The sequence below is a fragment of the Eurosta solidaginis genome, chromosome 5, assembly GCF_040869045.1.
Source record: "Eurosta solidaginis isolate ZX-2024a chromosome 5, ASM4086904v1, whole genome shotgun sequence".
NCBI classification, from domain to species: Eukaryota; Metazoa; Arthropoda; class Insecta; order Diptera; family Tephritidae; genus Eurosta; species Eurosta solidaginis.
The window spans coordinates 149,364,494-149,486,389 of NC_090323.1; the positions used below are offsets into that span (position 1 = coordinate 149,364,494).

The 121,896-nt window shown below is 35.8% G+C and overlaps 2 protein-coding genes across 5 annotated transcripts; both read left to right on the forward strand.

Annotated features, from left to right (window-relative positions):
• Positions 1–53,457: 53,457 nt before the first annotated feature.
• LOC137253845 (arginine kinase 1) lies at positions 53,458–99,231 on the forward strand. 2 transcript variants are annotated; one of them, XM_067791388.1, is made up of 2 exons: positions 53,458–53,607; positions 97,657–99,231. In XM_067791388.1, the coding sequence occupies exon 2, from the start codon at positions 97,670–97,672 to the stop codon at positions 98,738–98,740; it is 1,071 nt and encodes a 356-aa protein (XP_067647489.1). In that variant the 5' UTR covers positions 53,458–53,607; positions 97,657–97,669; the 3' UTR covers positions 98,741–99,231. The 2 variants fall into 2 exon arrangements, with proteins under 2 accessions (XP_067647489.1, XP_067647490.1); XM_067791389.1 differs by lacking the exon at positions 53,458–53,607 and adding an exon at positions 53,647–53,670.
• Positions 99,232–112,887: 13,656 nt separating this feature from the next.
• On the forward strand, positions 112,888–117,473 carry Nopp140 (nucleolar and coiled-body phosphoprotein 1). 3 transcript variants are annotated; one of them, XM_067791391.1, is made up of 5 exons: positions 112,888–113,099; positions 113,160–113,648; positions 113,715–114,872; positions 115,797–115,961; positions 116,902–117,473. In XM_067791391.1, the coding sequence occupies exons 1-5, from the start codon at positions 113,001–113,003 to the stop codon at positions 117,052–117,054; spliced, it is 2,064 nt and encodes a 687-aa protein (XP_067647492.1). In that variant the 5' UTR covers positions 112,888–113,000; the 3' UTR covers positions 117,055–117,473. The 3 variants fall into 3 exon arrangements, with proteins under 3 accessions (XP_067647492.1, XP_067647493.1, XP_067647491.1); XM_067791392.1 differs by having other exon boundaries at positions 115,800–115,961; XM_067791390.1 differs by lacking the exons at positions 115,797–115,961; positions 116,902–117,473 and adding an exon at positions 116,253–116,779.
• Positions 117,474–121,896: the final 4,423 nt, after the last annotated feature.

The window sequence follows — 121,896 nt, forward strand, 5'->3', positions numbered from 1 at the left end:
AATCCACTTGGGAATTGAAATATCATTAATATAAAGCTCTTTTTTGCAAAGATATAGCTTATTTTATTCGTCCACGACCCTTTTAAAAATCTTTTATATAAAAGTTGGCGTGGTCGGAAATGTGGAGACATTTTTTTTAAACGGGCGGTGCCACGTGATATGTAGAAAAGTAATTTATCTGAAATGAAATGTACAATTGAAGCTCACGCTGAGTATAAAACGTTCGGTTACACCCGAACTTAGACACCTTTACTTGTTTAACTTAAATGAGGTACGTTTGCAAATATTAGCATCGAGCAAAAGGCATTTTACGCAATATTTCATTAAAAATGTTTTTATGTAGGGTTGCCATCTAATCTTATTATTATTTACATCCCTTACCTAGATAGGTATCTAAAACTGCATAGATGATGCATTCAATTATCCTACACAGCGGCCCACAGAATATGATAGGGTCGCTTAAAACCTTAAATAGTTTCCTAATATTTTGCAAGGTTTCAGAACATACCTGTTACCGGCGTCTAAGGTCTAGTTAAGGGGGCAGTACTTTACTTATTTCATTTAACTATTAACGCTATACACATTAATTTAACTAATATACATACACATGAACATACGTATTAAGTCTTCATCCTATTTTCTCATTTCACGTTATTCTTTATCCATATGTATATACATAAAGTTAATAGCTGTTAATAGGAAAACTAAAACGGCAGTAGTCATTTTGTCGTCAGCGGTTTGATACAAATTATTCTTTAAAGTTCACTCCTTTCGCTTTCATACATATTAAATGCATACATATTAAATTGTGTAATTGAATTGATACTTGAAATTAAAAGCACAGTGTTCTATTAAAAATTTGACTTTTATTTATCCGCTTGGCTACGTGCATAACTGCAACGACGGTAACAATACCTAACACATTTATAACTACAATGGAAAATAATTCGTTTTCCTTTTATTTTAGGTGGCCTTAGTGAGTAAAAATGTTTGCCGAATTGGCAATATTTCAAATTTTTTGGGGAAATATTGGAAGAAAATAAACAAATAAAATTTTTATTCAAGTTCAAGATTTCAGACACAAGTTGAAAGTAAAATTTATATTATATGCTTGAGTATATACATAGTATAAATTTATAAATTTTTATACTCAGTTGAGCAGAGCTCACAGAGTATATTAAGTTTGATTGGATAACGGTTGGTTGTACATATATAAAGGAATCGAGATAGATATAGACTTCCATATATCAAAATAATCAGGATCGAAAAAAAATTTGATTGAGCCATGTCCGTCCGTCCGTCCGTCCGTCCGTCCGTCCGTCCGTCCGTCCGTCCGTTAACACGATAACTTGAGTAAATTTTGAGGTATCTTGATGAAATTTGGTATGTAGGTTCCTGAGCGCTCATCTCAGATCGCTATTTAAAATGAACGATATCGGACTATAACCACGCCCACTTTTTCGATATCGAAAATTTCGAAAAACCGAAAAAGTGCGATAATTCATTACAAAAGACAGATAAAGCGACGAAACTTGGTAGATGGGTTGAGGTTATGACGCAGAATAGAAAATTAGTAAGATTTTGGACAATGGGCGTGGCACCGCCCACTTTAACAAGAAGGTAATTTAAAAGTTTTGCAAGCTGTAATTTGGCAGTCGTTGAAGATATCATAATGAAATTTGGCAGAAACGTTACTACTATTACTATATATGTGCTAAATAAAAATTAGCAAAATTGGATGAAGAACACGCCCACTTTTTAAAAAAACATTTTTTAAAATTCAAATTTTAACAAAAAATTTAATATCTTTACTGTATATAAGTAAATTAAGTAAAAATTCAACTCCAGTAATGATATGATGCAACAAAACACAAAAATAAAAGAAAATTTCAAAATGGGCGTGGCTCCGCCCATTTTAATTTAGTTTGTCTAAAATACTTTTATTGCCATAAGTCGAACAAAAATTTACCAATCCTTCTCAAATTTGGTAGGAGCATAGATTCTATGACGGTAACTGTTCTCTGTGAAAATGGGCGAAATCGGTGGAAGCCACGCCCAGTTTTTATACACAGTCCACCGTCTGTCCTTCCGCTCGACCGTTAACACAATAACTTGAGCAAAATCTGATATATCTTTACTAAACTTAGCCCACGTACTTACCTAAACTCACTTTATCTTGGTATAAAAAATGGCCGAAATCCGACCATAACCACGCCCACTTTATCGATATCGAAAATTACGAAAAATGAAAAAAATGCCATAATTCTATACCAAATACGAAAAAAGGGATGAAACATGGTAACTGGATTTGTTTATTGACGCAAAATATAACTTTGGAAAAAACTTTGTAAAATGGGTGTGACACCTACCATATTAAGTAGAAGAAAATGAAAAAGTTCTACAAGGCGAAATCAACAGCCCTTGGACTCTTGGCAGGAATACTGTTAGTGGTATTGCATATATAAATAAATTAACAGTACCCGACAGATGTATTTCTGGATCACCTGGTCAAAATTTGGTCGATATCGCGAGAACGCCTTCACATATACATCTAAGGGCCACTCGCTTTTAAAACCCTCATTAATACCTTTAATTTGATATCCATATCGTACAAACACATACTAGAGTCACCCCTGTCCCACCCTAATGGCGATATCTCGAAAAGGCGTCCACCTATAGACCTAATGCCCACTCCCTCTTAAAATGCTCAGTAACACCTTTCGTTTGATACCCATATCGTACAAACATTCTAGAGTCACCCCTGGCCCACCCTAATGGCGATATCTCGAAAAGGCGTCCACCTATAGACCTTATATCCACTCCCTCTTAAAATGCTCAGTAACACCTTTCGTTTGATACCCATATCGTACAAACATTCTAGAGTCACCCCTGGCCCACCCTAATGGCGATATCTCGAAAAGGCGTCCACCTATAGACCTAATGCCCACTCCCTCTTAAAATGCTCAGTAACACCTTTCGTTTGATACCCATATCGTACAAACATTCTAGAGTCACACCTGGCCCACCCTAATGGCGATATCTCGAAAAGGCGTCCACCTATAGACCTAATTCCGACTCCCTCTTAAAATGCTCAGTAATACCTTTCGTTTGATACCCATATCGTACAAACATTCTAGAGTCACCCTTGGTCCACCTTTATGGCGATATCTCGAAAAGGCGTCCACCTATAGAACTAAGGATTACTCCCTTTTAAAATACTCATTACCACCTTTCATTTGATACCCATATCGTACAAACACATTCTAGAGTCACCCTGGCCCACCCTAATGGCGATATCTCGAAAAGGCGTCCACCTATGCACCTAATGCCCACTCCCTCTTAAAATGCTCAGTAACACCTTTCGTTTGATACCCATATCGTACAAACATTCTAGAGTCACCCTTGGTCCACCTTTATGGCGATATCTCGAAAAGGCGTCCACCTATAGAACTAAGGATTACTCCCTTTTAAAATACTCCTTACCACCTTTCATTTGATACCCATATCGTACAAACACATTCTAGAGTCACCCCTGGCCCACCCTAATGGCGATATCTCGAAAAGGCGTCCACCTATTGACCTAATGCCCACTCCCTCTTAAAATGCTCAGTAACACTTTTCGTTTGATACCCATATCGTACAAACACATGGGTATCAACCATATCGTACAAACATTCTAGAGTAACACCTGGCCCACCCTAATGGCGATATCTCGAAAAGGCGTCCACCTATAGACCTAATTCCGACTCCCTCTTAAAATGCTCAGTAATACCTTTCGTTTGATACCCATATCGTACAAACATTCTAGAGTCACCCCTGGCCCACCCTAATGGCGATATCTCGAAAGGGCGTCCACCTGTAGACCTAATGCCCACTCCCTCTTAAAATGCTCAGTAACACCTTTCGTTTGATGCCCATATCGTACAAACACATTCTAGAGTCACCCCTGGCCCACCCTAATGACGATATCTCGAAAAGGCGTCCACCTATAGACCTCATGCCCACTCCCTCTTAAAATGCTCAGTAACACCCTTCGTTTGATACCCATATCGTACAAACATTCTAGAGTGTCCCTTGGCCCACCTTTATGGCGATATCTCGAAAAGCGTCCACCTATAGAACTAAGGATTACTCCCTTTTAAAATACTCATTACCATCTTTCGTTTGATACCCATATCATACAAACACATTCTAGAGTCACCCCTGGCCCACCCTAATGGCGACATTTCGAAAAGCCGTCCCCCTATAGACCTAATGCCCACTCCCTCTTAAAATGCTCAGTAACACTTTTCGTTTGATACCCATATCGTACAAACATTCTAGAGTCACCCCTGGCCCACCCTAATGGCGATATCTCGAAAAGGCGTCCACCTATAGACCTCATGCCCACTCTAAAATGCTCAGCAACACCTTTCATTTGATTCCCATATCGTACAAACACATTCTAGAGACACCCCTGGTCCACCTTTATGGCGATATCTCGAAACGGCGTCCACCTATGGAACTAAGGATCACTCCTTTTCAAAATACTCATTAACAGCTTTCATTTGATACCCATATCTTACAAACATATTCTAGAGTCACCCCTGGTCCACCTTTATGGCGATTTCTCGAAAAGGCGTTCACCTATAGAACTAAAGCCCATTCCCTTTTAAAATACTCATTACCACCTTTCATTTGATACCCATATCGTACAAACACATTCTAGAGTCACCCCTGGCCCACCCTAATGGCGATATCTCGAAAAGGCGTCCACCTATTGACCTAATGCCCACTCCCTCTTAAAATGCTCAGTAACACTTTTCGTTTGATACCCATATCGTACAAACACATGGGTATCAACCATATCGTACAAACATTCTAGAGTAACACCTGGCCCACCCTAATGGCGATATCTCGAAAAGGCGTCCACCTATAGACCTAATTCCGACTCCCTCTTAAAATGCTCAGTAATACCTTTCGTTTGATACCCATATCGTACAAACATTCTAGAGTCACCCCTGGCCCACCCTAATGGCGATATCTCGAAAGGGCGTCCACCTGTAGACCTAATGCCCACTCCCTCTTAAAATGCTCAGTAACACCTTTCGTTTGATGCCCATATCGTACAAACACATTCTAGAGTCACCCCTGGCCCACCCTAATGACGATATCTCGAAAAGGCGTCCACCTATAGACCTCATGCCCACTCCCTCTTAAAATGCTCAGTAACACCCTTCGTTTGATACCCATATCGTACAAACATTCTAGAGTGTCCCTTGGCCCACCTTTATGGCGATATCTCGAAAAGCGTCCACCTATAGAACTAAGGATTACTCCCTTTTAAAATACTCATTACCATCTTTCGTTTGATACCCATATCATACAAACACATTCTAGAGTCACCCCTGGCCCACCCTAATGGCGACATTTCGAAAAGCCGTCCCCCTATAGACCTAATGCCCACTCCCTCTTAAAATGCTCAGTAACACTTTTCGTTTGATACCCATATCGTACAAACATTCTAGAGTCACCCCTGGCCCACCCTAATGGCGATATCTCGAAAAGGCGTCCACCTATAGACCTCATGCCCACTCTAAAATGCTCAGCAACACCTTTCATTTGATTCCCATATCGTACAAACACATTCTAGAGACACCCCTGGTCCACCTTTATGGCGATATCTCGAAACGGCGTCCACCTATGGAACTAAGGATCACTCCTTTTCAAAATACTCATTAACAGCTTTCATTTGATACCCATATCTTACAAACATATTCTAGAGTCACCCCTGGTCCACCTTTATGGCGATTTCTCGAAAAGGCGTTCACCTATAGAACTAAAGCCCATTCCCTTTTAAAATACTCATTACCACCTTTCATTTGATACCCATATCGTACAAACACATTCTAGAGTCACCCCTGGTCCACCTTAATGGGGACATTTCGAAAAGGCGTCCACCGATAGACCTAAGGCCCACTCCCTCTTAAAATGCTCAGTAGCACCTTTCATTTGATACCCATATCGTACAAACAAATTCCAGAGTCAGCCCTGGTCCACCTTTATGACGATATCCCTAAATGGCGTCCATACATAGAACTATGGCCTACTCTCTCTTAAAATACTCTTTAATACCTTTCATTTGATACACATGTCATACAACCACATTCCAGGGTTACCCCAGGTTCATTTTCCTTATTTTGTCTCCATAGCTCTCAACTGAGTATGTAATGTTCGGTTACACCCGAACTTAGCCTTCCTTACTTGTTACTTTTAGGAATATCGACGTGTGAATGTATGTATGTATGTACATATGATAGAGCGTTTCACAAAGACATCGTTTAGGATGCGGATTGACGTCCGCAGCAGTTTTATCCGTTTCATAACGAATTACGCCAGCTATCCCTGTTTCGCTGTAACTGACGCCAATTGAGAGCACCAAAGGAGGCCGAGTCTCCCGCCACCTTCCTCTACCAAATCGGCGGAGGTTTCTCTTTCCTCTGCCTGCAAACTTTTTTAGCCGGAGCGCCATTCGCATTACATGACTTTGCCAGCGAAGCGTATAACCCATACAGCTATTTATTATACCCCCTAATCGCCAAAAAACTCCCGGAGAACTTTGCCCTCAAAACGTTCCAAGAGTGATCCCATATTCCCTCGGCACCGTTCATGATTCCGAGTCACACATCAGATAGGTATGATAAGCGACTTGTAGAGCGTTATTTTTGTTCGTCGAGACAGGACTTTAATTTTCAATTGCCAACTCATTCCAAAGTATTACTCCGTTTGATTTCTAAGCTGACATTGTTTTTGCAATTAATGCTGGTTAACAGATAGCAACAGATAGCCCCACTTTTTCGCCTCTTTAGCTAATCCAGAGAAGGAAGAACTCACGACGCGTTGGCAAATGATATCGTCAGCATAAGCTTTACGGTCTTACAATAGAGTGTGCCATCAGCGCTAAGTTCTGCTGCTAGAATTATTTTTATCAGCGTTAGGTTAAAGAAATTAGACGAAATGGAGTCGCCTTAGGTGAAGGCTTGTGCGGCTTCGAATGGTTCAGAGAAGTCCTTTTCAATCCTTAAGAAGCTTTTAGTGTTGCTGAACCTTATTTGGCAGAGCCTTATTAACTTAAGTTCAGACATAGCGCATACAAACAACTTCTTTTCGAGCTTTCCCTGTCCCACTGCATCTATAAATAAAGTGAATGGACTTAATTAAAGAGTTTTGAAATTAAAAATTCTTTTTAAATAATCCGAATATGAACTTTTGAATATCAGATTAGTGCTAGTTTTCTCACAATCCAGACTTAAGACTGTCGAATCACTGGGGGCGGAAGAATAGGTCCTGACAGACTAGGCAGTATAACTCTTATCATATACTAATGGGAAAATACGGAAGTTGAAACATCCCGCACTTAAAATGAAATTGTTACAACAGCCATTGTGAATGACGCTCTTATAATTATGCCAAGGGGTATAACTAGGGATAGATCAATACGAGTACTGAGCGAGTAGTATTGATACCTTTCCAAAAAATTCTCGCGCATTTTGTACTCGATTCTTTTTACCAAGTACTGATTAAAGTAACGAGACTTTACATCCTAAGCTAATATAAACGTACTGCGGCAGCTTTCCGAAATTGCACTTCCATTTTTTGTTCTCTGTGATATTATGATTTGACGTGTGCACACATCTTTTACATTGTCGCAACAGGTGTAGAAAACGACGTTGGTTTTCGTGTGTTTTTATTGCGTTGAACTGGCACTCTACCCCAATACTTTACCAAGTGCCGATGGTCTCCAGGTTTAAGTTCAACAAAGCACAGTCAATTAATACTGTAACGAATTTAGTGAAACTCCGCTTATTTTACACCTTCTATTAACGTTCGTATCGCTACGTTGTTGAATAAATAACTCCAATATTCAATGATGCAAAATGGTCTTTATTAGACTACTTTAATAGTACTTCACAATAACACTTATACTTCGCAACCAATAGCGTACTTAAATCAAACTGCATGCTGACTACTCCGCTTGTGCTGCTTTTATACTCTCTGCCCAAATGTCTAGACGTTTCCTCTTCTAGAATCCTCTACCTGGTTACCAGCTATACGCGCGTATATTTGTAGTGTGTAACCATATGCGTGTGTATATGTGAGTACTACTTCTGCTGATGATGACATGCGTTTGTGAGTATCTCTCTGCTGCTTGTATGTATGTGTGTACATGATGATTAATGTGTTTATGTAGCTTGCTTTAAGGCTTTTGTTGTTGTGCATTTATTTAGTGATGTGAATATTCGTCACACTGCCCTCCACCTAAGTCTGATCGTCCCGATCAGACAAATCGTTCGATCTAACCGCTGCTAGCCTCTCCAAGTGAACCACCCTTCTATTTCGTGGTTTCCCAACGGTTGGTATGCGTTAGATGGTATCACTGATCCTCTTCACAACTTTGTACGGGCCTTCCCAACTGTACCAAAATTTGGATGCTCTTGCTTATCTCATCCAGCTTTGCGTTTACGACCACCTATGCTGTTGGAAACACTAGGGTCAAGACCGCAATGACGTGCAATGTAATCTGGCTTCCCGGATTTGAAGTATTTGATTACTCTATCACTCCGCTTTTGCAATCCTGTCAGCGCTATTAGGCTCACCCAGTCTGGCCTACTCACTTGGATCAAGTATATCCGATACCTTTTACTGAGTATGACTACTAGCATCGATGATTTTATCGGAGAATTTTAAATTAGTACCGGTATAAACTTTTTGTAAGAGTTGTATCACTTTGAGTCCATTTGTACCCTCAAACGAAACGTTTCAGCATTTTGGGAACAAAAAAGTTCTGCATCGGTTTAACAAAAGACATACATACATACAAATATATGTATGTAGATTATGTACAACCTGCATAATGTTTTTATAGTATGTACTAAATATCTACTTAAAGAGGTATGTATAAGTATGTATGTATGTACATATGTGGCATTTCTTTTAAATAATGCAATTAAGGTCAAGAATGTTTGGCTTTACGAAACATTGTATCTACATACATATGTATGTATATGTATAAGAATTCAAAATTTTCTGAGTTATACCTACATATATAGGTTATAACTAACCATACACGAATAAATACGAAATCTACAATTTCCTAGGCATATTCAATTGCAATGAAAGAATTGATAGCGTCCTATTTATAAGGCCACCACTTTGATGCTTGAGTTCGATTTCGTGCTGGCTTTTTCTGCTTTTTTATACTCAGCTGAGCAGAGCTAACAAATTATATTAATTTTGTTCGAATAACGGTACCCCGTAAAAGCATAAACTAATCGAGATAGAAATAGACTTCTATATATCAAAATGATCTGGGCGAAAAAAGAAATTCATTTAGCCATGTCCGTCCGTCCGTAACCACGATAACTTGAGTAAATTTTGAAGTATCTTAATGAAATTTGGTATGTAAGCTCCTGGGCACTCATCTCAGATCGCTATTTAAAATGAACCAAATCGGACTATAACCACGCCCACTTTTTGTAAGTAGAAGAAAGAGAGTTGGGAGAGACAGTTGGAGGAAGATTTGACCTCACTTGGTGCTCCCAATTCGCGACTGTTATCGCAAAACAGTGTTGGCTGACCTCACTGACTCAACGTACTTCATTTTTATATAAAACTTCAACAAGTGCTGTAGTTGAATTTTTGGCAGGATTTACAGATCGCGTCCGGACACATTTTTTGCTTACATTTTACTACTTCTATTCTCATTCGAAAAAAATTACAAAAACTGTAAGTAAAATGTGAACAAACATGCCTTAAGACACGAGCAATGAATTCACGTCATTTCATCCAATCGTCACTTGTAAACAATCAGCTTTTAATATGTATGCAATGAAAACTTTAACCAAAAGGTATTATGTAGTAATACTATTTACTTTTTAACTCGACACAATAAACCTTTGAGATAAAAAATGTAGTAGGAGGTACATAAGAGCGGAGCAAAGTACTCCGGTTGGAATAAAGTCTGAACACACTCGTCAGCAATGAAACATGTTGTCAAAAGCGTGACGTCACGCGAGAAAAATTTATTTCACAGCTAACTATGGTTTCTTTGCTATCTCAGTTTTTAATGCGGGATCTGTTTATTGGTTCATGGTTTGTATGTAAAAAATGTAGAAGTTGCCATGGCGGAACCATACACGGTGACAGCATGGTGACGTACCTACAAACATTAATGAAAGTTCCATGTACTCTGTTTTTGTAAATTCGATGGACTTAATGTCAAAATCGTACTGCGCCGGAAGTTGATGTATCAAATCAAATAAAAAAGTACAAATCAGCTTCCCGTGCTGCCACCTTGTATAGTTCCGCCATGGAAGTTGCCAAATAGTGATGGCCGATACAGCGATTTTGAAGTATCAGTGAAACTAGTGATGGATATTTTTGAATCGCGACAATTTTTTATAGCTAAAGCGATTTTTTATAGATATAGCGATCGCTTCAATTTATTTTTAATAAATTACATGCTGTTTTTAGAGTGTACGTGAACTAAGTTTAGTAAAGATATGTAGATTTTTGATCAAGTTATCGTGTTAACGCCCGAGCGGAAGGACAGGCGGTCGACTGTATATAAAAACTGGACGTGGGTTCAACCGATTTCGCCCATTTTCACAGAAAACAGTTACCGTCATAGAAGCTACGCATTTACCAAATTTCACAAGGATTGGTAAATTTTGTCTCCACCTACCAAGTTTCATCGCTCTAACCGTCTTTGGTAATGAATTATTGCACTTTTTCGGTTTTTCGAAATTTTCGATATCGAAAAAGTGGGCGTGGTTATAGTCCGATTTCGTTCATTTTAAATAGCGATCCGAGATGAATGCCCAGGAACTTACATACCAAATTCATTAAGATACCTCAAAATTTACCCAAGTTATCGTGTTTACGGACGGACGGACGGACTTTCTTTTGAATTTCTTTTTTGGTCCAGATCATTTTGATATATAGAAGTCTATATCTATCTCGATTTGTTTATGCCGTTACGGGGTACCGTTATGCGAACAAAATAAATATACTCTGTGAGCTCTGCTCAGCTGAGTATAAAAAATAAATGTAAGGTGCGATAACCTCCGAAGAGATTTTAGGCCGATCTTATCTTCCATTTTGCGTCGTGCTCCTTTGAGTTTTTCCAACAAATTGGCGGAACGGGACCTACTTGTTTTATGTCGACTCCGAACGGCATCTGCAAGGCAGATGAGTTTTCACTGAGAGCTTTAATGGCAGAAATACACTCGGAGTGCTTGTCAAACACTGCCGAGGGGCGACCCCGCTTAGAAACATTGAAAAACCTTGTTTCTAAAATTTGTATGTTGCTTTGCCCGGGGCGTGAACCCAGGATATTCGGTGTGGTAGGCGGAGCACGCTACCATCACACCACGGCGGCCGCTTCTTTAAAGTTGCTATGGAATTCCTCAACAATGAAGTCAGTCCTAACTGTGACATGTACGCAGAAACAGTTATTGGAAGTGAGTAGACATTGCCAATACGCCTTATCCTAATAGAGATATCAACTAATTTTGTTGTGCAGAAATCAACTTTAGAAACAGCCCAGCAGGGAAAATGGGCGCAATTCGCGCAAAGCGACAGTTTCGCATTACAGATTTAATGACTTCTAGAGAACTGGTGCTAATCGGATGCAAAGCGGGACAGTTGGCTTTAAATCTGAGTCAAAAACTTAGATATTAAAAATTTTTAGAATTTTCCGTAGCTCACAGTTGCACATGAACCAGTTCCATCACACAGGAACCATATTTTGAACCTTTGGAACACTTTAATTACTTTAAACAAGTTCATTAAATGCTCTTAATTTAAACATGTCCCACCTGTGACATATGCTGTTCCACCTGTGACACTTTTATATAGTTTAGATTATAGATATACAATTATTTAAGAAAAATTTATTATTTTTACGATATTTGATTTCCCAAATGTTTTATATGGAGTAAAAAGCCTGAAGAGAAGCTCGGCCTGGATCTCATCGGAGGTGAATTGCGCCAAATATTGTTTTTAACATGCGAAACTTTTGAGCAGTTTGAAGGGAAAAATTCAAAAATATCTGAAACATATACATTCGATGTTTTACATTTAAACTGATTTATAATGCTGTGTAGTACAAATATACACATAGTATGTATGTATTATGCTATTGAAATAACATTCTACATACTTTGGGGGGCACACAGTGACAACAACAAAACGAACTGTTTATTATCATATGAAACCGAAAGCCCGACATGACAATAAAAATAGCACATCACCGTTTCTTTTAGATGAAAATGAAATGAAAATATTTTGTATAATGTTTAATGATACGAACTCCTAGGCATACGTATATGTATGTTTATGGATGTGTTTTGTACCCACCCATCTTAACATACACGCACATTTGTATATTCTTACGTACGCTGGATCCAAATATAGAAATTGAGGGGGCGAAGGGCGATCATGTGACTTGACTCCGGTCTGGCTGGCTTTTTAGTGCGAAGTGATTTTGAGAAACTGTTTGAAGATAAAAATTCGGCTAAAAATTTTGTTAGTTGATCTTACCTATTTGGAAGTATTTTTTACAGACCTGTGGTGGAATTCTGTAACTTTTTTGATGGAATTCGTCATTGCTATGTAAGGAATCGATAAATATAACGATTTCGATTTTCAATAACACTATCGATATTCGTTAATTTATGGTCAGCTAATGTAGCTTACGTTAAAAGAATGTATGTATCTATTTAGTTAACGGATTAAGCTGTGAAGCCACTTTACTTCCATTTAAACTCAATGAAATTGTCACTACGTTAGCGGTATGGAACCTGCGTTAGGGCTGATTAAAAGTAAGGTCGTATTTCCACAGGAATTGCATATGGAAATATTGCCTTTTACTTAATCGCTCCTCATTTGCTACCGCAAGTGAAAAATTTTTAGTTTAAATGTCCACAAGTCGCATCGTTAAAAGTTGTGAACTCGCCTACTGACTCTGAACTAACATAACCGGGTTACTTTATAGCGCGAAACTAAGGTAAAACAAGTAAAGGTGTCTAAGTTCGGGTGTAACCGAACATTATATACTCAGCGTGAGCTTCAATTGTATATTATATTTCAGATAAATTACTTTTCTACATAATACGTGACACCGCCCGTTCCAAAAAAATGCTCTCCCCATTTCCTCTTACAATAAAACTTGATAAGTGAAATATCATTGATTCAAAACTATCTTTTGCTAAGTTATAGCTTATTATTTTCGTCTACGACCATTTTAAAAATCTTTTATATAAAAGTGGGCGTGGTCTTTAACCTATCTCGTCCATTTTTTCTACAAACTTTTCTTGCTATAGGGGAAATTTGTGTACCCAATTTTATTACGATCCGTTAATTTTTCTTCGAGTAATGGCTCCCGAAACATATTGTTATAAATCCACTTGGGAATTGAAATATTATTAATATAAAGCTCTTTTTTGCAAAGATATAGCTTATTTTATTCGTCCACGACCCTTTTAAAAATCTTTTATATAAAAGTGGGCGTGGTCTTTAACCTATCTCGTCCATTTTTTCTACAAACTTTTCTTGCTATAGGGGAAATTTGTGTACCCAATTTTATTACGATCCGTTAATTTTTCTTCGAGTAATGGCTCCCGAAACATATTGTTATAAATCCACTTGGGAATTGAAATATTATTAATATAAAGCTCTTTTTTGCAAAGATATAGCTTATTTTATTCGTCCACGACCCTTTTAAAAATCTTTTATATAAAAGTGGGCGTGGTCGGAAATGTGGAGACATTTTTTTTAAACGGGCGGTGCCACGTGATATGTAGAAAAGTAATTTATCTGAAATGAAATGTACAATTGAAGCTCACGCTGAGTATAAAACGTTCGGTTACACCCGAACTTAGACACCTTTACTTGTTTAACTTAAATGAGGTAGGTTTGCAAATATTAGCATCGAGCAAAAGGCATTTTACGCAATATTTCATTAAAAATGTTTTTATGTAGGGTTGCCATCTAATCTTATTATTATTTACATCCCTTTATATATCCTTACCTAGATAGGTATCTAAAACTGCATAGATGATGCATTCAATTATCCTACACAGCGGCCCACAGAATATGATAGGGTCGCTTAAAACCTTAAATAGTTTCCTAATATTTTGCAAGGTTTCAGAACATACCTGTTACCGGCGTCTAAGGTCTAGTTAAGGGGGCAGTACTTTACTTATTTCATTTAACTATTAACGCTATACACATTAATTTAACTAATATACATGCACATGAACATACGTATTAAGTCTTCATCCTATTTTCTCATTTCACGTTATTCTTTATCCATATGTATATACATAAAGTTAATAGCTGTTAATAGGAAAACTAAAACGGCAGTAGTCATTTTGTCGTCAGCGGTTTGATACAAATTATTCTTTAAAGTTCACTCCTTTCGCTTTCATACATATTAAATACATACATATTAAATTGTGTAATTGAATTGATACTTGAAATTAAAAGCACAGTGTTCTATTAAAAATTTGACTTTTATTTATCCGCTTGGCTACGTGCATAACTGCAACGACGGTAACAATACCTAACACATTTATAACTACAATGGAAAATAATTCGTTTTCCTTTTATTTTAGGTGGCTTTAGTGAGTAAAAATGTTTGCCGAATTGGCAATATTTCAAATTTTTTGGGGAAATATTGGAAGAAAATAAACAAATAAAATTTTTATTCAAGTTCAAGATTTCAGACACAAGTTGAAAGTAAAATTTATATTATATGCTTGAGTACCTACATAAGTATAAATTTATAAATTTTTACTTTTAGTAATATCGACGTGTGAATGTATGTATGTATGTACATATGATAGAGCGTTTCACAAAGACATCGTTTAGGATGCGGATTGACGTCCGCAGCAGTTTTATCCGTTTCATAACGAATTACGCCAGCTATCCCTGTTTCGCTGTAACTGACGCCAATTGAGAGCACCAAAGGAGGCCGAGTCTCCCGCCACCTTCCTCTACCAAATCAGCGGAGGTTTCTCTTTCCTCTGCCTGCAAACTTTTTTAGCCGGAGCGCCATTCGCATTACATGACTTTGCCAGCGAAGCGTATAACCCATACAGCTATTTATTATACCCCCTAATCGCCAAAAAACTCCCGGAGAACTTTGCCCTCAAAACGTTCCAAGAGTGTCCCATATTCCCTCGGCACCGTTCATGATTCCGAGTCACACATCAGATAGGTATGATAAGCGACTTGTAGAGCGTTATTTTTGTTCGTCGAGACAGGACTTTAATTTTCAATTGCCAACTCATTCCAAAGTATTACTCCGTTTGATTTCTAAGCTGACATTGTTTTTGCAATTAATGCTGGTTAACAGATAGCAACAGATAGCCCCACTTTTTCGCCTCTTTAGCTAATCCAGAGAAGGAAGAACTCACGACGCGTTGGCAAATGATATCGTCAGCATAAGCTATACGGTCTTACAATAGATTGTGCCATCAGCGCTAAGTTCTGCTGATAGAATTATTTTTATCAGCATTAGGTTAGACGAAATGGAGTCGCCTTAGCTGAAGGCTTGTGCGGCTTCGAATGGCTCAGAGAAGTTCTTTTCAATCCTTAAGAAGCTTTTAGTGTTGCTGAACCTTATTTGGCAGAGCCTTATTAACTTAAGTTCAGACATAGCGCATACAAACAACTTATTTTCGAGCTTTCCCTGTCCCACTGCATCTATAAATAAAGTGAATGGACTTAATTAAAGAGTTTTGAAATTAAAAATTCTTTTTAAATAATCCGAATATGAACTTTTGAATATCAGATTAATGCTAGTTTTCTCACAATCCAGACTTAAGACTGTCGAATCACTGGGGGCGGAAGAATAGGTCCTGACAGACTAGGCAGTATAACTCTTATAATATACTAATGGGAAAATACGGAAGTTGAAACATCCCGCATTTAAAATGAAATTGTTACAACAGCCATTGTGAATGACGCTCTTATAATTATGCCAAGGGGTATAACTAGGGATAGATCAATACGAGTACTGAGCGAGTAGTATTGATACCTTTCCAAAAAATTCTCGCGCATTTTGTACTCGATTCTTTTTACCAAGTACTGATTAAAGTAACGAGACTTTACATCCTAAGCTAATATAAACGTACTGCGGCAGCTTTCCGAAATTGCACTTCCATTTTTTGTTCTCTGTGATATTATGATTTGACGTGTGCACACATCTTTTACATTGTCGCAACAGGTGTAGAAAACGACGTTGGTTTTCGTGTGTTTTTATTGCGTTGAACTGGCACTCTACCCCAATACTTTACCAAGTGCCGATGGTCTCCAGGTTTAAGTTCAACAAAGCACAGTCAATTAATACTGTAACGAATTTAGTGAAACTCCGCTTATTTTACACCTTCTATTAACGTTCGTATCGCTACGTTTTTTCAATAAATAACTCCAATATTCAATGATGCAAAATGGTCTTTATTAGACTACTTTAATAGTACTTCACAATAACACTTATACTTCGCAACCAATAGCGTACTTAAATCAAACTGCATGCTGACTACTCCGCTTGTGCTGCTTTTATACTCTCTGCACAAATGTCTAGACGTTTCCTCTTCTAGAATCCTCTACCTGGTTACCAGCCATACGCGCGTATATTTGTAGTGTGTAACCATATGCGTGTGTATATGTGAGTACTACTTCTGCTGATGATGACATGCGTTTGTGAGTATCTCTCTGCTGCTTGTATGTATGTGTGTACATGATGATTAATGTGTTTATGTAGCTTGCTTTAAGGCTTTTGTTGTTGTGCATTTATTTAGTGATGTGAATATTCGTCACACTGCCCTCCACCTAAGTCTGATCGTCCCGATCAGACAAATCGTTCCATCTAACCGCTGCTAGCCTCTCCAAGTGAACCACCCTTCTATTTCGTGGTTTCCCAACGGTTGGTATGCGTTAGATGGTATCACTGATCCTCTTCACAACTTTGTACGGGCCTTCCCAACTGTACCAAAATTTGGATGCTCTTGCTTATCTCATTCAGCTTTGCGTTTACGACCACCTATGCTGTTGGAAACACTAGGGTCAAGACCGCAATGACGTGCAATGTAATCTGGCTTCCCGCATTTGAAGCATTTGATTACTCTATCACTCCGCTTTTGCAATCCTGTCAACGCTATTAGGCTCACCCAGTCTGGCCTACTCACTTGAATCAAGTATATCCGATACCTTTTACTGAGTATGACTACTAGCATCGATGATTTTATCGGAGAATTTTAAATTAGTACCGGTATAAACTTTTTGTAAGAGTTGTATCACTTTGAGTCCATTTGTACCCTCAAACGAAACGTTTCAGCATTTTGGGAACAAACAAGTTCTGCATCGGTTTAACAAAAGGCATACATACATACAAATATATGTATGTAGATTATGTACAACCTGCATAATGTTTTTATAGTATGTACTAAATATCTACTTAAAGAGGTATGTATAAGTATGTATGTATGTACATATGTGGCATTTCTTTTAAATAATGCAATTAAGGTCAAGAGTGTTTGGCTTTACGAAACATTGTATCTACATATGTATGTATATGTATAGGTAGGTAGGTTGAACTGGCCGGTCCATGAGGACCTCACATAGACTGATTGAGTCCGTAGTGTTACCAGAAGTTTGTTTTAACGACCAAACTGAAAAACCCTATCAAAAACCAGGACCTAGGTTATAAAATAACTCCGTCCTCTTAGCAAATACTATAAGCTTCCTAGGACTTAAGCCACTTGCTGCTTCTAGATCTGACAGCTGTATCACTCCTAATAGCTGGAGTCTTAGCCTGGCAAATGCAGGGCACGAGCACAGAACGTGCTCGATCGTGTCCTCCTCCAACCCGCACTTCCTACATCTGCTATCACTGACCAAGCCTAGTTTAAAGGCATGTGACGCCAGAAGGCAGTGTCCAGTCAGAATACCCGTCATGAGTCTACAGTCCTCTCTTTTTAATGATAGGAGCAACTGTGTTAGTCTAAGGTTGTAAGACGTACACATAATCTTCGACACTTTACAGCCCCGCGCTTGAACCCACGCCTTTCCCGCTTGGTCGATCATGTGCACCTCTCGCCTTCGCTTAATCTCGCCCAATCTAATTGGGACATCTACGGAGCAAGCTTCAAGGGATGCGCCCTTTTTAGCTAGTTCATCCGCTTTTTCATTCCCATCTATTCCCATATGCCCTGGGACCCAATATAGATGTATGCTTCTCCCTGTCCCGATTCTCTCCAGAGACTGCTTACACTCTAACACGCATTTAGATGCTGTGCTATGCGAGATTATTGCCTTAATTGCTGCTTGACTGTCAATATAAAAGTTAACACGGTTGCAGCTTAAGCTATTCTCTTCCAGGGTTTCTACTGCTTTGGTTACGGCTAATATTTCCGCTTGGAAAACGCTACAGTAATCCGGCAGCCTGTAGGATCTACTTATTTCCGGATCAGCGCAGTATACCGCAGACCCTACTCCTTCCACTACTTTGGAACCATCGGTGTACACATGTATCGCCTTGTCCGCCATTTGCGCACCCTTGCGCCAACCGTCCACCTCTATTGTGGCCTTAAGATCTCCCTCGAAGCGCAGATAGGGAATCATGTAGTCTGTTCGTCTTGTATAAGAATTGAAAATTTTCTGAATTGTACCTACATATATAGGCTATAACTAACCATACACGAATAAATACGAAATCTACAATTTCCTAGGCATATTCAATTGCAATGAAAGAATTGATAGCGTCCTATTTATAAGGCCACCACTTTGATGCTTGAGTTCGATTTCGTGCTGGCTTTTTCTGCTTTTTTATACTCAGCTGAGCAGAGCTAACAAATTATATTAATTTTGTTCGAATAACGGTACCCCGTAAAAGCATAAACTGATCGAGATAGAAATAGACTTCTATATATCAAAATGATCTGGGCGAAAAAAGAAATTCATTTAGCCATGTCCGTCCGTCCGTAACCACGATAACTTGAGTAAATTTTGAAGTATCTTAATGAAATTTGGTATGTAAGCTCCTGGGCACTCATCTCAGATCGCTATTTAAAATGAACCAAATCGGACTATAACCACGCCCACTTTTTGTAAGTAGAGGAAAGAGAGTTGGGAGAGACAGTTGGAGGAAGATTTGACCTCACTTGGTGCTCCCAATTCGCGACAGTTATCGCAAAACAGTGTTGGCTGACCTCACTGACTCAACGTACTTCATTTTTATATAAAACTTCAACAAGTGCTGTCGTTGAATTTTTGGCAGGGTTTACAGATCGCGTCCGGACACATTTTTTGCTTACATTTTACTACTCCTATTCTCATTTGAAAAAAATTACAAAAACTGTAAGTAAAATGTGAACAAACATGCCTTAAGACGCGAGCAATGAATTCACGTCATTTCATCCAATCGTCACTTGTAAACAATCAGCTTTTAATATGTATGCAATGAAAACTTTAACCAAAAGGTATTATGTAGTAATACTATTTACTTTTTAACTCGACACAATAAACCTTTGAGATAAAAAATGTAGTAGGAGGTACATAAGAGCGGAGCAAAGTACTCCGGTTGGAATAAAGTCTGAACACACTCGTCAGCAATGAAACATGTTGTCAAAAGCGTGACGTCACGCGAGAAAAATTTATTTCACAGCTAACTATGGTTTCTTTGCTATCTCAGTTTTTAATGCGGGATCTGTTTATTGGTTCATGGTTTGTATGTAAAAAATGTAGAAGTTGCCATGGCGGAACCATACACGGTGGCAGCATGGTGACATACCTATAAACATTAATGAAAGTTCCATGTACTCTGTTTTTGTAAATTCGATGGACTTAATGTCAAAATCGTACTGCGCCGGAAGTTGATGTATCAAATCAAATAAAAAAAGTACAAATCAGCTGTCCCGTGCTGCCACCTTGTATAGTTCCGCCATGGAAGTTGCCAAATAGTGATGGCCGATACAGCGATTTTGAAGTATCAGTGAAACTAGTGATGGATATTTTTGAATCGCGACAATTTTTTATAGCTAAAGCGATTTTTTATAGCTATATCGATCGCTTCAATTTATTTTTAATAAGCGATTGTGCAATTTGTATACTTGGATATAAAAAAGGAATGTTTAAGTTTGTTTACCGGAGTAGATTGAATATTATACATTAATTTAGTTTAGCATACAGAACATATGAACCAAAATTGGAATAAAAAGAAAAGAATATGTACCTTTCATTGTAAACTGATGTCATGGGAAATTCTAATTTTCTGAGATATTATGATATATATTATTAACTGGCTGACGACATTATGTCCAGTCTCGTATTACACTCAATGAGATGAAACTAGCGGAAATAAATGTCTATGCATCTTGTTTTATAAATTTTGCTAATTGAAAATGCGTTGATTTTTAAATGTAAGATGGATCAACCCGAAATAAATCTGTATATGTAACACCATAAAACCATGATTTATTACTATTATTTTATACTACACCAATGTATTCAGAAATACTCCGTGTGAATTTTTTCTGAAATTTGTATTTGGCTGCATAATGTTTTTATAGTAAAGTGAATTCATTTTTAATGAAAAATGCAGAGTATAAATATAGCAAATTCTTCCAACTATTATAAAAATATTTTTAACAGAAAATTAGCCACCCACTTCAGTAATATGACAAAACTTGAATTGCATTCTCCCAAAAAATTTAAATTTTGAGTTACATCTGTTTACAATAAGACGAGTGATATATATTTCTATAATTCTTTTATTTTTCCATCAAAACACACAAATTGTATAAAACTGCTAACGGCTACTGCCTAGAAGTATTAACTTAGGAATTACACAGGCAACCAATCTTAGACCAAGTCTAAAGACCCAGGTCTATTTGGCGTCATTTGTAATTAAAAACAAAAAAATACAGTCAAATACTTTTATACACTTCATGAAATATTTATATGAACGGGGAATTTTACAATTATCACCGAGCTTTGCATGCGTTTCATTTATGGGCTCATAAAATTGCCACATTTCACTTCTTTTTATACTCAGTTGAGCAGAGCTCACAGAGTATATTAAGTTTGATTGGATAACGGTTGGTTGTACATATATAAAGGAATCGAGATAGATATAGACTTCCATATATCAAAATAATCAGGATCGAAAAAAAATTTGATTGAGCCATGTCCGTCCGTCCGTCCGTCCGTCCGTCCGTCCGTCCGTTAACACGATAACTTGAGTAAATTTTGAGGTATCTTGATGAAATTTGGCATGTAGGTTCCTGAGCACTCATCTCAGATCGCTATTTAAAATGAACGATATCGGACTATAACCACGCCCACTTTTTCGATATCGAAAATTTCGAAAAACCGAAAAAGTGCGATAATTCATTACAAAAGACCGATAAAGCGACGAAACTTGGTAGATGAGTTGAACTTATGACGCAAAATAGAAAATTAGTAAAATTTTGGACAATGGGCGTGGCACCGCCCACTTTTAAAAGAAGGTAATTTAAAATTTGTGCAAGCTGTAATTTGGCAGTCGTTGAAGATATCATGATGAAATTTGGCAGGAACGTTACTCTTATTACTATATGTACGCTTAATAAAAATTAGCAAAATCGGAGAAGGATCACGCCCACTTTTAAAAAAAATTTTTTTTAAAAGTAAAATTTTAACAAAAAATTTAATATCTTTACAGTATATAAGTATATTATGTCAAGATTCAACTCCAGTAATGATATGGTGCAACAAAATACAAAAATAAAAGAAAATTTAAAAATGGGCGTGGCTCCGCCCTTTTTCATATAATTTGTCTAGGATACTTTTAACGCCATAAGTCGAACAAAAATTAACCAATCCTTTTGAAATTTGGTAGGGGCATAGATTTTATGGCGTTAACTGTTTTCTGTGAAAATGGGCGAAATCGGTTGATGCCACGCCCAGTTTTTATACACAGTCGTCCGTCTGTCCTTCCGCATGGCCGTTAACACGATAACTTGAGCAAAAATCGATATATCTTTACTAAACTCAGTTCACGTACTTATCTGAACTCACTTTATCTTGGTATGAAAAATGAACGAAATCCGACTATGACCACGCCCACTTTTTCCATATCGAAAATTACGAAAAATGAAAAAAATGCCATAATTCTATACCAAATACGAAAAAAGGGATGAAATATGGTAAGGTAATTGGATTGTTTTATTGACGCGAAATATAACTTTAGAAAAAACTTTATAAAATGATTGTGACACCTACCATATTAAGTAGAAGAAAATGAAAAGTTCTGCAGGGCGAAATAAAAAACCCTTAAAATCTTGGCAGGTATTACATATATAAATAAATTAGCGGTATCCAACAGATGATGTTCTGGGTCACCCTGGTCCACACTTTGGTCGATATCTGGAAAACGCCTTCACATATACAACTACCACCACTCCCTTTTAAAACTCTCATTAATACCTTTAATTTGATACCCATATCGTACAAACTCATTCTAGAGTCACCCCTGGTCCACCTTTATGGCGATATTTCGAAAAGGCGAACACCTATAGAACGAACGCCCTCTCCCTTTTAAAAATACTCATTAACAGCTTTCATTTGATACCCATATCGTACAAACGCATTCTAGAGTCACACCTGGTCCATCTTTATGGCGATATCTCGAAAAGGCGTCCACCTATAGAACTAAGGCCCACTCCCTCTTAAAATACTCATTAACTCCTTTCGTTTGATACCTATATTGCACAAACGAATTCTAGAGTCACCCCTGGTCCACCTTTATGGCGATATCTCGAAAAGGGGTCCACCTATAGAACTAAGCCCCACGCCCTTTTAAAATAATCATTAACACCTTTCATTTGGTACCCATATCATACAAACAAATTCTAAAGTCACCCCTGGTCCACCTTTATGGCGATATCTCGAAAAGGCGAACACCTATAAAACGAAGGCCCACTTCCTTTTAAAAATACTCATTAACACCTTTCATTTTATACCCATATCGTACAAACAAAGTCTAGAGTCACCCCTGGTCCACCTTTATTGCGATACCTCGAAAATGCGTCCACCTATAGAACTAAGGCCCACTCCCTCTTAAAACACTCATTAACTCCTTTCGTTTGATACCCATATTGCACAAACGAATTCTAGAGTCACCCCTGGCCCACCTTTATGGCGATATCTCGAAACGGCGTCCACCTATAGAACTAAGGCCCACTCCCTTTTAAAATACTCATTAACACCTTTCGTTTGATGCCCATATTGTGCAAACAAATTCTAGGGTCACCCCTGGTCCACCTTTATGGCGATATCTCGAAACGGCGTCCACCTATGGAACTAAGGATTACTCCCTTTTAAAATGCTCATTAACACCTTTCATTTGATACCCATATCGTACAAACGCATTCTAGAGTCACCCCTGGTCCATCTTTACGGCGATATCTCGAAAAGGCGTCCATCTATAGTACTTAGGTCCACGCCCTTTTAAAATACTCATTAATACCTTTCATTTGATACCCATATCGTACAAACGCATTCTAGAGTCAACCCTGATCCACCTTTATGGCTATATCCCTAAATGGCGTCCACCTATAGAACTATGGCCCACTCCCTCATAAAATATTCTTTAATGCCTTTCATTTGATACACATGTCATACAAACACATTCCAGGGTTTCCCTCGGTTCATTTTCCTACATGGTTATTTTCCCTTATGTTGTCACCATAGCTCTCAACTGAGTATGTAATGTTCGGTTACACCCGAACTTAACCTTCCTTACTTGTTTTACTATAATTTGCTCTCATCTTTCACTTGATATTAAAACGGATTTTTAATAAATTAATACAATAAAATTTTCGCAGCCAACCAGGTCAAAACGTCGTTTATAAAAATATCAATTCAAAATAACGTCGCCTGAAAGAGCAAACTAGCTAAAAGTAAACACAACCGAGTGAAGAAATATCGCTTCATGAAGAAATAGCGCTATTGGCGAAATACTGCCAGAGATATTTCACTATCGGTGATTGCATCGCCGCTATCAGTATTAATAATAGAATTTTATGGTGAAGGAAAATCGCCAATCACTGATATATTTGGATAGCAATAGCTATCACTATAGATATTTTTCATTCGCGGCGATGCAATCACCGATAGTGAAATATGGTTTCATCACTATTGTCAATTAAGAAACGGCATATGCATGTAGTAAGAATGTATAAGATTATTTCTTCGATTATAAATTCGATTGAGCCATGTCCGTCCGTCCGTCTGTCCGTTAACACGATAACTTGAGTAAATTTTGAGGTATCTTGATGAAATTTGGTACGTAGGTTCCTGGGCACTCATCTCAGATCGCTATTTAAAATGAACGAAATCGGACAATAACCACGCCCACTTTTTCGATATCGAAAATTTCGAAAAATTGAAAAAGTGCGATAATTCATTACCAAATACGCATTAAGCGATGAAACTTGGTAGGTGAGCTGAGCTTATGACGCAGAAGAGAAAACTAGTAAAATTTTGGACAATGGGCGTGGCACCGCCCACTTTTAAATGAAGGTAATTTTGAAGTTTTGCAAGCTGTAATTTGGCAGTCGTTGAAGATATCATGATGAAATTTGGCAGGAACGTTACTCTTATTACTTTATTTCGGCTAAATAAAAATTAGCAAAATCGAAGAACGACCACGCCCACTTTTTAAAAAAAATTTTTTTTTTAATTCAAATTTTAAAAGAAAAGTTAATATCTTTACAGCATATAAGTAAATTATGCCAACATTCAACTCCAGTAATGATATGGTGCAACAAAATACAAAAATAAAAGAAAATTTCAAAATGGGCGTGGCTCCGCCCTTTTTCATTTAATTTGTCTAGGATGCTTTTAATGCCATAAGTCGAACAAAAATTAACCAATCCTTGTGAAATTTGGTAGAGGCTTAGCTCCTAGGACGATAACTGTTTTCTGTGAAAAAGGGCGAAATCGGTTGAGCCACGCCCAGTTTTTATACACAGTCGATCGTCTGTCCTTCCGCTCGGCCGTTAACACGATAACTTGAGCAAAAATCGATATATCTTTACTAAACTCAGTTCACGTACTTACCTTAACTCACTTTGTATTGGTGTAAAACATGGCCGAAATCCGACTATGACCACGCTCACTTTTTCGATATCGAAAATTACGAAAAATGAAAAAAATGCCATAATTATATACCAAATACAAAAAAAGGAATAAAACATGGTAATTTTATTGGTCTATTGACGCAAAATATAACTTTAGAAAAAAACTTGGTAAAATGGGTGTGACACCTACCATATTAAGTAGAAGAAAATGAAAAAGTTTTTCAGGCCGAAATCAAAAGCCCTTGGAATCTTGGAAGGAATACTGTACATATATAAATAAATTAGCGGTACCCGACAGATGATGTTCTGGATCACCCTGGTCCACATTTTGGTAGATATCTCGAAAACGCCTTCACATATACAACTAAGGGCCACTCCCTTTTAAAACCCTCATTAATACCTTTAATATGATACCCATATCGTACAAACACATTCTAGAGTCACCCCTGGCCCACCTTTATGGCGATATCTCGAAAAGGCATCCACCTATAGAACTAAGGCCCAAACCCTTTTAAAATACTCATTAACACCTTTCATTTGATACCCATATCGTATAAACAAATTCTAGAGTCACCCCTGGTCTACCTTTATGTCGATATCTCGAAAAGGCGTCCACCTATAGAACTAAGATCCACGCCCTTTTAAAATACTCATTAACACCTTTCATTTGATACCCATATCGTAGAAACAAATTCTAGAGTCACCCCTGGTCCAGCTTTATGGCGATATCTCGAAAAGGCGTCCACCTATAGAACTAAGGCCCACACCCTTTTAAAATACTCATTAACACGTTTCATTTGATACCCATATCATACACAAAAATTCTAGAGTCACCCCTGGCCCACCTTTATGGCGATATCTCGAAAGGGCATCCACCTATAGATCTAAGGTCCACTCCCTTTTAAAATACTCATTAACACCTTTCATTTGATACCCATATCGTACAAACAAATTCTAGAGTCACCCTGGTCTACCTTTATGGAGATATCTCGAAAAGGCGTCCACCTATAGAACTAAGACCCACGCCCTTTTAAAATACTTATTAACACCTTTCATTTGATACCCATATCGTACAAACAAATTCTAGAGTAACCCCTAGATACCCATATAGTACAAACAAATTCTTTAGTCACCCCTGGTCCACGTTTATGGCGATATCTCGAAAAGGCGTCCACATATAGAACTTAGGCCCACGCTCTTTTAAAATACTCATTAATACCTTTTATTTGATACCCATATCGTACAAAATAAATTCTAGAGTCACCCCTGGTCCACCTTTATGGCGATATCTCGAAAAGACGTCCACCTATAGAACTTAGGCCCACTCCCTTTTAAAATTATCATTAACACATTTCCTTTGATACCCATATCGTACAAACAAATTCTCGAGCCAGGCCTGGTCCACCTTTATGGCGATATCCCTAAATGGCGTCCATCTATAGATCTATGGCGCACTTCCTCTTAAAATACTCTTTAATACCTTCCATTTGATACACATGTCATACAAATACATTCCAGGATTACCCTAGGTTCCTTTTACAACATGGTGATTTCCCTTACTTTGTCTCCACAGCTATCAACTGAGTATGTAATGTTCGGTTACACCCGAACTTAGCCTTCCTTACTTGTTTTTATACTCAGTTGAGCAGAGCTCACAGAGTATATTAACTTTGATTGCATAACGGTTGGTTGTACAGGTATAAAGGAATCGGGATAGATATAGACTTCCATATATCAAAATCATCAGTATCGAAAAAAAATTCGATTGAGCCATGTCCGTCCGTCTGTCCGTTAACACGATAACTTGAGTAAATTTTGAGGTATCTTAATGAAATTTGGTATGTAGGTTCCTGGGCACTCATCTCAGATCGCTATTTAAAATGAACGATATCGGACAATAACCACGCCCACTTTTTCGATATCGAAAATTTCGAAAAATCGAAAAAGTGCGATAATTCATTACCAAATACGCATTAAGCGATGAAACTTGGTAGGTGAGTTGAGCTTATGACGCAGAATAGAAAACTAGTAAAATTTTGGACAATGGGCGTGGCACCGCCCACTTTTAAATGAAGGTAATTTAGAAGTTTTGCAAGCTGTAATTTGGCAGTCGTTGAAGATATCATGATGAAATTTGGCAGGAACGTTACTCTTATTACTTTATGTCTGCTTAATAAAAATTAGCAAAATCGAAGAACGACCAAATTTTAAAAGAAAAGTTATGCCAACATTCAACTCCAGTAATGATATGGTGCAACAATATACAAAAATAAAATAAAATTTCAAAATGGGCGTGGCTCCGCCCTTTTTCATTTAATTTGTCTAGGATGCTTTTAAGGCCATAAGTCGAACAAAAATTAACCAATCCTTGTGAAATTTGGTAGAGGCTTAGCTCCGAGGACGATAACTGTTTTCTGTGAAAAAGGGCGAAATCGGTTGAAGCCACGCCCAGTTTTTATACACAGTCGATCGTCTGTCCTTCCGCTCGGCAGTTAACACGATAACTTGAGCAAAAATCGATATATCCTTACTAAACTCAGTTCACGTACTTATCTCAACTCACTTTATATTGGTGTAAAAATGGCCGAAATCCGACTATGACCACGCCCACTTTTTCGATATCGAAAATTACGAAAAATGAAAAAAATGCTATAATTATATACCAAATGCAAAAAAAGGAATGAAACATGGTAATTTTATTGGTCTATTGACGCAAAATATAACTTAAAAAAAAAACTTGGTAAAATGGGTGTGACACCTACCATATTAAGTAGAAGAAAATGAAAAAGTTTTGCAGGGCGAAATCAAAAGCCCTTGGAATCTTGGAAGGAATACTGTACGTGGTATTACATATAAAAATAAATTAGCGGTACCCGACAGATGATGTTCTGTATCACCCTGGTCACATTTTGGTAGATATCTCGAAAACGCCTTCTCATATACAACTAAGGGCCACCCCCTTTTAAAACCCTCATTAATACCTTTAATTTGATACCCATATCGTACAAACACATTCTACAGTCACCCCTGGTCCACGTTTATGGCGATATCTTGAAAAGGCATCCACATATAGAACTAAGGCCCACTCCTTTTTAAAATACTCATTAACACCTTTCATTTGATATCCATATCGTACAAACAAATTCTAGAGTCACCCCTGGTCCACCTTCATGTCGATATCTCGAAAAGGCGTCCACCTATAGAACTAAGGCCCACGCCTTTTTAAAATACTCATTAACACCTTTCATTTGATACCCATATCGTACAAAAACATTCTAGAGTCACCCCTGGCCCACCTTTATGGCGATATCTCGAAAAGGCATCCACCTATAGAACTAAGGCCCACTCCCTTTTAAAATACTCATTAACACCTTTCATTTGATACCCATATCGTATAAACAAATTCTAGAGTCACCCCTGGTCCACCTTTATGTCGATATCTCGAAAAGGCGTCCACCTATAGAACTAAGGCCCACGCCCTTTTAAAATACTCTTTAACACCTTTCATTTGATACCCATATCGTACAAACAAATTCTAGAGTCACCCCTGGTTCACCTTTATGGCGATATCTCGAAAAGGCGTCCACCTATAGAACTAAGGCCCACACCCTTTTAAAATACTCATTAACACCTTTCATTTGATACCCATATCGTACACAAAAATTCTAGAGTCACCCCTGGCCCACCTTTATGGCGATATCTCGAAAGGGCATCCACCTATAGATCTAAGGCCCACTCCCTTTTAAAATACTCATTAACACCTTTCATTTGATACCCATATCGTACAAACAAATTCTAAAGTCACCCTGGTCTACCTTTATGGAGATATCTCGAAAAGGCGTCCACCTATAGAACTAAGACCCACGCCCTTTTAAAATACTCATTAACACCTTTCATTTGATACCCATATCGTACAAACAAATTCTAGAGTAACCCCTGGCCCACCTTTATGGCGATATCTCGAAAATACGTCAACCTATAGAACTAAGGCCCACACCCTTTTAAAATACTCATTAGCACCTTTCATTTGATACCCATATTGTACAAACGCATTCTAGAGTCACCCCTGGTCCACGTTTATGGCGATATCCCAAAAAGGCGTCCACCCATAGAACAAAGGCCCACTCCCTTTTAAAACACTTATTACACTTTTCGTTTGACATCCATATTGTACAAACGCATTCTAGAGTCAACCCAGGTCCACTTTTATAACGATATTCCGAAATGCGTCCACCTATAGAACTTAGGCCCACTCCCTTTTAAAATACTCATTAACACCTTTCATTTGATACCCATATAGTACAAACAAATTCTATAGTCACCCCTGTTCCACGTTTATGGCGATATCTCGAAAAGGCATCCACATATAGAACGAAGGCCCACGCCCTCTTAAAATACTCATTAACACCTTTCATTTGATACTCATATCGTACAAACAAATTCTAGAGTCACCCCTGGTCCATCTTTATGGCGATATCTCGAAAAGGCGTACATCCATAGAACTTAGGCCCACGCTATTTTAAAATACTCATTAATACCTTTTATTTGATACCCATATCGTACAAAATAAATTCTAGAGTCACCCCTGGTCCACCTTTATGGCGATATCTCGAAAAGACGTCCACCTATAGAACTTAGGCCCACTCCCTTTTAAAATTATCATTAACACATTTCATTTGATACCCATATCGTACAAACAAATTCTCGAGTCAGGCCTGGTCCACCTTTATGGCGATATCCCTAAATGGCGTCCATCTATAGATCTATAGCCCACTTCCTCTTAAAATACTCTTTAATACCTTCCATTTGATACACATGTCATACAAACTCATTCCAGGGTTACCCTAGGTTCCTTTTACAACATGGTGATTTCCCTTACTTTGTCTCCACAGCTCTCAACTGAGTATGTAATGTTCGGTTACACCCGAACTTAGCCTTCCTTACTTGTTTTTTTTTTTTTTTTTTTGTTTTAGGAATTGAATCTTTCAATTCCAAAAGATGGCAAGAGGACCCTTAATTTGCCTCTTAAATCGCCAGGTTAACAAATGTATAAGGGTAATATACTTGCGACATTTAGACGTGCCTAAGCAACTAACACATGTCACAAAATAAAAACCCGTAGCACAAAGATGCAAATTTTTTTTCTTGTTAATCTTAGGTTTTAATATATGGCGTATTACCATGTGCTTTTTCAAGATTTGTTATTCCTCGTGAATTATATTTACATTTCATTTCACCATGTGAATAATCCATGTGTATGTCTCCATGATTTCAATGTCTATAGCATCTCTTATTTGTAGCTACTCAATGAGTAGTACTCATGTATCCAAAAATTATGTTGAAATAGATTTAATTTTAGTCAAGTTTGTAGCTCTGTTATGTCATGCCACCATATGTGTTAATTAATCCAATTAGTTCCAAATTTGATGTTTTGTTTTATTTGTGTAAATTTCTTATGTTCATTTCCTACAATAGCAAACATGCCAAGTGGTACCCCCAACATGCCCAAGCCATTAGCAGTAGACATCCTCCAATTGTTATAGAAATATTAATTTGACAAATTGTTGTGCTAAATCATCCAGCTAGTGCAATTTGTGGTAACATGTTTATTTATGTAGATTTTTAATAATTGAAGCCTTAAAGTCCTCCCGATATTGCCATGTGGTGTCTTGTTCTCCCATTTAATCTATTTGCTATTTATTCCATGTGTGTATCTATTCCAATAATTGTTTTAAATTTATATTTGTAACGTTGTAATAATATTATTTAACATAATTATTTCAAATAATTGCCCGCTTTGAAGCTCCTTATATTCAATTTGTCTTCGTATTTAGTGTTATATTTTAAAGAATTTATATTCACCCTAGTCATGTGTGCATGACTGTACATTAAAATATGAAGATATTATCTATCCCATTGTTTGTCCTCGGTGGAGTTATATGTATTTTTGTAATTTATGTATGAGGTAATCTCTACCCCGTTACATGTTCCGTTAATTGCTTTTAGATATCAGTTATGTATATGTGTAAAACAAAAGTTTTACTTATATGCTTTTATTTCTTGTAATTTTTGAATAAAATTTCTATGATGAATGCATTATTTAACATTTTAATGTTAATTTGATTATGCCCGAAAGCAATTACATATATGTATTTTTTGTACAAAATATTTTAATGTTTTTTAAGATTTTTTCCCGATAGCAATAGAATCTCTTTGCACAATTTGCATATTTTTACATTAATTAGACAACAAATTTATTTTAATTGAACTAAAACCATAATTTTTAAGCTACACGAAACATTATATTTTTACAAAATACTTTGTACTGTACTACATTTAAACGACAATGTAAGTATTATACCCACATTTAACCAAGAACGATCCTTATTTCTTTTTTATGTTCTAGATATGTATAATTGAAGTAAGTACATAAAATCACCCCTATTACGGTTGTCAATAGTGAGAAAATTAGTGTCGACGCTCATGAATTGGTATCGGCGTTGTCAATGTCGATAACTATTGACGGATGTTGACGCTTTTTTGGTATTGGCTAAAACAATTAGGGGACTCATGAAAGCATATAAACTTATAAGGTGTAAAATTATATCCATTTATACACGCTGTTATATGAACGCACCTAGAAATACTCTTGATAAACTTGATTGTTTATCAGATGTATTATTGCCAAACAAAAATTGTTTGATTGTTAACAAATTAAAAAATGCCAGGATTAAGTGAAAAATCAAAACTAAAACGTCTTTACTAAGTTATTCTTGTAAATGACTTGCTGATGTTGGAGATTTCTGATAAAAATGCATGCTGTAATGTCTGCAAGGTTGCATTCCTTTGAGTTTACCGCGTTTACACAATGAAATGTGCGCGTAAATTTATACAACATGTGTAAATGATTTTTCATACAAAATTTGACAGCTCGTGCGTAAACTAGATAAATTTATACGTTTACACACTTTATAAGGCATTTATACGGTTACATGAGTCCCCCTAATGTTGAAGTTGTGTTGACGTGACGCGACACAAAATTTGTCAACGCAGTTTTTGGTGATGACAAGCGCTGCAATACATAATTCCACTATTAAAAATTCAAAAAAATATGCCTTTTTATGCTCTTTATTTATAAATTTTTTATTCAATTTTAGAAAATAGTCAAAATAACCAGAAACAGTCAGTTTAGTACAATTGTGGCAATGTTCTAGAGCCGCGGTCGACTGCTAAAACACGTCCAAAAAACTTAGGGGGGGGGGAGTATCAAAAGACACGTATCGACCTCGATTTTAACAATTTACTTGCGTTAGGATATATTTTCAAAAAAAAACAGTTGCAAGCTTTCAAGTGGTTCATTAAAAGGTGTTTTGTTAATATCCAAGGATTTTTTATTTCCGCCTTGGGATTATTAATTTCGTGGTCAATACGGGTATTTTGATACCCCTCCCGAATTCGATTCAGTTTTCCATTAGTGCACCACGCACTGGGAGGTAGAGGAGTCGCTAATGATGTACTAAAGAGAAATGCAATCATTGTGAATCAAACTAAGTGTGATATCTTATATGTCAACTGCCTGACAGGATGTTCAATATGGCTACTTTTTAGCGTTTTGACAGGGTGTTCAATATGGCGGCGCATAGGGCCGGCTATCTTCCGTGGGTGATAGAAAGAGATACAGAATGAGACGGCGATAGTCAATTACAAATCAGGTGATCCAATCACTTTGGAATATTGACGTCTATGCAGAATATATCACACTTAGTTTGATTCACAATGAATGCAATCATCTACAATATATTCACTAAAGTTCGTAAACAAATTCCTTGTGTGTATTTTGCCCGGAATGCTTAATTGTGTACTAATAGATTTCAGCAATTATTTAGATCCCCCAATTGTTTACTAAACAAAAAATAAACTTAATACAAATTGTAAATAAACAACTATCAAAAATATAGGGATCGTAGTTTTATCGATATCACGTCAACATCAATACATCAACACCATACCACTTATGCATTGACGTGACATTGATGTTGATACGACGTGATGTCGATGTCGATACGAAGTGATGGTTGACGTTGACAACCATAATAGGGGTGATTCTCTTGTAAGCAATCAGCTTTTAATACGTATGCAATGAAAACTTCAACCAAAATGTATTATTTAGTAATACTATTTAATTTTTAACTCGACACAAATAATAACCTTTGAGATAAAAAATGTAGTAAGAGGTACATAGGTAGGTAGGTAGGTGAAATGGCTGCGACCCTGGTCGCCCAAGTATCTATTTAAAGCCGTTTTGATGCCACGTAACTCGTCTAAAAACCTACGGTATGTTACGGTCAATGTATTACAACCAGCCAGAGTTGTTGATGAAATTAAGAATATTCGGGATAGCTATTAAGAATATTCTTAGGTCTTCTAGAAACGGGGTTCCAAGGAACCTTAGTCCGGCTCTAGCTAGAGCCGGGCATTTACACATAAAGTGTTCTACTGTCTCCCTGGCATTTGGATCTTTGCAGCTTCTGCAGTACTCATTATACGGAATGCTCATCTTTTCCGCATGTGTACCTACTGCCCAATGACCGGTGCAGACTGCTATCAGTTTGCGTGTGTTGGCCCTGGATTTGTTCAGAAGACTTCTCGTCCTCTTTCCATCATATCTTGGCCAAATGGATTTTGATATTGCACAGGTGGTGATGTTATTCCACTTTGTTTGTGCTTTCTTCAAGTAGAAGCTTTGGATATTCCCATTGGCTACTGTTAAGGGTATGCCTACTTAGACACTGGTTATTTCCTCGCTCATCTCTGATGAGCCCCTGCGTGCCAGCTCGTCGGCCTTCTCGTTACCCGCTATCGCCCTATAACCCGGGACCCAGATAACGCATAGTTCTAGATTGGTTGATAACTGCGATATGAGTCGCTTACAAAGAGGTACATAAGAGCGGGAAAAATACTCCGGTTGGAATAAAGTCTGAACACTGCGTCAGCAATGAAACGAAAGCGTAACGTCACGCCGGAAAAATGTATTTCATCGCTAACTACGATTTCTGTGCTATCTCATTTTTTAATGCGGGATCTGGTTATTGGTTCAGGGTTTGTATGTATCAGCATATGGAAAAAATGTCGAAGTTGCCATGGCGGAACCATACAAGGTGGCCGCATGGTTACATACCTACAAACATTAATGAAAGTTCCATGTACCCTGTTTTTGTAAATTCGATGGACTAATGTCAAAATCGTACTGCGCCGGAAGTTGATGTATCAAATCAAATAAAAAAAGTACAAATCAGCTGTCCTGTGCTGCCACCTTGTATAGTTCCGCCATGGAAGTTGCCAAATAAAAAACGGCATATCGTTAGCTTAATGTGAAAATGTGCTAAGTCACTTTTTTTGAAAAACTTTATTTTAATGCAGTTTTAAAACAGAATTCAAAATACATCGATCACAAAAAAAAATATTTTAATTTTTCACTTTTACGTGCTGTGGTCAATGATGTGTAAATGTGCTAAGTCGTCAGCTGTTAAAAAGAATGTGCTAAGTCAACCTGTCAATAATATCAATCTGAATTACTAGTCATTTCTTTGTGCGCGCATTTTATTTATTTATTCAATTCATTCAGTCTAAAAGTACATGCTTTGTTGTTGTTGTATTAACGATAAAGACACTCCCCGAAGGCTTTGGGGAGTGTTACCGATGTTGATGGTCCTTTGTCGGATATAGAGCTCGACCATCTCAGGAACGATTTATATGACCACATTAAACCTTCTAGGCCATCCCGCCCTCTCCATCCCCTAGTTCCATGAGGAACTTGGGGTCGCCAGAGCCTCGGCTGTCAATGAAACAGGATTCGCCACGGTAAGGTGAGGTTGAAAATTGGTTTGGAGAAGCTATATATTGCGCTGGCAACCCCTTGAGAGGGTTGCGAGCACAACCCCTTGAAATTGGATTCACCCAATTGAGACATGCCTTTGGTGTTTGATAAACGCTTTGCGCTGACCACAATCTACTTCAATTCTTACATGTCGATAACTACATGCTTTCTTACAGACTAATTAAAAATAGAAAAAATTCAAGCTTAAACTTATATAACCTGTTATTAAAATTAAGAACGCTACTGAATCGATTTGCTATATGTATAGTCCTAGTTATAGGTTCATTCATAGCATACTTCGTTTTATGAGTTATTTCGATAAATAATCTATTATGCCGAAGATCACGCAATGGAATATATGGAATGAACAAATTAGATAAATCAGAGCAATTCGTGCTAAAGTTTATTACATTATAGGCAAGCATGAGTGAGGTAAAAGTTCTTCTGTCATGCAAAGCCTGAAGACCAAGCAATTTGTGCCTGCTGGTATATGATGGGAGGCCGTCTGGCCAGTGAATTTGTAAAGATTTTATATTATAATATTTTTTGTAAATATTTTTTGAACTTTCTCAATTTTATAGGAGTTAGATTCATAGAAAGGACTCCATATTATTCAGAAATATTCAAGATCACTTCTGACCAAGGATATATAAAGTGCCTTCAACGTCATAGGGTTCTTAAAGTCACTGGTGTTACGTCTACTGAACCCCACCATTGCAACAAATTTTGAAATAATGAAGTCAATGTGACTAGAAAAAGAGAGTTTGTTGTCAAAAATTACACCCAAGTCTTTACTCTCATGACAACGATTAAGAGATTTAGCATTTAGTTTGTAGATAAAGTATGTGACAGTTGTTTTTATGGAATAAGACACAACACAGCATTTGTTTGAATTTAAAAATAAATTATTGCCTGCGCACCATACGGCAAAAGAGTCCAGATCAGAGCCGTTAGAAATAGTTTGACAAATAAATAGTATTTTTTGTGAAATATATAGTTTTAGTGTTATATTTCAATCATTAAAGGGGAGGAGTGATGCGGAAACATATTGAGTAACAAGTAAGGAAGGCTAAGTTCGGGTGTAACCGAACATTACATACTGAGCTGAGAGCTTTGGAGACAAAATAAGAGAATATCACCATGTAGGAAAATGAACCTAGGGTAACCCTGGAATGTGTTTGTATGACATGTGTATCAAATGGAAGGTATTAAAGAGTATTTTATAAGGGAGTGGGCCGTAGTTCTATAGGGGGACCCCTTTTCGTGATATCGCCATAAAGGTGGACGAGGGGTGGCTCTAGAATGGGTTTGTATGATATGGGTATCAAATTAAAGGCCTTAATGAGGGTTTTAAAAGGGAGTGAACCTTATTTTTATATGTGAAGGCGTTTTCAAGATATTGGACCAGGCTGACCCCGAACATCATCTGTCGGGTACCGCTAATTTATTTATATATGTAATACGACGAACAGTATTCCTGTCATGATTCCAACGGCTTTGGATTTCGCTCTGCAGAAGTTTTTTTCTTCTACTTAATGTGGTAGGTGTCACACCCATTTTACAAAGTTTTTTCTTAAGTTATATTTTGCGTCAAAAAACCAATCCAATCACCATGTTTCATCCCTTTTTCGTATTTGGTATGTAATTATAGCATTTTTGTTTCATTTTTCGAAATTTGCGATATCGAAAAAGTGGGCGTGGTCATAGCCGGATTTCGCCCAATTTTAATACCAAGATAAAGTGAGTTCAGATAAGTACGTGAACTGAGTTTAGTAAAGATATATCGATTTTTGCCCAAGTTATCGTGTTAAGGCCAAGAGGAAGGACAGACGGTCGACTGTGTATAAAAACTGGGCGTGGCTTCAGCCGATCTTGCCCATTTTCACAGAAAACAGTTATCGTCATAGAGGCAATGCCCTTACCAAATTTCACATGTCTTGGTAAATTTTTGTTCGACTTATGGCATTAAAAGTATCCTAGACAAATTAAATGAAAAAGGGCGGAGCCACGCCCATTTTAAAATTTTCTTTTATTTTTGTATTTTGTTGCACCATATCATTACTGGAGTTGAATGTTGACATAATTTACTTATATCCTGTAAAGATATTCAATTTTTTGTTAAAATTTGACTTTTAAAATTATTTTTTTTAAGTGGGCGTGTCCGTTATCCGATTTTGCTAATTTTTATTTAGCACACATATAGTAATAGGAGTAACGTTCCTGCCAAATTTCATCATGATATCTTCAACGACTGCCAAATTAAAGCTTGAAAAACTTTTAAATTACCTTCTTTTGAAAGTGGGCGTTGCCACGCTCATTGTCCAAGATTTTACCAATTTTCTATTCTGCGTTATAAAGTCAACCCACATAACAAGTTTCATCGCTTTATCCCTCCTTGGTAATGAATTATCGCAGTTTTTCGGTTTTTCGAAATTTTCGATATCGAAAAAGTGGGCGTGGTTATAGTCCGATTTCGTTCATTTTAAATAGCGATCTGAGCTGAGTGCCCAGGAACGTACATACGAAATTTCATCACGATCCCTCAAAATTTACTCAAGTTATCCTGTTTAAGGGCGGACGGACGGACATGGCTAAATGAATTTCTTTTTTCGCCCAGATCATTTTGATATATAGAAGTGTATATTTATCTCGATTACTTTATGCCGTTACAGGATACCGTTATGCGAACAAAATTAATATACTTTGTGCGCTCTGCTCAGCTGAGTATAAAAAGTGCTAAGTCAGGAGAAAAAATTTGTTTTGAGTGCGGAAATTGTGCTAAGTCATAAAATAGCTGCTGGGTTAGGATACGTGATTTTTATTTATCTTTTTTAAAGCTTTTACCCTCATGAGTATTGCAACTAAGGTATCCTCATTCACGGTTTTGAAAAAAAGTTATTACAAAAATTATTCATTTTTTTCGTCTCCTGTAAAATTCGTAAAAAGTGACTTAGCCCATTTTCACATTAAGCTAACGATATGCATGTATGGAAGTATGTATAAGCTTAATTCTTTATGTTCTACATATGAAGAATTCAAGTAAGTACAAAAAATATATGTGCACTGAATTAGATTGGTAGGTAAATAATTAATTTAGCGCAAGGAGATTCAATTTTACCCAACATGCAATTTCAAGATATTAAGCTTGGGTATTGGCGCATTTTTTGTGGTGTTGACACCAACGCCAAACCCGGTGTCAACTCAGTGAGTTAGCGCAATGACACCAAGCGAATTTTCGGCGCTGATCAGTAGTGAGTTGGTGGCGTTTCTTGCGCTATTAAGTCGAATGATATTTGGGTAACAGATTAGTGTTTTACAGCTGAATCCTGTAATTCAGTCTCATCTCATCTCTTTAAGTTTCAGAATTTTTTGTGACTTGAAATGATATTGGTACTCAGTAAGCGAGTACCTAACAAAAAAACTTACCAAACCAGCGATAATCATCAAAATAACAATTGACGCAAACATTGAACAAAAGAAAACAAGATTCCAAATGTCGTAGAATTTTTCGGTTATCCTAAACCGCGCGCAACCTAGTGGCTATTTTTATTATTATTTTTGTTTTTCATTTACAAGTTCGTACCTTAATTGGAAGTATCCTAAAAATATATCGCATCATTCCACATTTTCCGTATGAATTTTCTAAATATCTAGTTCACAGTCCAATGTAGTAGTTTTTTATCCTAAATATTGCTGCATTTTAATAGGGGGCTCTAAGCTATTTCCAAAAGTCTTAAGTCTCCAGCACACCGGGAAGTTACTTAAAACTTGCTTACAAAATTTCCAAATTCAGACCATCTTTTTTTGATTATTTCCTCCCATGTTAAATTGTCATGGGGTTCTGAAGTACGTACATATGTCCCAAGCCTGAAGACTCTAGCTCCACGGGAAGAGACTCAAAAATCTATTGCCATATTCCTAAATTTTGTACTGAAAATCGCAAAAACATGAAACAAAACTAATAAAAAGGAATTTAAATTACACCAATACATTTGCCAAACACCTATTCAAACCATGGAGCTGTTGAAACGCACACCACAGAACATGGCGGAACCATACTGTTACGAATATTAGCAACACTAAGGGGTACTGCCATCTCTAAGCCGATGCTAAGCAGTGACTTGATGCACATCAATAATTCAATCATTATGTCTACACATATGTACGTACACGCAGCGGAGAGCAACGCACAAACACATGCATATATCTTATCTGAGGTGCTCACAAGAGAGGGCAATAATGTGTGCAAGTATTACTCACGCGCATATGAGAAGCTATAAACGTGGTTGTGGCTGGGATTTTGTAGCTGATAACTAACTAGTAATTTCTGGAATGGAAAAGCCTAGAAGTATGCAACGAGGAAACCAGACAGTATAAAAGGCGACAACAGTATAGGCGCGAGAGCCAGTTTCGATTAAGCACGCTATCTGTCGAGCAATAGAAGTGTTATTTTGAAAGTACTTGAATAAAGGCCATTTTGCATATTGGAGTTATTTATTCAACAGTGTAGTGATTCGAAATTAGCAGAAGGTTGCAAATAAGAGGATTTGCAGTAAATTCGTTACAATTGGTGTCAGAAGAGGAATTGTTGAATAAATTCCAGAGGGCAACAAGGGCATGGCAAAGTTCAGTGAATTGAAGATTCAGCAACTGAAGAAGGAGTTGGAGAGCCGTGGATTGAATACAACCGGCATTAAACTCGAACTTCAGGCACGACTACGAGAGGCAATGGAAGCAGAAGGAATTAACGTGGAAGAGTATGTCTTTCATCTTGATGTCGACGAGACAACAAACATTGAAGAGAAAAATGAAACATCGCATACAGTTACGAGCACAGAATTGAACATGATTTTAGCTGCAATATCTGCTTAAACATCGACAGTGTCATCTCAACTGGCAGAACAGAAGACATATATGGCATCTCAACTAGAATCCCAAGAGCACCGTATAACATCCAAGATGGAAGAACAGAAGACATATATGACATCCAAGATGGAATCACAGGAGACACGTATTTCAGAAATGTCGTCAGAAATAACATCGAAGATTGAAGCGCAAGAAACGCGTATTTGAGAAATGTCGACACAGATTACATCCAAGATGGAAGCACAAGAGGAGCGCTTATCATTGCAGGTGGCACAAATGTCTTCGCAGTTAGAAGCACAGAATACAAAAATTGTACAGCTCGAGGACAAAATGGATGCCGAGATAGAAGCTTTGAGAAGTCGTATACAGGAGTTGCAAATAAATCGCCCAACAGTTTCAGCGAGTAATCCAAAGGTAAAAACACCATCCTTTGACGGTTCTGTTCCTTTCCAGGTCTTTAAGCTACAGTTTGAGAAGACCGCAGTAGTGAACAACTGGAATACTGAAGATAAAGTTGCAGCTCTGTTCGTGGCATTGAAAGGGCCTGCCGCAGAAATCTTACAGACTATTCCAGAGTACGAACGGAACAGTTATGACGCATTGATGGCTGCTGTAGAACGAAGGTACGGAAGCGAACACAGGAAACAGATATACCAAATAGAGTTGCAAAACCGTTACCAAAAAACTAATGAGGCTTTGCAGGAGTTTGCTTCGGATGTTGAAAGGTTGGCTCATCTTGCAAATGCGGACGCACCCGTGGAATACACTGAAAGGGTAAAAATTCAGAGCTTTATAAATGGCATACGGGACGTCGAAACAAGGCGAGCTACATACGCAAACCCAAAGCTAACATTCGCAGAAACGGTGTCCCAAGCTTTGATTCAGGAAACAGCGTCGCTTCTGTGTAAGCCAGTTTTCAAAGCACGCCGTGTGGAAGTAGAAAAGCCAGATTGGGTAGACGAAATATTGGAGGTGCTGAAAGGATCGCAAAAGCGGAGTGAGAGAGTTATCAAATGCTTCAAATGCGGGAAGCCCGGTCTCATTGCGATCTTGATCCTAGTGGTTGCAACAGCATGAGTGGTCTTAATAACAAAGCTGGAGGGGATGAGCAAGAGCGAGTAAGATGTAGAGATCGAGAACTAGATCCAGCTATTGAATGCTCTGTGATATCTGTGTCGCAAATTGGTAGAAAATCGAGCAGTCTTACCGTCAGAGGGAATGTGGATGGCAAAGAACGTGTACTGACTGTAGATACGGGCGCATCTCACTCCTTAACCCGAACTGATTTGGTCAATAGGAGAGTAAAGCCATTAACTGAAGCAAGGTTGCATATGGTCACAGGCGAGTATAACAAAGTCCAGGGAGAAGTGATATGTGAAGTCTTAATTGGGAAGGTCATGGTTCTACATAAATTCATTGTGGCAGAGATTGTTGATGAAGTCATATTGGGAGTGGACTTCTTGGTTGATCATGACATGAAGATCGATATGCAGAGAAGGGTGATGCGTTATGAGAACCAGGATGTGCCGCTTAACTTCAGTTTGGAAAAAGGGTTCAGCAGTAAGCGAGTGCTGGTGGAGAAGATTCGAAAGAAAGTCAAGGAAAGTAGATCGAACAAAGGTTGGTGGAACAAATGGGCCAAACAAATCAAAACCAAAGGTAAGAGAAACACTGGCATTGAAAAACCCTAACGGACCCACTAAAACGAAGGAAAGAATGTCAGGTTGGTTTCAAGCCAGGGCACACTACTGTTGTGAAGCGTCGGAACGATACTGATATGCAAAGCAAATCCGTCAAGCGCAAGCTCTACGAAGTAGTTCATTGGCCAAAGAACAGAGTGTGAGGGAACGAACCAGGGTAATGAGTATTACGATGAAACACAGGTACGACGAGAACAAGAATTCGGAAGCTTTCTTGAAGGGAGATTTGTTACTGCTATACAAACCTCACCGGCGGAAAGGTGTTCCATCCAAATTTCGGTGCAGTTGAGAAGGCCCGTACAAAGTTGTGAAGAAGATCAGTGACACCATCTACCGCATACAAACCACTGGGAAACCACGAAATAGAAGAGTGGTATATTTGGAGATGCTAGCGGCGTTTAGATCCGGAAATTTGTTTAGGTGGAGGGCAGTGTTACGAATATTAGCAACACTAAGGGGTACTGCCATCTCTAAGCCGATGCTAAGCAGTGACTTGATGCACATCAATAATTCAATCATTATGTCTACACATATGTACGTACACGCAGCGGAGAAGCAACGCACAAACACATGCATATATCTTAGCTGAGGTGCTCACAAGAGAGGGCAATAATGTGTGCAAGTATTACTCACGCGGATATGAGAAGCTATAAACGTAGTTGTGGCTGGTGATTTTGTAGCTGATAACTAACTAGTAAGTTCTGGAATGGAAAAGCCTAGAAGTATGCAACGAGGAAACCAGATAATATAAAAGGCGACAACAGTAGAGGCGCGAGAGTCAGTTTCGATTAAGCATGCTATCTGTCGAGCAATAGAAGTGTTATTTTGAAAGTACTTGAATAAAGGCCATTTTGCATTATTAAATATTGAAGTTATTTATTCAACAATCCCCTATTATTTTACATATTCTGTAATTTTTGTTTTTATAAATTTAGCTTTATTGTGTTGATGGCTTCGAGAGAAAGGAGAAAGATGAAGAAATTTCTTTGCACTTCTGGTAAGCAATATATTGAACATGTGTTTATCTATTTTGTGGTATGATATTGTGCTCAGTACGAAATTAATACCACAGTTTTAGATTATAGTAAGCCAATTGAGAGTGACTGAATGGGAATTCAATCTTATAAGTAATCCAAAGATTCGCAGATATGTTGTCTGGAAGTATTTTATTAAAGTGCAGGGCGATTCTCCGAAATGCAAATCGTACGGAAAAAGTGCAAAACATGGGGAAATACAACCAATTTGTTAAATCACTTGAAGCGCGCACATCCAACGTTGATGGAAATGTCTTCATCAACAGCTCCTATAGAATCCTTTTTTGGACCTAATAACAACAACATAAGGAAGTCTCAGTCTGTAGATGAGCGAAAAAACAACTGGATTGTGCTTTGATTAGAATGATTGCCACAGATATGCAACCCTTTAGGATTGTCGAAGATAACGGATTCAGATCTCTTACACAATGCTTGGCTCCTCGGTACGTTTTGCCTTAACGAGTAATATTAAGAAAGAGACTTTTAACAAATATATTAAATCAATACTTTTTATGACATAGACAGCAGCAAACACGAAAAGAGAAGTGGCAATTTTTATGAAATTTCGTCAATTAAATTCCTCATTCCTTTTAATTTTCATTAAGCTAAGAAAATACTTCCATAAAGTTTTAACTGAAACTACGCAAACCATGACACAAATTGCCGTATGTTGTCAATTGAATGTTGAACTGGCCGATCCATGAGGACCTCACATGAACTGATTGAGTCCGTAATGTTACGTTGTCAATTGAAAGTTCCGTATACCTCATTGATTAAAAAGCTGCAAACGTATACTGAGGACATGTTACCTTATGTATGTAATAAATACTTCCTTTTTATATGACGCTGAACATATATCGATTCTAATGCCGTAAACAAAGCGCGAACATCATACATATTGTAATAATAAGTATTGTAACGAATTTACTTGCAAATCCTCTTATTTGCAATCCTCTGCTAAGTTCGAATCACTAAACTGTTGAATAAATAACTCCAATTTGTAATAATGCAAAATTGCCTTTATTAAAGTACTTCACAATAACACTCAAACTGTGCAACGAATAGCTTGCTTAATAACCAAACTGATTGATAGCTCAAATGAAACTCTACTATTCAAAATAATACTGCTCTTGCTCGCTAGATAGCGTCTTAGTCGAAACTGATTGACAACTCAAATCAAACTGAATTCCAGCGCCTCTACAATTGCCGCCTTTTATACTCTTGGATTTCAAGGTTCGCATCTTCTAGGCGCTTCCAGAATCTACTAGTACAGCAGCTCTCAAACTTCTCAGCTGTAACTACAATTGCACAATTTTATAGTTTTTCTCATTGCATACTTTCAGGTGTATCTCAGATATATGCATGTGTTTGTGCATTGACTCTCCGCTGGTCGTGTACGTACATGGTACATATGTGTAGACGCAATTATTGTTTCGTTTATGTAGATATATAGTGATTGATCTATGGATGTGAATTCACGTCACTGCTTAGCATCGGCTTAGAGACGATAGCATCGCTCAGTGCTGCTAACATTCGTTACACTGCCCTCCACTTAAGTCTGATCGTCCCGATCAGACAAATCTCTCGATCTATACGCTGCCAGCCTTTCCAAATGAACCACTTCTAATCCGTGGTTTCCCAGTGGTTTGTATGCGATAGATGGTATCACTGATCTTCTTCACAACTTTGTACGGGCCTTCCCAACTGCACCGAATCTTGGATGGAACACCTTTCCGCCGGTGAGGGTTGTATAACAGTACCAAATCTCTCTCCAAGAAACCTTCGGAATTTTTGTTCTCATTGTACCTATGTTTCATCTTACTACTCATTATCCTGGATCGTTCCCTCGCACTCTGTTGCTTGGCCAATGAACTACTTCGTAGAGCTTGCGCTTGACGGATTGGCTTCGCATAACCAGTATCGTTCCCAAATTTCACAACAGTAGTGCGCTCCGGCTTGAAACTACCCTCGCATTCTTTCTCGGAAATTCGTTGCTTCGTTTTCCTGCGTCTTTTAGGTTTTGTCAATGCCAGTGTTTCTCTCGCAGGTACTTTAAATTTCGCTTTATTTGGCCCATTCGATCCATCAACCTTTTCTTTTGACTTTCATGGCCTTTGTCGAGTCTTCTCCACCATTACTCGATTACTACTGAACCCTTTCTCCAACTCGAAGCTAAGTGGTATATCCTGGTTCTCGTAACGCATCACCCTTCTCTGCATATCGATCTTGATGTCATGGTCAACCAAGAAGTCCACTCCCAATATGACTTCTTCAACGATCTTCGCCACAACGAATTTGTGTAGAACCGTGACCTTTCCAATCAAGACTTCACATATCACTTCTCCCTGAACTTGGTTATACTCGCCAGTGACCGTACGCAACTTTGCTCCAGGTAACGGTTTTATTCTCCTGTTGACCAAGTCAGATCGGATCAAGGAATGAGATGCGCCCGTATCTACAGTCAGTACACGTTCTTTACCATCCACATTCCCTCTGACGGTAAGACTGCTTGATTTCCTTCCAATTTGCGACACAGATATCACAGGACATTCAATAGCCGGGGCAAGTTTTCGTTCTTTACATCCGACACGCTCTTGCTCATTTCCGCCAGCTTTGCGTTTACGGCCACCCACATTGTTGGAACTACAAGGACCAAGATCGTAATGACGTGCAATGTGACCTGGGTTGCCGCACTTGAAACATTTAATAACTCCGGCATTCTTCTGTTGAGATCCCTTCAGTGCTTCCAAAATTGTGTCTACCCACTCTGGCCTTTCTACTTCCACACGGCGTGCTTTGAAAACTGGCTTTCACAGAAGCGACGCTGTTTCTTGAGTCAGTGCACAGGATACCGTTTCAGCAAATGTTAGTTTCGGATTTGCATATGTAGCCCGCTTCATTTCCACATCCCGTATGCCATTTATAAAGCTCTGAATCTTTGCCCTTTCAGTGTACTCCACGGGTGCGTCCGCATTCGCTAAATGTGCTAGCCTTTCAATATCCGACGCAAACTCTTGCAGGTCTCTGGAAGCGGTTCAGCAACTCCATTTGGTATATCTGTTTTCTATGCTCGCTTCCATAACGTCGTTCTACAGCAGCCATCAATGCTTCATAATTGTTCCGCTCTCCTTCGGGAATCGTCTGTAGGATTTCCGCTGCTGGCCCCTTCAATGCCACGAACAGTGCAGCAATTGTATCTTCCGCATTCCAGTTGTTCACAGCTGCGGTCTTCTCAAACTGTAGCTTGAAGACCTGGAAAGGAACAGACCCGTCAAAGGATGGTGTTTTTACCTTTGGATTGCTTGCTGAAACAGCTGGCCGATTTAGTTGTAACTGCTCCATACGGCCTTTTAAATCATCTACTTCTGCCTGAAATTGAGCCATTTTTGCATCCTGCGCTTCCAGTTTTGATGATACCTGTTCCAAAATTTCTGCCGACATTTCAGATATAGGTGCCTCTTGCGCTTTCAATTGAGATGCCATATATGTCTTCTGGTCTTCCAGTTGAGACGACACTTGCGACGTCATTTCTGAAATGCGTACCTCCTGTGATTCTAGTTGGGATGATATTTGCGACGACATTGATGTTACTGTCGATGTTTGAGCAGCTATTGCAGCCAATATCATGTTCAAGTCTGTGCTCGTAACTGTCTGCAATTATTCGTTTTTCTCTTCAATTTTTGTTGTTGTCTCGTCCCCATCAGGATAAAAGACATACTCGTCCACATCAATTCCTTCTGCTTCCATTGCCTCTCGTAGCCGTGCCTGAAGTTCGAGTTTAACGCCGCTTGTATTCAATCCACGGCTCTCCAACTCCTTCTTCAGTTGCTGGATCTTCAATTCACTGAACTTTGCAATGTCCTTGTTGTCCTCCGGAATTTATTCAACAATTCCTTTTCTGACACCAATTGTAACGAATTTACTTGCAAATCCCCTTATTTGCAATCCTCTGCTAAGTTCGAATCACTAAACTGTTGAATAAATAACTCCAATTTGTAATAATGCAAAATGGCCTTTATTAAAGTACTTCACAATAACACTCAAACTGTGCAACGAATAGCTTGCTTAATAACCAAACTGATTGATAGCTCAAATGAAACTCTACTATTCAAAATAATACTGCTCTTGCTCGCTAGATAGCGTCTTAGTCGAAACTGCTTGACAACTCAAATCAAACTGAATTCCAGCGTCTCTACTATTGCCGCCCTTTATACTCTTGGATTTCAACGTTCGCATCTTCTAGGCGCTTCCAGAATCTACTAGTCCAGCAGCTCGCAAACTTCTCAGCTGCAACTACAATTGCACAATTTTATAGTTTTTCTCATTGCATACTTTCAGGAGTATCTTAGATATATACATGTGTTTGTGCATTGACTCTCCGCTGCTCGTATACGTACATGGTACATATGTGTAGACGCAATTATTGTTTCGTTTATGTAGATACATAGTGATTGATCTATGGATGTGAATTCACGTCACTGCTTAGCATCGGCTTAGAGACGATAGCATCGCTCAGTGCTGCTAACATTCGTTACAGTATTAAAGAAGAAAGTGTATTCGTTAATGTTCCCAAGGTTGGTTTCCCCACATTTTGAAATAATCAATTCAAAAAAGCGCAAAAAGTATGACATATCGGTAAAGACTATACTAAATATCTCACTCCGATGAAAGGATCATGTGAAGACCCACGTGGCATTCCTTGATGCTTCCAATTTTGTCGGCAGGCAACTTTATTTGTCGGGAAAAATCGAGTAAATGTACGTAAGCAAGTACACTGTTACAAAGAATAAGGAAAATTTAAATAAACTTTGTTTGGTTAGATTAAATCGATTTTTTTCTAGAATCTTACCGAAAAAATCGATTCTTAAATAAATCGAATCGAATCCAGCTCTATTACTGGGTTTGTCACATACATAATTTTTGAACCGTGCCTTACTAAAGGGCCAGTTAAACTTCCTTAACCCTACCGCCATAGTCGTAACCATACCCATATCCATAACCATCTTCATTGTGATCGATTAATGGTGCCATAACCTTAAACAGGTGACGTTTTCATAAAAAGGAGGAAAACGCCAAAAATTACAAACATATTTCACAAACAATAAGTCTCTTAGTCACAACGTACCCAAAACAATAAATAAAATATACCAAAAGCTAATAAATTCACCAACTCAAATATTTTTTGGTTATGGATATGGTGAAAACCCAAAAACCCATTGCTTGGCCAAAGAGGATAAATACAATAAGAGCCGTCACTCGTTATTTTTTTGGCATTTACTCGATGTATACTGAGAGGTAGTCGCTACTTTTTTTTTGGGCGAGATGTTTATAAATGTCTTCTATACATTTTCGTGGGGTATTTGTGTTTATTTTTCGACTGTATTTAATTAATTTTTTTAATTCTCTTTCCAAAGATCACAGTTGCACAAGGGGCCTACACGGCATGGATAAATGCGAGACAATTAAAAATGTCCCTCTCAGAAAACATTCGGCATCAATTTTTTCAATTTCCAGCGAGATAATCGCCACAAAATAACGAGTGACGGCTCTTACTGTATTTATCCTCTTTGGCTTGGCTATGATATGGTTACGGTTTTAGCGTTATGGTATGGCACCATTAATCGATTACATTGATTTCCATAAGGTTGGTTAGATCAACTGTTTTATCTAGTTATGGATAAGTCACCATTAATTGGCCCTTAAAACCTAACTGCGCTTTTCGTTTTATTTTATTACAATCAACAACATATTGCCGGAACTCGGTACATACTCGAGTACTCTGCTTAAGTGCCTAGTATCTTCTTAAGTATCGAGTAGGCACAGTATCGATTACTCAATATTCTCAAATCTTTAAGGTTTTCTACATTTGGAAATTGAGAGTTCCCATATAAAAGTGCTTCAAAAAGAATATTGCATTCCGCTCATAAATAGGCTTCTGAGTAAAAAAACCAGCACTTGGGAATTTTTAGAAAAACCACCACTACTAATTGGCAATAAACCACCTTGACGATTTTCCTAAAGGTTCATGCACATTATACGATGCGACGTGTAGCGACAAAATATTCTTTGCACGTATTCTTATGGAACCATGCATATTTAACGACAGTCGTACGACGCGACACCACCAAGTTGAGCAAAAATGCCGCGAATATTTTGTCGGAACGTGTCGCTACATGTCGCGTCGTATAATGTTCATGAACCTTAAAAAGTCAATCCAAATGTCCTCTGCTTTCAAATACGGGGGCCGATAAGAATAATTGCTCAGCCTTCTTCGGCATTGGGCGTATCGTTAAGACCTGGTCGATAGTGGATTAACCAGTTCTGAAATGGCACTTATAAGGTCCAATCAGTTCATTGACTTTGGGCTTCAGTAGCTTTCGTTAAGAATCCTCTAAGAAATTGTGATTTCCAATCAATTAGCTGGCGCAAAAAATAGGAAATCCACACAAAAACAGAAGTAAGCTGTACATTAGGGTGGAGTGATACCATATGAATTTTTTTGGTTTTTTATACTCAGTTGAGCAGAGCTCACAGAGTATATTAACTTTGATTGGATAACGGTTGGTTGTACAGGTATAAAGGAATCGAGATAGATATAGACCTCCATATGTCAAAATCATCAGTATCGAAAAAAAATTTGATTGAGCCATGTCCGTCCGTCCGTCCGTTTGTCCGTTAACACGATAACTTGAGTAAATTTTGAGGTATCTTGATGAAATTTGGCACGTAGGTTCCTGGGCACTCATCTCAGACCGCTATTTAAAATGAACGATATCGGACTATAACCACGCCCACTTTTTCGATATCGAAAATTTCGAAAAACCGAAAAAGTGCGATAATTCATTACCAAAGACGGATAAAGCGATGAAACTTGGTAGGTGAGTTGAACTTATGACGCAGAATAGAGAATTAGTAAAATTTTGGACAATGGGCGTGGCACCGTCCATTTTTAAAAGAAGGTAATTTAAAAGTTTTGCAAGCTGTATATAAGTACATTATGTCAACATTCGACTCCAGTAATAATATGGTGCAATAAAATACAAAATAAAAGAAAATTTCGAAATGGGCGAGGCTCCGCCCTTTTTCATTTAATTTGTCTAGGATACTTTTAATGCCATAAGTCGAACAAAAATTTACCAATCCTTGTGAAATTTGGTAGGGGCTTAGATTCTCGGACGATAACTGTTTTCTGTGAAAAAGGGCGAAATCGGCTAAAGCCACACCCAGTTTTTATACACAGTCGACCGTCTGTCTTTCCGCTCGGCCGTTACCACGATAACTTGAGCAAAAACCGATATATCTTTACTAAACTCAGTTCGCGTACTTATCGGAACTCATTTTGTATTGCTGTAAAAAATGGCCGAAATCCGATTATGGCCACGCCCATTTTTTTCAATATCATCATAACCTAATACCAAATCAAATACAAAATATGAAGAAAGGGATGAAACATTGTAATTGGATTGGTTTATTGATGCAAAATATAACTTTGCAAAATGGGTGTGACACCTACCATATTAAGTAGAAGAAAATGAAAAAGTTTTGCAGGGCGAATCTTGGCAGGAATACTGTTCGTGGTATTACATATATAAATAAATTAGCGGTACCCGACAGATGATGTTCTGGGTCACCCTGGTCCACATTTTGGTCAATATTTCGAAAACGCCTTCACATATACAACTACCACCACTCCCTTTTAAAATACTCATTAACACCTTTCATTTGATACCCATATCGTACAAACAAAATCTAGAATCACCCCTGGTCCACCTTTATGGCAATATCTCGAAAAGGCGTCCACCTATAGAACTAAGGCCCACGCTCTTTTAAAATACTCATTAACACCCTTCATTTGATACCCATATCGTACAAACAAATTCTAGAGTCAGCCCTGGTCCACCTTTATGGCGATATCCCTAAATGGCGTCCACCCATAGAACTATGGCCTTCTCCCTCTTAAAATACTCTTTAATATGTAGGTATGTAGGTTCCTGGGCACTCATCTCAGATCGCGATTTAAAATGAACGAAATCGGACTACAACCACGCCCACTTTTTCGATATCGAAAATTTCGAAAAACCGAAAAAGAGCGATAATTCATTACCAAAGATGGATAAAGCGATGAAACTTGGTAGGTGGGTTCACCTTATGACGCAAAATAGAAAATTAGTGAAATTTTGGACAGTGGGTGTGGCACCGCCCACTTTTAAAAGAAGGTAATTTAAAAGTTATGCAAGCTTTAATTTGGCAGTCGTTCAAGATATCATGATGAAATTTGGCAGGAACGTTACTCATGTTACTATATGTATGCCTAATAAAAAATGGCAAAATCGGAGGACGACCACGCCCACTTAAAACAAATTTTTTTTAAGTCAAATTTTAACAAAAAATTTAATATCTTTACAGTATATAAGTAAATTATGTCAACATTCGACTCCAGTAATGATATGGTGCAATAAAATACAAAAATAAAAGAAAATTTCAAAATGAGCGAATCTCCGCCCTTTTTCATTTAATTTGTCTAGGATAATTTTAATGTCGAACAAAAATTTACCAATCCTTGTGAAATTTGGTAGGGTCTTAGATTCTTGGACAATAACTGTTTTCTGTGAAATCGGTTGAAGCCACGCCCAGTTTTTATACACATTCGACCGTCTGTCCTTCCGCTCGGCCGTTACCACGATAACTTGAGCAAAAACCGATATATCTTTACTAAACTCAGTTCACGTACTTATCTGAACTCAGTTTGTATTGGTGTAAAAAACGGCCGAAATCCGATTATGACCACGCCCATTTTTTCGATATCATCATAACCAAATACCAAATCAAATACCAAATATGAAAAAAGGGATGAAAGTTTGTAATTGGATTGGTTTATTGACGCAAAATATAACTTTGCAAAATTGGTGTGACACCTACCATATTAAGTAGAAGAAATTGAAAAAGTTCTGCAGGGCGAAATCAAAAGCCCTTGGAATCTTGGCAGAAATACTGTTCGTGGTATTACATATATAAATAAATTAACGGTACCCGACAGACGATGTTCTGGGTCACCCTGGTCCACATTTTGGTCAATATTTCGAAAACGCCTTCACATATACAACTACCACCACTCCCTTTTAAAATACTCATTAACACCTTTCATTTGATACACATATCGTACAAATAAAATCTAGAATCACCCCTGGTCCACCTTTATGGCAATATCTCGAAAAGGCGTCCACCTATAGAACTAAGGCCCACTCCCTTTTAAAATACTCATTAACACCTTTCATTTGCTACCCACATCGTACAAAAAAAATTTAGAGTCACCCCTGGTCCACCTTTATGGCGATATCTCGAAAAGGCGTCCACCTATAGAACTAAGGCCCACGCCCTTTTAAAATACTCATTAACACCTTAAATTTTTTTTTAAAGTGGGCGTGTTCGTCATCCGATTTTGCTGATTTTTATTTGGCGCACATATAGTAACAGGGGTAACGTGCCTGCCAAATTTCATCATGATATCTTAAACGACTGCCAAATTACAGCTTGCAAAACTGTTAAATTACCTTCTTTAAAAGTGGGCGGTGCCACGCCCATTGTCCAAAATTTTACTAATTTTCTATTTTGCGTCATAAGATCAACGAACCTACCAAGTTTCATCGCTTTATCCGTCTTTGGTAATGAATTATCGCACTTTTTTGGTTTTTCGAAATTTTCGATATCGAAAAAGTGGGCGTGGTTTTAGTCCGATTTGGTTCATTTTGAATAGCTATCTGAGACGAGCGCCCTGGAACCTACATACCAAATTTCATCAAGATACCTCAAAATTTACTCAAGTTATCGTGTTTACGGGTGGACGGACGGACGGACATGGCTAAATGAATTTCTTTTTTCGCCCAGATCATTTTGATATATGTATATAAGTCTATATCTATCTCGATTAGTTTATGCCGTTACGGATTACCGTTATGCGAACAAAGTTAAGAAAGTTTAGAAAGGCAACTTTCTGGAGGTAAGCCAAAACCGATTTCGAAAAAAAAAAAATTCACTCCACCCTACTGTACATTTAGCAAGACTCCAATGAAATTTAAAATAAAGGTAGGAAATGTATGTTTGTTGTGCCGTTTATGGGGGCGCTCTTAAAACTGGGTTTACTTTGTTGGGAGGTATTTGAAGGTGCGTATTCAGGATAAAGAACTCTGAGCCTTACATGTTTTTACCGTTCAAAAGCAATGACTTAATGAACATAAATTTGGCATAGACTTTACTGAAATTTCATTATCCGTTCACCTTAATCCAATGTTTTTATAAAAGGGCATCTCATGAACGCTTGTATTATTTTGGAGATTTTTATGGTAATAGGTAATTTTTATGGTAATAAGTAATTGCTTGGAAATTTTATATAGGAAAACAGAAAAATCCTAAATTTTAAATTTTAAAACGAATACGACACTTGTGAGTTGCCGAATTGTTTGTATACAAATAAAATGAAACAAAAAAATTTTTTTTTTTTTTTGAGATTTGGTCCTTTTCGATGTGGAAAAGATGGTGTGGCAACCGTGCTCTTACATTCTCTTTGCATAGCACCGTTATATACAAAACCGCATACATTTGTACACAAGTACATAACAACAAAGTCATAAATAAAAATGTGTGAGTGCATCAATTTGTTTCATTTCCACAATGGTCCACCGATTTGATATTGAAAGAGTGTTTGCCGGTGGTAATTGTTGTTCTTGCAAATCCTCTGGTAACATGTACATATATATATATGTACTTCAAAAAACATCGTTCAACTTACAAAGAAGGCAAAAGCGGTATTGTGGGAAAGTGAGCGTTTTCAATTTGAACAAATACGAAGCAGCAAATTAAAAAAGCTAAAAAAGAAAAGAACTTTGTGGCTGGCTGCAGTTGGGGATAGCAAAATATTTTTGATCATTGTTAAGTTGTTCGTTGAATACTACGGTTTGATAAAGGTGAGCGCTCTTCATAAAATTTTGTCATAAAAATAAAAATTGTCATATGCTTAAGTGAAAAAAGTAAGAACATGAAATTCAATGTGAAAAAAAAACTGTAAACAAGAATTTTTAATAGAAAGTACCTACCTTTATACATGTATTTGAATCATGTTGTAAATTGTAAATATAAGGTATGGTTGTTGTGGGTGCATTGCGGAAAAGTGAAAGAGATTTTCGAATTCGTGCGTTACGCAACATTTTTTAGCTCGCTTTAAATTCGAATATGTTTTGCATGTTGGATAAAATGTGTTTCGATGCAATTTTGAAAAATAAAAATTTTTTTCTAAGCTAAATTAAAAGAGGGGCGTGAGTCAGATTTGTTTAATTGTTATGTGCTTTGATGTGTGTAAAACCGGTTACCGGCATTTCCATTTTTGGTGTTGCTTTTTTTCCCACTTATAGGTCTGACACATAAGCAGTTTTTCATATAGATGAGTTGAACACATGCTTATGCATTATGAGTAGATTGCACGTATTCTTATGGAGAACGGTAGAATGAGCGACACTGGCGCCATCTGATATTGAAAAGTAGCCAATTCCCCAATTTTGGGTAATAGTCTAGTTGAGGGGTCGACTGCTAATACGCTACCAAAAATATCGAGTGAGGTGTCAAAAGACGCGTATTAATCTCGAGAACAATAATCCGAAGGCGGAGATATTTGCAGTTGAAGTTGGCGATTTCCATGTGGTTTTTGTTGTGTTGGTACCCACAAAAAAAAATTGTGCATCACCGTGGCGGTAGCCACGGTTATACCACACACCCGGACTTGGCATGGCGTAGCCCAGTGTTATTTTTTATAAGCGCGGCCCAAGGCCGCCAACGCAGAAAGGTGTTCTGCGCAAAAATACTACGGATCCGACCCCCGTTTTCGGAGGTACCCGCGGGTCTTTTCTCAGCTTTTCGTTAATATCTTTTGAACGCGTTAAAATTTTTATTTTCCGCCTTCGGATTATTAATACTGATGACAAGACGCGTCGTTTGACCCCTCTCTCGATATTTGGTGGCGTATTAGCAGTCGACCCCTCAACTAGACTATTACCCAATTTTGTTCCAAGTAAATCATAAGAAGAAGAATTTGACATTTGCTTTGGCTAAGGGTATTGGCAAGCTTTGCAAGTGAAATAATCTTTCCCACTGCCTGGTATATTTTCTAACATTTTTTGCCTTTAAGGCGGTGACACAATGACATTTTTCATATAGATGCGTTTAACACAGGCTTATGCATTCCAATAACATCGCCACAATCAACCAAGATGTTGCTTTTGTAAATATGAAGGAACTTCAGACTTCGCAATTGAAGTATATTACGCCTTGCCCATTCACATACAACATTTCGCGAAGCACTGTTATAAACATTCTCCCTATACAACAAAAATACTTGCTAACATATTTTGTGTCGTAATCGATTGTTATATTGCAGTTTTTAATTGCGAAAAATGTTAGAAAATTTACCAGCCAGTGGGAAAAAAATTCACTTGGAAAGTGCGCCAACTCCCTTAGCCAAAGCAACTGTCAAATTCTTCTTCTTATGCTTTGCTTGGAACAAAATTTGGGAGATGGCTACTTTTGAATATCAGATGGCGCCAGTGTCGCTCATTCTATCGTTGTCTATAAAAATACGTGCAATCTACTCATAATGCATAAGCTTGTGTTAAACTCATCTATATGAAAAACTGCTTATGTGTCGGAGCTATAAGGTGAAGTGCGTTCAAACCACATTAAATGACAGCTGGCGCATAAAAGTAGATGTGGATAAAGAAAAAAGATAAATAAATTTTGTCATAGCAGCAAGCAATTTTGAAATGCTTTTACGCTTTCGAATGATTGACGAGCTTCCTAAGTTAGCTACTAGGTATGTTTGTGTGTATGAATATGATCGTCGTTAAAGAATAGGTATGTATGTAACTAGATGCAACATGGATAATTCTATACTTTAAGCTCACATATGCTAAAACTCGTCCAAAAATATTGGAAGAGGTGTCAAAAGACGCGCTCCGAAGCCATTTTTCGGTTTTTTGGAAACATCTTTTGACAGAAATAGTTTTTAATTTCCGCTTTTGGATTCGTCGTCCTGGGTCCCAACGGCGTCTGTTGAAACCTCTCGACATCTTTGGACGAGTTTTAAGCTCCAAATACACGACACGAACATTTCCGCGAACATTCCGCAATCTTGTTCGCAGCTTTGGCCATACACCATACGAACTTTTGGCCGAACATTAGTTCTCTTTCAGACAGCGATGAATACGGACAACAATTTTGCTGCAGCAATATTGCTCGCTGTGGCAATTAAGCGCCCGCAATTAAGCTGTGGCAATTGCGCCCGCAAACTACTTATTTTTTTTATAACTGTATCCTTTGTGGCATCAGGATCTACTTCTTTTAATTTTTCGATTAAAGTCGCATAATCATTATTCTTTTTAATTATATTACAATAATCTTTGCTTTTTACTTGCCACAATGATGGCAAAGATTTATACATTTCAATAAATTCACTCAGAAATTTTTTATTGTCCATTTTACTTTTCCGCGCACGTCTGTTCCGTTCAGAAATTACTACGATTATGAGCTATTTCGCCATACACGCACGAACAGTTCGCGCAAATGTTCGCCAAAAATTAAAATATTTTGATTTTTGGCGAACATTTGCGCGAACTGGTAAACGCCACCATACACGACAGAAAAGGTCGCAGAAACATGACATAACGGGAATGTTCGCGGAAATGTTCGTGTCGTGTATTTGGCGCTTTAGCAGTTGTGAGCTAAAGTAAAGAAACACCAACCACAAATATCTCCCGACAGTTAACATTTTTCTTTTACGCCTTCGAATTATTGTTGTCGAGGTCAAAACACGTCTGTTGGCACCTTTTCCGCGCGTATTAGTAGTCCACAGGTGTTCTAGACTTTTTAGGATATTGGCGACCAGATCAAAGATGGGTACCTAATTCTATACGACAGCATGACACTGCTAATAGGCGGCCAAAAATATCGAAAGAGGTGCCGCGTATTGACCTCGACAACAATAATCCGAAGGCGGAAAAGAAAAATTTTAGCTCGTTAAAAAGATATTACCGAAAAATGACCACGGCGTGCTCCGAAACCGGGGGTGGGGCCATAGTATTTTTGCTCAGAACACCTTTCTGCATTGGCGACCTGCTGCCGCGGTTATAAAAAAGTACCCTGTGTGGGTCCAACACCGGTTTGGAGACCAAAACTATATGTTCATTTTTTTTTTTATGGGTACAACAAAATCACAACAACCACATGAAAATTTTCAATTTCTTTTGCAAATATCTTTTGACACACCCAACATATTTGACCTCCGCCTCTGGATTATTGTGGTGCAGGTCAATACACGTCTTTTGACACCTCTATTGATATATTTGGACGCGTATTAGCAGTGTCATTCTGTCGTATAGAATTACCCAAAAATGCTGTTGTTGTTGTAGCAGTACCCAAAAATGCTACAAGAGATCAATAAAAGGATTGGCGACATGCTCGAAAAATATATCAGACCCCGTTTTACGATCGATTTTAACTCATGTGACAACTATGCAACGGTCAAACTATTTATAAAAATTATAATAAGTTATGGATAAACCGAGTAAGTACTATTTGTTTCTAGTTCACATAAGTCATCCGATCCACAATTTCAGAGCTGTGGTTATATCAACATTCAAGTTGATATTTAAAAAATCTTTTATTTTGATTTTAAGTATAAACATTTTTTTTGTTTATTTTTGAGTTTAGATATTTTCCAACTAATTAGAATTTTCTTTTTTTGAAGTTATTCAAAATTTTAAGTTAACACGAAAACTCAATTAAAATTATTTTAAAAATTAAAGTAAAGAGTACCATGTAGTTAACACTATATTTACTCCCCCTCCAAGAAAATTTGAAACAAACAAATTATTAATTAATATTAAATGTAACCTTTTTTTGTTTTTTGTTGTTTAATGTATTTGTATTTAAATTAGTGTTAATAAGTATGTTTGCTGGTTTAAGTAAATCAATTGAAATATTTTTAATAGTATTTTTGTATTGAATTGTAAATGTTTTATGTTTCTTAGAGATAACTTTAAAAGGTCCTTCATAAGGTGATTCTATATTAGATTTACGAAGAACTTTAACAAAAACATACTCACAATTTTCTAATTGTTTAGGAACGAAAAAATTTTCTTTATTATGAACTTTAGAACGAACAAGTGAAAAATATTCTCTTATTTTATGAAGAGCGTCATTAGAAAAATCATGTTCGTTATTACTATTTGAAATAATTTAATTCACCAGGTATTCTAAGTGTTTGGCCATAAACAAGTTCAGCAGATGAACATTTTAAATCTTCTTTAATAGAAGTTCGTAAACCAAGTAGAATGAATGGTAAAATGTCAGACCAATGAACCGAGTCGTTTGATGCTATAATTGCTGCTTTTAAAGTTCGATGAAATCTCTCTATCATGCCATTTGCTTGGGGGTGGTAAGGAGATGTATGAATTTTATGAGAACCTAAAAGTTTAGTTAATTCCGTAAAAAATTTTGAAGTGAATTGTGAACCTTGATCTACTGTAATATATAATGGTATACCAAATCGTGGTATATAATTTTGAATAAAAGAGTTTACTATAGTATTTGTTGAAATATCTTTAAGTGGATAAGCTTCAGGCCAACGTGAAAATCTATCAATAATTGTTAAAATATAAGAATTTTCATTTGAAACTGGAAGAGGTCCAACAATATCCATATGAATATGTTCAAAACGGCCTGATGGTATTTGAATTTTTTGGATAGGAGATTTAGTATGTCTTGAAATTTTGGATTTTTAACAATTGATGCAAGATGAAGTCCAATCGTTAATTTCTTTACGCATGTTAGGCCAATAATATTTATTTTGAATTAATTTTCTAGTTGTTCTTATACTTGGATGAGATAATGAGTGAATTTTGTCAAATATAATTCTTCTCATAGAATGTGGAACATAAGGTCGAAAAGGTTGTAGAGAAACATCACACCATATGTTTAAATTAATAATTGGAATATGAATTTCTTTTAAATTATTTTTAGAATTTGGATCAGAAATGGTTTTTTGTAAAAATGTATCAGTTTGCTGTTCTTTATATAAAGTTTCTAAATTTATATCTTGAGTTGAAATTGCATTTATTTCTGGAATACGGGAAAGTGTGTCGGCAACTATGTTGTCTTTTCCACGTATATATTGAATATCATTTGTAAATTGAGCAATATATTCAAGATGACGTAGTTGACGAGGAGATCTATCTACTTTAGAATTTAGAACATGAATTAAAGGTTTATGATCAGTATAAATAGTAAAAGTTCTACCTTCAAGAAAATGTTTAAAATGTTTAATTGAATTATAAATAGCCAAAAGTTCACGATCAAATGTTGAATATTTAGTTGCTGTTGTAGTTAATTTTCTTGAAAAATAAGCTAAGGGTTCTAGTATATTATTGCTAGTTTGTTGAAGAACTGCTCCAATAGCAACATTTGATGCATCTACTGCTAATGATAAAATACCATTTTTGTCGAAATGTGTAAGTAAAGTATTTTTAGCAAAAAGTTTTTTAACATTTTCGAAAGCTGTTGTGGTTTCATTTGTCCAATTTAATTGTTTGAGTTTGTTTTTAATTGCATGTGTTAACATTTCATGCAGAGGACTAAGTTCTGTTGCTAACATTTTAATATATCTGTGATAGTAATTTATCATACCTAAAAATTTTTGTAATTTATTTATAGAAATTGGTTTTTCAAAATTTTTTATGATTTCAATTCTATCTAAAGATGGTTTAATACCTTCGCCTGAAATTTCGTAACTTAAAAAATTTAATTTATTTACACCGAGAGTACATTTTGAAGGTTTGATATTTAAATTATATTCTTCAAGTCTTTTGAAAACTGATTTTAAATGATTTATATGTTGATCTTCATTATCACTGGCAATAAGAATGTCATCAATGTATGTAAATACAAAATCGAAATCAGAAAATACTTCATTAATAAAGCGTTGGAAAGTTTGAGCACTGTTTCGTAAACCGAAAGGCATTCTTACGAATTCAAACATTCCAAAAGGGGTAGTTATTGCAGTTTTATGAATGTCTTCTTCTGCCATTGGAATTTGGTGGTAAGCACGCACAAGATCAATTTTGGAAAAAAATTTTTTGTTTTTTAAATCAATTGTTAAATCGTGAATATGTGGTAAAGGATACCGATCTGGTGTAGTAATAAAATTAAGTCTTCGATAGTCTCCGCAAGGTCTCCAATCATTTGGTTCTTTTTTAGGAACGAGATGAAGTGGAGATGCAATAGGAGAATTTGATGGTCTGCATATACCCGTTTTAACTAAAAATTCAAATTCAGCTTTAGCAATTTTAAGTTTGATTGGATCAAGACGTCTGGGTTTCGAAAATGGTAAAATACCTTTTGTTTCTATCCTGTGAACCGTATGGCGTTTAACTTTTTTAGTATAATCTGGTTCACAGCTAATAGATGGGAATTCATTAAGTAATTTTGAAAACTTATTTTCGACAATAGGAATTTTGAGTGAGAAAATATCAGAAAATCCAGAAGATCCAGCAACTTTAATTTTTGTAGTAGAATCCATTATTTCTTTACTTTTAATATTGACAATAATTCCGAATTTTTCTAAAAAGTTTGCTCCTAAAATTGGTGTATCAATGTTCGCAATAATGAATGGAAATTCAAAATCTCTTCTTAAACCTAAATCAATTTTAAGTAGTTTTGTACCGAAAGTTTCAATTGAAGAACCGTTTGCTGCGGTCAAAGTAAGATCCGAATTTCTTTTATAAATTTTAAATTTAGAAAAAGGAATAACTGATACAACTGCGCCAGTATCGATAAGAAAATTAAGTTTATTGAATTTATCAAATATGAATAGGCGACGAGTAGGTTTAATAATAGTTCCATTATCCGTCACCGTCATAATGGATCGTTTCAGTTTAAATTTTGTTCGCAATTTGAATTATGATTTTGATTAAAATTGCATGGGGGTATACATTTAAGAGCGTTATTCTTAAATTTTTGTGATACCAACAAATATTTGTTTGCAAATTAAAATTATGATTGTTTGAAAAATTTCTGGATCTTGAAAAATTTCGAGATTTAGATCTATTTCTATCTTTAGATCTTGAACGGATTTGTAATTGATTAATATCATTAGACATTTTATTTAAATTTTGATAAATAGCCGTAGTTAATTCAGTTAAATTTTTAACGCATTGTTCTAAAATATTATTATTTATACTTGAGACTACAGGAGATTTGGAAGAATGAGGTTTATTGATTAAATCAAAAAGTTTGTCAGCTAAAATAATAATTTCATCTCTGTTTTGATTATTATTGGAAGTCAAATGAATTTGTATTTCTTGTGGTAATTTACGAATCCACAATTTAAAGAGTAATTCTTGGCTAACTATGGAGTCAGAACCTATAAGTGATTTCATAAATCTGAATAATTCAGATGGTGAACGATCACCAAGTTCAGTTTTTGAAAATAATTGTTCTAATCGTTTTTCTTCGCTAAGAGAAAATCTTTCACATAGAATTTTTTTGATTGTATCATATTTATTAAAAAGAGGAGGAGGGTTAATAACATCTAAAATTTTAGATATAGTATCTCGTTGAAGAGTAATTAGAACATTTTGAAATTTTAAATTATCATCATTGATATTGTTAATTTCAAATTGTCCTTCAACAAGCAAAACCCGGCATCAGGACAATCTTGCCAAAATTGTGGTAATTTAATAGATTTAGTAGAAGGAAAATTTGTAAAGTTATCTTGTGTTGAAGTATTTTGTGTTGTTTTAGAGATGTTGTTTTGTGTTGTATTAATGTTAGAATTTTGAGTTGTATTGTGAGTCATGATGTTATTTGTATGGTTGATATTTTGATTTTCTGAATTTGTAAAATTACGAGTTCGTATTGGTGAACGTAGAACCATATGAAAATAAATTTAAATGAAAAATTTGAAAATAAGAAAATATTTAAGATTTTTTTTGGAAAGGGAGTTAACAATTTAAATAAAATATTTAATTTTATATAAAAAATAAGTAAATTTAAATAATTTATATTAAAATTGTTAAAATATAAAAATAATCTTAAAATAAATTTGAAAGTTAAAAGGTTTAAAATTTTAACTTAAATTATAATTGAAAATTTTTAAATTTAATATTAAAATAAAAATTATACTTACATAAAATTAAATTTAATAAAAAAATATTAAAATTAATAAGTAGTTGATTGATGATTGTTTAAAAATTTCTTGAAATTAATATCTGTATTGTTTGATATCGTAATGCTTGTAAAATATGCAATGGCTTTGTTGTTTTCTTTGTAAATCTCTTAATTTTCATCGTGATGTCTTCATTTTTAATCTGTTCTTGTGTATTGCGTGCAAAATTGTTGTTGTGGGTTGGATAACCCAATCGTTGTAAATGTTTTTATTTTGTTTACACACACGTTTTTAGAGTTCTTTATTAATTAACAAATCGTAAACAAATTTTATTTTGTATTTTGTTTATGTTGCATAAAATTCATAGAATGCTTACTAGTAAATTTCTGTTATACGTACTTTTATGTTTTTAATTTGATTTTCAACACTTATTCTTTGTTTTAATGTTTCGTATATATAATTTACAGCGACTGTTATATGAAATTTGCACAGAATGTTGTTGTATTGCTTCCTGTTCACAAATGTATAGGGAACACAAACATAGTTAAATTATATGCACAAGAATCAATAGTGCTATTTATTAAATTTTTTTATTCAGTTAATTATTCAGCGCGTACTGCATTATGATCACGTTACTATATATTGCGAAATCACATAAAAGCAAAATAAATTCGTCTATGATCCAAGTTGAATTTGGTTTTAAAGTTCGTTTTAAAGTTGTAGGATCATTGGCAGGATCGCCAATATATCAACATTCAAGTTGATATTTAAAAAATCTTTTATTTTGATTTTAAGTATACAAATTTTTTTTGTTTATTTTTGAGTTTAGATATTTTCCAACTAATTAGAATTTTCTTTTTTTGAAGTTATTCAAAATTTTAAGTTAACACGAAAACTCAATTAAAATTATTTTAAAAATTAAAGTAAAGAGTACCATGTAGTTAACACTATAGTGGTGATTTAAAAAATGAGTTTCGTTTACGGATCACAATTACTTTAGTGTAATTTCTTTTCAAAAGTAATCAACAAAATCGCAAAAAACTTCCGTTCCAATGTTCTTTGTTACCATGCGCTGTATTCAAAATATAGTTGAATGCTCAGTTTTCCGTCTCGAAATTGTGACTGCAAGTCTCGATATTAGCGTCCTTTTAATGTTTCAACATGTTTTAAAATGTCCGGTAGAGCTGGATTTCGATTCGATTTTTAACCGATTCAATCGACCTTTGTTCAAAGTTTTGATCATCTTTCAGCAACTGTATTTCATATTTATTGATAAAAACGTGCAGAAAATATATTTGTTGTAATTTTTTTTTATAAATTTTGCTTTACTGGCGCATATTCACAGACCAAATAAAATAGTGTTTAAATTTTCAAAAAGCTCGACCATGAACTATGACTATACGAAGGGTTACCAGATTCCCGATATATGAATCGAGGACACTTCCAACAAAATAGATAATCAAATTTTAATAGTAAAAAGTTTGACCAAGTTTAACCTTCTAAACGCAGTCGAAGATCGGCAGTTGCACCCAGACAACTGCAAAAAAATTTATGAAGGGTGGGGGAATATTGTAAATAATTTAACAATTCGCTCAAACATGTTATTTATTACAGATAATGATTTATACATTATTTTTCCTTACTTCTAATTTCAAGAATCTGGTGCTCTTTTTTAAAAAAAAAAATTTATTAACATTTTTTGGAACTCGAGACATGTAAAATCTGAAGAATTAAACTTCAGTCGAAGGATGTGCCCAACATTTTCAACAGTCAAACGATTTCTTTCTTTTGTCCATTGCTAGCTCGTTAAGGAGAAAATTCTTTCGCAGTTCGCATTGTGAATAGAAAAATTGAGCAATTTTGAGCACTTCTGAATATCCTTCGAGATCTTTATTACCTGAACAAAACGCATCCATTTTGGCGCTTGCAGATTTTTGTGCAAAAAAATCGTGATCATCGGCTTTGGATTCCAAAATTTTCTCAAATTTACTATTTGATCATGTAACAAAGAATCATTGATGGTCACTTTTTTTCAAGCAAATAAAAGAGGCATAGTTCTACTTCACTATATTGCAAGTTTTGATCTGTTTTGAAATCCAATCATTTGAAAACTCTGAATTCCGAAAATCCTGACGTCCAAAGTTTCAGATATTCTAATGTTTCACAATAAACAATATCGATTTTTGCCAAACATTCGTCGCAAGCATGGTCCTTCCCAACAAACATTTAGGTTAGAAAACGATTAGAAGACGAATCGAATTCTAATGTATTTCTCTAAGTAGAAGGTTAGAGGACGATTTGCGAAACTGTCGCGAATTGTAGCATTCTCGACAAAAAGGGGACTTCGTGCTCGATATCGAGGAAATGGTTAGAATTCTAATCGAATTCTAACGTCAATTTCTAATGGGTTTCTAATGAGATTTTTGAAGTGATGCGCAATTAAGTTCAATTATTTAAAATCAGCGAAATTTTCATTGTTTCATTACATCAAATACTTTTATTTGGTTATAAGCTTATGTATTAAGAATGAACATATTTCAAAGGCCTTTTCTATTATAATAAATTAAAACCGTACTTAAATATTGGGCTCAGCATTTCTGGTGTTATTCGAATCGTTTTACAGTCGAATTCTAACCTAGTTTTCGATTCGAAATGCATTAGAGAACTACATTAGAATTCTAATGTAAGATTACAATATTTCTCTAACGTTAGAAACTGTGTTTGCTGGGTTTCCATCTTTTCTTATTTGTGCCAAATTCGTCCTTACAACTAATGGAATAAAATTCGATTTTTGTCGTTCATCCAATTTTGATAGGAGATCATCGTAAACTGAAATTATATCTAAAATGCTATCGTAAAAGCGGGGACATTTAAAGTATAAGCGGGGACGCTGGGACAAATCGTCGAAATCGGGGACAAATCCCCGAAAGTGGGGACGTCTGGCAACCATACTATACGTCATTATGATCGTGGCTATGAGTAAAAGGAGAAATATAAAGAAAATTTTTTATCACCAACAATTGGCGCTTAGCCGCCTAGGAGATTTTGGGAGATCAAGTCTTCTTGGCGGAGGTCTTCCGCTTCATCTGCTTCCAAATACGGATCCCGATTGGAGCACTTGCTGTGCCGAAACTTTTTCATGAATTCCATAACAAGACCTATCGGCTGGTTCGACGGAGATGACCATAATTCATCGGCATAACATTTCTCTTGAAAAGGGGCATGCCATCGACGCTCGATACCGCAGCTATGATGAGAGATTAATGGAGGGTTTAGCCAAATGTTGTTCTCCTTGCTATTTCAAAGCTAATATTGCAGAGAAGGTAGAACTAACTGAATAAATGTCTGCGCACAAAATTGGAATATCTGAAAAAACCAGAAAGCATGATATTTATGTATCGAATACACTTATCAATCTCATTCCGATGGGAGGAACAAGCGAATAAGTGTGGTACTCCTTAATGTTGCCAAAGAGCCTCAGTCAACGAAACTAGAAAGAAACTGGCGAGCTTTTTTAGCGGCTCAACCTTGATATAGAATTGAGCAGCAATCAATTATTTTCAGCTCGATTTAATCGATTAAATCGATTTTTTTTTGAGAATCGAATCGACAAAATCGATTCTCCAAAAAATCGAATTGAATCCAGCTCTAACGTCCGGTGTTAACCTCCTTTGGTTTGAAGAAGTTACCCTATTTGCGTTGTCACCACTGTATCTGTATGCTTACCATTTATATAAGCTTGAATGAAAGTACCCAGCGGCGAAAGTATACATTACGTAATCCAATACTTCTCCAAAACTTCGAATTCAGTATGCAATACAGAATCAATTACAATCAATATTACTTTTCCATAAGCATGGCCGCTTTGTGGACAGAACTGATTACTTACATCATTCCTGGTAATGGAGTAAATAAACGATATCCGAACCATCTTCGGATGTTTATTACTCTAAGGCATACTTTTCTGAAATTGTAATCGGCATTGTAGAGAGGTCACCCACATAACGATACACGATTTCTAAAGGGTAAAGAACCTTGTAATACAGCCACTACGCAAAAAGTTACAAACATATACCACAAAATATAAGTATCTTAGTCAAACCGTATCCAAAACAATAAATAAAATCTACAAAAAGTTAATAAATTCACCAACTCAAATATTTTTAGGTTATGGATATGGCGAAAACCCAAAAACCCATTGGTTGGCTATGATGTGGTTACGGTTTTAAGCGCCAAATACACGACACGAACATTTCCGCGAACATTCCCGTTATGTCGTGTTTCTGCGACCTTTTCTGTCGTGTATGGTGGTGTTTGCCAGTTCGCGCAAATGTTCGCCAAAAATCAAAAATTTTAATTTTTGGCGAACATTTGCGCGAACTGTTCGTGCGTGTATGGCGAAATAGCTCATAATCGTAGATGAATGGTGCTGTATGTCCACAAACGATGTCACCACCACCCCACCAACATTATATATCCCTCAATTTGTGTTATGTGTGAAAGTACGTTAACGAGGCTGATCATTCAATTGTAACAATTGTACATTTACATTCATACTCACAACTGGAAATACAGCAAATTCTCTAGTTGAATGAGTAATAGAAATGTTAGTTAAATATACATACATATGTATATATATAAAAACAGACAATTGTATACGAAGCATATAAGATTGGGTATATTACAATAGCAGAGTTCCAGTGAACACTGATCCAAATCCCGAAAAGAATTTAACATGCATATTTAATGTGAAAAATATATCGCATGTGACATGGTTAAAAGAACTAATAACACATTGTTAAGAGAAGCTCGGCATAAAATCTCTTCGGATGTTATCGCACCTTAATTTTTTTATTTATTTAATTTATAGAAAAACAAAAGTGAAAATAACTAAGAATGGCTGCATACAAGATTTTTTACATTTGGTCCCTTACGAGACTACAACTTTGTTGGTAAAAAACCGATTCTCAGTTTATTTATAAAAAGGGATGACGACCTTTTCAACGATATACATATCAACTAGGAACACTGAAAAATTTCCGAATGAATCAATTTTTCTTCTCGTCTTTTCGTGGTTTGCAAACTTTGGTGTCATCTGTATGCACTAATTTAAAGGCGGACTGCACCAACTCAAGGTTGGTTGTATCAGAACTTGAAATTAGTTATAAGTTCAATGAGCATTCATTTTTTTTAAATATGTTGAAACCTGACTGAATTATTCAAGTTTTCATGATAAGAAAATTTGAAAAATTCAGAATTCAGTAGTGGGATTCACTAACTTTTTCAACGACATTTGCCATCGCTTTATTTGCAAATTGATAACTATAACGATTTCGTTATTCGGTAACTATTTTGTATCGATATTCGTTTATCGACGATCAGCTGCGTTGTTAAATAAACGGCAAGTAAATTGGCTGCATTAAAAATCACGAAATTAATATTTCTGGCAATATTAGTTAAGAAAGAAAATCGGAACTTTCACTAAATACTTTCAAACACGAAAAGCTGATTTATTTATAAAACAAATGGCATTTGAGTACTTGGCGTACGTTTTTTCACAAGATGAAAAAATACTAAGTCCATCGCCAGTGGACAAACACCTTCTTAGAGAAGTATGTAGATAACCCATTCGTCTTGATATTATTTCTCAACTTGGTGGTCAATTAAGGGGTACAAGAATAACTGCGAAGTCAACAGAGAAAAAAATAAATTAATAGCGCATTTACTTACCTTTTGTTAAAATAGTAAAAACTTGCACAATAATGACCTTTAAAAGCAGTTAGTATACGGGATTTATATATTTTTCGCATTCCTTTTGTGCTTTTCGAACTTTTCTTTAAGCTGTACTGCCATCTTTCTACTATTAAAACGAAATTGAGGTGTCATTTATTTCGAGTCGTTAAAACTAAGTTGGTGAATAATACAATCGATAAGGCAAGCGACAAAATCGTTAATTAAAATCTCGACAAATCGCATCGTTATAGGTTAGTGAATTCCACTACAGATATACATACATATTTACTTGGCAATAGTTGTCTTATATGACTGTTACTTATGTAGTTTTCTCAACCAATTTTGGATAGACAAAACATCATTTTTTGAAACTACATAAACGTTGGGTGAATACACACAAATCCACACATATTCTAAAAATTCTGTATGTTGATTTAAAGAATGAAGTTTCGTCTATGAATATGTCGTAAAACATATTGGTTAGGCTATGGTATGGTTATGGCTAAGGAGTTTAGGGTATGGCACCATTGACAGATCCCAACAAATACTGAAGTTGAATAAAGATTAGAGGCAGATTTGATAACTGCCCCTGTTCTCGGGTCTCTAATGTTAGTGCGACTCGAGAAACACGGGGAAAACAATGGGACCTACTTTTCATATTGAAAATAATTATAGTTCTTCATTCGAAATGTAAAGTATATCTCTAAATGGATCCTAATACGAATAGAAAATGCAATAGTTCTCTAATCATTCTCGAGTCGATTACTAGTACAGCTCTCTCACAATTTTCTCAAGACAAGATTACATTAGCTATCTAACGTGCCTATATATAAAACTCTAACGTTAGAGACTGTGTTTTCTGGGATTACATTGGATGCGGCAAGTTTAATCTAATTAAGTCAGGTGGTACTGTGCCGAGCATTGATTAGAAAATTCATATTTATATCCTGATCCTGATATTCGGAAGTGCTTTATTAGCCTGTTTGTTATATCAAAATTGTCTTTTTTAAACGGTTTTTTTTTTATCAAAATATATGTGCTATTGTGTATCTTGTTCTAACACAACTAAACCACTATACATTTGTTCCAACTTTTTTTATTTACAGTAAAAAGCAAGTAAGGAAGGCTAAGTTCGGGTGTAACCGAACATTACATACTCAGCTGAGAGCTTTGGAGACAAAATGAAAATGAACCTAGGGTAACCCTGGAATGTGTTCTTATGACATGGGTATCAAATGTAAGGTATTAAATAGTATTTTAAAAGGGAGTAGTGGGCCATAGTTCTATAGGTGGACGCCTTTTCGAGATATCGTCATAAAGGTGGACCAGGGGTGACTCTATAAGGTGGTTTTACGATATGAGTATCAAATTAAAAGTATTAATTAGGATTTAAAACGGATTTCGCCCATTTGCACAGAAAACAGTTATCGTCATAAAAGCTATGCCCATACCAAATTTCACAAGGATTGGCAATTTTTTGTTCGACTTATGGCATTCAAAGTATTGTAAACAAATTACATGAAAAAGGGCGTAGCCACGCCCATTTTGAAATTTTCTTTTATTTTTGTATTTTGTTGGACCATATCATTACTGGAGTTGAATGTTGACATAATTACTTATATGCTGTAAAGATATTAAATTTTTTGGTAAAATTTGACTTAAAAAAAATTTTTTTTTCAAGTGGGCGTGTTCGTCATCCGATTTTGCTAATTTTTATTTAGCACACATATAGTAATAGGGGTAACGTGCCTGCCAAATTTCATCATGATATCATCAACGACTGCCAAATTAAAGCTTGAAAAACTTTTAAATTACCTTCTTTTAAAAGTGGGCGTTGCCACGTCCATTGTCCTAAATTTTACTAATTTTCTATTCTACATCATAAAGTCAACCCACCTGCCAAGTTTCGTCGCTTTATCCGTCTTTGGTAATGAATTATTGTACTTTTTCGGTTTTTCGATATCGAAAAACTGGGCGTGGTTATAGTCCGATTTCGTTCATTTTAAATAGCGATCATAGATGAGTGCCCAGGAACTTACGTACCCAATTTCATTAAGATACCTCAAAATTTACTCAAGGTATCGTGTTTACGGACAGACGGACGGCCCAGATCATTTTGATATATAGAAGTCTATATCTATCTCGGTTAGTTTATGCCGTTACGGGATACCGTTATGCGAACACGTGAGCTCTGCTCAGCTGAGTATAAAAAACTACAAAACAAAATTAACAATTAAATCCAATCATTCATACCTACATCGAAGACTACAAATAGTTGAAATAGTAAATATGTAATGTAGCTGATTGCGCAATCAAAGTTGAACGTGAGCAGTAAACAGTTGTGAAATGGAACAAAAATATGTTTGTAGACATGCATATGTGAACTTGTAAATACATATCAGTGGATAAGCTCTTCCATATAACTTTCGAACTATATACAAATATACATACATATGTTACGCGAAATTGCACGTAATGAACATACCTATGTGTGTTTTTGTATGTACATATATAATAGATATTCACCTTGGTTGTTATGCAACGTTGACCTAAATCCTAAATGAAAAGTAATATATATGTGCAATCAAAGCTTTCCAACTGGAAGCTTTTTTTTAAAACAATGTTAAGTTAACATTGACATTTTATTTCCGCTATGTACTATAAATTACAGTAGTTTTTAACTGAAATGTTGTCAAATTTTTGTAATCCTGTTAACTTCGTTCTTCTGTACAGTGGGTAGAGGTGAAATTATATCTCCTAATAGGGTATTACCAAAAAAGGTTATTTTTTTACTCACGGTATGGGGGAATCCTGAATGTAAGGGTAAGCGTAGTCTTTGTTAGAGGTACTTATGTTATATGGGGGATACCTACATGTACAATGTAAATGCAGGCGTAGTCTGTAATATTGGTATATGTACTGTATGGAGTACAAGAGAAAGTGGTATCATCCGCGTAGTGTGTGGTATTAGTATGTTGTATGAAGTAAAAAAGAATAAGAGCGTGCAGCCACTACACTGGTGTAATGTGGAAACGAGGTACGTGGCAGAGTTCATATGAGCGAAATCACAGAGCAACCAAAGATTATCGAAAAGTAAGATGTTGCAGGGACGAAAAATCGTGTGAAGCAAGCTTCACAAAATTCTAGTAGGTCACATTCACCACTTACCACAGCAGAATTTGTTAACTACCACTGTCTGTATTTGTTATTTACGCCCCGATTCTAGTGTGGTAACAACATTCTTCACCACGGTAACGAAATCATGTGGCAACTTTTACACCCTTTTGGTATTCTACCCGCGAAAGTAGCCGGATAATTTTTTACCCACAAAAGTAGGTGGTTACATCGAAATAACCACACAACAGCTGTTGTTTAGAAAAAGGCAAAACTGAAAAATAAAGAATTGTAAGGGCAAATAAGTAAAGATAATAGTAAAAAAGTGTTGCCTCTTGCTATACATATTTGTTTACATTATGTACTTTCACAGAATAAATTACAATATACCTGGGACGATGTGTATATGATCGTCCCGTTTATTCGTTAACCTCGTATCTACAAGTGAGACATTTTCGGTAAAGCGAACACGGTTGCCACACCATGTTTTCATTTGGGACCAAAATTCATCGAAAAAAGAACCAAATTTTTGTTTTATTTTATTAGTATAAAATACAAAATTTTAGGATGTTTCCATATAAAATTTTACTAAAAATAGTGAAGACTTTCCTTTAATTCAAGCTGAACAAACAAATATATGTGCATGCAACCAAAAATGGTACTATATTTTGACATAGGGTAAGTCTATGTCTTTCACCAACCAAACGTTGTGAACCTAGTTTTGGTCACAAAGCTCTTGGTTCTAGCATTATGTTGTTGATTGCAATGAAATAAAATGTATAGTGCAGATAAGTTTTAGTAAGAAACGGTTCAAAATTTGCGTTCTGGTGTTGCCGAACTATGTATGTGGAAAACTCAATAAATCATAAATGAAACTAGGCAATTTTGTTAGTGCTATTTTTATAGATTCCGCCTTTTTCCCTTAACGTTTAAACTGCATATCAGAGCCTAGATTCAGTAAGTGTGAGTTTTGGTCCCAGGCCTCAGGGGTTCTGCTAGCACCTACGGGAATAATTTTATACAAAACATTTCTTCCGAAATCAAATCTCTTTTGCATTTGCTTCCTTCTGTCTTCCAGTTAAAATATTTCTTGTGCCAAGATACTTACTTTTCAATTAACTTGCGTGACTTAACACCACAATAGTCTTGGAATTCCTTGAACTCATTGAGCTGGGTGAGAAAGATTTAAATATCAACGTGCCAAACGAGAAGTAATGCATAGAATTTCTTTGTATAAGTTTTGAAAGTGTTACGCTCACGGCAGAGTGCTCGCTATAAGCTATGCTAGGCGAGAAGGAATTTTTATTTTCATATATTTTACATAGTGTTTGATAACCGATCGAAATATCTAGCCGTTATTAATATTATTATAAAACAAGTTTTTTTTTTTTTTGATTAATCGGTTATTTCATCAACAATTAACGACAATGTGTTTGCCAACACTTTTCTTTTTAATGCCTGGCATAAATTATATCCTAGGTGAAATGTTATTGTTCTGGTACATTTTATTGACAGCAATTTTTTATGGTGAGAGTTCTCTTGAAGTAAATTTAAAATTATGTGGGGGCTAACGAAAGTGTGGCGAATTTTTTGGCAATATTGTGAATTTTTACCTGAGCGAAAAAGAAATAAAAGTAACAATCATGGATGGCTACTGCCTAAGAAGGATCAAAATTGAAGAAGAGGGACCAGCGGACCATTTTTGGTCCAAATGGACCAAAGTGGCAACCGTGAAAGCGAAGAAAACTACCTTTCAAATTTCTCCACAGACACTGGTGAGTTTTTCGGTGGTGACGGCGTTACCACTTGGGCCAGAATCGCGGGTAAAAGAACTGGTAACGATATTCGGTTACATAATGTTCTGGGTACTATTTTACCGGTAACGCTCAGAATCGGGACGTTAATAACTATTTGTACACTTTTTATTCAGGTAATGTGTTCAGAATTTTAACTTTTACTCTCTAAAACTACAATCAGTGTATTTTTGTGCTTAAATTATGTTAAAAATTGTGTTAAAGTTTTTGGTGTGGTGAAAGTGGCCTACTACGAATTTTGTCCGCTGCTTTCCACCGAAGTTTGCGCCTGCAACATCTTTATTTTCGATAATCTTTGCAGCAACTCTAGACAAACACGTCACCTGCATATATGTATATTGTAACGAATTTAGGGAAATTCCGCTATTTCCAACCCTTCTGCTAACGTTCGAATCACTAAACTGTCGAATAAATAACTCCAAATATTCAATCATGCAAAATGTCTTTATTAGACTATTGCGAGTACTTCACAATAACACGTATACTTTACAACTAAATCAAATCAAAACTGTTCTCATTACTCAGCTTGCGCTGCTTTTATACTCTCCATCGCTTCATTCGCATATTTCTATTGGAGTCTAGACGTTTCGCCTTCAGCTGTATCCCCTGCTTGGTAATTGAGCTACATATATGCGTGTGCATGTGTGAGAACCAACTTCGGCTGATTATTACATCTGTTTGTGGGTATCTCTTCGTTGCCTTGTATGTATGTGTGTAAATCATGATTGATTTGTTTACGTACATACGAGTGGCTTCTTAGTATCAGCTTAGTGATGCTAATATTCGATATTAGTCTCTGAGCATATACACAATTTCTTTGCATGCAATTGCTCGAACAGATGTAAACACTGCTGTTTTGTCGGAAATAAAGAGCCAGAGCAAACATAGGCAAATGCAGGATTTATATTTATGGTGCAAAAAGTATTTACAAACACAAAGCACCTGGTTAGGTATTCAGGATTAAGTTGAAATTAGTTCATTTTTAATGTTTTGTTGGTTATAGTATCTTTGTACATTATTTGATTAAATTTATTTGAAGTAATATATTGCAGCAAAAAAAATTAAATTGCTAAAATAAAATAAAAAACAAAATAATATAAAATTAAAAAAATTAAAAATAAAATCATCCAAAATAAAATATAATAAAATTGAATGAACTAAAATAAATTAAAACTAAATTGAAATAAAATAAAAGAAAACAAAGTAAAATGAACTACAAAAAAATAAAAAAACAACAAAATTAAATTAAATTAAATTATATCGATGAGTTATCCCTTTGTTTTCGAAAAATTTTGAACTTATCATCGAAAAATTATCTATATGCTATCCATTTGTTACCAATTTCTTATCGGGGTGTTATCGAAAAGTTAACCATTATAAAAAAAATTATCGTTTACTTACCGAAAAGTTCTCGATATATTATTAAAAGGATATCAGTTTGTTTTAGATAAGAAGCTGACGAAGCTCTTCTCAAAAATCCCAAAAGTCTTTGTTTCTGGTAAAGTTACCTCTGTTGTGGATTAACTTCAACCTCGGGCGAGCTCTAGTTAACTTAAATGTTGTTTACAAAGTCGTCAAATTCGCATATATTCAAACTTAAAACTTTTGTTTGCATCAATAGAAAGATCACATCTAACCGAGCCCAAAATACTTATTTTCAATTTAAAAAAACAGCATATGTGGTAAAGTTACAAACACGTTAAGTTCAATGTCAGTTTCAGTAAGGATGTAGATACTACCACCTTTTTTACGACGGCAGGTTGTTATATATGAAAGTGTACTTTTTGGCGGCATTATTTCTTGACACACATTCAATTCTAGTAATCTCAGATATTATACCCATTTATTAAGATAGCGATTATACACAAGTATGTACATACATACATATATCTTACAAACATACAATTTCGCGGATAAAGAAAACAAACGGATGCTGCCAATTTAAAAATGTCTGGAATAGTAATAAAAACCGTCATTATATCATAAAATTCTGAATTTGAAGTAAGGGGTTGAGCTATATCCCAGCCAGCATTTTTTGAAAATTTTGATCAAAAAATATTTAAATATCATACCCCCAAGATGATTAAAAACGTTCAAATTTAAAAGCATTTTCTGTTCGAAAATTTACGTAACGTCGGGAGAAAAATGTACCATAAATATGATTATTCTTGAATAATCATTTATGATTCATATTTCGAAACGCTTTTTATTCGTATTTGATATCATTGTAAAATTGAGCTTTAATTGTTTTAGAGTAATATTTGACTGCTTTTCACAGTCATTTTCTGATCATATTCGTGAACATATTTCAATCATTTTAGTTGAGATTTTTGAATCATTTTTGAATGCGATTATGATGCATTTATTCTTCATATCTCATTCAAAATAAGATACTACATAATACTTTTATTTCATCAGGGGAAGAAAGCATGCGGAAGTGAGCTATTGGAACCACAGGTCACTCGCAAACAAACTTGACCGATATACACCTGCGACTACAACATCCAATATCAGCTATGATCGTCAACATCTTAAAATACGATACGGTACGTGATGTTGAAGACATATCCAGGAACATATGTCAAGAGAGTTTCACTTACCTGGTCAAATAGCTCACAACTTTTATATTGTCCAACTATTATATATTTTCTGGGAAGCCGAAGGTGGAGAAATAGTTGGGGAAATCTTCGGGCACGAGCAGCATTTGCATTGCATTGTCTTGAAGAATGTCTTAATAATAAAAATTTTATATACATATTTTTTCTGAACTTCATGATTGAAAAAATGTGTGTATGTGAAAAAAATAAGATTTTCAATAAAAATTAAAATTTCAGCAAGTATAAAACTCATTATTCAGTCAACAAATATAGTCAGAAAAGATTCAGAAAGGTGAATTAAAAATGATTATAAATTTTTGATCACCTAAAGTAAACATCTTTGATTCAAATATGATTCCAAAATGTGATTGAAAAACTAGATTCAGTTTTTGATCATCAAAGGTAAGCATATTTGATTATTTTTTTTTTAAATGTAATCATCAAAGGACATCAAAATTGATTCCAAAAAGTGATCGTAAAATGCTTTTCAATTTTTGATCATCAAAAGTATTCATATTTGATTATTTCTTTTGTTCAATTGTATGATAACTCATTATTTAGTCAGAAAGAGTAATCAAATTGTATTCATATGTAGGGAAATTGAAAATTTAATCATCTAAATGCTGAGTGGGATGCTGTAGGTACATGTATGTAAGAAGATATCATTCAAAAGTAGGTTTGTGCTTACAGACATATTTTAGTACATAAAGTACTTATATTTCTGTTTCATTTCAGTAAACTGTTGAAATAATCGATATTTTTCCTTAAATATTAAAACCAATCGATATTTCGAATATCGATTGCTCTTCTGCTCTATTGTCAACGTGAAACTAAAATGGTATCCATATGGCTCCCAGTTTCGGCTCAAAATATTTCACTGCGTTGCTCGCGAAGTGAAACGTTCACACGGCGCTGCAATATAATTTCTGACCACACTTTTACTCCTTTAAAAATTTGTTTATACAAAATATGGCAGTTATTCATAATCATTTTCTGTTCTGTCGGATTTCGAAAACTTTCTATACAAGTTTTAAAAACCAATCGAGTTTAGCGTAATCACGAAGTGACTCAGTGTAATTTATCACTGAAAGAGATGGTTCGTTCTTATAACTTTGTATAGATTTTGACGTAGTTCGATGTCGAACAATGAATGAGATGGGTAATTACGAATAGGAGGTTCAATGTGGACATCGTGTTAAACTTATATCTACTCTCAACTCTATACCTAACAACAAATCTACGATAACTTTTGCGCTTGAGATTATAGTCCCACCTTTCCATCATTGCACGTAGTTAATAAAGTGAACGCGCCAAGATCGGAACGTGTATTTTAATACACACCGCTGCTTAATTTAAAATTGAAATACGTTCACGTTACGTTTCATAGCAAATTTATAATTTATTTACACAATTTTACGTCACAAAGTTATTAAGTGTTGTTTTTTTAATAACAACAATAATTATAATACATACATCCATACCGGCGAAAATCCATATCTACATACATTTGTGTGGGCCATTCCGTGTTAATTCAACAACTATTTTTTTAATGTGTTTTTGTATGTAGCTCGAATTTTTATTTAGAAACCTACCTATGTAACTTCTTACGAGGTTCAAATAAATTAGTATAAAACAAGTAAGAACGAGACCTCATACCTATGTATCATGAAGGAGCTATGTCGAAATTTCAAAAATTCCTAAAATCTGAACAATCGCTTGTATGGGATATCATATATATTATTTGTAATTGCTGTTTTTATGTACGGGTCCCTTTTTCGCTCTTATTTGGAATCCAAATCTATAAATAAAGTTTTGGTTGTAAAGATGGAGATTCGGACTATTAGCGAGCTTTGGGCAATTTTGCTCGTAGAGCTTTTGTTTAGCTATATTTTATGAAAATAAGTTGTTAAAAATAAGCGATTGTGAGCACACAAAGAAATATATTTGTATTATAGCACTATTGTGAATATTATTGCAAACGTATATGCGCTGTAAGAAAAACTAGGATTTTATAAAAGACTTTATTGTAACAAAACTTCTTACAGAATGAAAAAATATTTTATGTAGATGACAGACATAACTCGATTAGATTGATTGCTATTATAAATTGTTGTTACAGTGAAAATATAACAAAGTATTTTACAGTATTAAATTGATATCTCTAACACCCTTCCTCAATTAAATACTGTTCCTGCAGCTGAGCGAAGAGTGCTTAATTTTGCTGCTGGCAATAGTTTTGTCAGCATATCAGCTACCATTTTCTCAGTTGGACAATACACCTATCCCCCGATTTACACGGAAGATCGGTTCCAGACAAAGCCGTGTAAAGTGAAATCTTCGGTTTCCGCGTAAAGAGAAAAAACTACCCAATTCAGTCATTTATTTAAATAAAACACAACTAAAACATCTTAATGAAGGTTCACGAAAAGATAACTCAATCGATAACTTACCAGTTCAAACCAAAAAAACTCGCAATAGTAGTAAAAATTATGGCTTTTTGTTCAAATTTTCATCAAACGATTTTCCTTCCACATGAACTTCATATGTACTCTGCGTTTGGTTATGTACATACATATTCACAATAAGGGGAACACCTCAATATTGCAATCAGTGTTGCCAAGGGGACTCAAAAAGGTTTTTAATGATTTGTGAATCTTCGGAGTTTTTCAAATTTTGCTGATTTATGAACCGTGTAAAAGCGAACGTGTAAAACAAGTACCGTGTAAATCGGGGGATAGGTGTATATACATTTTATGTTATTTTTATTAACATGATCCTTTACGAAATGAATTTTGGTATCGAAAGGTTTGGAACGATTGCTAAGCTTCTCTTCTTTGATTAAATTCAGGCAACTTAGATTATCTTCAAAAATAACGTTAGGTGAACTTTGTTCTATATTAAAATCTGCAAGCAGCTTCCTAATCCACACAGCTCGTTTACATGCTTCGGACAATGCAACGAATTCGGCTTCGGTAGATGACAGAGAAACGCATATTTGCTTCTTACAAGACGAACTTATAGCGCCACCATTTAATTTAAAAATATATCCTGAATTCGACTTGCAGTCCTTTCTATCCTCAGACCAGTTTGCATCGGCGTAGCCAATAAGAGTATCACGTTTATCAGTCGTACAACTCAATTGCAAATAAAAATTCATTGTACCCTTTAAATACTTCAGCACTCGTTTTGCTTCGTTCCAGTCTTTTTGAGTAGGATTGCTTACTTTCCTTGCCAATATAGATACACTTGCTGCAATATCAAGTCTTGTGTTTACACTTATATATAATAAGGAACCAATTAAACGCTGATATTCAGTATTAGATAATAAGGGTTCAGATGTCGTTTTCCCATACCCAGGATCTAAAGGATAATGAGAACTTTTAACATCTTTAAGGCCACATTTATTTAACATCTCTTCTATATATTTCCTTTGGCGTATGCAAAAGTTACTATTTTTATCCTTGAACACCTCCATGCCTAGATAATAGCCGTGTTGTTTACACGCGTATACGTTTCGTTTGCGCGTGAAAAAAAGCCTATCCTCGCTTAGATAATGCTTAGGAGACCCATCTAGCGGCAACTAGCTACAGCACAGGGTGTACCGAAAAGCGGAGACACAACCCTCTGTTGTATTTCTGTGTATATAACATATAGCTGAAACAGTTGTGATAAATAGTAGACGCGCATAGAATACATCGAATTAGTGCAGAGGGTGAAACATGGACACATATTTCAGTTACATCTGAGTATAATGCGTAGTGAAATTTTGTAGTACTAATTTTATGCGTAGCAATTTCAGAGGTGTATTTAAAGTTTGTCGCTTAGCAGTCCATATAAAGTTTAAGCGTAAACGTATATAGACTTGAAAAAGAACACAGCTAATGTCTAGCTTCTCCAAGACCGTTAATTTCAAAATGTTTCCTTTGTAATTTTTCAACATTTTCAATATTATTTTTATCGAAACTTGCAATTAAAATGTCATCAACGTATATTAAGACATATGTATATTAAAAAACTTCTTACAGAATGAAAAAATATTTTATGTAGATGACAGAAATAACTCGATTAGATTGATTGCTATTATAAATTGTCGTTACAGTGAAACTATAACAAAGTATTTTACAGTATTAAATTGATATCTCTAACAAATATTTGCACTGCATTACTGGCAGTTGCTATCATACGCTAGATGGCAGCGCAGGCTGTAAGTTTTAATTGATTGATAGACAGCTGATTTTTGTTGATATTTGATAAGACTTGTATATTGGTTGCGCAAGATGCGCACGGGTCCGGCTCGTATATTATATATATGACCGATCTTAACGATTTTTCAGGCAGTAATGTATGACATACATATGGGGTATTCCATCCCATTTCGACCAATTTTGAACCCGACCCCTTTGGAATTGGCTGAAAGTTTTTCTTCTTTTTCTAGCTTACGAAAGACGTTTTTCAGAATTTTTCCAAATTTTTTCATCCAACTCAAAAAAAGTTATGAATTTAAAAAAAAAACACCGTTTTTGTTTTCAAAATGCTATAACTTTTTCAAAAATTGACCGTTTGGGATCTTTTTTTTTTTTAAATTGTTTTTAAATGTACTTTTCGGAAGAAATACAAAAAAATTTAAAATTTTTTTTTTTAATTTTTCAGTAATTTGATTTTTCTAACATTTTAGTCAAGATAATAGCGCATATGAACAAAAATTTATACATAACAGATGCAGTTATTAGTATTATACCCTACACCGACAAATTGGTAATAGGAACAAACTCGCTTATTTAAAATTAATTGGAAAAAGTAATTTTGTTTAATTTATATAGTTAAAACCCACACGAGATACTTTTTATTCCTAGTTTGCTCTGCCATTCGTAGTTTTCGAATTATGTCAAATTCCATACAAAATTTACAGAGCGAACCCTTTCATTCGGTGATTAATTCATTGAAAATGTTGATCGAAATCTGACGGACAAAGACACAAACAAATAAACCCTTAGAAATAAAATGAAAAAAGGAAATTGTTAAACAATTTCTCATTTAATGAGTACAAAAACTAATATGAACCAGTAAGGAAGGCTAATCAGGTGTAACCGAACATTACATACTCAGCTAAGAGCTTTGGAGATAAAATAAGGGAAAATCACCATGTAGGAAAATGAACCTAGGGTAACCCTGGAATGTGCTTGTATGACATGGGCGTTTTCGAAATATCGACCAAAATGTGGACCAGGGTGACCCAGAATCACAATATTTCATCCTTTTCTTCGCATTTGGTATAGAATTATGGCATTTTTCCCATTTTTCGAAATTTTCGATATCGAAAAAGTGGGCGTGTTCATAGTCGGATTTCGCCCGTTTTTAATACCAAGATAAAGTGGGTCGAGATAAGTACGCGAACTTAGTTTAGTAAAGATATATAGATTTTTGCTCAAGTTATGTTATTATTGTTAACGGCAAAGAGGAAGGGCAGACGGTCGACTGTACATAAAAACTATGCGTGGCTTTAACCGATTTCGCCCATTTTCACAGAAAACAGTTATCGGGATAGAAGCTATGCCCTTACCAAATTTCACAAGGATTGGAAAATTTTTGTTCGACTTATGGCATTAAAAGTATTCTAGACAAATTAAATAAAAAAGGGCGGAGCCACGCCCATTTTGAAAATTTCTTCTATTTTTGTATTTTGTTTCACCATATCATTACTGGAGTTGAATGTTTGCTTATAAAGATATTAAATTTTTTGTTAAAATTTGACTTAAAAAAAAAATTTTTTTTTAAGTGGGCGTGTACGTCATCCAATTTTGCTAATTTTTATTTAGCACACATACAGTAATAGGAGTAACGTTCCTGCCAAATTTCATCATGATATCTTCAACGACTGCCAAATTACAGCTTGCAAAACTTTTATATTACCTTCTTTTAAAAGTGGGCGGTGCCACGCCCATTGTCCAAAATTTTAGAAAATTTTCTATTCTGCGTCATAAGGTCAACCTACCTACCAAGTTTCATCGCTTTATACGTCTTTGGTAATGAATTATCGCACTTTTTGGGTTTTTCGAAATTATCGATATCGAAAAAGTGGGCGTGGTTATAGTCCGATTTTGTTCATTTTAAATAGCGATCTGAGATGAGTGCCCAGGAACTTACATACCAAATTTCATTAAGATACCTCAAAATTTACTCAAGTTATCGTGTTTACGGACGGACGGACATGGCTTAATGAATTTCTTTTTTCGCCCAGATCTTTTTGATATATAGAAGTCTATATCTATCTCGATTAGTTTATGCCGTTACGGATTACCGTTATGTGAATACAGTTAATATACTCTGTGAGCTCTGCTCAGCTGAGTATAAAAAGTTACAGCGTGGTAAGCAATAATATGGCAACTCTTGAATAAGAATTGGCTTATTTGTTGCGTTCAAACGAATTACGAATGAATTAACAACAGTGTAAAGAGGGTAATTCGTGAATAATGCGATGATTTTAGTTTAAGGCTTAATTATGCGCGGCGTGTACATCATGTCACATACATACTTCTTTGTCATCAATATATAAGCAAACTAAATACTTTCATTTTAGGTTTATTAATAACTAAGTAATAAACAAATTTTCTTATAAATGTAAAAACATTTTTTATATTTTGTTTACTTAGCTTAACAAATTAAATTTTTATTTTGCGGCCTGCGGCATTCAGATCGGCTAGCGTTCTTGCGATGTTAATCAGGATCATTGTTGCTGTCGGCATATGATAAGTATGACGGTTTCAAAGATTTTCGAAATTAGCTTCTGTTGAAGCAAATGTTTCATTAAGGCCCATTTTTTCAGTGCGAGTTTAAACTCCAGTTAAAGTTGACTAGAGTTTAACCCAACCACTTCGGCCGCTTAAGCTGAGATGAGCAGCGAAATTTTTTGTTATCGAACAAAGTGGCAAGGTTAAACTCAGCCTAAATGTAAACAATTTAAATATGGAACGCCCTTATGTACATAAGCACCACTATTTACATATGATTTCCATTTTTTCATTTCTCACGTTCATTTATTATTGCTTAATGCAAAAATGCTGCCATTCAATTATTTATAAGGAAATAGGCATATTTTCGTATTTGGGTTCTATATTTAATTTCTTGACCTATTGCAAAATTGACGATTTGTGGCATTGATAAATAGAAACTTTTTACACCAGAATAGCTTGATCCATTATTATTATTATTATTATTGTTATTATTATTAGGCGTCGATGCACTGCGACCTTTATTTAGATCTGTTGTGCTTCACCTTTCAGTCTACTACTCTATGTCGAGACTTTTAATATATTTCATTTATTTTTACTCCATGTCACGAAGGGATTCAGACTCACGCCACCTAGATGAGAGAGCCTCTTTCGCGCAGAATGTGAACCGGCGTTTCATCCTCCATCTCACAAAAGCGACTGATTTGTGTATCGGATAGATTTAACTTACTCAGATGATATCGTCGACTACAGTACCAAGTGAGATTTCGTAGGTTCCCTCTCCTTAGATTATTGAGTTTGGCTAATATTTGGTTGTTGTTGTTGTTGTTGTAGCGATAAGGACACTCCTCAAAAGCCTTGGGAAGTGTTATCGATGTTGATGGTCCTTTGCCGGATGCAGATCCGGTACGTTCCGGTAACAAGCACCATTAAGGCACCAGCCCGACCATCTCGAGAACGATTTAGTATGACCATCCCCTAAATCCATGAGGAACTTGGGGTCACAAGAGCCTCGGCTGTTAAAGTAACAGGATTCGCCACGGGTAGGTGAGGTTGACAACTGGGTTGGAGAAGCTATATTTTGCGCTGACAACACCTTTTAGTCGCCCCTTACGACAGGCATACCTGCCGCGGGTATATCCTAAGCCCCCTAACTCGCTGGGGGTGGCTGATATTTTCGTTGCTGGGAGTATATACAATTTGGCCTGTCTTTGCCCTGGGCATTCAATCCAGTGTTGTTTAAACTGTTTTGTTTCCCAGTTACTTATGGTTTCCTTAGTGAGTCCACCAAAAGGTCTCTTGAGCATAGAATGCTGCTAAAGCACCCTGCTTTGCTAGGTAGTTGCGTGGAGTATTCCAAGTGAGGGTTCTGTCTAGTGTAAGCCCTATTAGGTATTTTACTTCCATTGAAAATCGGCTTTTGGTGCCACCCAGGGATGGTTCTGGCATAAATAGGTATCTTGTCCGAGTAAAAGGCACGGGAACAGTTTTGTTAGGATTGATAGATAATCTTTTGCATAAGATTGGATAATGTTTCGTCGTGCATCCCTGTGATTCAGATTACTAAGTCATCTGCATACACTTTTGTGTAAAATCCATTGTCTATGACTAGGGTCCACAGGAGTGGAGAGTGTACATCCCCTAGAGCGCATCCCATAGTGACCACAAGTGACTCAGTTTGGGAGTTTGTTTAGGTTAACCTTCCCAATATGCAGGAGAAACTAACTGAGGCTAATTGGTCGACACGACGGGGGCAGTAGCTCGAGCTTCCAACTTAGTTGGGGTTTTATGACTTAGTTGAAATTTGATCTCGCTCGGTCCCATTGGGCGTAGTTTTGAATTGTTTACTTTGCGGTCTAATTCAGTGGTGCACACGAATTAGACCACACAAATACTGCGTTTGTATTCTAAGCCCTGTCGGCGTTGTACACCACTGGTCTAATTATAATTTTATTGAAATATCAAATCAAAAATATTTGAGTAAATCGCCAGCTATAAGTAAATCGTACATGCACGTAGGGTATCCAATTTGTATACCACATTTTTAAAAAATCCGATTATTTCTAGAAAATAAAGTTATGCCGTTTAGAGCAAAAAACTTTGGGCATTACTTGTGGTACCGTCACTGAAACCTCTGCAATATGTGAACTATTTAACATGAAATTAACAGAATTATTTTAAACTTTTTTTCCATTAAGGTTGATCGACCCTAACACATGCCTTTGAACGTGATTATCGACACATAAATACTTTATGGACATTTATTCAATACAAACGTCAGTAATGAAGTTGAGAGCATGCAATGTCTGCGTGAGTGTATGTCCTTTACTATTTACAAATGCGCATGCGCCATTCAAAGGATATTAAAATTTGTCAACAAGTTCTGTGAAGAATATTGCACGTTTCTGTTATTGCTTATCTTGAAAATGGTTTAAAATAATGTTTTTTTTTTTTCATTTGTTGCGCTAAAAAGGCTGTCATTAATCAAGCACTGATACTGATGGGTGTCACTGTGCTCTTTAAACATCCCCAGGACGCGCATATTATTTTTTACAATCTGCTCTCAAACTAAACTGTTGCTCTATATTCAGCTTATTGTTAAATAGCTGAAATGTACATAGCACATGCTCTCTTCCTGCCTCTTTAATTGGCCACCACATGCAGACAGCGAGCCCACAGACCGCCTTAACCGCACTCTGTGTATAGTTGAAAGCAAGGCTCCTTTTGTTAGTTTCCCTCCTGCATCTCAAAAATAATTCCTTTAAAATTTTCCATTACATTCGTTGGTGCTGGTCGTCGGCACGGCGGTATGTTTGCATATGAGTGTGTGTATGGGATACTAGGGTGTTCAATGTTTGCTGATATATTTTTTGTTATTGGTGGTTTGGCACAAAATTTCTTTTTATAAAAAATAAAATAAATTTTTGAGAGCGGTTTATGTATTAAAACTCTGAAGCTACACTTTCATTTCCGAAAGCTGATTTCAAAAATATTGAGATTTCCAAAATTTTATATCCCCAAGATAGGTTGCTTCTGGTAACTTGCGAATAGATTAGGCAATGTGATACTAAGAAGGCTGATTCCGTAATGGTAGGCGTAGTTGGCAGGATCGCTCTTCTTTTGGACTGGGCAAAGAAAACTAACAATTCCAATTTTCGAGCATGCATAAGATTTTACGCATGCATTATAAGAAAATATGAATAAAAACTTTTTCTAAATCAAGGAAATTTTCGTTTGCCACTTAACCTACAATTTTACTGCTCATCTCAGTTTAAGCGGCCAAGATAGCAAAATTATCTCCAGTTAGCTTTAACTGTAGTTTAAACTTGCATTGGAAAACCGAATTATTCAGTATTTATTTTTAGCGATGGATCATTCCTACAAAGACTTTGTTGTGGGTCGTAGCTCCAGGGGTAGAGCGCACGACTAGTACTCGTCTAAAAGGAACGAGAAAAGTAATCGATACCAATCGAGGGCAAGTACTCGATACTTACTCGTAACGTACTCATTAAAATGCTAAGTTTTGCTTATGAAAATTGATCCGTTACTTTTTAAAGCAACTTATTCAAACTCTCAATTGCCTCATGACCATAGAAACTTCGGAAACGAAAGGATTTTTTCATATAAGTTTGTGAGGTTTACTCCTTTCGGCACCCGTATTTGGAAGCAGCGGACTTTCGGGTTGATTATTAATGCAACGGCAAAAATGGCTAAGTAGTAATGGAGATTTCTTCTAAAAATACCAAAACATTGTTTTTTTTCGAAAGGCAATTTAAGAGCGGAATTTATCATTCTTTTTGAAGGATTCTTATATGAGAACTCAAAACTGTCAAATGTAGGAAATCTTAATATACAATTTGGGGGAAATTCTCCGAGCAAAATTTACAAAAGTACAGGAGGGGGTTTTTGACTTGAGTAATTGATACCTCGATTATGTACTTATACGAGGTATTCGACTACGCAAAATACTCGGTACTTGCTCCAAGTAATCGAGTATTTACTCGTAGTTACTCGCATCGGAACAACACTACACACGACTGAAACTGCAGTTCGCAACCTGCCGGCGGAAACATTTTGTTTTCTCAAACCTTCTAATTTTTGTAGCTTTTGAAGAATGTTATGTTTTTGAAATTTATCCGTGTTTTTATTTTTTAAATAAATTCCTTGAACCAATGCAAAAAAAAAATATTTTCATTCATATTACCGCAATTTTTTTCTTTTTTATTGCGGCGAAAAATAAACAAACAAAAAATGCTCAAAAATATAGCACCCTAGTGTGTACTCTATTCCTGCTCACATAGTCAGCTTCTCACAATAGCGCTTACAATGCGAACAAAATCAAATTACCAATTTCACAGAGCACTGAAGTATACTTTTGGGCGCGGCGGCCACAAATCTAAACGAACTTTTTCGCAAATGAGCTGCTATAAAACTTACTTTATGAAACCGTGAACGTGTAGTTTTTTGCAAAAATAAAAAAATCAATATATAAATAAAAATAATGTGCATAAATAAGTAGATTCGTTTTGGAATTTGTAGAAAATTGGAAAGATTATAAAAACGCGTTGAAAAAACCAAAATTTGCAGCTATATACATACATACACACAATAGGCGGACATTTTGGCCATGCTCTAACAAAAATTTCTAAATTACCATTGAAAAGTGTTGACGAAATCAAACGCACAATTTGTTGTTTAAAAATTTCATAGAAGTAGATTTTTGCGAAAAAAAAATTATATTTGAACAAAAATATAAAAATTTCTATATGAAAACGTGCAAAAATTTAAATAAAATCTCTGTTAAGCCAAACGTCCTTTTTCAGTAAGCAACGATATCAAAGAAACTTTTAAAAACTATCAATCAAAGGAAAAAAAACTTTTTACACAATTTACTAACTTTTATACTTAGTAGAAAACAGAAAAAAAAAAAACTTAACCCACCAGCATTACAAACAACTCAAATAGACCCAGTGGAAAAATTATTAGCTTCTATATATAAATATTACTCAACAACGACGTTAAGCGCAAAATATCTGTATATATTTTTCGTATAATTCATAGAACGAAAAAAAATCTTGTCAACGCCTAAATTTTTTGCTGAAAATCAACGAGTATTTCATGTTTATAAAAGTAAATTGAAGCAATAGCTAAACAAAAAATAAATACGAAATTTCTTAAAAACAATTTATGTACAAAAATTGTGGAAAACGAAGCATTTAAAAGAAATTGCACAAAGCAAAAAGAGATAGCATACTCAAAATTAACCCTACACTGCTTCAAAACAAAAGAAATAGAGCATACTTTGCATAATAAATATAATTAATTTGCAGTATGGACTTTACAAAAACATAACTACAAACATATATACATATGTATGTAGATACTTAGTATACATTCCAAATTTTCGCATTTGGGCCAAAAAGGTGTGATTCATACAAAAAACAACATTTCATCACAAAAAAACGAAACAAGAAACTCAACTGTGTGATTTAAAATTAAGATAAACTCTCATTAAGAAAGATCTAGAAAATAATAGTTTATTTTTTAGTAAAACAAAAACTTTGCACATAAAAAGCGCACACTTTTGTACAAGGTAAAAAGGCAAAAAAAAGACAACAAAAAACAATTTAAGAAATTTTTGCTACATTAAAATGGGTGGTTGTGCTTCAAAAGATAAAAAGGATACAGTGGTCGATGGAGATGCAGCGGCTGCCACAGACAAGGCGGGCACCGAGACGAAAGCAGAGGATGGCGACGCTACTAACACAACTGCAGACCCTTCGGCCACTGCGAATGGTGATGCGATCAATAACGAAGGGTGTGTATCAATCATATGCTCGTTTTTTCGGTTTTTATTTTTTTTTACTGTAGCAAAATTCGTTATGATTTTGTGAAAATTTGCGATATAAATGTCAGCCTAAGTATTTGTGTCTTTAGTAATTGAAGACAAGTAAAGGTGTCTAAGTTCAGGTGTAACCGAACATTATATATTCAGCGTAAGCTTCAATTGTACATTTCATTTCGATAAATTACTTTTCTACATAACACGTGGCACCGCCCGTTTAAAAAAAATTCTCCCCATTTCCTCTTACAATAAAACTTGATAAAAGAAATATCATTGATTCAAAACTATTTTTTGCTAAGTTATAGCTTATTATTCTAGTCTACGACCCTTTTAAACTTGTTTTATATCTAAGTTACCGTGGTCTTTAACCGATCCCGTCCATTTTTACTAGAAATATCTCCTGCTATAAGGAAAATATGTGTACACAATTTCATTACAATATGTAAAATTTTCTTCGAGTTATGGCTCCCGAAACATAGAAAATTGTTAGTCACAAAAGGGGCGGTGCCACACCCATTTTCAAAAATTTTAGTGTTTTCCAATTTAATGTTATAATTAAATTTAGAAAGTAAAATTCTATTGATACAAAGCTCTTTTTCGCTAAGATATAGCTTATTTTAGCCGTCCACGACCCTTTTAAAAATCTTTTGTATAAAAGTGGGCGGGGTCCTTAAACAATTTCGTTAATTTTTCTTCAAAGCATTCCTTATAGTAAAGGCAACCTCTCTGCCGAATTTTGTTACGATAGGTTTAACGATTTTTGATTTATGATTAATAATATTTGTAAAATTGATTTTATCACAAGTGGGCGTTGCCACGCCCATTTTAAACAATTTTTTCAAATTTTTATCAAGAGTCTCAATATCAGTCCACACGTCAAATTTCAACATTCTAGGTGTATTATTTACTAAATAATCAAGTTTTTTGTGTTTTCCAATACCAATCTATTATGGGTCCAGATAAGCTCGTGTACCAAATTTGGTGAAGATATCTCGATATTTACTCAAGTGATCGTATTAACGGACGGACGGACGGTCGGACTGACGGACATGGCTCAATCAAATTTTTTTTCGACACTGATGATTTTGATATATGGAAGTCTATATCTATCTCGATTCCTTTATACCTGTACAACCAACCGTTATCCAATCAAAGTTAATATACTATGTGTGCAAAGCACGCTAATCCCATTCATAATATCCAAAAAAATCGGTTATATAAGATGTGTAATATATATTTTGAACAGATGTACACAATATAAATTAAAAATTAGATCGATAATCCTCGCACTAAGGCCCACTTGCAGAACGGCAAGTTAAGTTTTTAACTCTTGAGTTAACCTGACATGAGGGATTAAACTTATAAATTTTTAAACTTATCTTTAAACTAACTCTGAGCTAAAATTATAACTCGCCTCTCTGCAAGTGGGCATAGGTTTCACGTATTTTGTTGTCTGCAAGAGTAAGCTATCACTATGAGTCACTTATCTGAACTATATATGACGTATACGTAAGTATTTTATGAAATTTGAAGATTCTATCTGTTAAAATGAGGCAGAAATGACGAAAAGGTCCTTATCTGAACAATCGGTTTGAATGGAATATATGTATATGTACGACCGATTCAAAACGACTTCTTCATACAACAATAGCCGTGTTGTTTTCCATCTATAGACGTTTACGCTTAAACTTTATATGGACTGTTAAGCGTCAAACTTTAAATACACCTCTGAAATTGCTGCGCATAAAATTTCTACTACTAAATTCAATACGCATTGTACTCAGATGTAACTGAAATATGTGTATATGTCACACTCTACACTTATTCTATGTCTTCTATGCGTGTTCACAATTCATCGCAACTGATTCATCTATATGTTATACATTATGGCAACCACAGGTTTGTGTCTCCGATATTAGGTACACCATGTTCTGTAGCTTGTTCTTTAACCACTGCCGCTAGATGGGTCTCCTAAGCGTGTAAAAAAACACGGCTAATATATACTATATACGCTCATTTTTGGGCAGAAATTACGAAAATTTTTTTACGTGTACAATCGGTTGTATGGGATATATACTATATATTCGGCCGATCTATATAATTCTTTCAGACAACAATGAATGGCTTATACGTAAGCAATTAGTGAAATTTGACAAAAAACCTCTTTTCTGAAAAATCGGCTGTCTGCTATGTCTGATTCGGCCAACTCTGGCAAATGTCTAATTGGACACCTAAATATGCCCGCTCACCAAACTTTATTTAGATATCACAAAAATTGGGCGACTAGTTTGCGTTCAAACAGACAGATGGACAAACGGAAATGGCTACATCAGCTCAGCTCGTCATCCTGATCAGTATACTTATTGGTGGGTCTATCTTCTTTAAGTACTTACAATTTTGAGATACTTGACAAACTTATTATAACATTTCATTTTCATGAAAGGTATAACAAGTTGTACAATAGCACTAACAACAAGAATGGGCGTGGGTGGGAGGAAAGACTTTTACTGTGCAAAAATGTTATCTTTTTTTTCAAGCAGTTGTGGCTTTTTGTATTGAAAAGGGGGAGGAGGGCTCGTATTCAGAAGAAATGAAGCTAGTAAAATCAACAAATCAGGTTTGTAGTTCTTAAATAACACTAAAGTCTGCAAGAGAGAATCTCGGCCTTAAATCTCTTCGGAGGTTATAGCGCCTTACATTATTTTTATTTTGTTAACTCTTCAATTCCTTCTACTGTCCTTTTGCTGTCTGCAGTAAATTATTTAATAGTTTGCATACTTTAAGGGGCTAGAAGAAGTTAGCAGACAAAACTACATATGTGAAAACTACATAGGAGCTGCCACCGCGGGAGTACAAGAGGTTAGCAGAAGAGGATGAGCGCAAAGGGCGGTTGATCATAGGCGTCATAGCCTATCAAAGACGCTAATGACTGCGTACAATAGAGCTTTTCAAAACCCAACCACCTTGTTGGAGCAAGGGTTGAGTATTCTTAGAGTACAAGTAAAGTAAATAACATAGGTCCTAGGTTCTTATTTTTCAGTTTGGTCGTTGAGCAAACTTCTGGTAACATTATGTACTCATTCAGTCTATGTGAGGCTCTAACGGATCGGCCAGTTCAACCTAGCCTAACCTAATTGCATTTTATTTAACTGCCTATGAAATCCAATTAGAATTGTAAAAACAAACAAGGAAGGAAGGTTAAGTTCGGGTGTAACCGAACATTACATACTCAGTTGAGAGCTATGGTGACAACATAAGGGAAAATAACCATGTAGGAAAATGAACCGAGGGAAACCCTGGAATGTGTTTGTATGACATGTGTATCAAATGAAAGGCATTAAAGAGAATTTTATGAGGGAGTGGGCCATAGTTCTATAGGTAGACGCCATTCAGGGATATCGCAATAAAGGTGGATCAGGGTTGACTCTAGAATTATGTACGATATGGGTATCAAATGAAAGGTGTTGAGTATTTTAAAACGGAGTAATCCTTAGTTCCATAGGTTGACGCCGTTTCGAGATATCTCCATAAAGGTGGACCAGGGGTGACCCTAGAATTTGTTTGTACAATATGGGTATCAGAAAAAAGGTGCTAATGAATATTTTAAAAGGGAGTGATCCTTAGTTCCATAGGTGGATGCCGTTTCGAGATATCGCCATAAAGGTGGACCAGGAGTTACCCTAGAATTTGTTTGTACGATATGGGTATCAAATTAAAGGTATTAATGAGGGTTTTAAAAGGGATTGGTGGTAGTTGTATAGGTGGTCGCTTTTTCGAGATATCGCCATAAAGGTGGACCAGGGGTGACTCTAGAATACGTTTGTACAATATGGGTATCAAACGAAAGGTTTTAATGAGTATTTTAAAAGGGAGTGGGCCTTCGTTCTATAGGTGGTCGCCTTTTCGAGATATCGCCATAAAGGTGGACCAGGGGTGACTCTAGAATGTGTTTGTACGATATTGGTATCAAATTAAAGGTATTAATGAGAGTTTTAAAAGGGAGTGGTGGTAGCTGTATATGTGAAGGCGTTTTCCAGATATCGACCAAAATGTGGACCAGGGTGACCCAGAACATCATCTGTTGGATACCGCTAATTTATTTATATATGTAATACCCGCCAAGATTTCAAGGGTTTTTTTATTTCGCCCTGCAGAACTTTTTCATTTTCTTCTACTTAATATGGTAGGTGTCACAACCATTTTACAAAGTTTTTTCTAAAGTTATATTTCGCGTCAATAAACCAATCCAATTGCCATGTTTCATCCCTTTTTCCGTATTTGGTATAGAATTATGGCATTTTTTAAATTTTTCGTAATTTTCGATATCGGAAAAGTGGGCGTGGTCATAGTCGGATTTCGTTCATTTTTTATACCAAGATAAAGTGCGCTCAGATAAGTACGTGAACTAAGTTCAGTAAAGATATGTCGATTTTTGCTCTAGTTATCGTGTTAACGGCCATGCGGAAGGACAGACGGACGACTGTGTATAAAAACTGGGCGTAGCTTCAACCGATTTCGCCCATTTTCACAGAAAACAGTTAGCGTCGTAAAATCTATGCCCCTACCAAATTTCAAAAGGATTGGTAAATTTTTGTTCGACTTATGCCATTAAAAGTATCCTAGACAAATTAAATGCAAAAGGGCGGGGCCACGCCCATTTTGTAATTTTCTTTTATTTTTGTATTTTGTTGCACTACATCATTACTGAAGTTGAATGTTGACATAATTTACTTATATACTGTAAAGATATTAAATTTTTTGTTAAAATTTTACTTAAAAAAATTTTTTTTTTAAAGTGGGCGTGGTCCTTCTCCGATTTTGCTAATTTTTATTAAGCGTACATATAGTAATAGGAGTACCGTTCCTGCCAAATGTCATCATGATATCTTCAACGACTGCCAAATTACAGCTTGCAAAACTTTTAAATTACCTTCTTTTAAAAGTGGGCGGTGCCACGCCCATTGTCCAAAATTTTACTAATTTTCTATTCTGCGTCATAAGTTCAACTAACCTACCAAATTGCATCGCTTTATCTGTCTTTGGTAATGAATTATGGCACTTTTTCCATTTTTCGGAATTTTCGATATCGAAAAAGTGGGCGTGGTTATAGTCCGATATCGTTCATTTTAAATAGCGATCTGAGATGAGTGCTCAGGAACCTACATACCAAATTTCATCAATACACCTCAAAATTTACTCAAGTTATCGTGTTAACGGACGGACGGACGGACATGGCTCAATCAAATTTTTTTTCGATCCTTATGATTTTGATATATGGAAGTCTATATCTATCTCGATTCCTTTATACCTGTTCAACCAACCGTTATCCAATCAAACTTATTATACTCTGTGAGCTCTGCTCAACTGAGTATAAAAACATAAACAAATTAAATAAATTATCAATATGTATGTGTATGTACTCCTTGACCGTTTCCTCACGCATGTATACACACATACATACATATATACATATTGACGCGAAAACTACGTGCGTTTAAAGGATATATTAAATTATTACAATTTGTTTGATGCAACAATAAAATGAATCACGTTTCCGCCTTGCTGATTTCGAAAAGCAAGATTAAAACGAAATGCTGGGGTGGAGATGCGGCAATGAATGTGAATTCCGGAACTTCTGTCCTTAAGGTGTGAATGTATGTATGCATGTACATATGTATGTAAATAAATATAAATACTTGGCGGGATTTACATCCGAGGATATTTAGGCCGAGCTTCTCTTCCAATTGGCGTCGTGCTTCTTTTAAGCTTTCCTACAATTGGTGGGACGGGAGTTAAGTGTTTTACACCGACTCCGAACGGCTTCTGCTAAGCAGATGAATTTTCACTGAGAAGCGTTTATGGCAGAAATACACTCGGAGTGTTTGCCAAATCACTTCTGAGGGGGGCGACCCCGATTAGAAAAACTTTTTTCTAATTGAATTTTTTTTTTTTTGTCTGGGAGTTCAACCCAGAACCCTCGATGTGGTAGACGGAGCACGCCACCACCACACCATGCGGCCGCCGTACATATGTATGTATGTATGCAAGTAAATAGTACATGTGTACGCGAAAGATTACGGAATTGGGGTTACTCAAAATAATAGAAGAGAAAATGTAGATACACATCATCCATCGTATTTACACCCTCTTAGCCTCTCTTATTTTGATTCGCATGCGTGACAAGAAGCTATTCATATCATATTGTAGTATTTAATCGGTTTGAGGCAGGACACAAAAGCCGGTTTCAACTATTTTCTTACTATTTTATTTTTAATTTTTTCGCAATCGCCCAACTACACTTACTTAACAGTCTGGTGTGCTTTTTTTTTCATTTTAAGAGGTGGTGTTCTGGTCAGGATATTAGATTTTATATTTTTTTGGTACTTTAAAGAATTTTTTTTACAAAATATTAAAATTTGTAAACTTTTGAAATGGAAACCGGCATCAAATATTTTCAATAAAAAATGTTAAGAGAAAATTTAAGTTAAAAGTTATTAAACAAAATGCTAATAAGCAAAAAAAAATAGTAAAAAGTTGTTTATTTAAAGAAAAAAAAAACGAAAAATATTTAAAAAATAAATAAACAAAAAAAGTATAAATACTAATGATAAACAAAAAAAAAGATTAAAAAAAATACTGAACAAAAAATAAATAAAAGAAATAAAACAAATGGAAAAAATTTTAGAAAAAAAATATTTGAAAAAAATAAACCTTTAAAAAATAAGAAAACATTTAATAGTTAACAAGTAAGGAAGTCTAAGTTCGGGTGAAACCGAACATTACATACCCAGCTGTACACTTTAAATGCTGTTGTTTGTTTTGCGTGCTTAATAGTGTTACAAGGCTGCGCAATAATACATATACATACATACATATGGTTCTATTCTGAACTAATTTTCGTTTAAAAGAAGCAAAAAGGATACAGAGGCTAACACCAATGACCTTGAGCGGGTAATAATGCAGTTTTCCTTTAGATATGGGGATTTCCCTACTGTTTAGTTTAAAATAAAGATATAACTGAACAATAAACATAAACACACAAGTGCCATTGTACTAAAAAGCGTTATTACAAAAAAACGGCAGGGTTATTAACGAAATTTTCCAACTTTTACTAGAAATAGCTTATTACCTGCATCTACGCAATTTTACAAAATCTTTTATATAAAAGAAGGCGATTTAACCGATTTGGTCCATTTTTACTGAAAATATTTCGTGTTAAAAGGCATACGTGCGCACCAAATTTTTCGTCGAGTTATGGCCCCAGAAACGTTGGGAAATGCATTGTAAGAAAGGGGCAGTGCCACGCCCATTTTTCAAGATTTGAATTTTTTCCCGTTTCTTCTTGTCTTGTACAGGCATAGTGGAATCGAGATAGATATAGACTTCCATATATCAAAATCATCAGTTTCGAAAAAAAATTTGCTTGAGCCATTTCCGTCCGTCCGTCTATCCGTTAACACGATAACTTGAGTAAATATTGATATATCTTCACCAAATTTGGTACACGAGCTTATCTGGACCCAGAATAGATTGGTATTGAATATTTTGGTATTATAACATTTTGGAAAACACAAAAAACCTGATTATTTAGTAAATAATACACCTAGAATGTTGAAATTTGACGTGCGGACTGATATTGAAACTCTTATAAAAATTTTAAAAATTTGTTTAAAATGGGAGTGGCACCGCCCACTTGTGATAAATCAATTTTACAAATATTATTAATCATAAATCAAAAATCGTTAAACCTATCGTAACAAAATTCGGCAGAGTTTGCCTTTACTATAAGGAATGCTTTAAAGCAAAATTAGCGAAATCGGTTAAGGACCACACCCACTTTTATATAAAAGATTTTTAAAAGGGCCGTGGACGAATAAAATAAGCTATATCCTTGCAAAAAGGAGCTTTATATCAATGGTATTTCATTTCCCAAGTGGATTTATAACAATAAATAAGAAAAACTTGAAATTTAAAAAAAAAATGGGCGTGGTACCGCCCCTTTTATGACTAAGCAATTTTCTATGTTTCGGGAGCCATAACTCGAAGAAAGATTAACGAATCGTAATAAAATTGGGTACACAAATTTTCCCTATAGCAGGAAATATTTCTAGAAAAATGGACGAGATCGGTTAAAAACCACACCCACTTTTATATAAAAGATTTTTAAAAGGGTCGTAGACGAAAATAATAAGTTAAATCTTAGCGAAAAATAGTTTTGTACCAATTGTATTTTGTGCCATTATAACAAATGGGAAAAAATTCAAATCTTGAAAAATGGGCGTGGCACTGCCCCTTTCTTACAATGCATTTCCCAACGTTTCTGGGGCCATAACTCGACGAAAAATTTGGTGTTTAACAGGAAATATTTTCAGTAAAAATGGACCAAATCGGTTAAATCACCTTCTTTTATATAAAAGATTTTGTAAAAGTGCGTAGATGCAGGTAATAAGCTATTTCTAGTAAAAGTTGGAAAATTTCGTTAATAACCCTGTGTAGCATTATACGTCACACCCACTGTATTGTATCATTATACGTCACACCCACTGTAACATACTTGCGGCATTACGCATAACAAACTCCAAATATATTTTAGTACTAATCATATTACAATATTTTCCAGCATAAATTATTGAACTAACCCAGACGGCTAACCAACATCAATGGAATGCCGAATATGAGACCCATATCCATTCACAGTTAATAAACTATACATACAAACATACAACCCATGGTGGGAAAATATCAAAACACTCACATTGATCTGCTGACGCTGCTAAATGTACAAAACTACATGTATGGAGTTATGCATACAAAACTACATGTATACAAAGACTGTATACAAACGTACATGTATGCATAAGCCATTTCCTATGTACTTATTTTTAGTTATTAGTATTAAGATATTTATGAATGTATAGGTTAAGCAAATTACTATAAAAGACGAGAAATTAATTAATAAAGCAAGATTTAATGTTGGACAACCAAAGTCTTCACTTCTTTTATTTTAGTACCTTTCACCTGCCGTTTTTTTGTAATAACGCTTTTTAGTACAACGGCACTTGTGTGTTTATGTTTATTGTTCAGTTATATCTTTATTTTAAACTAAACAGTAGGGAAATCCCCATATCTGAAGGAAAACTGCATTATTACCCGCTCAAGGTCATTGGTGTTAGCCTCTGTATCCTTTTTGCTTCTTTTAAACGAAAATTCGTTCAGAATAGAACCATATGTATGTATGTATGCATATGTGTTATTGCGCAGCCTTGTAACACTATTAAGCACACAAAACAAACAACAACAGCATTTAAAGTGTACAGCTGGGTATGTAATGTTCGGTTTCACCCGAACTTAGACTTCCTTACTTGTTTTTCTATAATATCAATAAAAATCTGGAATATTTTCCACGTTTACTGCGCTTCCTAGACTGAGAGAATTGTCCTATTGTTAAAAAAAATGTACGGAGGCGGCGCTGTTCAAACTTCATTGCCATTTCCCATTCTGAAAGGATCCCATTTCCTGATTTCTAGACCAGAATACGTGCTTTTCAAGTGTTTTCACAGTCTTCTCGAAAAAAAATCAATTGAAGTCTTATGCCCAAATTACATGCAACAAAACTAGCAGCGCTGCAGGCAAAATTGCTGCGTATGTAATTTGGGAATAAATTTTCATGTTTTCTAACGCTTTGTAACACACTTTCGTGAAATTTCAAGTTGTCACTTTTCACAGCAAATTTTTGAACATTAAAAATTTTTTTTGATATTCATATACGTATTGACGAAATTTTCTGTAAAAACAAACGAAATGCACTTCCTTTTCAAAATTCGACCATTGCTAATGCGCGCAATTGAGCGGCCAGCTCATGTCTGCTACGTGGAGTGGTGCAAGTAATGCAATTAGTTTTATAAGACTTACTAATCAATACTAATTTTACAAAAAAAACTGATTGTAGTTTCTCTTTATCTTCTTTCTTTTCAGAAAATTAAACATCATGGTTGACGCCGCTGTTATTGCTAAATTGGAAGAAGGTTATGCCAAATTGGCTGCCTCCGACTCCAAGTCGTTGTTGAAGAAATATTTGACTAAGGAAGTCTTTGATAATTTGAAGAACAAGAAGACTCCCACTTTCGGTTCAACCTTGTTGGATGTCATTCAATCTGGTTTGGCTAATCATGATTCTGGTGTTGGTATTTATGCACCCGATGCTGAGGCTTATACCGTGTTTGCCGATCTCTTCGATCCAATTATCGAGGATTACCATGGTGGTTTCAAGAAGACCGATAAACATCCACCCAAAGACTTTGGTGATGTAAGCACATTTGGAAATTTGGATCCTAACAATGAATTTGTCATTTCCACACGTGTACGTTGTGGTCGTTCCATGCAAGGTTATCCATTCAATCCATGTCTCACAGAAGCTCAGTACAAGGAAATGGAAGATAAAGTATCAAAGACTTTGTCTGGTTTGGAGGGTGAATTGAAGGGCAAATTCTATCCATTGACTGGCATGGAAAAGGCCGTACAACAACAATTAATTGATGATCATTTCTTATTCAAGGAAGGTGATCGTTTCTTGCAAGCTGCCAATGCTTGCCGCTATTGGCCAACTGGACGTGGTATCTATCATAACGACAACAAAACTTTCCTGGTGTGGTGCAATGAGGAAGATCATTTGCGTATTATTTCAATGCAAATGGGTGGTGACTTAGGGGAAGTTTTTCGTCGTTTAACAAACGCCGTAAATGAAATTGAGAAACGTATCCCATTCAGTCATGATGATCGTTTGGGTTTCTTAACTTTCTGCCCCACAAATTTGGGTACCACCATTCGTGCCTCGGTGCACATTAAATTGCCTAAATTGGCGGCAAATCTAGCCAAATTGGAAGAAGTTGCTGGCAAATATAATTTACAAGTGCGTGGTACACGCGGCGAACATACCGAAGCTGAGGGTGGTATCTATGATATCTCAAATAAGCGTCGTATGGGTCTCACTGAATACCAGGCCGTCAAGGAAATGTACGATGGCATAACTGAACTCATCAAGATCGAAAAGAGCATGTAAATTTCTTCGGCAAATATGTAGGCAGCATCATTTCGCCGCAATATATTGAAATAGGAAGTTAGATGGTTATGTTGTGGCGTAGAATGTTCATTAGTTTAGTATGTTGTACTAAGTTGTATACCAACAAAATTAAAAAAGAAACGAAAAGTGGAAGCGTTAGGTCAGGTCGCAACATTTTGAATACATACATATATACTAAATACTTTTTGGAAAGATACCTTTTGCTGACCGTTAAAATCCTGTATTTAGAAGAAATGCCTTCCTGGAGAGGAAAAAAAACAACACCATCTACCGAAAAAACAACGCTGCAACAACCAGAACACTATTTAGCAATATAAACACTTATCCTTTAAAGGAACAAAACAAAAAAGAAGACGTTTGTTTGAACTTTTTGTGAAACTGAAATGAAAACAACACAAATATTTATAATTTTGAGTCTTAAGTTTATAAAAACCAAATCAGCTTAAAAATATAAAATTAAAAACCAGAAATGTTTAACACGTTTTATGTTTAATACCATGATACACAAGTCAAGCTCGTCGGGAGTCAAATTTGCTCATATTTTTATACATATATGTAATATATGTTTCGGCATCGCCAAATTTTTCCCAAATTATTAAATAAATTATAAAATTAAAAATTGCTTCAAATAAATGTTTTCATACATTTAAAACAATATGGGTAATCCCCCTTAAAACTCATGCAAATACACAACATTGGTTAGCTTACGTTGAACTGGCCGGTCCATGAGGACCTCACATAGACTGAATGGGTCCGTAGTGTTGCCAGAAGTTTGTTTTAACTACCAAACTGAAAAACCCTATCAAAAACCAGGACCTATATTATAAATAACTCCGTCCTCTTGGCAAATACTAGAAGCTTCCTAGGACTTAAGCCACTTTCTGCTCCTAGATCTGACAGCTCTATCACTGCTAATAGCTGGAGTCTTAGCCTGGCAAGTGCAGGGCACGAGCACAGAACGTGCTCGATCGTTTCCTCCTCCAACCCGCACTACCTACATATGCTATCACTGACCAAGCCTAATTAAAGGCATGTGACGCCAGAAGGCAGTGTCCAGTCAGAATAGCCGTCATGAGTCTACAGTCCTCTCTTTTTAATGAAAGAAGCAATTTTGTTAGTCTAAGGTAAGACCTACACATAATATTCAACACTTTACAGCCCCGCGCTTGAACCCACGCCTTTCCTGCTTGGTCGATCATGTGCACCTCTAGCCTTCGCTTAATCTCGCCCAGTCTAATTGGGACGTCTACGGAGCAAGATTCAAGGCATGCGCCCTTTTCAGCTAGTTCATCCGCTTTTTCATTCCCATATGCCCTGGGACCCAATATAGATGTATGCTTCTCCCTGTCCCGATTCTCTCCAGAGACTGCTTACACTCTAACACGCATTAGATGCTGTGCTATGCGAGATTATTGTCTGAATTGCTGCTTGACTGTCAATATAAAAGTTAACACAGTTGCAGCTTAAGCTATTTTCTTCCAGGGTTTCTACTGCTTTGGTTACGGCTACTTTTTCCGCTTGGAAAACGCTACAGTAATCGGCAGCCTGTAGGATCTGTTTATTTCCAGATCAACACTGTATACCGCCGACCCTACCCCTTCTACTACTTTGGAACCCTCTGTGTACACATGTATTGCCTCGGCCGCCATTTGAGCACCCTTGCGCCAACTGTCCACCTCTATTGTGGCCTTAAGATCGCCCTCGAAGCACAGATAGGGAATCAGGTAGTCTTTTCGTCTTGTGATTGATGACTCTATACTACTATGGACGTATGGTCGGCGCTCAAGCTGCCCCGAGGCACCGTACCTGGTTGCAGTTGTTGGAATGTGCAGAATGGCATACAGTGCAGCCGTCGGGGTTGTTTTCAGGGCTCCCGTTATGCTAACCATTGATAGTCAGCATACCCCCTCTAATTTTTTGAGGTAGGTTGCTTTTTGTGTGGCTTTCCACCAAACAAGAACTCCATAGAATAGAATAGGGCTTACAATCGCTGAAAATACCCAATGAGAAAGAGAGATAAGCCCCACGTACACCCCAGCATTCTTTTACATGCCTAAAGTGCCGTTGAAGCCTTCTTGAGCTTCCATGACAACTTACTGTCTAGGATTATTCCTAGATATTTTGTGTTCGTTGCAGTTCTATAAATAGAACAAAAGCCAAGTTTCTTTGAAACCGTCTTACCAACGCATAACTTGACCACATGATGCCACAGGAAGTATGGACTGTGAATAAAGAAAATATTCAAAGAAGGCAATTGGGATAAGGTTTACAACAACTAAGGCATGACGTGGCTGAATGCGTTTGTAACACTTCAATCATAGTAGCATAGTGGGCCACGAAGGGGTCAAAAGTGGCCATAATTCAAAATCTTATCGAAATAGCTTACAATTTGCTCACTTTAGATTTTTCATTTTTTGGTTTTAATTTTCTAAAATTTTGAAAAAAATATTTTTATTAATTTTTAATTTTTTGATTTAAATTTTTTTAAATTTTGAGTAAAAAAATTTTATTTGTTTGTAATTTTTTTTTAATTATATATATTTTTTTTGTGTTGTTTTTTTTTTTTGTTTTTGCTTTATTTTCTTAAATTTGGAGCAAAAAAAATTTTTTTTTGTAAATTATTTATTTTTTTTTTTGTTTTTTGCTAACTTAAAATTTTTAATTTTTTTAAATTGTGAGTAAAAAAGTTCGTTTGTTTGTAATTTTTTTTAATTATATTTTTTTTTTTTTTTTTTTTTTGCTAACTTCAGACTTTTTTTGTAACTTTTTTTAAATTATTTATTTTTTTTTTTTTTGTTTTTTAAATCTATAATTTTTAATTTTAAGTGAGTTTTATTTAAAGTTTGAGTTAAAAAAAAAATGTTTTTCCTATAAAAAAAAGATTATCTGTGATGTTTTATTCGAGTCCATCATCTGACAGTACATCATCCAACATGCTTAAAGTTTGAAAGAGTCCACTTTCGTCTACTTCTTCCTCATTTTCTTCCACAAATACAGCAGCTGATTTGGATTCAACTTCTGGCATAATGAGCAAATTGCGCACTTCTGTTGGAATTGACCAACATTGCTTATGTTTTAAACGCATTTTGAGACCAATACTTGATATTATTATATCAGATGTGTCCATTGCTCTGTTAAAAACATCCTCAATATTAGATTCTCTGTTATGCTTCCTGCTATGAGCTCGTCTGAAATTCTTGTAGTCCTTATTTCGAGCTTCAGAAGCGTCTTCCCCTGAAACACCAACAGGTAGTATACTTGTACTAATTATATCAGCACCATGCAGAAGCATTTTATACAATGTTGATGGCATAGGGTACCAATGATAGAGATTTACATATTTCTGAGCAGCAGAGTCACAAACGCTTTGAAATTTCATAGGATCTACTGGAAGATGAATTGAAATCGCGATCAAAATTGTCTTTATCTCTTTCAATAACTCATAGCCAATCCAGGACATTGACTTAGTATATCTAGATTTTCAAAAGCTTTCCGGGCAGTGTTACCGTCAATGGTATTTCCAGAACCTTCTGCTTTTGGCTTATCCACAATAAGTCCTAATTTAGATCTGAACTTTTCATGGATGTGTTTCTTTCTTTCAGCAAATATTGATTTTTGATCAGAGGTACGTATTTGCCATATCTTAAGATCCAGCCTATGTGAGATTTTTAAAAAACAGCTGAAAACGTTAATCCACGCATGTAATGGGTTAATTCCATAGACAAGGGATTTTGAGTTCGGTAAAAAAACTCCTTTTAGCTTATTCGAAAGATCGTTAAATAATTTGGGTGTGGCATGACAGACAGGACATGTTTGCATACTTTTAGTACCCGTACTGATATTGAGCACCATGCCATCTATTAGAGTCAGGAACAAAGAGAAATGTATTGAAATTTTTCGATCATCATCCACAGCAGCCTGAAAACTTTCTAACTTGTCGATTTGATCCTCTATATTCAACTTTTGCCTTAGGATGACTTCCGCTGATTCAGAAACATTTTCCAAAGATATAGGTCGACAAAATCTGGCGGATTGTGGTGATCTGTTATTCCACAAAACATTATTATTTACGGTTAACATTCGTTGTGGAATGAGCGTAGTTGCAAACCAATTTTGGTCAGTTGGCTTCGAAAGGTTTTCATCAGGAATTGATTTATAATGCTGTTTATAAGCTGAATGACCAGAACTGCCATCAAATCCCCATGAACATATTAAAACAGCAGTCGGTTCCATAGCGCCATTTGCAATCATATCATGTATAATAACATCCTTCTGCAATTCAACAATTCTCTTTGCTGTGTAGTTTAACAAAGCTTGTAGTGACACCTCAATTCTGTTCCCAGAAATAGAGATGTATTCTTTAGATGGTCTACACTGAGACTTCATTTCCCTTACATCATTTTATGGTGGCCAGATATCGCTCTTAAAAAGATTGTTGCTCAACAAAAAGGCTAAAGCTTCTTCAGTGGTTTTTGCTTGGATTGAACTTTCAAACAATTTTCGAACTTTTCTTGGTTGCTCAATATTCTTTAAAACAAAACTTATGACTGAATAAAAATCTCTGTTTCCACTTCTACTTGCTGACTGGCGACATGCTATTAACAATGATTCTGGGCTATATTTTTGATGCGAGTTAATTTTTGAAACTTCACGTCGTTTAGGTCGAGAAGATTTGTCATCAAATTTAAGACTCGGACGCCCAGGGCGAGGGCGAGAAGCTTGCTCTTGTATTACACAATCTTCAATTTCCAGTTCAGGGATATTAAAATTGGAATTCAACCATTCTGCATGCTTTTGTTCGAATCGAGATTTTATTCTACATTCAGCGCTATATTTCACATTCCGCTTACCATTTAGAGAGTTAATTGATAGTTTCAATCTAGAAAGAAACTTATTGTCCACTTTGGAAATATCTATTTTTTTTTCTGAAAAATATAGTTCATGACTAAATTAATATCTTTTAAATCATCTAACTGCTGAAGAATTTCCCTTTTAATAAATTCTGCCATATTTACGTAAATGTACTTAATCGAAAGAAACAAAATCACGAATATTTAAAAAAATATGCTAAAAAACTGAGTTCAATGAAATGTATACTTAATTTAATTATTACTGCAATTCGGTAAACTAAAAGTTGACCATCAATTTTCGACAAACCCACGGCAATAATGCATTTCAAGGAAATAATGAATGTGAATTTGAATCGACTCGACCAAAATTGCTCAGATGGGAGTAGCGCCAGTTAAAAAAAAAAAATTTTACAAAAATGACCAAAAATGAGCAAGATCATCGTAAAGTATATTAAATGTAGAATATATTGTATGTTAAGCGTTTGTGATAGGAGGTGGTACGTATGAGTACAGGCAAACGATATGGAGCACGCCTCATAAAAAATGAACATTTTAATCAATAAAATACGCTAAAATTTATAAATAGGGGCTTCTTTAAATCGCTTTTTACTATTTTTTATCGTAATGAACAGTGGTAATAAGAAAAAGAAGAGAAACGTTAAATATTTACAATTTTAGGCAATGAAAAATTCAATTTCAATATACACCCCACCCCCCAGCTGTAAATTTTAAATCCAACGCTCTTAATCATATTGAAATTGTGACCTTAATAATTAAGCAATTGCTATAATATTTTACGAACAGTTGCCTTAGTTATTATATATTTTGGCTAATAACACGAAAAATTAAAATTCCAACATGGACTTTTGGCCGTTTTTGACCCCTTCCCACTGTGCGTAGGAGTGCGGTTTCAAATCCCACTCCCGGGAGAAAAGGCTTTGAAGAGATTTACAAGGTATAATCGAAACAGCTGTCGCCTTGTCCGTCCTGATGTCACGTTGTTTAAATGTTTCCCATATTATTAAACAATTAAAATTTTTCAGTTCGTCCCTTTAGCACATTGTGTATTCATACAAATGGCGAATGTTTGAAAAAAACGTTCACAATAGGATCGTTCCATTGAGTTATCGAGCTCTGGCTCACGATCAAATCTCATTGGAACGGTCTGGATCAACTTTATGAGAGCTGGCAGCACTAATATAAAACATCTGTTTTGTTGAAAACATGGTACCATGGCATGGTTCAATTATGTACAGGTTGGCTCATCTCATCAGCTGATTTTATTTATGTCATTGCATGGTCGAAGGGATTGTCAAAAGGAGATGGCAAACTCAAACTGAAATCAACACATTGGCAACATTTTACTAACACATACAAAAACTGCTAAGTTTTATGTTTCCATTCCATACCATTCGCACCAACACCAATACACAGATTTTGACAATTTGAACAGACATATTTTGTTGCTTTACAGATGAGCCAACCTGTATATAGTTGAACCATGGTACCATGGTTGAAAATAAGAGAAACGTACACAAAAATTGAAGATAATGATAAAATTATTAACATTTAGTTTCGCACGTAAACAAACTATTTATTTTCCCTACATTTTCTTCAAGTTGTTTACTCTTTCCGTGTTTTTGGTTTTAAATGTGGCGAAATCTTTTCTGTATACACATATTTATTTCAGTGCCACCATGGCTTAACTATATGGCTGGCTCATCTCATGAGCTGACTTTATTTTTCTGGCTGCTCAGATTTTGTATATTAACTAGATGTTAGGAATGATTATTATATATATTGTGACGAATATTAGCAACACTGAGGGATACTATCATCTCTAAGCCGATACTAAGCAGTCACTTATATCTACATAAACGAATCAATCATTATGTGTACACATATATACGTACACGCAGCGGAGAGAAACGCACAAACACATACATATATCTTATCTGAGACGCTCACAAAAGTAGGCAATCATTTGTGCTAGTATCACTCACATATACACGCGCATATGAGATGTTATAACGTGCATCTGTTTATAGCTGGTAACTAAGTTAAATTCTAGAAACGCCTAGAAGTATGCGAACGAGGAAATTAAAGAGTATAAAAGAGCAAGCTGAGCAATCGTGGAATCAGTTTGATTTAAGCACGCTACCTGTTGAGAAGTAGAAGTGTTATTGTGAAAGTAGTCTAATAAAGACCATTTTGCATTATTGAATATTGGAGTTATTTATTCAACAGTTTAGTGATTCGAACGTTAGCAGAAGGTTGCAAATAAGCGGAATTTCACTAAATTCGTTACAATTGCTGTCTCCCGCTTTCTAAAAACACCACCCCACCCGCCGGAGGGTTATAGTTTGATCACAATTTAATATTATAGTTACCGAAAAAATGCAAGAAAACGCAGTAAATTGAGCAAATATGGTGCTATCATACATTAAAATGTATATAAATAAAAAAATACTCAATTGTTTAAGGCTTGTATGTGATCTTTCAATCAAAGAGGTGAACGGATCTATGTGGTCGCGATTTTTATCGTGATCGTGCGATTTTTTATTCCAAATTTTCTATTTTTCGTAAAATAAATAAACGGAGTTGAATGAAAAAGGTCCATTTTCCTCGTTGGTACTATTTAAAACATTTTTCATTCGTTGGTACAATTTAAAGCATCTGGTAGCACCAAGCAAGCAGTAAATTAGATAAAATGGTTGCATTCTTGTGTTCGCGGAAAGTAAACAAATAAATTATTAAATTTTAAAATAATACGTAAATTTAAACAAAAGAAAATAGTTATTTGTTGTTTTATAAACATTATTGAGTGTATTTATGTATAAAATTCTTGTGAAAGTGTTTGTATGTAGATGAAAAGTGATAGTTATACCATGGTAATTTTCACAACAAATTACTAATAAATTGTTAATAACAATTAAAAATTACTTACTTATTCTCGTTGGAGAACTCCCTGGAAACCTATGTGCAAAATTTCAAAAGCCAACACCTGTGGTTACGAATAAAATCAATTGGTCCCTTAATGTATAGCCAACCCAATTTGGATGAATGGCCAGGACGTTAATCAATCACCAGAATGTATGTCTGATCCGTCTTCAGATTCTTGTTGTTTTCGGGCTGCTAATCTCTTTATAGTAAATGGTAATAATTTATTTGTAGGTAAATTGATGACTTTATGTCAAATATACTTAAGATTTGTATGTTGAGCCACTATTTTATTAATTTTTGACAAATTAAAACTTTCTCGCGCTAAATAAAAATTTGTAAACGAAATGTAAAAATTTACCCGAAACAGCTGTTTCGAACTCCGAATTCTTCCCAAAATTTTTGGGAAAAATCTTCTCCCAGGGAGTTTATAATTGGGAGGACTTATTTTTGGGAGAAACAAATTTGTGGGAGATGAACTCCCATGGGAATATTCAGAATTGGGCTGATTGTTTTTGCATTTGCATGTTAAAGTTTTAGCGGTATCTGGTTCACTGTTCATTGGAACGCAAGGAGCGTTGTTGTTGCTTTTGCATATTAAATTTTTATTGGTATCTGAATCGGGCTTCATATGAACCATGGTACAATTACCATTGTACCATGATAGGAACGTAACATTAGTAACTTTCCAATGACGCGTGAACCAGATACGGATAGAAATTTTACATGCAAATGCAACAACAACTATCATTCGGTGGCAAAATCCTGAGCCAGATAAATAATTTTGCATGTAAATGCAACAACAACGATTTGAGCCAGAAATCCAGATATTGGTGCTTTATCGGTAACCGTGTCGGTAACCTTATAACAGCTGATTCGACAACTTTATGAGAATCAATGCAATCGATTATTGGTGCCGCTAAGGTCGTAACCGTATCGTAGCCAACCAATTGGGTTTTGGTTTACCGTCGTAACGATAAACAGCTGATTACGTTAGGGATACGGATACAGCGATACGACATACGGCACCAATGACTCCGGCTTCAATTTGTGAGCCAGATAATTTGTTAATTACTTCTTTATAGGTTGGCAACGCGGCCTTTAATATACCTACTTTTTCAAAAATAGATGTTGCTGCTTAGCCTTTCGCCGCATGAGTTAAATAAAAAACAGCGGCGACATCTGCTTATAACATTTCACGTGTGCGAAAATTTCACGACATCTGCTTCTCAAGTCTCAATGATCCAGAGCATTCCCGTGAGAACTGAGCGTGAGCCGGAGCTGTAAAACTCACTGAAAGACGGCAAACGATGTGATCCTGATATTATCTGGTTCAATTTCTGATCCGTATAGCAGTTCTCCCTACAAGAAACGTTGATAGTTTTACTAATACACTCACACTTGTAATTGACAATGCTGATCCTGCGATGACGTAAACATTGATACTCAAATTTATGTATGTTCCTTTGATCGCTCACGCATGTCCGCATGTTCCCAACGACAGCCTATAATCATGAAAAAGGACTCAACTGGGAAGCTTCGGACACCTGGTACAGAACAAAAGAACATACAGCAGATACCATTATGCATGTGAGACAGATACATAATTCTCAACGGAATTTTATGTATGCGAGAATAGTTTATCCGATTTAATCATGTTGTTACTACTGACTGTCATATGACAATGAAATGATTATCACGGTTCTTTTGTTATTTTTTAAATTCCGCCATTTTTAACCGACGAAAACCATATAAAAAATAAGTTTAAAAAATGAAAAAGAGAGCATTTCAAAGCTCCATGCTAAAAGAAAAAAATCGAAAATAATATTAAAAAATACCAAAAGCTGTCGGAATGTATGGGGCGCACTCAAAAAATTTATACGCGAAAAATAATAGTGGTTAGTGGTGATTCATTTTTGAATGTGTTTCTGCATGAGGAAAGCGCTCTTCTGTTGTTTTGGTATTTTCTGAATTTAAATTGAACATTCTGAACTCGAATTCTTATAAAACTATTCATTTTAAACAAATAAGAAACACGTATGCTTTTATCACGTACAAAATTAAAAACGTAATGAAATAAAGTAAATAAAAAGCAAAAAGCATTGTTTCATTTTTGGTGGAATATAACAATGGTCATTTATGATAGTATAACAGTCAAACCTGATATCTACAGTAAACTATCATTTATGCACATTTTGATAGTTAGAGGGTCAGCACTGATCCAGGAAAAGGAATGAGAGTGAGCAGTACGGCTATATACTTAATCAGTAGCCGATGTTGGTGTATAAGAAGGAGACAAAAACTCACACGTACACAGATGTTTACATTATATTTGCACAAGTCCCCTTAAGTTTGTGATAGAAAGTTTGTATGAGGCGCTGATCGTTAGGTTGACATTGCTGACAATCAGATGATAGTCATATGATAGTCAGTATTCTTGTAGGGCTGTTCGTTTCGTTTTCTATAGTAGGTTTTTTGACAGCTAACCACATTGAGTTGGTAGCACTCATGGCTCAACTATATGATTGGCTCATCTCTACAGCAACAACATTCCTTTGTTCAGATTGTCAAAATCAGCGTGTTGGTATTAGGCGAATGGAATGGAATGAAACATAAAACTTAGCAGATTTTGTGTGTAGTAAGAAAATGTTGTCAAAGTATAAGTTTCATTTTCAGTTTACCATCTCCTTCTGACAATCCCTACTCCAGTGCAATGAAAAAAAAATAAATCAGCTTATGAGATGAGCCAACCATATAGTTGAGCCATGGTAGCACTGAAATAAATATGTGTACATATGTGTATACCATGGTACAATTACCAGGTAGAAGCAGAAGTGAAAATGCAACCCTTCTGTGTATTTTGTTGTTGCCGATTGTACATAAACTGTCAATCGTTCTTTCAATTTCCTCTGTCAAAAGTGATGGAAGAAGAAAAATGTCAAATGTAATTTTCGTCAACAAAGCCAAAACAAAAAAGTTGGTTTGCTGATGAAGCTGGAGGAAAAAGGCATTTTTAACGGGAAATAAAGGTAATTAGCTGATTTTTAAATGACATGTATTTAATTTATTGTTATTATTTATTTACATATAGCAGCTGAATCATTTCTTCAACGTTTCCAGCGCATCAACTCTTGGTAATTCTATGCGACACATAAAACTGATAATACGCGTCCACAAATATCGAGAGAGGTGTTAAAAGACGCGCATTAACCACGAAAACAATAATCCGAAGGCGGAGGTAAAATATTTTGAGTTGGTCAAGAGATATTTGCAAAAGATGTTGAAAATTTTCAATTTAAAATTTTCATGTGGGCGTTGTAATGTTGATATTTGTATCCACCAAAAAAGTTGTGGACATAAGTGTTTTGCGCAGATATAGTTTATATAGTTTTGGTCTCCAAACCGGTGTTGGACCCACCCAGATAAATTTTTTATAAGCGCGGCCGAAGGCCGCCAGCGCACAAATACTATGGATCCCCCTGGTTTCGAAGCACTCCGTGGTCATTTTTCGGTTTTTTTGGGAATATCTTTTGAACCAGCTAAAATTTTTCTTTTCCGCCTTCGGATTATTGTTATTGGATTTGGTGCTGCATGTGATCTTGCACTCAAAGAAATGAAATATGATAAGAAATTTATAAATTTTCTTTCGAAACGTTTATATGATCGCATCACTTCAAGATTCTCACATGGTATATGTAATGGTGATCCAGAGCAAAGCTATAGCGGTTTATTAAATTGTGGGAGCTCAGAGAGTGAACAAATTAAGCCATTTTAGGGAAGCTAACGCCGCAACCTTTTTCTCAATATTTCCTCTTCCTTGATCTTGCGGGGTAATTCTTTACTTTAGCTCACAACTGCAAAAGCTCGTGCAAGAATATCAGGAGAGGTGTCAAAAAATGTGTTTGGACTCAGGACGACGAATCCGAAAGCGAAAATTAAAAATTTTATTTCTGTCAAAAAATGTTCCCAAAAAACTGAAAAATGGCACCGGAGCGCTCCGAAACCGAGGGTAGAATCCATAGTATTTTTGCGCAGATCACCTTTCTGCATTTGCGGCCTTCGGCGGCGCTTATATAAAATGACCATGAGAGACCAAATCTATATCCGCGCAAAACACTTTACCCACAGTTTTTTTGTGGGTACCCAACACTCTCAAAATTACAATAGCCATATCAAAATTTTCAACTTTGTTTGTAAATATATCTGGAAAGAAATAAAATTTTCAATTTCTGTTTTAGCATTCATGGTCCCGGGTCCAAAGCACGTCTTTTGACATCTCTCCCGATATTTTTGGACGAGTTTTAGTAGTTGTGAGCTAAAGTAAAGAATTACCTAATAAATTTTCACATCAAAAGTAAATAACAAAAAATGTAAACATAAACAAAGTTTGACATTTTATAACTAACTTCGATTGAATGTAAAATCCAATTCTGATGCTTTTACCTGGGGCCCTATTCAGTAACTATGAGTCTTGAAATGTACATTTTTCTTTCATACAAATTATATGAAGAAAAAGTGTACATTTTAAAACTCACAATTACTGAATAGGGCCCCTGGTTATTGTACCATGGTGTATACATAAAATATTTCGCCATATTTAAAAGCAAAAACACGGAAAGCGTACAACTTGAAGAAAAAGGAAGGAAAATGAATAGTTTGTTTACGTGCGAAACTATTTAATTGCTAATAATTCTAACAGTATCTTCAATTTTTGTGTACGTTTCTCTTATTTTCAACAAAACATGCCTTCATCCAGTGAATTTTACATCTCCGGCCCACGCTCAGTTCTCACGGGAATGCTCTGGATCATTGAGGAGTTGAGAAGCAGATGTCGTGATATTTTCGCACACGTGAAATATGATAGGCAGATGTCGCCGCTGTTTTTCATTTAACTCATACGGCGAAAGGCTAAGCAGCGACATCTTTTTTTGAAAAAGTAGGTTTATTAAAGGCAGCGTTGCCAAACTAAAGACAAGTCATTAACAAATTATCTGTCTCACAAATTGAACCAGACTTCTATCTGGCTCAAATCGTTGTTGTTGCATGTACATGCAAAATTATTTATCTGGCTCAGGCTATTTGCTACCGGATGATGGCTACATAGTGCTGCCGGCTCTCATAATGTTGAGCCACCCTACCCTATGACTATCATCTGATTGTCAGCAATGTCAACCTAACGATCAGCGCCTCATACAAACCTTCTATCACAAACTTAAGGGGACTTGCGCAAATGTGATGTAAACAACTGTGTACGTGTGAGTTTTTGTCTCCTTCTTATACACCAACATCGCCTACTGATTAAGTATATAGCCGTACTGCTCACTCTCATTCCTTTTCCTGGATCAGTGCTGACACTCTAACTATAAAAAAGTGTCATATATGATAGTTTACTGTAGATATCAGGTTTGACTGTTATACTATCATAAATGACATTTGTTATATTCCGCCAAAAATAAAACAATGCTTTTTGCTTTTTATTTATTTTATTTCATTACGTTTTTAATTTTGTACGTAATAAAAGCATACGTGTTTCTTATTTGTTTAAAATAAATAGTTTTATAAGAATTCGACTTCAGAATGTTCAATTTAAATTCAGAAAATAACAAAACAGCAGAAGAGCGCTTTCCTCATGCGGAAACACATTTAAAAATGAATAACCACTAACCACTATTATTTTTCGCGTATCAATTTTTTGAGTGCGCCCCATACCTTCCGACAGCTTTTGGTATTTTTTAATATTATTTTCGATGGAGCTTTGAAATGCTCTCTTTTTCATTTTTTAAACTTATTTTTTATATGGTTTTCGTCGGTTGAAAATGGCGGAATTTAAAAAATAACAAAATAACCGTGATAATCATTTGATTGTCATATGACAGTCAGTATTGACAACATGATTAAATCGGATAAACTGTTCTCGCATACATAAAATTCCGTTGAGAATTATGTATTTGTCTCACATGCATAAAGGTATCTGCTGTATGTCCTTTTGTTCTGTACCAGGTGTCCAAGTTTGAGTCCTTTTTCATGATTATAGGCTGTCGTTGGGAACATGCGGATATGCGTGAGCGATCAAAAAACATACATAAATTTGAGTATCAATGTTTACGTCAACGCAGGATCAGCATTGTCAATCACAAGTGTCAGTATATTAGTAAAACTATCAGCGTTTCTTGTAGGGCAGATCGTTCTAATGAGATTTGATCGTGAGCCAGAGCTCAGTCCTTCCGTAACCGTATCTGGTTCACGCGTCATTGGAACGTAACATACATCCATTTTAATTAAGGTGGCACTACTTTTTTGAGATAAGATCGGATATGGCAACGCTGCTTTTAAGTATGCCCAGTCTTTTCTTTGCTTTTTTATCGGCGGTGGCACGTGTTGACAGGTATTTCCACGTTTATTTTTACAAAATTTTAACAAAATTAATTGACATATAAGTGGCTAAGTAAATGGCTACACAAGAACAATTAACAGCGGCACTTGTGCTGGAATATTTGCAGAAGAAGGACAAGAATTTGGCAAAAGTTTTTCAACAAAAAACAAACGCGGTAGGTACAATATTTTGGGATGCGTAATGGAATTAAGTACTTATTTTATTTCCTCCTTAGGGTATTGTTGGCAAAGGTTATGCAAAATTGGAACAAGTAATAGAATATTATCAGCAGAGTAATAAAAAGAAGGTTGCTCTAATCAAGCCAGCCGGAGGTGATTCCTCAAGTGATGAGGACAGTTCTTCTGAAGAAACTGAAGCAAAACCGCCAGTACAGGCTAAGAATCTAATCGTAGCTGTAACAAATGGTAAAGCTAATAAAGCGAAAGATGATAGCTCGGAAGAAGAAAGCAAGCCTGCAGTGAAGAAACATGAAGGCAAGAAAACAGAAGTAAAGGCAAAGAAGGAGTCATCTAGCGAAGACAGTTCTTCTGATGATGAAAAAACTACAGCAACACTAAATAATAAATCGATAGTTGCACAAAATAAACCAAAAGTAAAAGCGACGAAGCAAGATGACTCTTCCAGCGATGACAGTTCTGAAGATGAGAAGCCTGCCGTCAAAAAAGTGGCAACCAAAACAGTTCCACAAAAAGCAGTTAAAAAGGTAAAACGCAACAAAAATTTCAATGTAATCAAGATCTCATACAGGATTATCTCTTCTTTCTTTCAGGACTCTTCAAGTGATGATAGTAGTTCCGATGACAAACCACAAGTTAAAACACCTACCAAGCCTGCTAATGCGAAGGTGCCACAAGATGATTCTAGCAGCGAAGAAGATAGTAGTGATGATGAGAAGGCTAAGAGTGTTAAACAACCACTGGTCAAATCTCCTGTTGTTGCAAAACAGGTGGCCAAAAAAGGAGAGTCAGAGGATAGCTCTGAAGATAGTGACAGCGATGAAGAAGAAACAAAACCAGCAGCAAAAATAGTGCTACAAAAAGCTAAAGCTGCTATAGTGGCTAAGAAGAAAGATGACTCAGACGATAGCTCATCTGAGGAGAGTGAGGATGATGCCAAACCGACAAAAGTTGTACCTTCTAAAGTTGCTGCTGTTGCACAAGCTGCACCAGGTTCCTCTGATTCCGATTCTGATGATGATGAAAAACCAAAAGTTAATATTGTCAAAACCCCTGCAACAAAACCAGCCGCAGTTGCCAAAAAAGCATCATCTTCTAGTGATGATGATAGTTCTGATGAGGAACCTAAAAAAGCTGTAAAGCCTGCTGTTTTGGTAAAAGCGCCTGTTGCAAAGAAGCAGGCATCTAGTTCTGATGACAGTCCAAGTGATGACGAAACACCTGCTGTATTACCCACTGTTAAAAAGAATATAGTTGCTGCTAAAGCACCGGCAGCTAAAAATAAAAAAGGTGAGTCTAGCTCGGACGATAGCTCATCGGATGATGAAACTACAGGGCCACCACCAACAAAGAAATCAGTTTTAGCTAAAAATGTAACTCCGGCTAAAAAGCAAGAATCGAGCTCTGAAGATTCATCTTCAGATGACGAACCACCAACCAAAAAACAAGCGTTATCTGTTGCTAAGACAACCGCCAAGTCAAGTGATGACAGCGATTCTGACGATAGTGATGAAATTGAAACAGCACCCAAAACAAAACCAATGTTTCTAGCACCAGTTAAAGTTACAAAGAAAAAGGATAGTAGTTCTGATGATGATTCTGATTCTGACGATGATAATAAACAAAATGGTGCTAAACAAAAGGATCAACCAAAAGTTGGTGAGAAGCGCAAGTTTGATGATTCGACTGGTGGAAAAAATAAAAATAAAAAAAATAAATATAATAATTTTGTTAAAGCTGGTGAAGGCAACGTAAGTAGAAAATTGTAATTTTAATTATTTATTTTGCTGAAACACAGCAGCTCAGACACATTTAATATGCAGGAGACCTTTATCGAGCGGGCATGTTTGATATATTTTATGTAAGCATAGGTATAGGGAATTAGTTATGTATATAAGGTGAAGGTTGTTTAATTTGCCTAGCTTATCTTATTTAGCTTGACCTCGCAATGAGTTGTGAAACTGGATTATTTCAAAATTATTTCGGAACTATTATGGCGGGCCCACTTCGGAACCTTCTCTAGAATGGTTTTGGGATCTTTGGGGCTTTTTCGGCATCATGTCGGGTTTATTTCAGGCCCTATTTGATTTTTTGAGAAGGCTTGTTATCGATTATCGGTTTGTTATTGATAACCGTTATTGACAATAGATTAGTTCTGTAATCGGGGTGTTGTCTATTTGGTATCAAAAATAAAAAATTAATAATAAAAATAAAAAATTAATAAATAGATAACTGGTATCGGGGAGTTATTGTGCTGTTATCGATTTGTTATCTAAATGTCATCACTTTGCTCCCAAAGAGTAATCGTTTATCGATACCTCTTCGATAGCAAACTGATACCACGGCGAAAACAAGCCGATATTTTCTATTGCGCAGGAAAATAATAAGTCGAGAACATATCGATAATAAACAGTTAACCACCCAATAACAACGCGGTAGCTTCTCGATAAAAAACCAATATTACGCTTCTAACAACGGGAGGATTCATCGATAACAAACCAATAAAAATCGATAAAAACTATTAACTTTTCGATAACACTCCGATAAGCCGACAATAAGCCAATAACAAACCGGCTTTAAATCGATAACACTTCGATAATAAGATAAATACAAAACGCGCAAGTATCCAATTGTATATACTAACTATTTAATGAAATATTTCTAATGTGTCGCAGCAGCAAAATGCTCTTTCATCTACGCCAAATTTCAATGATAAACTTAATATGAATGGGCAAAGAAAATCAAATGGTGAAGTACGCAAAAATACACCATTTAGAAGAGTGCGTGAGGAGGAGGTAGAAATAGATGCACGTGTAAAGGATATGTCCTTCGAAGCCAAGGTAGGTGCCTCAAGGATTAAAGACAAAAAATAAAGTGTGAAATGTATGCCGAAATTGTTATTGTTGCTTATCTGACAGTAGTAAGCAGTTGAAATTGAAAGAGGGAATTCACAAATTATCAAAATTCGTTATTTATTTTTGAGGCACTTACTTAATTTCTATGAACTTCATATTATCATAATTTCTGCTAATTTTTCCATAGTCAGAAATAATAAATAATTAAATAATTTGTGTTTCCTTTTTTCATGTGCTGATATCCTTGCATATAACAAATTACACAAAACCGAACAGAGTGAAGGTGGTGGCTTTAAAAATAAAAGTGGAGGTGGCGGCCTCGGCTTTGGTGGTGGTAGTGGAGGCGGTGGTGGTTTCGGCGGACGTGGTGGAGGTGGAGGCGGTGGTGGTTTTGGCGGACGTGGTGCAGGTGGTGGCGGTAGAGGAGGTCGAGGTGGCGGCGGCGACGCTATAGGTGGTGATGGAGGAGGTGGGTTTAAAAAGTTTGGAGAGAGAAAATCCTTTGGTGGTTTTGAAAATGGCGGCGGTCGTGGAGGTGGTGATCGTCGTGGTGGTCGTGGAGGCGGCGGTGGAGGTCGTGGAGGTCGTGGAGGCGGAGGAGGATTTGGTGGTGGTGATCGTAACCGAGGTGGCGGCGAAAATCGCGATCGTGGTGGACGTGGTGGGTTTGGTGGACGTGGTGGCGGTCGTGGAAACTTTGGTGGCGCCAATAAATCCTTTAATAAATCATTTGACTCATCATCGACAAATAATAAGAAAATCACTTTTAATGATTAGATAAACTACATACCCAAATAATATAAAATGTGCAAACAAATATTTTAAGAACGCAACGAAAAACAATTTCCTTTGCATTTCACACCGCTTTAAAAAAATTTTAAATTCACTGAAAATATTTGAGATTTTTTAAAATGCATTATTACAGAGAAACGCATCTGGTTCATGGGGTGAACGTGCTAACAAAGATTTAAAGTATACACGCGGCAAATCGTTTAAACACGAAAAAACCAAGAAGAAGCGTGGAAGCTACCGGGGGGGTCAAATTGATATGGGTGTAAACTCAATTAAATTTGAATAAAAATTCCTTTTAACTTGCTTCATTGCATTATTTTGACAAGAATTTCTAATTAAATAGAGTTTAAGTAAAATAGTATGATACAGTTTAAGATTTCTAAGTATGTATACATACATGTTCTATGTATATGCAGTGTACATAATTTTTCAATGTGTGTATGTATGTATACATGCAGGTTTTTGAAGTGACTATTGAAAATGCTTAGAGTTGAGAAAAATGTATGTATAATTAATTAACTAATACGAATTTTTTTCATACATACATACACTGACTTCAATTGCACCATAGTTTTCAAGATAGTTTTGACTCATTGCATTGTATACGTAGATACATATAATTAAAGATGTACAATATAAGTTATTTTATTTTTGAAAGCCTAATATACATATTAATGAATGTATACGGATTAAACGTACTTATTTCAGAGGTTTTTTATATTAATTTGAAAATATCCACATGCGGCAATGGAATTTTTGATTTTTAGTTGTTTTCTAGATTGTAGGCATTGAATTGACGCTATTTTAGAATTTGGACTTTGACTATCCTTAACATTTGCGGAAGTTTTCCCTGAAACAATGTTCGAATTTCGTGCAGGCAACAATAAAGTTTTCTAAACGAAACATATTTTCCATAAAACTGCCCGACGAGAGTGGGGCCAGGGCTTTCTCAGGGGGCCCGTGATATAGAGGTACTAAAACATTTTTTTTAATTCAGGAGAGTTTAGTTGTTCCATGTGCAAATTTCAAGCCGAATTTCAAAAGCAACGAATATTGATAATGATTTTTTGCCTGGGCCTGAGGAGACAATAAAAACATCAATCAAAATTGTTTGTTTACATGAATCCGAAATCGTAGTTTTCGTGGTGACACTGATGAAGGTTCATCTTCAAAAAGTCTTCCAACAATACCACCAACTCTGTATCCAAGTCCATATTATTTAAACGACGTCGATATCAGTACCGTGAATAATGAGTTTTTGCGATCTGAAGAAGTCAACGAAATAATTCGTCGAGGCCATCAAAGGTGTGCTGTTATTTTTCCACATCACGACGAGGGATTCCCTACCTCGTTGTTAAACAGAATCTTGCCAAATGGAGAGAAAGTGTAGCGTGACTAGTTAGTGTGAAGTGCCAGTAGCAATGCTTTTTATTGCCTACCATGTCGTCTGTTAAGCACCAATACTTTAAATCGACCTAAAAGGTGTTGTCCTGGAGGATATTCGAAATTCCAGGTATGGAAGAAGCTATACGATAAATTGCCATCACACGAAAATACTCAAGATCACATTAAATGTTATATTCATTGGCGATCTTTACAAAATCTAATTCAAAAGGAGGCTACAATTGATACACTTATCAATGAACAGCTAATCACTGAAACTCAAAAGTGGAAAGAAATTTTATATAGAATTTTGGACCCCATTTTATTTTTGGGTGAAAGAGGCCTAGATTTCAAAGGCGAAAGTATATATCTTGGTGAACGAAACAATGGAAATTTTTTGGACATCTAAGATCTCATAAGCCAGTATGATCCGATACTTAGAGATCATTTGGAAAAAGTTAGGATTTCACAACAGCAGCACAAACGTTTACAAGTTCACTATCTTTCCCCAGACATTCAGAACGAGTTTATAGAAATTTGTGCAAAGCACGTGAGGGAAAGTACATATATTAGATCAAGGCAAGAAAGCCAAGTATTTTGCTATTATCGTTGATGTTAGTCACGTTGAACAGACTACGTTCATTTTGCGCTAACTCCATTTCAATTCGAAAGCAACAAATTTTACAATTCAAGAACGGTTTTTGGCTTTCGTGAATTGTAACCAAAAAACTGGTCAGAAAATCGCTGATCTTATTTTCCATACTTGATTGAAGATTGTCGTGCACAAGGGTACAATAACGGCGCCAATATGAAAGGAGCTTACAACGGAGCACTACGTCACATTCTCAACAAAAACTCGAATGCTGGTTACTCGCCTTGTGCAACCCACAGTCTCAATTTATGTGGTGTTGATGTTGCAGAATGTTGTACGGCTGCAATTACTTTCTTCGGAGTTGTACAAAAATATTTTACTATTTTCAACAGCACTCCACAACGATGGGACATCCTCAAAAGAAAAATCTACCGAGCTCTCTTTTTAGTCTTTCAGCCAAAAGCCAAATTTGGCTGCGCAAGCATACGGTGATGTTACCGGCATTCGCAAGTACATCAACAAGCTCGAATGTATCTTGCTGTCCTCAATTTGGTTCCAAATACTGACTACCATTAATGAAAGAAATGTGGTCCTCCAAGCTAGAGAGATGTTACCAAATAACTAGAAAAGATTATTTGAAACAATTTGTGGCTGTTAAAAGAGAATTTTATTTCTACGTTACAATAAAATAGTATAAATAGTGTAATGTAACTTTCATGGAGGTTCGCTAAGTTGATCTAGCGGCAGTGAAATGTCATACGAACTTGTGCATGCTAGTTAAACCAGGACTAAGCTCTTCGTCTGGAAGGGGGGGGGGGGGGGAATTCTTGTATTAAACATACTCACTGCATGCATACACAAACATTTATTTCATGCACTGGTAAAAAAAATAAAATTAATGCAGATACTACAACAAAGCGCACATCAAAATTTAATCTAGAACATCAGGGTAACTAGTTAGCCGTACAAAAATAAAGACAGCATTTCCTACATGGTCGGAAGTACGTATGAAAGGACAACAAACACAAAACAAAAACATTTTAGAAGCAAAAACAATTCAGGGGATAAGATGAAAGTTGTCCCCATCTCACTCCCTTCCCAACCATATGTGAGAGTACATTTACGTCTCTCCCAACCCACCTAAATAATTGGAAGTCAACTCGTAGATCACATTACAAAAGAAACTTAGACTTTATCCATTTTAAAGAAATTCAGTTTTATTACATTAGAAAAAGTTTTTGTTGTATTGAGAACAGTTCAGCACATCTGCTGAATTTCATTATTTGAAAATTGAAATTAACTGATCAACAACAAAAGCTCGTAATTTAAAAGAGTTGAATTACGGTATTGAAATTAGTTAAACAAAAATCATTTATTTTAAAGAAGCGACAATATATGTATATGTACTGTTTTTACAGACACTTATAAATGCTTACATACCTTAGCCTTGGGTTTGTCCCTCGATGTTTGCGCAAACAGCTGGATACCTTAATGTACGTAGAAATTACAGATCGGTGTCTATACACGATCAATTAGTTTTAAATGCAAATTACCACATATGTTCGCTTTTACATTTAATTTGCTATTATTTTAAACAAATTATATTCAATTAAATTCTTAAAGAACAACATTTAATATTTTCGATAAACAAAAAAACTTTAAGAGTTACGAAAACAGTAATTTAAAACGATTAAACAAAATGCATTTTTGTTTTATAATTATTTTAATTTAATTTTATTGCATTAATCACTATTTTGTAAGAAAAAAAAATAAGCTTGTTAATTGGTGAGACGTCTCTTTATTTATTTTATTTTATTAAAAACAGCTTAAAAATACGGCAACCGCAGATGAAGATTTTTCCATCGCCGTTATTGCCTTGGGGTTGCGAGCACCACTTTTCGGTTAGTCGGAATACCCTTGTTAGTGTCAGGAACACTGGTTGAACTTAATTCGCAAATATAATATTTTGCAATTTGCAACAGAGGCACAGCCCTTGCGTGAATTAAAATATACTTTTTATTTCCGAATTTAAAATTTCTTAACGGATTTTAGTATTAGTTTAAAAAAAATCGTCATTGATTGAAAAATACATTTGTACGCGTTTCAATTCACCAACCAAAAATCCCACCTCTCGCCAAAAAACAACGTTTGCTTTTTCAAAAAAAAAAAAAAATTCCAAATGGTTGCTTAAACTTTTTGAATTCTTTCAAAACTTGTGCGAGTATAAAAGTGCAAAGTAGTTAGATCCAAAAGATAAAATATAATCATATAAAGGCATACATCACAAAACTAAATTCAAAATCCAGTCACTTCTAGAATTTTGAACTTGGAAAAATGTATGCGATAGTTCAAATACGTGGTAGTGTTTGTGTAAGCTCGCTGGATATTAAAATGCCTGCATGTCTTTGCAGTGATATGTTCCTAGAAGTTTGCCGCCTTCATCTTCCAGTACGTAGTAAGATGAACCTTGCTTACTTCGAACCCGCGCCTTGAGAAAGGTATGTGTTAATTTACTGTTAAAATTTTTACTTTGATTGCTCTGAGCAAAATTCCTACGTAATACCATTTGACCTTCCTTGAATGAGACTGGCCTTGACCTCAAGTTGTAATTTGTTTTATTTACCTTATTTGATTTTTGAATATTAGTACGCACAGTGTCGCGTATCAGGGAAAGGGTATTATGTCTTTGTACCGTGTTTAATGCGCATCCTTCTTCGGGCATACCAATGTCGACTGATGTACTGAATTCCGCAAAGCACAATTGACGCTACTTAAATGTTGGTCCAACTCCCGCTGATCTCCCTTAATATAAGCACGAAGTGCTGCATTTATAGATCGGTTGACACGCTCTGAGCTATTGCTCTGCGGAGAGTACGCAGAGGTGCATACATGCTTTATTCCACACTTGGTTAAAAATGCTTCAAACTCGCCTGACTTAAACTGACTTCCATTATCGCTAACTAGTACTTCTGGCACCCCAAAAACATCAAACACATGTTCCTTAAGGTAATTCACAATAGGCGTCGTGGTAAACTTCTTCAATGGGCACAGAAAAGTAAATTTAGATATTTGATCTAAGACGATCAAAATACCAATATTACCAATCTTTGACCTAGGAAAGCGCCCTATAAGATCTATGAACAATCTTTGAAA

What these genes read in the sequence shown, in the direction of transcription:
- Nopp140 (XM_067791390.1), top strand. Translation starts at nt 113,001, where the DNA reads ATGGCTACACAAGAACAATTAACAGCGGCACTTGTGCTGGAATATTTG. An exon ending in TTCAACAAAAAACAAACGCG is followed by an intron (nt 113,100 to 113,159) that starts GTAGGTACAATA and finishes TTTCCTCCTTAG; the next exon opens with GGTATTGTTGGCAAAGGTTA. An exon ending in TTAAAGCTGGTGAAGGCAAC is followed by an intron (nt 114,873 to 116,252) that starts GTAAGTAGAAAA and finishes AAAACCGAACAG; the next exon opens with AGTGAAGGTGGTGGCTTTAA.
- LOC137253845 (XM_067791388.1), top strand. Translation starts at nt 97,670, where the DNA reads ATGGTTGACGCCGCTGTTATTGCTAAATTGGAAGAAGGTTATGCCAAA.